The following is a 144179-nucleotide window of genomic DNA, read 5'->3' as shown; positions in this document are numbered from 1 at the left end:
TAAAACAGAAATACTTTTATTAGGCCCACGTGTAGCTAGAAGTATTCTTTCTGATCACATGGTTACTCTGGATGGTCTTTCTGTTTCATCATGTGCAGCAGTTAAAGACCGTGGAGTGATTATTGACTCCAGCCTATCATTTGATGCTCATGTAGATAATATTACTAGGATAGCCTTCTTTCATCTCAGAAATATTTCTAAAATAAGAAACATATTGTCACTACATGATGCGGAAATACTAGTTCATGCATTCGTCACCTCTAGATTAGATTACTGTAATGCCATACTGTCTGGATGTTCCAGTAGGAATATAAATAAGCTCCAATTAGTCCAGAATGCAGCTGCTAGAGTCCTAACTAGAACTAGAAGATACGACCATATCACACCGATATTATCAATACTGCATTGGCTCCCAGTAAAATCTCGCATTAATTATAAAATACTTTTATTAACCTATAAAGCACTAAATGGTCTCGCGCCACAATATCTAAGCGACCTTTTGGTTTTATATGATCCGCCACGCCTACTTAGATCAAAAGATACAGGCTATCTGACGTTACCTCGAATAGTGAAGGCTACAGCAGGGGGAAGAGCTTTCTCCTATAGAGCCTCACATTTATGGAACAGTCTTCCTATTAATGTTCGGGACTCAGACACAGTCTCAGTGTTTAAGTCTAAGCTTAAAACATATTTGTTTACTCAAGCCTACCCTGACTAGATTCTGTTCTACTACTTCGCAGTCATAATTATCTTTTTTCTCGCTCTCTCCTTTCGCCGAGCCCCACACGAATTTATGGAGATACTAGAGATCCAGATCCTTTCTGCCTCTGGATGGAGCTCAAATCTTCTTTAATTCCAGACTGCTGGGACTACGGCTGCTCTTAACGCCATACAGACTTCATATAAATCCATAATGAACTTTTTCACAATATCTGTTGTTACCCAGATGAGGATGGGTTCCCTTCTGAGTCGGGTTCCTCTCAAGGTTTCTTCCTCTTAAAACATCTTAGGGAGTTTTTCCTTGCCACCGTCGCCACTCAGTGGCTTGCTCAGTTGGGATAAATTCGCACCTTTAATATCTGTATACCATGTTGATATTTCTGTAAAGCTGCTTTGAGACAATGTCTATTGTAAAAAGCGCTATACAAATAAAATTGAATTGAATTGAATTGAATATAGTGATACATTCTTTATGTTTCTCATTTGGGGAGCAATTTATGGTATGTTATCTCCTCTAACATATAGGATATAAGCCATATGAATCCAAACTATTTAAGACTATTATGGGACAAATTTAATAGAGAAATTAATCTCTCTAGCTGGAACTTCACCTGCATTTTGTTGCACTGATCTATTTGATTTACCAGCTTAGCTTTGGTTCAAACATAATTTTTTAAAATCCTAAAAAAAATGTAGTTGAAAAAAATTAATGAATAGCTTGGCATCTATCTACATAAGAGCAAGAACAGAAGTTACATAAGTGTGCATAAATATTAATAGGAGTATACAATATTGATTAGCAATAAAAGACCTGTCTGACTGCAAGTTTAATTAAATGCCATCATGCTTTATAAGCACGGTTGCATTTTTTAGGAACCTATGTTACTACATTTACAACCACCCAATAAAGGCTCATAAATCCAGCAATAAACAAATCACTACATGTCTCATTAGATGCCATTAATATAATGTTTGGCCTTAAAGGCTTTTGCTTAGAGGTGGTAAATTTGAGACAGACCACTGCAGCTGACACATGGGTTAATTGTTTTTCTATTTTTCTATTAGCCTCATGAAACTGAGCTGGGGAAATGGGATATATGTGCAATACTATTCACACTACATTCATGTATATATTGAATATTAATATATATTTAATAAAGTATGCGATACTAGGAAATTTGGGTGGATAGGGCTGTACATAGTATTACTGTCTTAACTGTGGTAACAACTTACCAAACTAGCATTTAGTAAAACAAAGTATCTGGAAATTATGTCACTCTCCCAAGAATTGAGAGAAGAATTTTTGTTTTTGTTTTTAACGGGAGTTTTCACAGCTGCCCAGTGCCTGAGGAGGCTGTTCAATTCAGAATTAAATAGCTAGATTGAGCTCAGCTGCTTTTGTCCAGAAGTTGATCAAACCAATTCACAAATAGTCCCCTTGTTGACATAGGATTTTATTGACAAACAAAGAGCGATTAGATGTAACTATATATATTAGCTTGGGTGCATATTTATCAAGATCTGTATATTATACTCTCTAGACTAGTTATTTCCTTAATGTATTATGACAGAGTGAGAAAATGTAACATGACAAGACTTAGACAAGGGTTATACACTAGTGTAGCAGTTTAATTACAAGTGACAGGATATGTATAATAGAATGAGAACAATTAATAGAGAACTCAAGTGCAAACACACGAAGGTTCAGAGACAGCCCTGAATGTAAACCACTACATAATGACCACCATATTGACAAATGACTGGAAGAGAGCCAGGGCATTGGCAAAGCCATAGGGGATCATTTGATACTCATAGTGACACATGGCCATGGAAAAGGCAGTCTTCTGTTTGTTCCACTTCTCGTCTGTAGTAAGCTCCAGCAAGATGTAGATTGGGGATAAATAGACCAGCATGGGAGTTTAGTTACAAGTGACAATATTTGAATATATAACTGAACAGTTTGATCCAAACTCAAATCCAAAACAATCAAGAAATTAGTGATATCAAATTGAAGTAACATTTTACCAAATTTTATGGATTGAGAAATTCAGATTAAAAACAACCCTAGAAAATATTGTGTTTTTTTTTTATGGCTGGAATAATGCTGTCTTTAAGATCAACGCACATTCTGAAAAAGGTTGCAGTCAGCATGACTCTTAACCTCTTATATAATACATCGATTTATATTCGCATTTTTATATTTAGATTTTTTTTGGTAGATGTAGTACTAAATATATACTGTACACTGCCATTAGTTTGTGTACACCTACCTGATCACAGCCATCTACACTTTATCAGATACAGGCATCAATGAAAATGGACCACAGCTGGCCACATAGTAGTTGGGTGGTGGATAATTTTCAGCATAGCAGTGACACTGGCATAGTAGTGTGTGGTGCTGGTATAAATGCATCTTGCACAGAAAAAGAATGAAACAAAACGTGGGAAACAGACCTTTGCACCACATAATAAATGAGCAGGTCAGTAAAAATATACAGTAAGTAAAATAAAATTCCAAAAATGTACATAGTAATTTATTTTTTAAAAACATAAGGGAAGTCAGTTTGTTATGGCTATCCATAATCCTCTTCCAGTAGGTAGCTGTCAGATTGTGAAATGTTTTGGCCAAGTGTGCCCCAAAGGAATTTTGTGATTCCTCTGAGGGGACACTTGGCTGCATCAGGACTGGTTGTCACAGGGATTGGTTGTAACAGAGGCTTGTTGTCACACAGTCACTTTCTAAGTCCCCCACAGAGGCTAAATTACACCAATAGCCAACATGAACACAGCAACCAAACAAATAACATGTTATTTTAATAGCAAAAATGAAATCTAACAATAGGTTTGTGTTTCACAGGAAAATATGGATTTTTCGGTGATGCTTTTTAATGACATACAATTTCACTTTTCACTTACAGATTTCATATTGATTTTTAATGGTAGAAATAACAATGGTGGACAAAATATAGAGCAAATATATTTCTCTGCCAAATATTTAGTAGTAGTGTCAAAGTGGACAATTGCATAGAATAAAAAACAACACCAGCAATTTGCACACACTCCTGGCTACATATGTAGGCTACTGGTAAGTCTAAATCAGGCATTTCTATTACTCAAGTGAGGACTGAGAAATACAACATTGAAATATGTTTATCAATAAACAAGGATTTAACACCTTAAAATGCTGCCTGTACTCATAATACTTATACCCATCATTAAGCAATGGCATAGTTATACTGCTGGCTTCTTAAACAGGTGTTGCATAGCAGTGTTCACATTCCAGGAATCATGACTTTGCTGTACATTAGACAGGCTTTCATCTTAAAGGCACTGAACGATTCTCGTGGCCATAATTATTCACAATCATTGTTTAAGACCACCATTTTAGCTCACAACCAATATATTGAACATTCTTTTCTCTTTTTTGTACCTACAACACCATTATCCTGGCTAAATTGGATAAATATAAATAAATAGGATATTCTAATAGGCTTAATAAATGTGGTGCTTTAGAAAAACAGCCTTGGCTGGAATAAAGGACAGTAACAATAATTAGTTTATTAGCCTACTGACAAGAGACATAAACATCTAGTCTGGGAAGCACTGACACTGTCACTGTCAATGACATAATTTTCCTGAATTAAGGCTCCAATGTCTCCTCTTGCCATAGCCTACAGCTGACAGCCTACAGTTGAAGGATGGACTGCTATTTCTGTGCCACCTAGAGGACAGTGTAAGAATTTTAACAGGGCTTCAGTAATTTCCTGATTTGCGGAATGTGCTAGATGGCATACATAAAAGGGCTGGAAACATTTCTGTGGCCACATTTGTACCACTGTATTTATTATTTAAAGCAATAGAAAATTTGGCATTACCACAGTGTAGTACCATCCAATGATATACACACACAAATAAAAGAAGAAGAATCTGGTGCTCAGATTATAAACTAGAATAAAGCATTTTGGTATTAAGCATTTTTGGTAACACAGCAATGGAAATGGAAATGCAGCTTTGTTGGAAACCATTCACAGCACTGTCTTTAGTCATTCTGGGAATCATATCACTACTCAGTCAGGATACAATATACCAACCTCAGTTCTTAAATCCTATCTGCTATCTGTTATGGACCACTAAAATGTTCAGTGCAAAACACAAAATAGCAAATTGAGAGGAAGCACTAATTTACAAAATAGCAAGAGTGAGCAATGTTATGAACTTCAGAGTTAAACAAAATGTAAATGAAGCTTTAGAAACACAGTTCTGCTCTACTGGCACACGGTAAGTAGTCAGTGGGACAACCCACTGAAACACCAGAACTAAAAAATAATATATGGAGATATAGAACTGGCCATAGCCATAATGCATATTTCAAATGAAATCTTAAAAACTGGCACAAACTGCAATTAGATTTTTACTTTATTCAGCATTTCTTTATATGCTATGATTCACATAAACTGCATTTCATCAATAATAGCAGCAGTGAATCGTGAAAGAGTGAAGATCCTTTTATGTGAACAACAGGGCTCATAAAAGTGGGCCTTGTGTCTCTTTTCACTGTGCCTCTCAAGGATTTTACTTTAATAGAAAGGATTAGAAAAGCTCCACCTTCTATAATTCCACTCTATCTGTACACACACAAGGAAGGTCAGAATGTCTGTTGGACCTATGCGCAGTTAACATAAAAAAATTATTAAGAGTACAAAATGGTTCCTGGAGCCGGCTTACTACCATGCAAAAAAAAAGCTAAATGCTGAGGGGCATCATGGATGTGCGCTACCGTTTAATAGATTATTCTGAATAGAAGCAGGAGAAGGGTCATATTTAAATTATGTTGATCTCTTTTGAAATTATGGAAATATTTCCGTGACAATAATGCTTATTGTCAGCTGTCAATCACAGCAGGATGAATGAATTAGCATGCCAATTCCTGTGCTGTGTGGCAGAGAGTGACAGTGATACAGTAGCAGCATGGATGGTATAAATCTCATTTATTATTGAATTCCTGAGAAATATTTCAGCGATGTCTTTGGTTGAGGAAAATGAATTAGTAATGTGAAGTGAAAAAGTTTCAGTGGAGCAATAGTGTTAAATATGCATGCCAATCACAGGGCAAAAACTAGCCAAGTACTTTTTATCAAATTTAACATGAAAGTTTTAACAGTTGCTGTGACTTAATAGTAGTGGTAGTAGTAGAAAACTATAGTAGTGTATAAAATAGTAGTAATTTATAAATTATAAATATTAATGTTGAATTATAAAAAGGATTATGTTGTGTTTAGTTGCCTAGTATATATGAGTTATTGAGTGTCACTGAAGAATTTCATACTGCTAGATTAAAAAGAAACTGCAAAACCATTTTTGGCAAGGGGGAATTATAATTACTTAATAAAGTCAATAAATAAATAGTGTGGTGGAGAATGAATGAATGAAACCAATGATAATCTCCTGACAAGCAAAGTGGAACTTGAATAACATAAACAAGCAGGAGGAGAAACTGTCTATGCATTTACTACACATTAACATTCATTTACAATTTACTGTCTAAGCAGCAATGCAAGTCTCATAGGTGAGCTTTTAATTCGCCAGACTTCATCCATTTCAGTGCGGCCCTCTGGCTCTGAAGCAAACATAACACTACTCAAATATAATACAGATTTCAAAATGGTAGATTTATTTATCAAAATAATTCATTTTTAAACTGATCATTCTATCTGATTAGGTGAGATATGTTATATTAGTATGCACATACATTTATCAGTTGTTACGAAACAGACTTGATGCGGAAGCAATTAAAGATGAATGTCTTTATTTACAACCAGAACTTAACAGGGATTGCGGTCTAAACTGGAAAAGCTATAATCGAGGTACTAAACATGACACTAGGTTCAAAGCATGGAACAAACACATGACACGAAAATACGACCGCTAGCATCCAGGTAGCTCACATATACTTGGCATCTATACATTTATTTCTCAAACAAAGGACAAATACAAAACGAGGTCTAAACATTAAACTGGAATTGTGGCATGAAACGAGAACAGGACATGTAACCTTAACCATATCGATATCTAAACACTCCGTGACAGCTTTACTCATTAACACATTTGCCCATTTAATACTGCATGAAGTGTGCAGCAACATGAGGGGTTTAAAAAACAAATGTAATTTGCCTTGAACGCTGACAGCTGGTAAAAATTAATACACACCCTTGAAAAACAACCAATGACTAAACAAGGAGGAGACAGGACAGAAACAAATGCACGTGTCCATTGTAAACAAAGTCTCCATAGTTCATATGCAATCCATGCACGTGTGCTCGCGCTGGTTCATGCACGCGCGCGCCCTCCGACCCTTCGTCAGCGCCATCTGCAGACAAGATCGTGACAGAACTCCCCTCCAAAGGTGCTCCAGAACACTCCCCTCCAGTGGTGGTCCTGGTCCCCTAGGTAACCTGTCCTTCGCTGCACCAGGAAACTGAGCAGCCTCTGCCGAGCAGCAGACAGGCGGAGCACCACTCCCAGTGGGGCTGGGGCACGGGGCGATGTCCACCGCAGGGCTGGAGCTCGGGGTGACGCCCTCAGTGGGGCTGGAGCTCGGGGCGACATCCTCTGTTGGACAGAAATCAGGGCGACGTCCTCTTCGACCCGGAACCTGAGCATGACTTGGGAGGTCCTCTCGTTGACCTCGGGCTGGGGCCCTGAGGTCGCCACATTTACCTCGGGCTGGGGCTCCGGAGCTGAGACCTCCTGTGGGTCTCCAGCTGGAGCTCTGAGGTCACCATATTGAAGTTCACCTCCCACTGCTTCCTAAGCGATGCGTTGTACCCCTCCTGCTGCCTGCGTAATGCTGCTTGGTACTCCTCCTGCTGCTTGCATAGCGCAGTGTAGTCCTCCGGCAGCAGGAAGCCCCAGTAATTCATTTGGCTCTGCTGCCTGCGTAGCGCAGTGTAGTCCTCCGGCAGCGGGAAGCCCCAGAAATTCATGTGGCTCTGCTGCCTGCATAGCATAGTGTAGTCCTCCGGCAACGGGGGTGGGGGAAATTGCACTGGGGGTGACGTGGCGTGTGGCCTGGCTTGCGGCAACATGGCTTTGCTCCATTAATCGATCTGATCTAGGCGTTCGTTTATCGCTTTACTCTGTTCGTGGAAAGATCGACTCCATTCCGCATCGAGGCAGCCCTGGTGGTGTCCATGTTTATCCGCTGCTTCCGCATTGTTGGCGCATTATTCTGTTACGAAACAGACTCGATGTGGAAGCAATTGAAGATGAATGTCTATATTTACAACCAGAACTTAACAAACAAGGATCGCGGTCTAAACTGGAAAAGCTATAATTGAGGCACTAAACATTAAACTGGAATCATGGCATGAAATGAGAACAGGAAATGGAACTTTAACCGTACTGACATCTAAACACTCCATGACAGCTTTACTCATTAACACATTTACTCATTTAATACTGTGTGCAGTGCGCAGCAACACGAGGGGTTTAAATAACAAATTTAATTTACCTTGAACGCTGACAGCTGGTAACAATTAATACACACTCTCAAAAAACAACCAATGACTACACAAGGAGGAGACAAAGCAGAAACAAATGCACGTGTCCATTGTAAACAAAGTCTCCATAGTTCATACGCAGTCCACGAGCATGTGCTTGCTCTGGTTCGTGCACGTGTGTGCCCTCCGGCTCTCCGTACACGTTGCTGCCGCAGCGCCATCTGCAGGCGAGTTCGTGACATCAGTAATCATATTAGTCTATATTAGAGTTTATATTAAAGTTTCTTGATGTTTACACAATATATATTCACTTCCACAAACTTCATAGTTAGGACCACGTTGGATTTTTTATTTTACTGTCAAAAAGTGGTGTTTACAAAAAAAAGTGTGTAGCGTCTATACTTATATAGAAGATATAAAAGTCTATACTTTCATATCTTCTATATGAAATGTTCATTTCAGTCAGAATTGATAATCCACTTTGCATAGGTTTCACAATCATGCATTCAGATGTGCAATGCAAGCACTCTACAGCAGAAACATTTGCCATTGTACAATTCAGTATGATTTCCCCTCCTCTATACCTGTAGATGTAGATATTAAGGAACATTAAACATTTTTCTATCGTGGAATATGTTTTTTTTTTTGCTACATAAAAGTAAAAAATGCAAAAAGTAAGCAAAATTTCTAGATTTAATAGTTCAATTCAGTTCAACTCAATTTTATTTGTATAGCACTTTTAACAATGGATATGCTTGTCAATGTCTCAAAGCAGCTTTACAGAAACATATAAACACATGATACAGATTTTAAATGTGTGAATTTATCCCTAATGAGCAAGCTGGTGGTGACGGTGGAAGGGAAAAACTCCCTTAGATGATATGAAAAAGAAACCTTGAGAGGAACCAGACTCAGAAGGGAACCCATCCTCATCTGGGTAACAACAGATAGTAAATGGAAGTTCATTATGGTTTTTATATGAAGTCTGTTTTGTTGAACTAGTCAACTGTTCACTAAAGGAGACCTGAGTGCAAAACTGTATGTGGTAATTGAAGTCCTAAGGCCATAGCAGCAACCGTAGCCACAGCAACCACAGTGAGAATGTCCATGTGGAATTGAGGTTGAAAAACATTTCCATGGTACTTCAAGTGGCACCATCCTCAGCAATCTCCAGGCTGCACTGCTTGAGGTTATCCTCAGTGGCAGAATGTAGCCTTCAGTTGATGAGAGTTCACTGGCATCTCCATAAAATCATTCCATGTTCCATAATTGTGGGGCTTTGTAAGAGAAAGCTCTTCCCCCTGCTGTAGCCTTCACTATTCGAGGTACCAACAAATATCCTGCAGCCTTTGATCGAAGTCAGTCCTCTTTTGACTTTTGACTATAATATTATTATTGAAACTAACAGAACTTATCATTAGAAAATGGTTGTTAGTGTAAGTTACATAAGGAATAAAACATGACAGGGCATGCTGTCATATCAAAGTATAAACAGCTGTATGGTATGATGTGGCCTGGCATGACCAAAAAGTTGATTGTTTTCCAATAACAGCAGAATAACTAACAAGTTAGTTCCTGTTATCACTTATGTTCAGCGGTTCCCTCATCAGCCTATTTTTTTTTTTTTTTTATGTCTTTAGAAAGTAATAAAACAAAACAAAAATGTTTTAATATGTTTAAAAAAAAAAAAAAGTATAAAACACCTACCTAAATAAACATTTCCTCACAGAAAACTTCACCATATCAACAGTACACATGTTCTTTTAATTTGTTTATGTATAGTTTCTGTAATACAAGCCCCTGTGTATGAGCTGTTACTACAGACAGTATAACATTAGAGCAAACACATTCATGCAATGTAATGGAACTGCTGAGCCATACTGTTATTTATCAACACCTTCTCAGATTCATTTACATTTATTCATTTAGCAGACGCTTTTATCCAAATTGACTTACAAATGAGGAAATACAAGCAAAGATTCAATGCAACAACATTGCTGTGATATAAACTGGGTTACTGTTTCTTACTGTAATGAATTTCTAAACATGTCAAAGGATTATAGAAATGCGTTTGACAGATCACCCTGGCTGTCATTTGACCTGAGAAGCATGAGTGTGAAGTGACTGAAATTTATTTTAAAAGTATTTTAAAATCTTAGTCTAGTAAGTTTGGGATATCTATGATTAATGTCTGTAAAAAGTCTTTCTTTCTTCATGCTTCCATGCGTCCATTACTTTTGCTGCAAATTTCTAATGCAAATGTTTGAGCACTGCGATTGATTGGCACCCAGTCCAGAGTGTCCCCCGCCTTGTGCCCAGAGTCCCCTGGGAGAGGCTCCAGGCTCCTCATGACCCTGTGCAGAATAAGTGGTACAGAAAATGGATATATGGATGGATGAATGTTTGAGCCTGTCAGTCCTTCTTTTCTGGGTACCACTGCACCTGTAATATTGATAACAAAGTCACATATATGCTCCCAGAAATGTCACAAAATCCTAGCACAAGCAATGCAACAAACAATTTCTGGGATAATTTAATGTAGCCCTTCATATATATATATATATATATATATACACACATCATATATACTTCATATATATATATATATATATATATATATATATATATATATATATATATACTAAGCATGCTGCAGAGTTCATTTAAAATTTCAGGGGTCAAATCTGTATTATTCATGTGTATGTTATGAAATCATTTAAAATGGATTTCATCAAGACCCAGAAAGAACCTAGCCTTTGGCCTTAAGAGCTGTCTTAGGAATGTAGCCTTAGCAATGTAGTTTGCATTTGTACAGCACGTGTCTTTAAAATAAAAAAAGACAGATTATAGGAAAGATAATAAGTGACCACTAAAATTCATGCAACAACAGAAAGACACTTGCATTGCTTATGTTAAAGGGTATAAATGATAATGTCATAGGACATGCTGCTTAAGACTAAAGCTCTGTCCAAAACTGTGCCATGTAATTCACTATTTTTGGGTTCTGCCATTTTATTGCGCTGTCTGAAAGTGTAGTGGAGAGTATCCAGTATACTGCTTTAATCTCATCATCCACCACAATAGGTAGTATACAAATGATGTACCCTAATAGCCACCTAAAACCCAAAAAATATCCTCTATTTCTCTTCATTTGTTCTGAGAAATTGAGCTAGTTACTATGGCAACATCCCTTCATACTTCTCCCCTAACTTTTTACAAACGAAAGGAGCAGATTGTTTTGTCATTTTTATAGTGTGCAGTTTATAGTCGGCTTGGTTACTTTATAGACCTCACTTTTGATAATTATAGTGAATGGATAGCGAGTTATATAATGTGCCTTCTTATGAGATGGAAGAAGATTAATGTCACAGAGTGAATATCTTTGTAATGTAGTGTGGAAAAGATTCCAATTGTGTTCTTCGTAGTGCTCCCAATGTTCCACTGTAAGGAATAGGTTAGGTTACACTGATGTGCTTTAAGTCTACATTTTTTAAACAAAAATAAAAAAGAGCACACAATGAAAGTATATGTATAGGAGATAAATTGTATAAACACTGCCCTTTCATTATTCATCTTCCACAGGGGGCCCAGCTCAATCTCATAAGACATTATTTACTTTAGCAGACAGCTCTGCCCTGAGTTATGGCTCAGTCTTTTTTAATCATGTCTTTAATTAGAAGACCAACAGGACCTGAGAATAGGTTTAATAATACATGCTATATAAATTATTACCAAAATATACAGCAAAATATATCTGAATGAAAACCTATATAACAGCAAAGAATTTATTAATTTTATTCTTGTAGAAGACATACCAGCTCAGCAGACTAAGAGCACTTATAAGAAAGAAAGCATAACTAAGGAGTTTTAGAATCATGTGAATTTATTTTATTTTTTATTTCTTTTGCAAGTGCCCATTCTGGCAACAGAATAAACACTGGATTATTGTCCCATTTTATGTGAATCAGATATGCATGTGGTTAGATTAATTTGTAATTAAAATAAACTGCCATGTACAAACTAATTATTATAGACATTTTCAGAGACAAAACAATATCCATAATGAACAAAATTGTGGAAAATGCCATCAATGACAAATTTCCTATTGTAAACCAAAAAGCCCAGATTAAAATGATCAAACTTTTATGGCATTATCATTTATTTATAAGCAGTAGATTGTAGAAGGGATGCTACAAGAATACTTTTGAAACTTTATTTAATAGAGGAAATAAATCCCTATATTTTAGAGATGTGATATTGAAATTAAAACTGATAAAAGTTCGTAAACTTCTTGTATGTGTATTGCACAGTAAATTGCATTTTGTAAATTGTTCATTTTGCATTGATAGCTATTTTATCCAGTTTGTTCCTGAGCTCAGGTTACTGTCTGTGTGGAGTTTTTGTTATCCCCGTGTTTGTGTGGGTTTCTTCTCTCGTTTCTTTGCACATCTCAGAAGCCAGTAGGTGGCTTGGAGACTCTGCCTCTTGGTGTTAATGCATGTGAATGGTCCCCTATAATGCACTGGTGCCCCATCCAAGGTGTCCATGGTATTCATGCCTCATGGCCAGTGCTCCCAGGATAAGCTCCACATCCACTGTGGCCTGACCAGAATAAAAGTATATGAAGATGAAGAAATTAATGAATCAGTGATATCCTTACTTAGTTACTGAGTGTTGAGTTGGTGTTGATTATTTTCTGATGCCACAACAATGCTATTCTTACTCTTACAATAGACATTTAAGCCCCACTGAGTGCAATTTAACACGCCTATCCAATAAAAACAATACCACAAAATAAAGGAGACATTGGCAAGCATTTGGGAGATCTGTCAGACAAACCAGAGAAATTGGTTGGTCCTATTAACAGACTCTGGCGTGAGCATAACTTGGTTGGTCGTGACATCGGTTTCAGGTGTGAGCAGAACCTGGTTGGTCGTGACGTCGGTTTCAGGCTGGAATGTGGTGTATACAGAGTATTTAAAATCAAGAGGGTGGGTGTGGTCTTCTTCTTCTTCATCTAAAAACTTATGGAGTATATACCGCCACTTGCTGGATGGAGCATTTTAATTTCTTTGTTCTGATTGGTCAAGGAGTATCTTCTGTGTGTGTGTCATATTTTTTGGTGGATGTGTATGGAAATTCATTATTAATCATTTACTTATTATTTAATCAGCCTTATGTATGTGTGTGTGGGAATGTACCAGAACCTGATTTAAAGTTTACTGACAATAATCATTTAGCAGTGACCTAAATATTTATCAGATGTGTGGGAACATAACAGATTACAACAAACCTAACATTATCTATAACCTTCATCTGTGAAGATGGTTGATCTATGTGAAGGAACAAACCTAACATTATTTATCTATAACCTTCAAAGGTTGATTTGATTGATCTATGTGAAAGAACACGTAACATTATTTATCTATAACCGTCATCTGGCATAGCACAAAGATTGATCTATGTGAAAGAACATGTAACATTATTTACCTTTAACCTTCATCAGTCAAGATCAATGGTTGATTTGATTGATCTATGTGAAAGAACACATAACATTATTTATCTTTGACCTACACCTGTCAAGTTAAGGATGATTAGTGATGACCTTTTGACCTAGACATGTCAACATCATATTGATTTATGATAGAACTGTCATGATAAGGTTTAACAAAACATACAAAACATTTTTCTCTCTAGTGTGGCTGCAGGCTTTCATTTTAGCCAAATAGGAGACAAACTTCATAGTTGTTTGGAACCCAAGATGCACTGATTAAACAAGTGGATTGATAAGATTGAAGACCCCTGGTATACTGTATTGTTATGGCTGCTGTATATTGTAGCCACTGAGCTGAAGTCATACTTTCAGATAAACAGATAAAACCAAGTTTTTGTAATAATATAGAATTACAGTGAAGAGATTAATTGGTTCAGAGTGCACAGGGACTCAAGAAACCTTTCTATTGCAACCATACAGCTATGTATATGTTCACTGTTGAGATACAGTATTAGGTCACATTGTCCTTTGTGAATATTCCAACAGTAAATGAGTGAGACCAGTGAAATTGATCCTTCCCCGTGTATGACCGTGACACTCTCATGCACTCTCCACAACATTCATTCAACAGCATTCAACAATATAGAAAAATGGCATTGATACTATAGACAGGAAGGAAAAATTACACTCAGCACCTCAGTAATAATATTTCCAGCATTTGTGAAGATATTCCATTGTGAATAATATTTTAGGTGAGATGTTTACGTTACTGTAAATCTAACATCTAGACATGGACATACATTGCAGAAAAGAGACAAAGTCCCGGCTCTGTGAATAAACAGTCATGATCATGATAGGCATAATTTGAATCCTAAAGTCTAGCCAAGAATTGTGGACTGTCTATAAAAACAGCATTATCATAATGCCATAAGGGTCAAATAAATAACTGTCATACAAACAAAATGTTCTCTAGGGATTTGCTGCGCTCCTTTTCCCATATATTCATTTTACCCCAATGATTGGTTTTTAAATAATCACTGATTTATCATGACACTTGAAAATTTTTTAAATGTCATTCTGTAAGTGAAACACCAACTATTATGCAGGCTCATGGAAACATCTGTTGGAGTGGAGTGTGTCTTTCCTTGTATATGATAAGAACATTATGAATTCAAACTCTGAGGTCAGCCAGAGAAATCACTGATTGAGTCACTTAACCATCAACTGCTCAAGTGTATAAAAAAAAGTCTGCCAAATGAATATAAATGTAAACACATATAAAAATAGACAAATAGACAAGTCAAAACTCTTCACTGGAAAATTTATATCTGTATTCTTGTGCATTTAATTTTGTTTGATTGCTTAGGGACATTCTCAGAAAGCAGACTAAAACTTAAACTTTTCATGAATTCTAAAATAGCCAGCTCCAGCCACTAATTTAAGTTGAGGTCTCAAACATGTTAGAGGACGCTTACAATATTAAAGATAAATTCAATGCACATTTCCATCCAAAGGCATGAAATAAAAATTTAAACAAATTGTGAAGTAACCTTTTTACGTTGTTGGAATTGCAAAGTCCTAGAAGTTCAGATGTCAGATTATGTATGATATGATGTTTTTTTTTTTTAAGACAACTTAAAAGCACCAAGCCAGTAGAACATACAGCAAACTGTTAAGGAAAAGAGATCACATATCAGATTAGAGAAATTAGAAAAGTCAGAGCTCTTAGACATTGCCGTAATAGTAATCTTCCCATTGGCACTATGCAAATGCCAAAAGTGCACAATGCTGCAATGCAACAGGAACACTCTCTTCAACACGAGAAGATTAGCTGACATAAAACTACACAAAAGAAATGCACAGGGGTATACTGAACAAAGTTCTTGTGAGGTGTGGGCTAAAGAGGGGAAGGTTATGAGGAGAATAAAGCATACTACCTCAAGCATGAATAATTCCTGGTGCCCCACATCTCCTCACTCACTACAGGGAGACATTTAACCTAGCTAAGGCTTTGGCACAGTACTGATGAGCCAGCACACAGCATGAGAGAGCTTTCTATCTTCATACACTGTTTGGTGATATTGTCATACTGTCACTCTTAGTGAGCAAAGACAGCACAGGTATTATCATTGTGCCCCATTAGGGGCCACAGGCAATCATTGATGATGATGAGGATAATAATGGTGTCTGGGTTTGGTTTTAAAATCCCCAACTGTACAGTAAAAATTGCTGTAAATTTGACAGTAATTTACTGGCCTGAGTTCAAAACATTTGCAGCAAAGTACTATAATATAGTATAAGATAACACATAATCCAGTACATTTCCTCAATGCAGGATTCAACTGAGCTAAAGGGTCTTGCTCTAGGACCCAACCATGACTGTTTGGTTGCAATGGGATTTGACCACACAATCTTCTGATCTTAAACTCAAAGCCTTAACCACTGAGTCACCACAACCAGCTCTATTAATGCACATTGATTCAACCAATGTTGAATCTTTTTTTTTTTTTGTCTGTATTTTCTCATTTGTAAGTTGTTTGGATAAAAGCATCTGCTAAATGAATAAATGTAATATAAATGTAAATGTAACCATGTTTACTTCTGAATTAACTCTACTAAAAGATTGCATTGAACCAATGGTTGATAGTTGAGCTGGTTGTGGTGGCTCAGTAGTTAAGGCTTTGATTGTCAGTTCAGAAAGTTGTTCGTTCAAATCCCAGTATCACTCAGTTGTAACCTGCATCAGTCAAATGAGAAATTTACTGGATTATGTGTTATTTGAAACCATTTAAAATATTTCAGTACATTACTGTAAATTGGTTTTTACAGTTGCTCATTGTTACTTTTACAGTACCTGGGTTGCCAGTAAATTACTGAAAAATTGTCAGTATTTTTTTGTATTTTTATTTTTTATAGTGTGCCACTAGTGACAAGCACAATGTGTTTAGCCCTCATTTTGACTAGCGCGCCTGGCTGAGTAAAATTTATATAACATTTATATGGCAAATCCTTAGCATGTACCTACACAAATTATTTTTCAGTTTGTGTTTGTTACAAGATTATGGGTTAGGTTAAGGACAGGGCTCATGTCCATATGTTACCTTTATTAGTATGATGTCAAACAAAACAAACAAAAAATCAAACAACAACTAACTGATATGAACAAAAGAACACAGATTCACACACCCATTCACACCTACCACATGGGCAATTTAGTGTAGCCAAATCACCTACTGGCATGTTTTTGGGAGGTGGGAGGGAACTGGAAAACATGGATGAACCCCACACAGGGTTAACATGAAAAACTCTGCAGAAGGACAAATTCAAAGGAACTTTAATCTCTGTCTTTAGCTGATAATGAAAGTAAAGCATAGATTTTAGTATTTTAAACATTATTCATTTTCATTTATTCATTTAGCAGACACATTTATCCAAAGAGACTTAGAAATGAGGAAATACAAGCAAATTTGAAATCAATCAGTGATCAATCAGATCAAAGTGCTATTATTACAAAAGTAAAGTTAATATTGTCTTACAACTTACTTTAAATGAAGCTGGAGCACTCAGTGATATTTTAAGCATTTATAATGCTTTTAAAATCATTAATCATAGGGACCCATTCAATATAAAATGTTTTTCCCACAAATGTCAACTACATATATAATGTATGTATGCAACTTAATCTTGGAGAGAGGGAATCTAAGTGCTAAATTTTTGGGGTTTTTTTTGAAGCATGCTATGATGACATTTTAATGCAATGCAATGATGACTTGTTTTTAATAGTTGTTTATTAATATTACAGTTGATTTATAATTATTCACGTCATTATTTATGCTTAATGTTGTGCAGTATATCATGTGGCATTAATGAGTAGTGACTTATATTACAATATTATTATAAGTTATCAGTAAGTCACATAAAATGTGTGCTCCTAGGAGCTTGTGTTTTTATTGATCTCACCTGTTAGTTTTCATTTCACAGCACAGTGCTGAGGATGTGTTTCCGAACTACAGAGGTTAGTAATGATTCAGAAATGTATGAAGGATTATATAGCTTAGGGTTAGTTATAGTGCTATGGTTTCATGCTTTGCAATATGGTCATCATTTTTCCTGACAGAAAAATTACCTATCTGGATTATATTTTAAAATGAACAGTTAGAACAACTACATTTGTTGGAAATAATAGCATTTTATATATAAGTGCTGCTGAATTCTAGAATCTGAAGGTGTGGATTAATTTTCTGTTATAGCATGACTGACAATAGTTCCAGCTTTAACATAACCGATAGGTTTATATTAATAAGCTTGCTCAAATAAATTATAAATTATATAGGAACAGCTCATTCACAAGGACTTGTATGGTGCTCCACATCATTTAATCCAACTAATAAACAGATTAAAAAAAAAAAAAACAATATCACATTTCTGTTATTTACCAAAACATTTATGGAAGGAGTCTCTAGTGTCAGTGCTCTGTAATGGGCAGTAACTTTTTCTGACACTGGAAAGTGGTTTTTGCTTTCTTTGTAACAAGACGAGCATTTTTGTCTGTATTTAGCATTTATAATATAAGTAATAACAGGAACTAACTTGTGTCATGGATGTTATGTAACACTAATTGCAATGTAATATAAATGTAATTTGCTAATAAATTAACAATTGGCAAATTGTTGTTGTATATGTATAGAATAACGCAATTTGGGATGTGATATTATAGGAAAATAATCCACTTTGATGTGGATTTTTTTTCTGCTTCATTGAGGTTAGTTATAAGTCACACGTCCAGCAGTGTCTTATTCCTTACATAGTTTACCTTTAATTTATCATTAAATTGATCATAAAATGCTCGTGCAGTACACAAAAATCAACTCAGGGCTAGATTGAAAGCAGTGACAGCAAGAAAACTTTTCAGAGTATTTTTGGCACAAGTTAGTACACATGAAGCCTGATAGTTCAGTAAAGGTTAGATGCAGTGTATGCAGAAACTCTCAATGTAAGTTAGGCTTTTGGCACTGAGGCAGTAAGGGGGTCAAAGCTCTGAACATATTAACTGTGCTGTAAACAACTGCAGGGCACATTTCAAGGATTTGAAGAACAATAACTTCCCTGTGTCCCCAACAGTGTACTTCATGCTTTAATGTATTCCTGATCATTCAGCAGCAGCAATTTGTCACTACAAAGACTTCAAAGCACTAATAAAACATATGCTGGCTGCTGATATTCTTACAGGACAACAATACTAACTGATGTATTTCTCCCTTTTCAGCCGCATAGATTAAGTTCATTACAGGCCTTAAAGGGAGGGCAAAAAACACCATAATTGCCAATATAGTACACCCTTAGTACTTTAGCCTATGCATAAAGAAGATAAACACTGTCACCCGTGCAATGTTACACTGGGACAAAAAATACATTAAAATTTTTTTCAAAGAACCCAGATGAAAGAACTTTATACAGAATGCAGAATGATTTATATCTAGAAAGAACTGGTAGTTCAGACAGAAATTTAAATATTGACATACACAGGAACGGTCATATGTTCAAAAGCCATACGAATGTGATGCACATAAAAATTTATATCCAGAAAAATTTACAGCCAGAATTTATGGCGAGCTAATCAGAACAGACTGAACTTCATGCAGCGGCATAATATTCACTGCTATATTATAATGATTGTTTCTTCCTCATCATGCATGGGACGGATTATGCAATAAGCTATTTAGGAATTTGACTGTGTTGGAACAACTGAACCCATGTTGGGGGAAGGTGTAAGTCCCCATTGTGTGATAAGTGGTGAAATCTCCATTTTCTCAGAATGCAACATAAAAAGAGAAACACGTCTTTCCAATACTGGTCCGATACCTTCCCAAAACCTCATATTGGCTGTAAATGTGTTCCTTTCTGAGTCATTGGTTCTAACTGTACATCAGCTACAGACGTGATGCCAAACATGTTAAACTGTGAAATGAGCAGTTGTGGCTAAAACAATAAGAATAGTGTAAGCTCTGCAAGAAATGCTTTTAATAGATATTTCCAGGTGAAACAGTGATTGTGGAAGAGTGATTCTAATGGACACATTTGGCAGTGGGTTCCCATTTGTGTTTTCTTCAGCTACGTAACCTGACACGCAGCAACAATTCATCACACTGCAGCATAGACAATTACCTTCATTGATTTTAGATGTAGCATATTAGATTTGGCAAATTACTGTAATTAAGGTGGATGAGGCTTATTGATTCTATGGGAGGTGTTGCTGCACATCCAGTTACAGTATCTCACAAAAGTGAGTACACCCCTCACATTTTTGTAAATATTTGATTATATCTTGTCATGTGACAATACTGAAGAAATGACACTTTGCTACAATGTAAAATAGTGAGTGTACAGCTTGTATAACAGTGAAATTTGCTGTCCCCTCAAAATAACTCAACACACAGCCATTAATGTCTAAACTGCTGGCAACAAAAGTGAGTACACCACTAAGTTAAAATGTCCAAATTGGGCCCAATTAGCCATTTTCCCTCCCCAGTGTCATGTAACTTGTTAGTGTTACAAGGTCTCAGGTGTGAATGGGGAGCAGGTGTGTTAAATTTGGTGTGATCACTCTCACACTCCCACATACTGGTCACTGGAACTTCAACATGGCACCTCATTGCATAGAACTCTCTGAGGATCTGAAAAAAGAATTCTTGCTTTACATAAAGATGGCCTAGGCTATAAGAAGATTGCCAAGACCCTGACAGTGAGCTGCAGCACGGTGGCCAAGACCATACAGTGGTTTAACAGGACAGGTTCTACTCAGAACAGGCCTCGCCATGGTCGACCAAAGAACTTGAGCGCATGTGCTCAGCGTCATATCCAGAGGTTGTCTTTGGGGAATAGACTTATGAGTACTGCCAGCATTGCTGCAGAGGTTGAAGGGGTGGGGGGTCAACCTGTCAGTGCTCAGACCATTCGCCGCACACTACATCAAATTGGTCTGCATGGCTGTCATCCCAGAAGGAAGCCTCTTCTAAAGATGATGCACAAGAAAGCCCACAAACACTTTTCTGAAGACAAGCAGACTAAGGACATGGATTACTGGAACTATATCCTGTGGTCTGATGAGACCAAGATAAACTTATTTGGTTCAGATGGTGTCAGGCATGTGTGGCGGAAAGCAGATGAGGAGTACAAAGACAAGTGTGTCTTGCCTACAGTGAGGGAAAAAAGTATTTGATCCCCTGCCGATTTTGTACGTTTGCCCACTGACAAAGAAATTATCAGTCTATAATTTTAATGGTAGTTGTATTTGAACAGTGAGAGACAGAATAACAACAAAAAAATCCAGAAAAATGCATGTCAAAAATTTTATAAATTAATTTGCATTTTAATGAGGGAAATAAGTATTTGACCCCCTCTCAATCAGAAAGATTTCTGGCTCCCAGGTGTCTTTTATACAGGTAACGAGCTGAGATTAGGAGCACACTCTTAAAGGGAGTGCTCCTAATATCAGTTTGTTACCTGTATAAAAGACACCTGTCCACAGAAGCAATCAATCAATCAGACTCCAAACTCTCCACCATGGCCAAGAACAAAGAGCTCTCCAAGGATGTCAGGGACAAGACTGTAGACCTACATAAGTCTGGAATGGGCAACAAGACCATTGCCAAGCAGCTTGGTGAGAAGGGGACAACAGTTGGTGCGATTATTCGCAAATGGAAGAAGCACAAAAGAACTGTCAATCTCCCTCGGCCTGGGGCTCCATGCAAGATCTCACCTCGTGGAGTTGCATTGATCATGAGAACAGTGAGGAATCAGCCCAGAACTACACGGGAGGATCTTGTCAATGATCTCAAGGCAGCTGGGACCATAGTCACCAAGAAAACAATTGGTAACACACTACGCCGTGAAGGACTGAAATCCTGCAGCGCGCACAAGGTCCGCTGCTCAAGAAAGCACATATACATGCCCGTCTGAAGTTTGCCAATGAACATCTGAATGATTCAGAGGACAACTGGGTGAAAGTGTTGTGGTCAGATGAGACCAAAATGGAGCTCTTTGGCATCAACTCAACTCGCCGTGTTTGGAGGAGGAGGAATGCTGCCTATGACCCCTGGAACACCATCCTCACCGTCAAACATGGAGGTCGAAACATTATGCTTTGGGGGTGTTTCTCTGCTAAGGGGACAGGACAACTTCACCGCATCAAAGGGACGATGGACGGGGCCATGTACCATCAAATCTTGGGTGAAAACCTCCTTCCCTCAGACAGGGCATTGAAAATGGGTCGTGGATGGATATTCCAGCATGACAATGACCCAAAACACACGGCCAAGGCAACAAAGGAGTGGCTCAAGAAGAAACACATTAAGGTCCTGGAGTGGCCTAGCCAGTCTCCAGACCTTAATCCCATAGAAAATCTGTGGAGGGAGCTGAAGGTTCGAGTTGCCAAACGTCAGCCTCGAAACCTTAATGATTTGGAGAAGATCTGCAAAGAGGAGTGGGACAAAATCCCTCCTGAGATGTGTGCAAACCTGGTGGCCAACTACAAGAAACGTCTGACCTCTGTGATTGCCAACAAGGGTTTTTAAACCAAGTACTAAGTCATGTTTTGCAGAGGGGTCAAATACTTATTTCCCTCATTAAAGTGCAAATCAATTTATAACATTTTTGACATGCGTTTTTCTGGATTTTTTTGTTGTTATTCTGTCTCTCACTGTTCAAATAAATCTACCATTAAAGTTATAGACGGATCATTTCTTTGTCAGTGGGCAAACGTACAAAATCAGCAGGGGATCAAATACTTTTTTCCCTCACTGTACAGTCAAGCATGGTGGTGGGAGTGTCATAGTCTGGGGCTGCATGAGTGCTGCCGACATTGGGGAGCTACAGTTCATTGAGGAAACCATGAATGCCAACATGTACTGTGACATACTGAAGCAGAGCATGATCCCCTCCCTTCGGAGACTGGGACACAGGGCAGTATTCCAGCATGATAACGACCCCAAACACACCTCCAAGCCGACCACTGCCTTGCTAAAGAAGCTTAGGGTGAAGGTGATGGATTAAACCCTATTGAGCATCTGTGGGGTATCCTCAAATGGAAGGTGGAGGAGCACTAGGTCTCTAACATCCACCAGCTCCGTGATGTCATCATGGAGGAGTAGAAGAGGACTCCAGTGGCAACCTGTGAAGCTCTGGTGAACTTCATTCCCAAGAGGGTTAAGGCAGTGCTGGAAAATAATGGTGGCCACACAATATATTGACACTTTGGGCCCAATTTGGTCATTTTCACTTAGGGGTGTACTCACTTTTGTTGCCAGCGGTTTAGACATTAATGGCTGTGTGTTGAGTTATTTTGAGGGCAAATTTACACTGTTACACAAGCTGTACACTCACTACTTTACATTGTAGCAAGGTGTCATTTCTTCAGTGTTGTCACATGAAAAGATATAATCAAATATTTACAAAAATGTGAGGGGTGTACTCACTTTTGTGAGATACTGTATACATGGCAAACACTATAGTGAGTACTTACAGTGAGATATGAAACAAAGTTAACATAAAGTGGGTTCAGTTGTTCCAACACAGTCAAATGCACACATCGAAGAGCAGATGAAAAAAAATTATTTAACAAGGTGTTCTTTGTTTTATTTTTGCAGTATTCTGGTATCATGGTATCTGGTTTCACTGCATAGAACTGGATGAAGTATGAAAATGCCACACAGCAGTGATTTCTTCTTCTTATGAAGACTTTATCCTGTGTTTAAGAGATGTTCTACGTGTTATGGAAACAGCTTAAATTTCTACAAATTACATCTTTCTGTTTTGCTTTTCTTTAAATACACTTTTTACTGAAAAAAAAAACATAGTACAACCCTATCCTAAAGTAACATAATTATCTCTTTATTTTGGTTTAATCAAAGCTACTACAGAAGTTCATGGGCGCAGTCGATGTTAAATCACTGAAGAGCACCACCATCTGAGATGGTTCTTTAAGTTGCTGCAAATCTCAAACAATAGTGAGTAAATCTGGACCACACAGCAAGAGCACTTTGATGGAATATAATACATTCCAGAGGCCTTCAATAGTGTATAGGTTTCATCTTAATTTAATCAGTCTATGATGCAAAATGTGCTGACATGGGCACAGTACACACAGAAAAGACAAAAGAACTGCTTCGTGAACATAATTGATGCTGAATGTGCGGTTTCAATCTTTGTTTAGTTTTTTTTGTTTTTTTTTGGGGGGGGGGGGGGGGGGCTTTTTTTGGGGTTTTTTGTTTTGTTAAAATATGCACTGCTTTGCATTCTGTTATAAACAGCATGGCTTTAGGTTAGGTCTTACCAGAAGTGTTTGCATAACTCTAACTAAAAATTTTATGTGGCCGGGTAAGTGATTTAACTATCCTATTGGCTCTGCTCGGGGTATGGCTTCGGCAGACCAATAAGGTGGGAGCTACCTGATTATTTAAGGACCCTTATTTTGGTAGGCGCATATGTGTCTTGGTGATTCTTGGTTCCTCGCTCCCTGGTATTTCCGGTTCCCATTTCCGTTCAGATACGTTGAAGCTTTGCTCATGGTGTAATGAGGTGAACATCTCAAGGCTAATTTGTTTATTTATGGCCTTAGAGCAGCGCTGGTGGCACGTGCGTTGTGGTGAGTTGGCGGCGGTGATCGCGCCGGAGATCGCGTTCAGTGATCGCAACATTTAGCCGGTGGCTTAATGATATGTATATGTATATTGAGCCGTGGTACCTGTGAGTAATCATACAACTTCTCATCTAGTGTGGGGAGTGGGGAGTGGCATCTAAATCTTGCCTAAGGCAAATCCCTAGCAGAAGACATTACATGTGACGTCGCTGCTGTTTTGCTTGATCGGTTTCTTGTTTTGTTTTAGGTACTGTTTTGTTTCACCTTATTGTTTTGCTTCACCTGATTTGTTTTGCTTTGCGGTCATTTTCTTGATCTGTTTTGCTTCAACGTTAATTTCTTGATTTGTTTTGGTTTACCGTTATTCTCTTTTCTTTTTTTTCTTTTTTTTTTGCGATGGGTCAGAGTCAGTCAGTTCCAATGGCTTATGGCATCCAGTATGGTGTGCAAGGGCATTGTCAGTCGGAGTTAAGGGAGCTGCGGGAGATGTTAAATCACAGCAGCAACAGCTAAATCAACTCACTCAAAGTGTTGCATGTATGCAGTTTCCTCGGCTTGTTCGTCAGTCATCCCGTACTGAGGTATTACTCTGTCATCATTGTCAAAACCTGGTCATTGAATGTGTTGAGCCAGTGCTATCAGGGGCTATTTGGGCGGCACGGTCCCACCCTCTTTGACGTACCGTCAGTGTTGGCGGGCCTCTAAGTCAGTGTTGCAAGCATTACAACACTGTCACCAGGTGAGTGCTGTTCCCCATGCTAGTCATTTAGGCAGGGTTTGATTGTGGGGTCATAAAGCATGTCATATTCCAGGCGGCACAATGAAGGTTTAGCTGCAACTTGCTCGGGGCACTTTGCTTGAGAAACTGTGATCATTGAACCCTCAGAGGTTAGGTTGCCTGCGGGTGTTTTGGCATCGTCTGCACTAGTAAGAGTGACTCAAGGTACAGTTTATGTACCAGTCGTTAATGTAGGTCAAGTAGATGCAATGCTTTTTTGGAACTCTGTTTTGGGCAGGCTGCACAGTGTATTTATTGTGAGTTTGCCCTTTGGCATCATGAAAGTTAAATCTGTTTTCGCATCTGTGAACTCTCAGATTCCTACTGCTCTTCCTTCAGTTCAGGAACAAATCAAGGATCTGGATTTGTCTGTTTTGACAGTGGCTGAATGTGAACAGGTGAGGTCTCTATTGTTAAAGTTTCATACAATCTTTTCTGCACATGAGGGTGATTTGGGATGTACCAGACTCATTTCTCATGACATACCTTTGATTGACTCTGTCCACATTCGACAAAGGTACCAACAGATACCTCAGTCTGAGTACAATGTGGTATAAACATTGCGCATATGTGTAGACTATCACCAGATGAATGCAAAGACTCAGAAAGACGCTTTTCCTCTGCCGCATATAGAGGAAACACTGGACTCGCTGTCTGGGGCCCGTTGGTTTTCCACCATGGACCTTACAAGTGGGTGCAATCAGGTTCCTGTCACAGAGGGGGATAAGCCCAAGACTGCTTTTTACACACCATTCGGGCTTTTTGAATGGAATCGCATGCCGTTTGGGCTCTGCAATGCCCCAAGCACCTTCCAGTGGTTGATGGAGAGGTTGTTTGGGGATCAGTAATGTCAGTCCTTGCTTTTGTACCTGGACGACATAGTAGTGTTCTCCTCTTCTATGACCCAACATCTGGAGTGGTTAGAGGTGGTTTTGTGTCGGCTGGAGCGAGAGTGGTTGAAGGCTGAACTAGCTAAATGTATGTTTTTCCAGCAGGAGGTAAGCTATCTGGGGCATGTAATTTCTGCTGCTGGGGTGTCTAAAGATCCAAGCAAGATAGAGGCAGTGACGCGATGGCTGTGCCCTATGGGGGTGGCAGAACTTGGCTCGTTTCTGGGGTTTGCCAGTTACTATCGATCGTTTGTAGAGGGTTTTGCTAAGTTGGTGGCCCCTCTGCACCGGTTGGTGGCAGAGTTTGCTGGTTGTAAGCCTAGGGTTTGAGCAGAGTGAAGTTTTGGTGCAGCATGGATGGAGCAGTGTCAGGCGTGTTTTGACGGGTTGGAGTATGCTCACCTCTGCCCCTGTATTGGCTTATGCTGACTTCTCCCTTCCCTTTATCTTGGAGGTAGATGTTAGCCATGGTGGGTTGGGAGCAGTTCTGTCTCAGGAGCAGGGGTGGAAGGTGCAGCCTATAGCCTATGCTAGCCGCAGTCTTCGGACCACTGAGTGTAATATGTCAAACTACAGCTCTATGAAGTTGGAATTCTTGGTGCTCAAGTGGACCATGACTGAGAAGTTTAGGGAATACCTGCTAGGGCAGAGGTGTGTTGTCTTCACTGATAACAACCCCCTCAGCCACCTGACTACCTGTTGTAAATTTGTTACACCAATGGGGCCGTTTGTGTGAGCAGGACTGAGTATTACATCGCCAGGTGTTTTGCTCTAATGGGGGTGAAGAAGGACTTCAGTTGGTGCTGCCATCGCTATTGCAGATTGAAGTTTTAATGCAGTTACACCATGAGCATGGGCACCAAGGAGTTGAGCGCACCAGTGAGTTGGTGTGGCCAATAGATGGCCCATGAAGCTACTAGGATAAGGCTGAGGGTCCTTGGCTGCCTGAAACTGGTCACACTCTCAACACCATTGTGCCAGATCGGATGTCAGGCCCGACCAAGGACACCCAGCCTTTTCCTAGTAGATTCATGGGCCATCTATTGGCCTCTCGGACAAACGAAATATTGGCACTAGACTTCATGGTGTTGGAGCCAACTCGTTCAGGGTTGGAGAATGTGCTGCTTATGACAGACGTTTTCACCAAGTACACTTTGTCGGTGCCTACATGGGGCAGAATTGCTGGATGGAAACAGTGGCCCAAGTTTTGGTGGTGGAATGCTTTTATAAGTTTGGTGTTCCTGGTTGTATCCATTCTGACCAGGACTGTTACTTTGAGTCCTCCCTGGTACGGCAGCTTTGTGCTCTGTACAATGTTGAAAAGTCTCACAAAACCCCTTACCATCCAGCGGGTAATGGTGAGTGTGAGCATTTTAATAGGACTCTGCATAACCACCTACGTGCCCTACCTGTGTCCTGGTGTTACTCCACGGCGAATGAGCGCCTGCAGTTCTCAGCATACAGTGCCACCCACAAACATGGCAGATGAGGACTACACTTCTCAGCCATGCCTATGCTCGAGTTCGCCGGAGTATTGAGTATGCACACCTGTGCTGCACCAAAAGTTATAAAAGGCCTCGTTAACTTCAGCATCTCCAAAGTAAACGCTCAGCAGCCTCATCTCTGTCGTATACCAAGCCGTAGTTTTGTACCCACTAACCTGGTTTAGATATTAGCATTGTTTGTTGACTACGATTCTGCCTAATCCCAGTATTACCTGTTTGCCCGATCATCTGACCTTGATTTCCTGCCATACTCCATCTTTTGTCTGCTCCACGCACTCTGGATTGTTTGTCTGCACTTGTCTCCGCCAAGGAATTGTAACACCCGGAAGGCTGATTGGGCCTTATGTCTGACACAGGTGCTGTTTTGCTACAATACCACCCCTCATCAGGTGACTGGTGAATCTCCATATTTTCTAATGTTCGGGCAGTAGCCACGACTTCTGGTGGACTTCTTTTTGGGTTGAGTCCAGGAGGTAGGGGCTGGTAGTGTGCACGAGTGGATGAGGGAACATCAGGCTACAGGAAGCATTTGATGGGGCACGAAAATGACTGGAAGCTGCTTCTGGTCGCCGGAAGGCACAACATGACAGCCGGGTCTGTGATGCACCAGTGGAGGAGGGCCAGTTAGTTTATTTATGTGAGTATGGCGCTAGAGGACATCATAAAATTCAAGACCTGTGGAGCCCAATGATGTATCAGGTTGTGAAGGCACCCAAGATGGGTGGTGTAGTATACACCATTGCACCAGTGGATGACATGGGCAAGATTAGGTGCGTTCATCGCTCTGCCTTGAAGACCCGGATCTGGAAGGATAGTCCAGTTCCCACCTCGATACATCCCCCTGTTTTTGGGGAAGAGGGGCCATCAGTAGAAGTATCAGAGGATGTTGATCTGCTGATGTTGGTACCAGAGACCTCTCCGGTAAGTCAGGGGCCAGCTCCTAATGTTCCGGGTTCTCAGGGCCCTGTTCTGTCATATGCAGAACACGGGGTTCTGTGCCTTATACCAAAGGATACCATATGATTAAAGTAACCTGTAACCTGAACTATTCACAAGTTGTACCAATATATCATCCTAAATGATCTGTTGGATTATTTGGATACCCAACAAGGCATAGGAGAAGGATATCAGACTATAACAAGAAAAAATGAGGTGGGCTGCGTGTAATCTTGGGGGAAAAAAAGGTTTTCATATAATTTTTTTTTTTTTTAGATGGGGGGCATGAGACATAATTTAACATGAGCAACAAAGTTCCAAAGAGGAGGATCACATAAGCCTCTTTTATTTTTTACTTTCTGGTTTTCTTTAATTTTGCTCCAGCTTGTCCTGACCACACTCCTTGGTCACTGTACAATCAATCATATTCTGCAGATTCACTCCAAGTCCTAGTCTCCTTACTTCCCTGTCTTCTAATTTTCCTGATCCTATTCCATATTTTTGACTTTTGCTTTGCTTTTTTCACATTAACCACTGGCAATGTTAAATCTAGCTTCTTGTAATTGAACCTCTACTGTGGCCATGACCTTTCAATTAAATTAATAAGACATTGCAACTACATTCACCCTTTTTTCTCTCTCCATTTTTTTCTCCCGTGAGAATAAGCGGTTAATCTTGAGAATCCCTGGCAACCGGGGTTATGAAGAGAGGGATAATGTGAAGGTAAGCAAAGTGCCTCTGTGATCAGAAAAATGGAGCAAGAAGGAGAAAGATTATTGAGGAGGCCAGGGGAGATTGTGAAGTTGTGATATGCTGCCATAATTGCATGTTGGTGAACAGATAAGATGCTGAGGTCTAGAAAATCTGATGGTCATAGAGTCTGTGTGGAGGAAACTGCAGTAGCCAGATGCCTGGAAAAGCATGTATATGAGATTCAGCAGCCAGAAAAGGGGAATGTGTAGTAATGTTCAATCATTTTTTATTTATTTATTTTTTATTTTTTATTTACTTGATATTTAAGTAAAGTGGTTGAGTCCTGAAATTTAAAGTTCTGTCCAGAGGAGCAAATACATAACTACTTTTAGTATGAAGTGTTATGGGTCCAGTTTTATTCAGCTTTGATTCCGAGAAGCTTGGTTCTGTCCTCAAAAGAAAGTCATTCACAATCCAGGTCTTGATTTTATAATATGAAGACTTCATAATGAGTCAGTAGTAGATTTTGGATTCATTATATTCTGCAGCAGATCTGGGTGAATTTAAGCTTTTCACTGAATTTGAGCAGTTAAATCTAAAATATATAATACACTAGAGGGGGCATGTAGATAATGAAGAGCAGCCTGCCTTGAGGGAGCCCTTGTATGACTGCTGAAGTGTGGCCTGCAAGGGTAATTAAGTTTTTTTTTTATCTCTTAAGAGGTGAGCCAGTACAGTTTGTTCCCAAAGCCATTAGGAAGAGAACAGTGATGCAACAAAAGCTATTCTAAGATCTGACAGTATGAGAATGAGAGTCATCAGATGCAAGTGTTCATTTCTAAGAAAGGCAGTTTCTGTACTGTGGAGGGGTCTGAGGAGGATCAAATTACTTACTATATTAAGATACATGATGGATTGGCAAGAACATGCTGCAAGGATTTATAAGGAAGCTGGGGATGCACTTTCTTTGGTTCAGACCAGTTTATTTAAGATTTACAGGTGCCATTTTGTAGGAAGAGGGAATGTGATCATGGGAGAAAAGACTGGTAAAACAGAAAAGTAGTAGGGCCTAAAAGCACGATGATATACAATTACTGGGTAGGGAATCTTGGTGGTGGTGTTGATGCTTATGATATGGAAAAAGTCAACAGGAATTAATGTAGAACATACATTTAAGAGTAGTGTGGAGATAAGTGATGGGGAGTATCTCCAACTGGCAACCAGTTTCATAATGCAGATTTGCGTCATGTATGGTATGAATATGGGAATGAATATGGATTTTGTGGTTTAGAAAGTCATCAGTCTGCTGGTAGGTTTTTTTTAAGATGAACATGAATCTAGAATGTAAAATGTAGAAAGCCTGGCTGCATTAGAAACCATCCTTGAGAGTTTTCTATTTAATTAACAAAGTTCAATGGCAGTTTGTAACTGAAGGAAACATGGATGCTGGAGGTTGCCCAAGGGAAATATAGGTCTTGAGGCTAGTGGTGAGAAGTAGCTGCAAAGACTTACAGCAGAGAAAAAAAGTAAAGGTCTAATTTACTGACCTTGTAGATCATGATAAAGCTTCACTAGAGATCAGAGGATAACCAGTGAGGCACAAATCAGTGTATTGAGTGAGCAGGGTCACAGTGGGAAGGTGAAGGCAAAAATACAGTGAGTTAGACCAGCAATAAATCAAATGACAGAGAATGCAAACAGAAACATATCAGTAGTTAAGGAATTTTTGACAGGTGAACAGGATGATTCACACTGAGTGGTCAGAAACCTTTCTGGCAGGGTTTGTATGTCAAACAAGCTGGGGAAAGCACACACTGGAAGGAAAAAGTGTGATGGATGGCAAAAATATAACAGGATTCAGTACAAAAAGAAAATTAATAGCGTGAAAATAGTAATGAAAAAATTGAGTGAAAATAGAAAATTGAATGGTGAATAAATTAAATGTAAAAAAAAATGAGGCAAAATCAGATGTGATCTAAATAATTACCTTGGAAGCACAGTTTACATAGTTTAGATGTACAATATTATTGTAGTCATTTACGTAAATATAGTAACTGGTCATTAATTCAACTAAATACAGAAACCATAATAGGATTTCATCCAGTCTTACTTATTTGTCACTGAAACAATTTTGTAATCTTTCCCTCTCTCAGTTTTCAGTTTTCATGTGCTTTATTGGCATGACAAACAATTGTACATTTGTGTTGCCAAAGCAAGTACAAGGGAAGGGTAGTGTAAACATGAGAAATAAAATAAAATACAAAATAAAATAAAACTCAATAAAATACTAATAGATTAAGTAAAAAAAAAAAAAAAAAAAAAAAATCAATGAAATAAATAATATTGCAAACAATGTACATAAATCTACAAATTATGGACAAAATAAATGTAAAATATACAGAATATTGAAAAAAAGAAGGATAAAATGTATAAAATTTCAGGACAAAAGTGAATTAACTAATAAAGATAAGAAAAAATATAGAATAACAATAATAAGGAAGAACACTCACAACAATTACAGGAAACACAAGGGTGAGGCAGATCACTCACTGTCCTTAATATTCTGGCAGGCTGAGACATATTGTGCTGCTATTATATAGCAGTCTCTTCAAATATTTGGTGTGTGTGTTTCATTTTGGGGAAGAATTTTTCTCGGATGTGTGTATTTTGTGCATTCTGTTAGGAAGTGCAGCTCAGTGTCTCAACTGTGTTTTGGTTGCAATGTAGGCACAACCTTTCTTTCTGTGGGAGCCATGTTTTTCTGTGTCTGCCTGTTTATATTGCTAGGGTGTGTCCACTGAGTCGGTACCTTGTCAAAGTGCTTCTCAGTTTTTTTTATCTGTCACTGTGTACAGATAGTGTGCCATGGAATACTGTCTTTTCATGGTCAAATAGGGAACTCTATGTTGCGTAGGCTGAACGCTGTGGGAAGCGCTCTCGTACGTTACCTGTATCTTGATGCTTGTGTAACATCATGCCTATTTATAGGCCTGTCATGATCAGGTGATGTGTCAATTAAGCGCTTTGCGTGATATATAAATGACACCTGTGAACCGCACCGTCAGCCTTATTATCATCAGTGAGATTGGATGTCAGTCGTTTGTGTAATACTCGCAAAAAGACTCTTCATTTCCTCTCTATCTTTTAAAAATTATAAAAATAAAAATTTCTTTTCTCTTCCTTTAAAAAAAAAAGAAATGAGTGAGAGAATTCAGACACTTTCTGTGTGAAGTGTCTAGGCTGGAGCATGCCAGGGCAACCCTCAAGAGGTCTGACTGTGCACATTGTGAATGCCTTACAATTAGGCAGCTCCGCTCATGACTCGTGGGTTTCAGAGCCTCAGGTCCTGGGGATCTTGTATGGATCTAAAGAGGACCCGGAGACTAACGCTGCTCTATCTCTTGCTCTGTCTTCTGGGTCCGGCTCTCTGCTGGATTTTGGAGCTCGCATCATGACTCCTCCTTCCGCTATGGAAAGGCAAAAAAAAACAAAAACAAATACACACACGCACGCACACAAAAAGATCCTCTCTGACTCCAAGGAGCCAGAAGGGTGTGCTTAAAAACTGAGAGCAGCATATAAAGGGCTGATGGAAGTGATTACTAAGTCTGGATGAGCTTTTTTCTCCCCAGGGAAAATAAATCCCTCACACTGCAGAAAACTCCCCTTTTTTCCAGAAGGGCATGACAAAATATCACACTTCTGGGGGAAAACCATGCATAAGTTGTATTTATAACCCCACGATGTCTGATTATTCGGCCATCATAGGGAATGAATGGCATGGTTATTTAGCTATGCTGAAGGTGGAGGAGGCGCTTACAATCTACCTCTCTCCATCGACGGCAGGTAATTTAGGGGGCCCGGCTTTGACATCCAAGCCATGTAAGGCCACTGTGGCGTTGGTGGGCAAGGCCTATGCAGTAGTAGGTCTTGCTTGTGGGTCACTGCAGACAATGGCAGTGTTGCAGGCCTACCAAGCAGACCTGCTGAGTGAGCTCGACATACAGCGGCATTCAGTCAGTTCCTTCCCTGTTGTGTTGAGTTCACCCGGGCAGCCACAAGTGGAGCCTGCGCCAGCACAAGTATGAGGGAGGCACAGAAGGTGAAGACGGCAGCCCGCCTCCACCCCGCAGATAGCCAGGGGAACCAGGCAGCCACAGTCACGGCCTGCTACTAGATCTGAGAATGGTCATAAAGGCCAAGGAGACAAAGGAGGAGCGGCCCTGAGTGGCTGTATCAGGGGACATGAGGTTGTTAGAGCAGTTAGCCCCCAGTACTACTGTAGGGCCTTCCCTAGCCAAGGTTTTCCCAAGTTTTCAGTGTTCTCCGTTATTTCCGTTATTTCCTGGTCCGCAAAAAAGAGGGGAGTATCTGGCCAATTTTAGATCTGCTTCATCTGAGCTGTACTCTTCAGACATACAGGTTCAAACTTATCTTTCTACAGATTCAGTTTGAGGACTGGTTTGTGACGATAGATCTAAAAGGTGCATATTTCTACACAGAAATATTGCCCAGTCACAGGAAGTTCCTGAGGTTTGCATTTGGAGGCAACACATATCAGTATCGGGTTCTTCACTTCGGGCTAGCTTTATGTCCTCGCACCTTCACAAAATGCATGGATGTCATTCTGGCTCCATTGTGTCTCCAGAGCATCCGTGTACTAAACTACCTGGATGACTGGTTAATTCTAGCACGATCCAGGGAACTGGTGGGTCAACATTGAGACGTTGTCCTCACCCACATGAAGAGCTTGGGGCTCAGGTTGAACCTCAGAAAAGTATGCTTTCTCCAGTGTAGTGAACAACTTTTCTAGGGGTTATAAGGATTCTACTACGATGAGGGCGTTTCTATATCCCAACATGCGTAGGGTCAATCCTATCAACATTGAGCAAGATAAAGTTGGTATCTTGGTATCCACTCCAGTCTCTATGGTAGACTATTGGAGCTTATGGGCAGCCAACATCATACCATTGGGACTATTGCACAGGAGACCATTCAGTGGTGGCTGAGAAGTTGTGGGTTTTGTCCAAGGATGAAACCTCTGAGAGTAATCAGTGTCACGCGACGACGCCTACGTGCTCTGAACTTGAGTGTCCCTGGTTTCTAGCCTTGGGTCACACTCTAGGGGTGTCTCCTTAGCGCAAGATGGTAATGACAGACACCTCCATCACGGACTGGAGCGCAGTCTTAGACAGCTGTCCAGCTCACAGTCTCTGGAGCGGCCCTCATCTGGAGCAGCATATAAATTGCCTAGAAATGTGTGCCATATTTCTAGCACTCAAATTCCTTCTTCCTCAATTGAGACGTCACCATACAACACAACGGTGGTCTCATATATTGACCACCAGTGTCACAATGCGCAGTAGGATATGGATGCAAGTGCGGATCCTTAAACATTTAATGACAAACAAACAAAGTGCAAAAGACAAAATGACATGAGGCAAAACACTGTGGCAAGGATTAAACATAAACAAAGGCACAAAAACACAGCTACAGAGACAAGGCATATAAAGACTAACGTAAGACAAGAAAGCATTGCAAACAGTGACTATATACAGGTGTGCTTGTTAACAGAAGCATGATACAGGTTCAGGTGGTCATGTGACATTGATGTAGTATGGTGTAGTGGCTGCTGGGAAATGAAGTCCAGAGTTTCTTCCTTGATACATGACAACCAGGGAGGATTATGTCCGTGACCCCTGTTCAGGCAGGGGTAAGTAATTCTTCTCTGGGCAGAGGGAAAGTTTTTTCAGTGAGTGCAATGTACATTCTGGGCAACTGGAATATGGGGGCAGACATCCTGTTGAGGCAGGGACTAAGGCCCAGGGATTGGTGGCTCCATCCACAAGTGGTGGAGTCCATATGATGGAAGTTTGGCCAAGCAGGACTGCATGTGTTTGCCTCTGAGGAGAAAACACATGACCCGCTGTGGTTCACTCCTCCCACACAATTAGGGCTAGACGCCATGGTGGACATGTGGCCAAGGTCACATCTGTACGCTTTTCCCCCGATCGCTCTGCTCCCACAAGTTCTAGCAAGAGTTTGCCAAGACAGTCTATGTCTGCTGCTAGTAGCACCTTATTGGCCAGCTTGAATATGGTTCTCAGAGATAATATCCCTGCTAAAAGGCACTCCTTGCAAGATTCCCATCCACAGGGATCCACTGTAGACGTTTACAAGAACGTTTCGCAGCGGGGTGGGCTCCTTTTACAATCAGGGTTACGTGGCCACCATTTCGGCCAGCCATGCCCCTGTAGATGGAGCCTCTGTGGGGCAACATCTTCTAACTTCAAGGTTTATGCATGCTGTCAGGCGGCTGAGGCCCATCTGCAGGCCGGGCATACCTTCCTGGGACCTTTCTGTGGTCCTGGAAGGTCTGTCTGGTGCCCCATTTGAACCCTTCGAGTGGATCTACTGTCTAAAGCCGGAGGGCTGATTTATCACCCTCGGCCAGAACTATGGAAACTTTGGGTCTGGCCCCTGAGGGGCACCAGCTCATAGATTCTGGTCTCACAACTGAGGCTGTCAAGACCATGTTGAACCCTAGAGCACCATCCACGAGGAAATTGTATGCACTCAAGTGGCGGCTTTTTGTCTTGTGGTGTGAGGAACGTGAGCTAGACCCAGTGAACTGCACAATAGCTACAGTCCTGGAATTCTTACAAGGAAGTTTCTCAGCAGGGTTGGCTCCTTCTACAATCAGGGCTTACGTGGCTGCCATTTCAGCCAGCCACGCCCCTGTTGATGGAGTCTCTGTGGGGCAACATCCTCTAACTTCAAGGTTTATACGTGGTGTCAGGCAGCTGGGGCCCACCTGCAGGCCGCACATACTTTCCTGGGACCTTCTGTGGTCCTTTAAGGTCTATCAGGTACCTCATTTGAGCCCTTAGAGTCAGAAGAGTGAGAAGCTTCTGGTACTAAAGGTAGCTCTTCTGTGGGCCCTGACATCTCTCAAGCGAGTAAAAGCTCTCTCAGTTGCCCCTTCCTGCCTTGCCTTTACCCCTGGATTAGCCAAGGCCTTCCTGTATCCTAGACCGGAATATATTCCTAAGGTGTCTACATTTGCTCCCCAGCCTGTGGTATTGCAGGCTTTCTGCCCTCCTCTGTTCCTCACACCAGAACAAGAGAGAATGCACCTGCTGTTTCCAGTAAGGGCTCTCTGTACATACGTCCACCGCTCCGGCCAGTGGCATAAGTCGGAGCAGCTGCTGGTCTGCTTGGCGGTGACAGTAGAGGTGATGCTGTGTCAAAGCAACGTATCTCTAATTGGATAGTGGAAGCAATCTCTATCGCTTATGAGGAGCACGGTCTTGCTACGCCTCTGGGCATAAGGGCTCATTCCACTAGGGGGGTCACCTCCTCAAAGGCTTTGTCCAATGGGGTATCCTTACAGGATGTGTGCTGCTGCAGCCTGGATATTCATTCCACCCCGGACTAAAGTGTCTTGCAGTGACCCTCTGGCTTGGATCTTTTTGAACAGGTCATACCCTCTGCATGATGGAGTGGGTATTCTTGTTCCATTAGTGTTATACTACACAATGTCAAAGTTCCCTTTGAAAGGGAATGTCTGGATTACTCATGTAACCCTGTTCCTTGAGAAGGGGAACATGACGTTGCGTAGCTTTGTCATACTGGGGTGGGCCTGTAAATTGCGTCTTCACTTCAGATAATAGAGGCTGACGGCGCGGTTCACAGGTGCCATATATATATATATATATATATATATATATATATATATAATGTGATGCGTTTAATTGCCATGCCACCTGATCATGGCAGGCCTATACATAGGCATGATTTTACACAAGCTATAGATGCCGGTTGCGTGCAAGGGGCGCTCCCGTAGTGTTATGCTAAATGCAATGTCTCATTCCCTTCTCAGGGAACAGGGTTACATGTATAACCCAGACGTTTCCCACAGCAACCAAAAGTTGTCCATAATGTGAAAACAACTCAGAGAGGAGTGAAAAAAGGAGAGCGAAAAAGATGCCGCTGTCATAGGTGATACAGCTCACCCAATTGTCTAGAATTTGACATAGTCCCCTGCTTCCTCCACTGAAACGAAATCTTTCTGAACACCGTTATACAGTGCATCCGGAAAGTATTCACAGTGCTTCACTTTTTCCACATTTTGTTATGTTACAGCCTTATTCCAAAATGGATTCAATTTATTATTTTCCTCAAAATTCTACAAACAATACCCCTTAATGACAATGTGAAAGAAGTTTGTTTGAAATCTTTGCAAATAAATTAAAAATAAAAAACAAAAAAAGCACATGCACAAAAGTAATCACAGCCTTTGCTCGATACTTTGTTAAAGCACCTTTGGCACCAATTACAGCCTCAAGTCTTTTTCAGTATAATGCTACAAGCTTGGCACACCTATTTTTGGGCAGTTTCAACCATTCTTCTTTGCAGGACCTCTCATGCTCCATCAGGTTGGATGGGGAGCGTTGGTGCACAACCATTTTCAGATCTCTCCAGAGATGTTCAGTCGGGTTCAAATCTGGGCTCGGCTGGTCCACTCAAGGACATTCACAGAGTTGTCCTGTAGCCACTCCTTTGTTATCTTGGCTGTGTGCTTAGGGTCGTTGTCCTGTTGGAAGATGAACCTTTGCCCCAATCTGAGGTCCAGAGCGCTCTGGTGCAGGTTTTCATCAAGGATGTCTCTGTACATTGCTGCATTCATCTTTCCATCGATCCTGACTAGTCTCCCAGTTCCTGCTGCTGAAAAACATCCCCACAGCATGATGCTGCCACCATCATGCCTTTTGGCAAACTACAGGTGGGCTGTCATGTGCCTTTTACTGAGCAGTGGCTTCCTTCTGGCCACTCTACCACACAGGCCTGATTGATGGAGTACTGCAGAGATGGTTGTTCTTCTGGAAGGTTCTCTTCTCTTCACAGAGACACGCTGGAGCTCTGGCAGAGTGACCATCGGGTTTTTGGTCACGTCCCTGACTAAGGCCTTTCTCCCCCAATAGCTCAGTTTAGCCGGGTGGCCAGCTGGTTCCTGCTGGTTCCAAACTTAATCCATTTACAGATGATGGAGGCCACTGTGATCATTGTGACCTTCAATGCTGCAGAAATGTTTCTGTACCCTTACCCAGATCTGTGCCTCGATACAATCCTGGCTCTGAGGTCTACAGACAATTCCTTGGACTTCATGGCTTGGTTTGTGCTCTGACATACATTGTTAACTGTGGGACCTTATATAGACAGGTGTGTGCCTTTCCAAATCATGTCGAATCAACTGAATTCACCACAGGTGGACTCCAATCAAGTTGTAGAAACATCTCAAGGATGATCAGTGGAAACAGGATGCACCTGAGCTCAATTTTGAGTGTCATGGAAAAGGCTGTGAATACTTATGTACATGTGCTTTTTTTTGTTTTTTATTTTTAATAAATTTGCAAAGATTTCAAACAAACTTCTTTCACGTTGTCATTATGGGTTATTGTTTGTACAATTTTGAGGAAAATAATGACTTTAATCCATTTTGGAATAAGCTTGTAACATAATAAAATATGAAGCACTGTGAACGGTCTGCACTTATATAGCACTTTTATCCAAAGCACTTTACACTGTGTCTCATTCATCCGTTCACACACACACACCAAGTGTAACAGAGCTGCCATACAAGGCGCTAACTTGCCATCAAGAACAACTTGGGTTTCAGTGTCTTGCCCAAGGACACTTCGGCATGTGGAGTCATGCGGGCCAAGAATCGAACCGCCAACCCTACAATTAGTGTACAACCCACTCTACCAACTGAGCCACAGCCGACCCCGGATACTTTCTGGATGCACTGTATATAATGCGAAGCCGTGCCAGGTGAAGTATTCCATAGTGAGCACCCTCAGTGCCATGAAGTTGACACCTAACCTAACCTCGTTGAATGCGGCCCGAGCCTGGTCCATCTTGGCAGTGTGGTCCGGGAAAACCGAAATAGTAAAATTCCTCACTTTATTCCGTTGCATCTCTTTCGCGGGGTGTAAAATGTCAACACAGTCACTGTGATAATGAAATCTGCACACAATAGCTTGTGGTTGTTCACCAGGCTTGGGCTTATTATGGGGAGATTGGTCCAAAACCGACTCCTTCTTTAGATCAAACGCTTCCTTCAGCAAGGTGGCTACAGCAACAGTTGTACAAATGTCAGGTCCCTCTGGAACTCCCACTACCCTAATGATGTTGTGCCGTGACCTAGACCTCACATTTATCCTCCAACTTGGCTACAGTAGCAGTGAGAGACTCGATAGTAGTCTTCATCTGAGCTATGTCATTGGTACAACCAGAGAGGGGGAAAACTGGTTGATGTTAGCTAGTTAGCCATGTTATATGCCTTGGTAGCAAGCCAATCATATTTATTTTACCAGTGCTAAACACGTTAAGTCTCTTAGCTTGTTGAAAATGTTCATTTCAAGATAGTGTTACCTTGAATTTATCAAAGAGTGATGGGTGTTGCTACAGTAGATGTATCATATTTGACGTATTGCCTCCTCTAGCAGCCATTCTTCTAAAACATGTCTTACAAGTTGGATGTCTTTCCTCTTCCAAGCCATGGCCGTCTGAATGTTTTTGGTACTTGAAAAATTCCCATATGGCAGACTTAATCTTTTTCAATGGTGGCAGGGGGGGGTGTTGGTCTGGACCAAAACCAAGTCGATATTGAATAATTTGGATGGCTGCACTCATAACAAAAACACAATGTCCTCTGGGAGCTTGGAGAAGCATTTTTTTTTTTCCTGTGGCACTACAATTCTTTATCTCTTCTGTAATTGTTTTAACAGATGGACATAATTATTTCCCCTGTGATGTTGGCACTCCTAAGATGTAACATCCAAGCAGTAGCATGACTGACTGCATTTCATTCACATATGCAGAAATGGAAAAAAGTGACTGAAGCTTAATATGAGTCAGGCTTTTGGTTAGAGATTAGACAAGGTGAGATCTAGATAAGATTCTGAAAAGATAGCAGCACACAGATAAAAATAACATATTCTGAGACCACTGATTTATAGGAATGCAACATGATGCAACAAAGCAGAAAAACAATAATTCAGTAAACAAGTAAAACAAACCAAAGCAATAAAAATGCCAGTTACACAAGTAATGTAGTTTTATTTGTAATGAAAATGCTGGTACATAAAAAAATATTTTTGTTGTAGTAGTTCAAGTGCATTTGAAACACTTATTACTACATGTGTAAAGAATATATGTTTCAAAATGAATGTAAGTTATTAGATGTCCACAAATGTGCTTGGTATTAGCAAACTGTCTTTTGAGTTATTTTTGTGCTAAAGAAATGAAGATAGAACTAGTGTTAGTTCTATCTTCAAGTGTTAGAACTCAACTGATCTGAAAAATATTTGATTGAAATAAAAGCCATCTCTCTCCAACAGCAACCTCCATGTTCTATTTCAGAGTCCTTTTTATTCACTAGGTCCTTTCATGTGTACAGCATCTTCCTTCATACATTAGTCATTGCTCATCATAGCATGTAATGGATTTCATATGCAAAATGATGGGTAACACATGGAAGAACAGAAGCCATGTATATGTTTGATAGAAATCATAAATTGTGAATGTACATAGAAAATATAGCTTAGTTTAAAAGTGTGACGTAAATCTTTTCTGGATGATCAAAATGGTTCAGCTTCACCAGAAGTAAGATGCTTGAATAATCAGTAGACCAAGAGCCAGGGTATAGTCAAAGAGATAGTTTATTATGCACATAAAGACAGCCTGGGCAATACAGCGTTTCTTAGTCTTAGTGTTAGTCAAAACATAAGTTGGATACAGTTTGCTTTTATACTCATGTGCAGGGGCATCAAATTTAGTAGGGACGCTAGGGACATGCCCCTACCAATATCCAGTGACTACTGAATTGTCCCTAGCAATAATGATGATCAAACTATTAAAATACGTTTACACATAAAATGTTGTCTGTCTGTGTCTTGTGTTTTTTATTTATTTATTTTAACCTTTATTTAACCAGAAAAAGTCTAAATGAGATTAAAAATCTTTTTTCACAAGACTGTCCTGGCCACGACAGGCAGCAGCACAATTTGTAGTACACAAACAGTTAACAGATCTCATTCTCTGTGTGATGTAAAATTAATCTCCAGAAGAGAATCACTGAAAGTGGCAGATTTGAATTGATATAATAGAAAAATTCAAAGAAAGAATGATGCAAATCTGCAACAGCCAAATTATGCAAAATCTCTGACTGTAACAGCATTAGCCATGGGGGAGCTAAGGCTAAGGGGAGCTGAGGATTCATGAATCCTTAATCACTGTGTCTAGTTGTAATTCATTAGCTTTGGCATTTCTATGACAGTTTCCCCAAGCACATTTTGTTTCATCATCTGACAGAGATTATTCTGTCACTCACTCACTCACTGACTCACTCACCTTCAGTAGCTGCTTAATTTTTGTCAGGGTTACGGGGGATCTCGGGAACCCTGGGTGGCAGACAGTACTAAGCAATGAGGCGACAACACCACCTGCTGTATCACAACACCATGCAGAGAACATTCTGTAAACTTTTGAACAGGATGATTGGGTGCAATTTGTTATTATTTTGTTTAAAGTTATTTATTTTTCATTTAGTACTGGCCTTTGGAAGCCACATGTTTCCCAGGAGACAAAATAATAACAATTTGCACCAATCATCCTATTCAAAAGTTTACATCCCCCTGGCTCTTAATGTATCGTGCTGCTTTCCTGAGAACCTTGAGGATTTTTCTGAGGAATAGTGAACAATTTAACTGCTCAGGACAAACAAGGGACTCATAAACAACTGCCACATAGCATAAAAACAGTCATTGATCATCCAGGCAACAACACACAGTATTAAGAACCAAAGGTATGCAAACTTGTGAACAAGTTCATTTGTGTAAATTCAGTTATCATTGTGCTTTTTGAGCTCTGATGTGAAATAGCTTATTCAGGGCAGTACTAAATAAAAACAAAATGCAATTTTAATTATCCCTCTTATTTAATTTTTTATTATTAATATTTTGCAGATTCTGCAAGGGGTATGTACATTTATGAGCACAACTGTAATTAGTTGGCTTTTGCAAAACAGAATGGCGGAAGGACTATGGTATGCACGTCCACACTCAAACACTCCTTTTCACTTCATTTGCCCACCGGCAGATACTTTGAACAATAAAAGACATACCATAAGTCTGTGTAGTGCAATGCAAATGGGAAAATGTGAACATAGTGTTGATTCACCTTTAACACACACACACACACACACACACACACACACACACACACACACACACACACACACACACACACACACACACTACCATCTCTGTAATTGTAGCTGAAAAGTTTACATTTTAGTACACATGCATTGAACAAGTCTTTACAGATTGTTATGTTCAGTCTTCCCCTTTGTTGTTTAGAGGCTGTGTGAAAATCTTGTTAGTGGTAATGTGGCGACGAATGCTTCTTCTTCTTCCAAAGATAAGATGGAATCACACTCACCAAACTACATGACTGAGCACTGCACTCTAGTGGACAGTTTTACAGCAGAAATTTTTGAAGTGCATAGTGTGTGATATCATCACATTTGAACAGCTGTGGTGTCCTGCAATGAATCCCATCCAGGGTGTGTATTCCTGCCTCGCACCCAGTGTTCCTGGGACAGGCCCTGAATCCAGTGTTCTGACTCTGACAAGGACAAAATAACATTAATGATGACTAAATGAATGAAAGATTTGCTCCTGTGAATAAATCATGTAATATTTGATTGCAGACTTACTATAATTGTATAGGTGTAGACAAAAATAAATAAATACATACAATTCCTGTGCACTGCATGTGAGAGAAAATTGCATAGAAAAATCACAAGAAAGAAAATAATTTGAAATTTTAATAGATCAATGTGTATCAGACAACTGTAATGTTCAGGTATACGGTTAATTGTGATGATATTACATTCATATTACATAGATAGAGTTCTATTCAAATATCCAATGCAGTGCTTGTCAACATGAAAAATGAGGCAATTACAGCCCAGTTATGGCCCACAGCTTAAAACACAACATGAGACCATTTTTTAAACTAAAATTAAACTGTTAGGTTTAGAAAGTAATATAGGTGCATGATGGTCAAATAAAAAAAAATTGAATATCATGGAAATGTTAATAATTTTTTCCGTAATTTAATTCAAAAAGTGGAATTTTCATATATTCTAGATTCATTACACAGAAAGTGAAATATTTCAAGCCTTTTTTTTTTTGTTTTAATTTTGATGATTACAGCTTACAGCTCATGGAAATAAAAAATCCAGTATCTCAAAATATTAGAATAAAGAATTGATAAATTATTTATAGTAAATGATAATTAATGAATCTGTCTAGCAGCAGAAACAGTACACATTATTAGTTGAGTTACAACAATTATCTGCACGATATTAAAATTTATCATAGACGTTTTAGTGGTTATATTACATTTAGATTATTTACCCGACACCTTTATCCTGAGCAACTGTGAAGTAGATTTACACTCATTTTTTTGCTTTGTAATTTAGTAGAAGTTGTCAGATCCCATGCTGGGATTCACAACCTGACAACCAAGACATGAATACAACAAAAACTGTTGAGACATCTGCAATCAACATACACACATTTGTCAATCAATGTAATGTGGCTATAATAATAGCTCCACTATTACAGACATCTTCAAGTGAGAGCAGAATGTCTGCTTCCTTGTTAAAAGAGGCACATCAGAGTATTATCTCAATGTATCTCAGCCAATACTGGTTCCATTACAGTATCATTCCCTTTGTCTTCTCCTAATTCCCTAATTCAGACAAATCACTGCAATGATTGGCCATGCTGAGAAAATTAGTGATGCCATCAATGAACCGTTTGCTGCCAAAGCAAGAACACTTCTGAAAGGACCCTGGGAACCACCTGCCTCATTTTACCCTTATCCTAGTACTCTAACCCTATCCCAGGGAGCATCGGGCACAAGGCGGGGTACACCCTGGACAGGGTGCCAGTCCATCACAGGGCACAATCACATACACACACCCATTCATACACTATGGACACTTTAGACACGCCAATCAACCTACCATGCATGTCTTTGGATCTGGGAGAGGAATCCGGAGTACCCGGAGGAAACCCCCACAGCACGGGGAGAACATGCAAACTCCACACACACGGCCCCGGCAGGACTCGAACCCCGGACCCTGGAGGTGTGAGGTGAACATGCTACCCACTAAGCCACCGTGCGCCCCAAACGTACACATAAACATTCACTAAATGTTGCTGTGTCTTGAAATAGTATGCCTTTTCAATTTGCCTTCTTACAGGAAGTTAGCAATAAGAAAGTCACTCCAGACATCCGGCTCTGGGTTTTATTTGAACTTTTTTTTGTATTAGGTAAATGTACTTATACTCTTACCATGAAGTGACTTGGGTATACAAAAAAAAAGTGGGGTCTTTTAAAAAAATAAACATTGTTGTTTATTTATTGTCCCAAGGAAATAAAAAATTCAAAGAAAACAATTTCCATAGTTTTTTTTTTCTTATTGAGGATGTTAAAGGGATACCTGTCTCATTATCACCTCATTCTCCTCTGCAAAATCTTCATTTTTTTAATGAAACTGAATTTGAATATATGAGTAGGTGTTAATGCAACGGCTGTCACTCTATTAGTAACTGTGATTCATATGTATTTATAACGTACATGTCCTTATTTGGGTTTATTGATCTAAGGCATCACAATCTAAAGAAAATACAATGCTGCAATTCTGCTTAATGTTAGTATGAACCTGTGGCTGGTTCATGGTCATGTATTAATTTGTTGACTTTTTATGTGAATCAGGTGATTTAATTCAAAAGATTTTTTTAAAATCTGTGCACTAAAAACATCCATCTTTATGACTGATGATGATGCTGATACAACTACAATATTGATACTCACCATACCAAAAGCGATTACATCGCCACATTTCTGCTTAAAGGGCCCTTATCATGGGATGTTTCTTGTCCTTGTTTTATTTGATAAGGCTTTGAAGAATTTGATGTGCTGTGTAAAGTTTATACAGCTGTGCTTATTTTGAATTCCTCTTGGCTCTGATTTCACTACCATAAACAAATATGCTCATACGACCCAAAGCAGCAGCAGAAGTGAGAAAAAGTGCTGTTTCTGTCAGGAGCCAAGTATTTCTGCATTTCCCAAAGTACCGAGTAATCAGAATGAAGTGGCTAAATTTCGTTCTTTGAGGATTTTGCTCCAAACTTAACAGTTTGTTCAGCATATTTCAGCCTGGAAAGGTTATTGAACAAGACACAATACAGTGCCAACTATGTCAAAAATTTACTGCTGAAGGACAAATCAATTTCAGTTATACTGGTCTCAACAGGAGATCCACAATCCATGACATAAACACTTAAATTTATTTTCATTTATAACTCTTAAGGATAAATATTATTTACAAGAAAGCTTTATGTGGGCTATGGATGCTTGTAATGTGCTAATTCCCATTTTGCTAAAATATTATGAAAGATTTCATGAGAAATTCATATAAAAGTGACTAAATAAAGCTGTATGTATATATATAAAGTAACAATGCAAATACTTTTGCCAAAAGGCTTACTGTTTTACACTCAGCAGCTGATGTGCTGCTGTAGATGATATGCACAAGCTTGGTAAGAATGTTCAGAAGTTCAGAATGTGACATTAGATAGCAATACATGTAAGATTGCAATAATTGTTAAAAATTTTTTTAAAGAACATTAAGACATATAATGTCTGACATTCTATGTAATTTCATGATGTTAGCAGTCACATTAACATTAACTACAGCAGTAAAGCAGGCAGCATGGTGGTGCAGCAGGTAGTGTTGTTGCGTGGGAATCCAGAACCTCTCCCTGAAACACTGTCCATTTTGTGAGAATACACCCTGGATGCGATATAAGTCCATCACAGGGCTCTATGCACACACGCATTTACACACTTATTCATGCCTAGGAGCAATTTAACATAGCCAATCCCCCTAACAACATGTTTTAGGAGGTGCTTTTAACTGTGAAGAAGATATTTGGTCCAGACTTGACCCAAATTCATACCATGTTAACAAGTACCTTTCTTTCAGATTGTATTAAGTTTTTGGTGACTCAACCTCCTAAACCACAGATTCACAACCCTGATCCAGGAGCACGCCCTTGTTCTGTACATTTTAATGTTGAAATGTTAATTAGCAGATTAGTGGATGTGGGTGTGTTATATCTTGAAAAACACTAAAATGTGCAGGACATGGGGCTCTCTAGTACCAGGGTTGGAAACTTGTGACATAAAAAGTGATATTAACATTATTGGTTCTTATAAGGACATAGGCATTTTATACAACATAGTATGACCACAGAAACAAAAGCACATAAAGCACATTTATAATTGTATTAACGGTTGCATTAATGAAGTTTTACACTCCATGTGGATTTTTTTAAAGGAAAGAAAGGAAAGAAAAGAAAAGAAAGAATGGCCTCTAGAGGCTAAATATTTTATCTGCAATCACCCTCCTTGTGCCTTTGAAATCCAACTACTGAATATTTAAGTCCATTAAAATATAATCTAATATCTAAAAGAAACACCACACACTGTTCCTAAACAGTTCTTTCATTAAAAACACTGAAAGGTTTTTTTTTTTTGTTTTTTTTTTTACACATATAGTCAGAAATAAAGAATAGTTAGAACCTGAACATCACACCCATATGTGTTATTTCCCCAAACTGTTGTCACAAGGTTGGAAGCACAGAATTGTCTAAAATGTCTTTTTAAGCTGTAGCATTACAATTTAACTTCACTGGAAGTAAGTGGCCCGGACATGTTCCAGCATGACAGTGCCCATGTGCACAAAGAGAGTTCCATGAAGACATGGTTTGCAAAATTTTGAGTGGAAGAACTCAAGTGTCCTGCAGAGAGCCTTGACATCAACCCCACTGAACACCTTTGGGATGAACTGGAAGACTGACATCAGTTTCTGACCTCATTAATGCTCTTGTGGCTGAATGGACAAATGCCCCAAATCACACTCCAAAAAAGTAAGCCTTCCCAGAAGGAGTGTAGACTATTATAACAGTAAAGAGGGACTAAATCTGGAATGGGATGCTCAAAAAGCACATATGGGTGTGATGGTCACGTTTGGTCAACATTAAATATTCTATATAGTTCATTATAGAAAGTTATTTTTAGCCAATCATGAATTAACCAATATAAAATAGTGTATGCTTATGTTCTTTTTGGTATATATAACGTTATCATTCACCCAACCATCTCGGGATAAAAAAGGTTCCTGAGCGGTTCAAATTGTTAAAATAATAATACAACCCCAATTCAAAAAAGTTGGGGCGCTGTGTAAAATGTAAATAAAAACAGAATGCAGTGATTTGCAAATCTCAGAAACCCATATTTTATTCACAATAGAACATAGAAAACATAACAGATGATTAAACTGAGGAATTTTTCCATTTTAAGGAAAAAAATAAAGTAATTTTGAATTTGATGGCAGCAACACATCTCAAAAAAGTTGCATTCTGTTTTTATTCACATTTTACACAGCGTCCCAACTTTTTTTTTTGGAATTTTGGTTGTATATAATGTAAACCGGGAAAAAAGAAAGAGATAGATAGATAGATAGATAGATAGATAGATAGATAGATAGAAAGAATAACATATAATTTTGGATATAGAGTGAGTAGTGCCTTATACACAGTCTTCTGAGTAAATGTGAACAGTATCCTGCAAAAACACTATATAGAACGTTACTACAGCCTCCTACTGAGTATGCAGAGATTTTTGCTTAGTGCATTATTATTATTTTTTAAAAATCATACTCAATCTTTTCTACAATTCAGTGTGAACAGATTAAGTAAAAATTACCACTAAAAGGTAATTAACATGTTATCATTTATTTCATGCCATACCAGCATAACACATAAATTATGATGATGATGACAAGAATAATAATAATAATTATTATTATTATTATCCATTATATACCTTCACTTTGCATCTCTCCACTTATTGTATTTTAAGACTTCCCCAATGTACCGGAACCTGTCTAGAATTATTGAGCCATGATTAGGAATTTGGGACTGCTTGAAAATGATTAGATTAGAAACATCTGTACATGATTTGAACTAACTTTATGTTTCTTTTGTTACAGTAGTACATCTTATACATACAGTATATACATTTGTCATGACAAATTTACACTGATCAGCCATAACATTAAAACCACTGTCAGGTGAGGTGAATGACATTGATTATCTCATTACAATGGCACCTGTCAAGGGGTGGGATACACATTATTAGGCAGCAAGTGAACAGTCAGCTCTTGAACTTGATGTATTGGAAGCAGGAAAAATGGGTAAGGATCTGAGCAGCTTTGATAAGGGCCAAATTGTGATGGCTAGATGACTGGGTCAGCGATTCTCCAAAACAGCAGGTCTTGTGGGGTGTTCCCAGTATGCAGTGGTTAGTACCTACCAAAAGAGTTCAAGGTGTTGACTTGATCTCCAAATTCCCCAGATCTCAATCTAATCGAGCATCTATGGAATGTGCTGAACCAAAAGTCCGCTCCATGGAGGCCCAATCTCGCAACTTATAGGACTTAAAGGATCTGCTCCTAACGTCTTAGTGCCAGATACCACAGCACACCTTCAAAGGTCTTGTGGAGTTCATGCCTCGACAGGTTAGAGCTGTTTTGGGGGACCTACACAATATTAGACAGGTGGTTTTAATGTTGTGGCTGATCAGTGTACATCACTTTTCTGCTTTCAGCTTGTAGTGTATTTTAAGACTTTCCCAATGTACCTGAACCATGCTATCTAGAATTATCTAACTATATTTGGGAATTTTGGACAGCTTGAAAATGATTAAATTATAAACATCTGTATATGATTTTAACTAACTTTATAGATGTACATCTGATACATATAATGCATGATACATATGTGGTATATATTTGACTTGACAAATATATACAAATTGTCATGACCTCATGAAAAAAATAGTCAAATTTAATTGTGTAAAAATGTAATTTTTCCTAGCTTAATATTTTTGGGATCAACTTCCTGTTTGTTTTTGACTACACTGACATAAAGTGACTTCAATTCCTGTTTAAAATATCATAATTATGAGGTGAATGCAAAAGAAAGTATAACTTGAACTCATATTTTACTATGAGCCCTGACTTTATAAGCTGAGAGCATGTTAAAAATAAATAAATAAATAAATAATGTCTTGGCAGCCCCCAGTATGAATGTGGTGCCTACAGCAGACAGTAAGATTTAAGTGGTAATTTTGCTTGTTAACTAAGAACTAAAGCTCTTTATTTTCTTTCAGTAAGTCAAAAATTAACTTCTTGTTGATGAAATTGCAACAAAATAAACAAATAAAATAAAATTTCTCACGCTGTCAATTTTGTCCTACCAAAACCAGTTGAACAGACACCACATCATAATTACCATCTCCGATTTTGTACGCACAAACTTCTGAGGAGGACTTGAAGGGAATGATATATGACGTCACATGAATTAAGTCATGTTATTTCTATCTAGCAGATCTACTTCAAGGGCTTCGTGGACTTGTTGGTCAACCCACTTGCATTAAAGGTATCATAATTTTAGTATTAAGAAATAGTTGTTTTTTCATTCACATATCAAGGCCTTGGAATTAAATGAATTAGACAGTTCTGTGAGTGTAGGATTTTGAGCTATAGTGTATTATAGAAGTAGAAAGCAGATACAATATTTCAAATTTATTCATTCGATCATTTACCCTCAGTAACCAAAATCTTGATAGTCAAGTTTCCTCAAGACCGTGGATGTCGGAATGAGGACCAGCTTCATTCTTCAGAGCTCTACACGGCCAAAGGTTATCTTGGGTCTCAATAATGGAGCTGAACAGTTTATGCCTAGGCAGGATACCATGATAGCTAGATCCAGAACTGCGTGAAAACAGACACCGTGGCAACTTGCTACTGAAGTTCAAATTAAGCTCAGGTCTTCTTCCTTTAAATCAGAAAACCTTCATGAAATTCCACTGATTTCTATAGACTATTTGATATTTAAGTTTAAATTTAATTAAATATTTATAGTTATAATACATGTAGTTTTAATACACAAATCCATTTTTGCAGTACAAACAGACAGAGGAATTTTAAGTAAGGTGACCTCTCAATAATTTTTTTCTAAAGTCATATTGCAAATCCTCTATAATTTGAGAGACTCTGCATAAGATGTAGTATTAAATATTAACAAATTAATCTATAATTAAGACCATTTTATATTAAAAACAAACATACAAAAAAAAACAACAACAACAATAAAGTATCCATGTTCTCCTGGACTGTTGAATAAGGTGGCCTTTTACCTGCATAATGATTGGTCTGTAATTTAAGAGACTTACTGTATACTTATAATGCAATGTACACATCATATACATGATAAATTCATTTGGAGAAGGGTCTAAAAATAATGATTCTAAAATAATTACTTTTCTTATTTCAACGAAGCCCAAATTAAAACTCATTAGATTCAAGCAAGAATAGGTTTCATTAAGTGTTTTTGCTTTCTTGAAGAAGTTTTTTGTTTTGGTTAATGGTGATGGACAATGTGCACTGACTTGGTTTCTATTTTATAGTCACTATAGTGTTATTACTACGTTATTAGCATTTTGTCATGTTATTATTGTGTTATTAGCATCTTGTGTTATTGCTGCATTGTTAGCATGTTTTCATGTTATTACTGTGTTGTTAGCATGTTGTCGCGTTATCGCTGTGTTGTAAGCATGTGTTATTACTGCATTATTAGCATCTTGTTTTTTTCCACATTATTAGCATCTTGCGTTATTACAGGAATTACCGCATTATAAACATGTTGAAGTGTTACGACAGCGATGGTAGCATGTTGTCGTGTTATTACTGTGTTAGCATGTTGTGTTATTACCGCGTTAACATGTTTTATCACTGCATTGTTAGCAACTTGTGTTATTGCCACGTTATTAGCATCAATATTGTTATTGCAGTGTTGTTAGCCTCTAGTGTTATTGCTGCGTCGATAGCATGTTTCGGTGTTATTGCCGCGTCGTTAGCATGCATCGCCACGTCGTTAGCATGCATCGCAGCGTCGTTAGCATCTTGTGTTATTGTCGCGTCGTTAGCATGCATCGCCGCATCATTAGCATCTTGTGTTATCGCCGCGATGTCAGCATGTTGCCGTGTTATCGCCGCGTTGTTAGCATGTATCACTGCATTGTTACCATGTTGTATCACCGCGTCGTTAGCATGCATCGCCGCGTCGTTAGCATCTTGTGTTATCGTTGCATCGTTAGCATGTTGCCGTGGTATCGCCACATCATTAGCATCTTGTGTTATTGCCGCGATGTTAGCATGTTGTCGTGTTATCGACGCGTTGTTACCATGTTGTATCACCGTATTGTTAGCATCTTGTGTTATCGCCGCGATGTTAGCATGTTATCACTGTGTTGTTAGCATGTTGTCGTGTCACTGACAACTGTCAGAGTTAAACTATTATAGCCCCTCAGACGCAGTTCCGCACTAAGGCCTACAATACATACATAACAGCGCTAAACAATTATAGGCCCTCGGACACAGCTCCTCACTGCCGTCCACTGACACACCAGTCAGTTAAACTATTATAGGCCCTCTGACGAAGCTCCGCACTAAGGCCTACAATACACACATAACAGCGCTAAACAATTATAGGCCCTCGGACGCAACCCCGCACTGAGACCTACAGACACAACTGGCAGAGTTAAACTATATAGACCCTTTGACGCAGATCCATACTGAGGCCTACACACACAGCAGTGCGTATATAACAGAGATAAACTATCATACGGCCACTGACACAGCTAAGCACTGAGGTCTATAAAACATACATAACAAATGTAAACTTTTATAGGCCCTCTGATGCAGCTCTGCACTGAGGCCTACAGACACACCTGCCAGATTTAAACTATATAGGCCCTCAGGCTCAGCTCCGCACTGAGGCCTACAGACACACCAGTCAGAAATAAACTACTATAGGCCCTCTGACGCACCTTCGCCCTACAGACGCACCAGTGCATATATCAAGGGTGATCTGATTCAGCTCTGCACTGAAGCCTACAGACACATTAGTCAGAGTTAAACTATTATAGGCACTCTGACGCAGCTCAGCACTGAGGCCTACAGACACAAAATTGCATAAATAACAGAGTTCAACTATAGTGGGCCCAGGAACGCATCATAGCACAGAGGCCTACAGACATACCAGTCAGAGTTAAACTATAAAGGCCCTCTGACGCAGCTCCCCACTGAGGCCTACAGACACACCAGAGCATATATAACAGAGCTAAACTATTATAGGCCTTCTGTTGCAGCTCCACACTGAGGCCTACAGACACTACGGTCAGAGTTAAACTATTGTAGACCCTCTGATTCGGCTCTGCCCTGAGGCCTAAAATACCCTTGATAATGACCTTTGGCCTAGACATGTCAAGATAAGGTTTAATGAAAGATATCTCTCTGATAATGACAGATATTACTGCAAAGTGCACCCTGCATGAAGACAAGCTCTTTTAAATGTGACGTTACCATTGACATCCACGAGGAGCAATCTTCATGACGACAAGCACTCTAAACCAGTGGACACCAACCCTCTTCCTTGAAATCTACCTTCCAGCAGGTTTAATCTCTAACCAAAATCTAACATGCCTGTTTTAGTTGATCAAGAACTTCTTAAGGCAAATGATCAGGTGGGCACGATTATGGTTGGAGCTAAAGTATTCAGGAAGGCAGATCTCCAAGAACAGGGTTGGTGACCACTGCGCTAAATGCTGCATCTCCATTCATTCACAGAAGAACAAAAACAATATTGAAAGTCTCCAGGTGCATGCCTTTCATACTCAGGAGTATCTCAATTAAGATGGATGCCTCACCTGGAATTTTTTCAACTGTTACATTTTAGTGTACCGAGTAATGTAAGCTGCAAACAGCTTTGGGGCAGCTTTGCAAACAGTTTTGTTATAATCAGCATTCTGTTAAACAGGGATTTCCCACACATGACCATGAAACTCCCTTCTCTCTTTGATCTCTCGCTCTTATGTGTATGCAATCTCACCTTGATTACAAACATGGTAACACATCAGTGAGACAAAATAAGCTCCAAACCCTGTAATGTTATTCCCAATTGCATTTTAGAACTTATTTTGTTATAACTATTCATATAGATTCTATTGTGTGCCGTGTTTGAAAGCTTGCTGCTTTAATTTCTAATTAAAATTCTGAAATAAAAAGGGAGACCCTATGAAATCAGTTATAACAAAAAACAGCTTGGACAGCATATCTAATACACTGAGGGTCCAGTTTTATTAATTAGCAAGGATGAAAGTTTTAATGAGACCAATTAGTTTATTATTCTAATTATTACATTGTCAGAGATTGCTGGTATGTACCTTGCATTTCTAGTGCATCTGTACAACCATTTCCCCCACAGAAGATATAGAAGATGAGGAAATGTTTACCGGGACACGTCAAGTATACATTACTTTCAGAACTTCTATAATGGAGCTGCCTTCTTATTGCAAACTAAATACGAGCTTGGTCAGTGCATCCAATAAATTGTGGGTGCTGTGGGAGCCCAATTTTATTCATTAGCAAGGACAAAAACAAAACAGTGGCCCCTGTACGGACCTTAAAGTCATATTTTTTGACATGACATTTATTTTAGTCTTGCTTGCTGCTTACATTGTTCTTGTATGTTAATGGTCTGATGTATTGCAATTTGTCTGTATGCTTGTTACAGAACAAGTAACTTCCTGATGTTAAATTTTCAGTTGATTGAGTATTATAACAATATTTATTTTACAAAAATGTACACTACAAATAAATTAACTGCTATTAATTTATCACACAATCTAACACACACAAAATTCTTGTTTTTCCTTTCCTGCAAACCAAACTTCAGTGTTTCAGCATTTAAGTAAAAACGTTTGAGTTCTCTTAGGTTTTGGAGTCCATGATGACACGTCCTTCTTGATTTTTGAGCCTGACGCGGCCAGTGGGGTAGCGGGTCTCCTGTCTTCCATCAGAATAAACGGTTTTGACGGTGCCATCAGGGTATTCTCGTCTCTTGAATTCTGCTGTATGGAGCTCTTGCTGACCCGTGTTGAACTGGATCTGCTTAGTGCCATCCCTATGAAATGACCATGAACAAACATTATTTCAAAATTTTGGTTATAGTGGCAGACCCTGTAAATGAGGGAGGCTCCTTTTACTGATGGGTAAGGTATAGATCTGCTCAATTAACACTGCACCTTTTTAAGGTTATTTAAAGGAACACAGATGTGCTTACGGGTTTTGCTGTATTATTGTACCATCTACGAGCACGCTCTCCTCTCGCCCATCAGGATAGAGATTCTTAACTGTCTGATCAGGAAATATGATCTCCTTATGACCATCTATAAAATGTTTTTCTGAAAGAGAGAACCAGCAGGACTTAAGCTTCTAGAAATGCAACTTTACCATCCTATTAATTCATCAGTTTTTAAAGAAATTAAGATTTACCTATCTGGTTGTTTGGGAACTGGAGCACTTCCATACCATCAGGGTAGGTGGTGTGTGTGGTTTGAGCTTCTGCATAATAATAAATCTGCAATTCATTAGGAAATGGTTAGACTTCCAGGTAATACAGAGGAAGCCCTGGAGTAAACATCCATGAGAATAATAAAACAAAGTGCTACTAAACCACCAAATTGATTGTTCAATCCTACAATATAAAATCGCTAAACTCTATAATGCTATAATAATCCTATAACACATACTCCCTTGCTACGTTGTTCAGACTCAAAGAGCCCATTAAAGTGGTGCTATTCACTCTATTTAAGTGCACTTTAATTTTTAAAGCCAATAACAACTAAAGGAGCGCTTACTTTATTAAGAATTGTTGAAATGACTGTGCCTCACCACTCTATGATCTGGCATTATCTGCTTGATGTCCCCATTGAAAAAAGTGACTCTGACTGACAGTCCATCAGCAGACACTTCTTTCCTTGTGCCGTTGGGGAAGACTGTGAGTCGTCCTCCATCAGGAAACATCCTTTCAATCTGATACAGGCACACACAAAAAAAACCTAGCATAATCTGCAAGTTGTTTTAAGGACTACATTTTGAATGTTAAATTGTTTGGCATGGCAGTTGCACAAAATGCTCAAACAACAACAAAATCAAACAACAACAAAAAAAGAAATATAGAAGCACACACTTCAAGGAAGCTGATTAGAAGCACTTCATATACTGTACACCACACCCCCCTCCTTTGGTTAATGTGCTATTTGCATGCTGGAGCATGACTGGCTTTTATGACATACCACCACAATGGAACAGCTCTTAATTTCTTTGAAAATATTTTGCCGCAGAATAACTGCACTAATAAGTTTGTACGATTTGTGCAAATCGGCTCACTCAAATAAATTTATCTCAATTCATTTTACCTTGCCATCCATGTGTGTGATCTCTTCCTGTTCAAGTTCAGATTTTCCTGGGATGTTCCTGGGACTGTCCACTTCCTGAGAAAAACAGCACATGGAAAATAAATATGAATAATTCTGAGATGGAATATTAAACATTACAAACCATGGTGTAAAATCCTTCCGTGGTAAGAAAAATGCTTGTACTCACTAAGACTGAGTCGGTGGAGTTTTTGATTAGTTGAGGATCATGGCTCTTTACCTCAGATACAATTAAATGATCGGAGATGTGGTGTGCACCAGCCACTGGGCAAGGCTGGGCCTTTTGCCAGTCTAAAATAAAAATCAGGTAGGCACATTTATATCAGAGGCATTAAATGAAACATTATTACAATACATCAAATGTTTCCTTTTCCTCAAGAAAAAACATTAATTGCAATGCATAAAAAACACAATATAACCAAAATGGTTACATCAAACAAATGTGTGCATTGGAAGGGTAGAAGAAACTACTGAAGATAGTGGGATGAACAGATACAAACCCTCTAAGGCATAGTTCAGAAAAAAAGAAAGAGAAGTACCCAAGATTTCTCTTTGCATCATCAGCATTTATAATTATTTTATGTAATTTTTGAATTTTGAAGTGCAGTTTAAGTTAGCAAACTTGGTACTGCAAGCTAAGTTAAACATATTTTGAAGTGCAATTAGGCTCTCTAGCTAGCATCTGTTAGCTGTGCACTGTTGTTTGACTTCACACTGAAATGCAGATAGCTAGTTGGCTAGATGCTGTTGATCTGTCTATGCCCATTTTTTTGATATATGTACAGACTGTTCTGAATATCATAGTCTAATGTTTGTTCTCATGGATATTTCCCCATAATTCATACATGCAGGTGGTCCAGTTACTGATGTCATGACAAAAGCCACATGCTGCGTTGTTTATCTTGACGAGAACCCAAAAGTGTGAAAAGGGCTCTTTGCCTTAGCAAAGCTGTCTGCCACATAACAGTAAACAGTTAATAGTACATTTTAAACTCCATGCAAGTTTTACAAAATTTCTACTAATTATTTAAGCTGTTCACGTTCATGTTTAATAAGTCTAGTACTAGGGCTGTTTCTGATTAACTGTTTTTGGGCTTATCACCAATAACCATGGTATGATGAAATCTAGACTGTGGCAGTGCATCATATCGTTATTTACTTTAATGGCACATCCTCCTCCTTAAAGCATGGGGAAAAAAAGAAAAATCACTTCAAACCTGTGGAGCATGTGGTACTTGAGGTCTTGGCTGGAATTTTGGGAGGATTCTGAACCTCTGGGCTTTCCATCTTCTTGCTGTTCTCAAGTGGGCTGCTTTTAATACTGGAGGAGGGGCTCTAGGAATACAGGGAAATCTAAATGAACAGCTGTCTTTTCTCTAACAGACAATTTCAGATGATGGACTTTCTTTCTGCACCTTGGATTTTGCTGTCCTTGTGCTATTGCTGGATGCACTGGATCTCTCTCTCACTTTCTCACGTTCAGACTCAGCATTTTTCCAGGTACTGAGGCGAAGTTTTTCCAGCGTGCGGACCTGGTCTCGTAGAGTAGCATTCTCTGCACTGAGGGTGTCTATCTGCTGCCTGAGCCGGCTGTGCGTGCTGGTCCAGCGAGCCTCTCGTTTTCTTAAATCCTCCTGCAGAGTGTTTAGCTGCTGTTTTAAAGACTGACACACACACACACACACACACACACACACAGTTAAAACTCATGAGTACACTGTCTTGTGCTGTGCATAAGCACATTAAAAACAGATAAAGAATTAAATAGATGGTGGAGATGAATACCTGTATCTCATCTCGTTCCTGTTTGTCAGGTCTTGCTCTTGCAGCTGCTGCATATTTCTCAAACAGCTTCTTCTCACGTTGGAGCTTCCGGCCTTCCTCAAACTTAAACTCCTCCCATTTGACAAGTTCATCTGCCATGTTCTGCTTAAACTCTGCTCTCTCCATCCTGTATTAAAACAATGTCACCAAATAACAGCAAACTAAATGGATCACTCCTCAAATCAAATCTAAATTTTAATACAAGTTTCACTGATACATATGCATGTGGCTATACTCTACACAATAATTACCATTGAAACCATGGTTTGTACTCAATTCCAGTCCTGGAAGGCCAGAGTCCAGCACAATGTTGTATTTTCCATGCCTGGTATGTTCATACCCACTTTGCAAGGTAATTAAGTGGTGAACTGTAATTAAACAGTGAAATACACGCACTAAGTACTTTATTAGGAACCCCTCTACACTGATTCATTCCTGCAATTACAGTTGTGCCCAAAAGTTTGCATACCCCTTGCAAAATCTGCTAAATCTTAACTGTTAACAAAATAAGAGGGATCATAAAAATCCCATGTTTTTTATTTAAGTACTGTCCTGAATAAGCTATTTCACATAACAGATATTTACATATAGTCCATAAGACAAGATAATATCTGAATTTATAAAAATTAACCCATTCAAAAGTTTATATACCCTTGATTCTTAAGACTGCGTTTCGTTACCTGGATGATCCACGACTGATTAAGAGCCAAGGGGATGTAAACTTTTGAACAGGATGATCAGCGTAAATTGTAATTTTGTTTAAAGATCTTTTTTTTCCCCATTTAGTACAGCCCTTTATACTCTAAATAAGATATTTAGAGAAAAAAATGCTAACAATTTACACAGATCATCCTCTTTAAAGGTTTACATCCTCCTGGCTCTTAATGTATCGTGTTGCCTTCTTGAGCATCAGTGAATGTTTGCGCCTTTTGTAATAGTTATGTACGAATCCCTCAGTTTGAAAAGATGGATCTCAACATCATACAGCCGCTGTTGGAAAGGGGTCAAAAATGCAGAAGATGCTGGAAAAGCAAAGAATGTGGAGGACCTGGAGGATTTTTCTGAAGAACAGTGGGCAGTTTAACTGCTCAGGACAGACAAGGGACTCATGAACAACTATCACAAAACAAAAACACAGTCATGGATCACCCAGGTAACGACACACAGTATTAAGAATCAAAGGTGTGTCGGGGTATTTTTTTTTTAAATACGGCTAACGATTTTTTTAGGAGGATTTGTGCTGCTACTTACAAAAATTTAGGAGTACAGTCAAAACTTTACGAGCACAGTTGAAGTTTAGCTTTATTTAAAGAGATGGTAATGTTACTGTGCCACAATATAACAAGTTGGCATGAGAAAACTTTAGCTTCTCAATTATGACAGAATCTAGGAACACAGTTTGAGCCATTATAAATTAATTTACCTTCTGATAAACTAAATTTAATATTTTCAGGTAATTTTACAGACTGTATGCAAAAAAACAACCATTAACTTGTTCCACCTTATTAAAAAAAAAACAAAAAAAAAAAAACAATAAACCTCAATGTTCAGTCTTTGAAGTCTGCTCCACTTAAATATATTTAAAGCTACACTATCAGACATCTTCCCCAAATTCTCCAAAGCCAGTTCTCAAACCACTCAGCGGATATTGTGTATATGTCTGAATAATTTCAAATAGGATGTGATTGGGTGAGTTTATTTATCCGCCAGATGCAAAGCACTTGGTTAAATGATAAACAAGCAGAAAATGTTTATTTTTAGACTAATATAAAAATGATCCATATTAGGAAAAAGAAGGCTAATAGCCTTCTAAGGAAATAGCCTACTAAGATATTCAAATTAATATTAAATGCAACCCATAGTAATTAAACATTATTTCATTTCTCATTTTATTTATATTTTATTAAATTTATTATAATGTCTATTTTTAAATTAAATAATTTATTTATAACTAAGCACATTTTCTGTCTTTACATTTAATAGGTTTTTGTTTATTGTTAGTTTATCAGTTGTTCCTTTTAGATTGGTTCCCCCAGTACAGTGTTGCCATGTCTGCTGATAATATTGTGTTTTTTGGGGGGATTAAATCAAAAGATGAAAACTGGATTGACTTTTCTAGTGATATCTGGCAACCGTGAGCTTAAATGAAGTGAATGCACTATCTATTAGAGTTGGTGAAGGGAGAACTGCAGCATACTGTATGTTTACAGTCTGAACAGTTGCTACTAGGGATGCACCAAAATGAAAATTCTTGGCCGAAGCCAAATATAATGAAAAACTTGGCTGAAGACTGAACACGTTTTTCGCATTTTTTTCCATTTATTTTGCAATTTTTTTCACCACTGCATAAATTAAATAGTCAAAATGTGCTTTTTACTATTTTGTCTTGCTTTTCAAAGAAAAAAAAAAATCAACTACAAAAACTACAATTTCAAAATATTTATTTAACACTGAACTTTTTTTTTCATTCCAGCAGGCATAGGCTACCAACAAGGCACAATATAACTTTAAATAAATAAATTAGTAAAATAAAAATATTTTTATGTGGTCATCTTTGAGCCCCCCTTGAATAGCCTATGTTGGGCCTATAACTGACTGCTGAAAGAACGTAACAATCTGTAGCCTAGAACAACATTAAAAAGTGCATTGACAAGAGTGCAAAAAATGGTTTTATATACGGCTGATTATATTGGGGATATATACCGCTCGCGTCCCTGTACACCTTGCGGAGTATTATAGTAGATATAGTATAGTTAGATACGTTGTTTATGTTTAGATGTTTATGTTTGTTTTTATATACGTTTGTCCTGCTTTGCCCAGTTTATGCCTGTTTGCCGATCGCCCGACCCTTTGCCTGTCTTGACTACGTTTTTTGGATTACGATTTGGATTTGTCTGCCTGCCCTTAAATAAATACGTCTTTACCTGCTTCCGTACTCTACTCCCTTACGTCTCGCAACATGACAATACTCCAGAACAGAAACAAAACAAACGCACCACAGTAAACAATGTCGCGGTTGTCAACATCCGAAGAGCATGCGCACGCTGACCACTCGTGCACGTAGCTTGTGCATGCGCGCTCCCCCTCATCTCTCCGAGCGCACTGCCGGAAGTGGAGGTCATAACATTCGCGCATCTCACTCTGGTTACTAGGCTATTTGGTCACGTCATTGTTTGGTCAAATTTATTCGGCCTTTTTCACTTATTCGGCCGAACACCAAAAATGGTTTTGGTTTTTTATGGCATTTTCGGCCAAATAATTTCGGTTGCCAAACATTCGGTGCATCCCTAGTTGCTATTCTTGATTATAATTGGCGAGGAATTATTTAATGTACAGTGTTACTCTTGTTATCATAATGAGTTCTTTGCAGTATTTACACACTTAGGTTTGACTGAGATGATGAAAAGCAGTACAAAAGTAATTGTTGAGCATTTTGGACTTCCTGTAGTTTTTCAGATTTTATTATACAACTCCGAACAGGTCACTCGCACTGGTGCGACTAAATATTTTTTCACAGTCGCAAAGTACTTTTCAGTCGCAAATGCGAGTGAAATGGTCGCACTGTAGTGCCTGGTTAACAACATTAAGATTTAGCAGATTCTGCAAGGGGTATGCAAACTTTGGGCACAACTATATCTAATCGGCCAATCGTGCGGCAGCAGTGCAGTGCATAAAATCATGCAGATACGAGCCAGCAGATTCAGGTAATGTTCACATCAACCACCAAAATGGGGAATAATGGGGAATGTGATCTCAGTGATTTTGACCGTGACATGATTGTTGATGGCAGACGGGCTGTTTTGAGTATTTCCATAACTGTTGACCCTCCAGGGATTTTCACACACAACAGTCTCTAGAGTTTACTCAGATTGGTGCAATAAAGAAAAAAAACATCCAGTAAGTGGCAGTTCTGCTGACAGAAATGGCTTGTTGATCAGAGAGGTCAGTCGAGAACGGCCAGACTGATCTGAACCGACAGAAAGGCTACAGTAACTCAGATAGCCATTCTCTGTACAATTGTGGTGATCAGAAAAGCATCTTAGAATGCGCACGTCAAACCTTGAGGCAGACGTTCTACAACAGCAAAATACCATGTTGGCTTCCAGCTCTGTCAGCCAAGAACAGAAATTTGAGGCTGCAGTGGGCACAGGCTCACCAAAACTCACAGGTGAAGATTGGAAAAAAAACATAACCTGCTCTGATAAATCTTGATTACTGCTGACACACACAGATGGTAGGGTCAGAATTTGGCACCAACAGCATGAATCCATGGACCCAGCCTACCTTGTGTCAATAGTCCAGGCTGGAGGATGTGGTGTAATGGTGTGGGGAATATTTTTTTGGCACACTTTTGGTCTGTTAATAAGAATCAATTACCGCTTGAATGCCACAGCCTATTTGAGTATTGTTGCTGACCATGTACAGTTGAGGTCAGAAGCTTACATACACTCAACATACACATGAATGTCATGGCAATATTGGGCTTTCAGTAATTTCTCTGAACTGTTCTTTTTCTGGGTGATAAGTTTACTGTGAACACCCCCCTCTTTTTCCTGGTTCTTGTGTTGGCACCTTTTTCTCTTTGTTTCTTGGTCGACTCAGATCGAAGGGTCAGATGAAGCCCCTCACCATTCACGCATTTACATACCATCCTGTTTCATGCAAATATGCCAATCAATAGTTAACCCATTGTCTCTGTTGTGTGTCAAGCATGATGTATACTGTGCCTTTCTTGGAATAAATTAGAGATTTTACCATTTGAACTTTGTGTGTTTGTGTGTCATTTGGCAGGCTCTCCCAAGGCCTTGGTGTGGGAAGTGTGTAGCGAGGCAAGGGTGCCGTCTTTCTTGTGTATTTTCACTTTCTCCCTTCTTACTAATCATAACCCGGAGATTCTCTAGTTTCAAATCCTAACATTGGGGCAGAATGATTATACAACATACATCTTTAACCAAAAAATAATAATAAAATAAATAAATAAAAAATTTGGTTTTAATTTATTTGGTGTGTTCTGTAATCAACACAAGGTCAAAATTATACATGCAGGGTCAAAAATATACAAAGAGCACACCTAATATTTAGTCCCTAAGCAAGTTTCAACTTGAGCAGACACTTTTGGTAGCCATCAACCAGCTTCTGGCAGAACCGTGTTAAGATATTTGACCACTCTTCTTGGCACAAATTTTCGATAGGGTTGAGATCAGGACGCCTCACACTTACTCCTCCAAACATACCTCTGGTTATTGTGGCCAAACAACTCAATCTTTGTCTCATCTGACCATAAAACTTTCCTCCAGAAGGCTTTTTCTTTGTTCATATGGTCAGCCGCAAACTTTAGACGGGCTTGAATGTGTCGATTTTGGAGCAGGGGCGACTTTCTTGGACGGCAGCCTTTTAGTCCACGGTAATGTAAAATTCGCTTGACTGTGGACAGTGACATTCCAGCAGCTTCCAGCTCATGGCAGGCCTGTGCCTTGGCGGTTCCTGAGGTTTTCCCGACCATCTGAACCAATTCCCTCTCAGCTGAGGGTGACAGTTTGGGTCTTCTTCCAGACCCAAACTGGAAGAAGTGGCAAAGTGGTTACACTTCCCAATAACTTGTACACAAGTATAAGTGTTTGAACTGATGATCTTGGAATCTGCAATTGTTTAGAAATAGCTCCAAGAGACATTCACGACTTGTGTAAATCCACCATCCTCTTTTTCAGATCTGCTTGGACTTTCCCATAGTACCATGTGTTGGTCAATCCAATGAGTGCTGTCACACAAACACTTTTTATTTTGGCACAGAGAAGCTGTCAGCTGTAGTTAAACATGATCACTAACAGGAAATTAAGAGGCCTTGGTCTTGGCAAATTAAAGGACATTTTGGAACTTTTGGCACCACTGAATTAATAATCTAAGTGTATGTATATTTTTGACCCTTGGTCCTGTGTTGATTACAGAAAACCATAAATGAATTAAAACTTGTGAACCAAATTATTCTGTATTAAAGATGTGTTGTACAATCATTCTACCCCAGAAAAAGAAAAGTTCAAAGAAATTATTGAAAGCCCAATATTGCCATGACATTCATGTCCATGATGACTGTATGTAAACTTCTGACCGTGACTGTACATACACACATATAAATATACACACACATATATATACACATACATATCTACACACACACAGATACATTTTATATATATATATATATATATATATATATATATATATATATATATATATATATATATATATATATAATAATATAATAATAACAGTGTCTGTGGCCTCGAATGAGGAGTATGAGAGGGTACAAGCTCCATTAATAAATGATGCATACTTGTATTGAAACACACACCAAGCCTGTTTCATATATGCTCAAAGACTTGAGACCAGCACAAATGAAGTGCTAGGGTGTTTTCACATATGCAGCGTATACCCTGTTCAGTGTGGTTTGTTTAGGCAGGGGCTAACACAGTGAGCCTCATTTATCAATCTGAAAATGAATGGATTTATTAGGAAATCGTTCATAGATGCATTTACTCAAGAAATGCGGTATTCATGAATGTGGTAAATTTGGAAAAACTAGTTATTTATAATAAGTGATTATTTCTACTTTTTTTTTGTGCCAACCTCTGTGTCTTCCATACTCAGGTTTTCTTACCTTTACCTGTCGCCTTATTTCTGACCAATTTACACATGCGTTTACATGCCTACATACCCCTCTACCAGCTTTTTTTTGGTTTGTTAATTATGTTTAGTGGGAAACCAAACTAAACTTAAAGTAGAAATTTAGCTTCAGACTGAGCAAACAGAGTGATAAGTGTGAAATGTATGTATTCAGGTTGTTCCATACCGCAGGTTCTCTTGAAACGCCTCGTTTTCCTGCCTGAGTCGGCTCAATGCTGCATTTTCTTTCCTGAAGCGCTCAATCTCGGTCTCTAGTTCCACCAAGCGCTCACGGAGTAATGTTGATCTGGCTGGATTAATAAAATTGCTGATTTTAGTGTGAACCACAGCATGCTGTTATAACTTACCTGAGTCAAGCATGTCACTGTTCACCTCTGACAATAATGATAAAGATAAATGACCACGAATATCAGAACAACAGTCTATAAATACTAAAAGACTGTTCTCACCTGCTCCTTGTTCACTGTGCCCATCTGAATCTGGTAGTTCTGGTGGAGGAGGACACGGTTTCAGGTTCAGAGATGGAAACAACTTCGCTACCAACTGACACGTCCGTGGTGGCTCTGGCTCACGGTCTAATGGGCTGTTAGAGCAACAATCAAGCTCTGCTCCCTTTGAGATTGCAATCTTCCTCTTCAGTACCCTGTCTGGCAGATCATCCATCTTTGCAGGACTGCAATTTGAAGACTCTGGCTCATTCCATGTATCATCGTCATCAAACTCAACCTGACCTCTGACATCCACCAAAGTTGAGTCTCTGTGGCTCTCCTCATCTCCTTCTGGACTTCCGGCTCCGTCTCTGTCTTGATAAGATCGCTGATCGTAGGGCGGTGCTGAAACTTGGAAGTTGAAAGGTTCTTGCAGGTTTGGCACTGTAGCAGGCTGCTGAAAAACCGTGTTGCTACATAGTGAGGAATCAGACTCTTCCACTTCTTCATCTCCAGAACACTTGGTCATCACTTCATCTGTTTGTGTGTTTGCCCCTTCTAACACTTCCACACTGCCTACGGGTGGTACTGGTGGACTGTAAGCCTTGCTGAGGCCAGTACCGTCATCGAGACGATGGTCAGGAAATGAGCATTTTGGTGGTGGTTTGACAGGAGTAGAGGAAAGGCGTCTGCCATCCCTCCGCAAAAGAGTGTTGATGAAAGAAGAGTTACTGGAAAAAGATAACTCATCTGCTGCTCTCTCTAGCAGCTCAAACTCACCAAGCTCCACATACTCAAGGTACTGATCTCTTTCCCAGTGTTCACCACGTTCTTTGAGCCACACCTCAAATGAATTCTCTGCCATTCGAGCAGTTTGCTCATCCATACTGTGAAACTGTCTTGATGTCCCCTTACTGATATCAACCATGATATCTGAGAAGACCTTCTGACCTTCAGGCTTATTATTACTCTTACTCTGGTGTTGGAGAGGTCCAGAGCTGCCATTCTGCCCTTCTACCCTGACATTCTGGTGGCCTCCATGAACTTGAGCTTTTGCAAGAGCCTTGGTTACTGGTGCTGAAATCATCTGAGGAAAGTTAGTTTTGTTCAGTACAGCAGTCTTGCGCTGTGTCACACAGTTTGTTGTACTTATAGAGTTTTGAGAAGTTCGTTTTGACTCAGAGGTCTGGTGGGATCTGATGGTCGGGCCCTGAAAGGCTGAAGGATTGAGTCCTGGTGTGGGTTTGGTGTCTGAACTTGTTGCCCTGTCTCGGAATGGTCCAGTGGTTTTGCCTCTAGTGAATCTAGACAAGCCTTCCCCTCGCCTCAGAAATGGCCTCTTCACCTTTGCTGCATCGGCAGGAGCACCCTACAAAGCAAAATGTAAAGACAATTTTTACAGACTTAATGTATTGAACTGCAGTGGTGCTTGAAAGATTGCGTCTCTGTATAAATATGATCTAAATCATCATCAGCTTTTCCAAAACGTAGACAAAGAGAACCCCATTAAAAAAATGAGATATAAATCTTATACTTGGTCATTTATTTATTGAGGAAAACGACCCAATATTACATATTTGTGAGTGGCAAAAGTATGTGAACCTTTGAGTATCTGGTGTGACCCGCTTGTGCAGCAATGACTACAAATAAACGTTTTCGATAACTGGTGATCCATCCTGCACGTCGGCTTGGAGGAATTTCAGCCCATTCCTCAGTACAGAACAGCTTTGACTCTGGGATGTTGCTGATGGGTTTCCTCACATGAACTTCTTGTATCAAACTTTCCTTCCACAACATTTCTTTTGCATTAAAGTCAGGACTTTGACTTGGCCATTCTAAAACATATTTTTTCTAAAATAATCTGATGTTTTAGGTCATTTATATGCAGATACATAGAAAATTCAAAAGGGCTCACAAACTTTCAAGCACTACTGTAAATGCACTACATCTTCCCAAAGACAAACAATTTTTTTTTCTCCAATATTAATTCAGCTTTTGTTTGATAAGACAAAAAAAATAATCTAGCCATGGCTTTAAGGCATACTCCAGCATTTTAACCTAATCTCTATCTACTGCATCAATGGAAAAGGTGCAAGAATAGACCCATTTGCCTGTACTAAAAAAAGAACAGATAATGGAAGCGTAAAGGCTGTTGTTGGGGCCAGTTGAACACTTGTGCAAAACATATTTGAAATTCATCTTCAGTCACCACATAAAACTGTAACACTGGATGCAAGGTGGGAGCATTCACTACGGAAGGGATGGGGACCATGTTACTCAGAGGCTTACTCAGAGGAGGTAAGGGAGCAAGAATGGCGCAGAAGAGGCAACGAGAGCACAGAAATGTTCAGAATTTCTCAACTTTATTCAAATAAGTGACAAATACCATCAGCAGAATTTTTGTAGATCTCTCTGCCTATCTCTCTCACACACAGACACACAATCATACTGTCTCCTCTTCTTGTTGAATGTGCTATTCTTGGTACATGCCATGCCTATAGTTAGTGGTTAGTCTAACCACATCACACTGTATAATCCCCACTCTTAACTGCACCACGCACATGCATCATGTTGTGAAGGAGAAACTGAAAGAAATTCTTGCTGTATTAGGTAGGAAAAAACACTTGAGTATTCTTTTAACATATGATAAACTAGACTAGAAGTGTAAATTATGTCTTACCGATATCTTGCTTATCTTCTCATTCTCCAGCTTGAGCTGCTCTTCCAGCATCTCCTCAAAAGTCTTCCCTGATCTGATCGGCCTGGAGACACGACATGACATCAAAATCACACTATTATACTGCGATTTTCATACTTGGTCCACTCTGATGATACCTACCGGTCATGTGCCTCTGTTTCATTGTCTTTTCGCCACATGCGTTTGTCCTCAGAATGCAGAGACTCTCCTTCGTGATCATAATCTTCATCAGTGTGATGTCCAGAACGTGCCTGGTCCACTTTTGGCTCTTGTTTCCACACGCCTGGCACTGTTGGAGTAATAAATTGACAGCTCTGTGCATCTCAGAGATATTTTCCCTTTCGCCCAACTTTTCAGCTAATTAACAAGCCTGACTGGGGTTGAACTAGGTTTCAACAGGAGGGAAAGCACTAAAATGCGCAGGTTGGTGGTACTTCACTGGACTGAGAAATACTCAGGTATGTTATCTTAATTACACAGCAAATAGACTTGGAAAGTAAACAATACTTTACCAAGTGTCCTTTCCACTTCTTTGGTTTGCTGGTGTTCATGCGGAACTGGTGAAACTCTGGGTCTTGTTTGTGAGGACTTTGATCCAGACTGCTCAGCAGTTTTGAGGCATGGCTGTTTTATATTGTCATACTCTGTTAAAATGCAAAAATGGACTCAGTGAGGTATACATAAAATACAAGAACCGAATTGTTATTAAATTGTACACTGAAATATAGCAGTGCATTATACCTGTGGCAGCCTGAACCATTCCCAAAATCCTTGATTGTTCATTCTGCAGTTTTTTCAGCTGCTCCTGTTGGTGGACTTTTAGTTGCTCTTGCATGCACTGCTGCAGCTGCTTCAGCTAAAGAAACATGTAACCCACATTTCACTCTTACAATGTATGTGTTATTTGCAAATCCCCCCTATTTTGTAAGAAAACATTAAAAGTACTAGTGAGAAACAAATAGAACTTGACAAAAGCACTAACACGGATGCCTTCACCACCACCAAGTGTAGGCCTCCCTTTTTTTAAATACTTATTTGTATGTCTCAAATACCTTTAAAATGTACTTAAAACAGGAAGGAAGATATTTAAATAAATATTTCAGACATTTGAGCTTGCTGTAACATTGACCCTGTTTGGATTCATTCCAAAATCTGTTCAGTTCATCTGAAGGATACAATGATAATTTCACAGAAATCATACAAACATTCAAACACTTGTTCCTGATATCACACTAATGATAATCTTGGATGATGAGCAAGACAGCTTGAAAACATGCCTCCACCTCCCAATGCAGGTTAAAATCCATCCATCCATCTTCTATACCACTTATCCTTTTCAGGGTCATGGGGAACCTGGAGCCTATCCCAGGGGGCATCGTGCACAAGGAGGGGTACATCCTGGACAGGGTGCCAATCCATCGCAGGGCACAATCACATACACATACACATTCAAGCACCCATTCATACACTACAGACACTTTTAGACATGCCAATCAGCCTACCATGCATGTCTTTACACTGGGGGAGGAAACCGGAGTACCCGGAGGAAACCCCCGCAGGGCGGGGAGAACACGTAAACGCCGCACACACAGGGCCACAGTGGGAATCGAACCCCTGACCCTGGAAGTGTGAGGCGAACATGCTGCAGGTTAAAATATTAATAGCAACTCAAATCAAAACTGTACATCAGAATGTGACAAATACGGATTTGAACTCGCAACCTTCTGATCAGTAGACCAGAGTCGCCATTTTTTTCCTTTTCATTCAGCCTTTTTCTGTCCACTTTTTGTGGCTTTATGTCTATTTACTGACAATTGCATAAATGATTATAAAAAACATTAAATTCAATTTGCATAACACTTTTAATGATAGATATTTTCACAAAGCAACTTTACAAAAATACAGATGTAGTTTTATATTTACATCCAGAATGAGAAAGTCAGCGCTATATTGGCATAGGAAAGCTTTTTGCAGCAAAGCATTTTTTGTCCTGCTTCTCATTCATTTTCTACAGAGACATGCATAAATCCCACACAGAGACTTATGGGAGCAAGAGCTGCACAGAAGAAGCAACAAGAGTACAGAAATGTTGAGAATATCTTAACTTTATTCAAATAAGAGAGAAATTTCACTGGCGTGGGCCAATCATCAATCACACAGACAATGAGAAGAATCAGACTCAAAACGGAACACCACCAGATAGTGTGATTATATGACGGTGAGTCAAATGAAACCTTTAAGTCCATACAGGATTTCGCTGAGTTTTTTGGTGATTGTTGTGGCCAAAAATGCTCAATTTTTCTTTGCCGTTTTTCAAAATTTGCAATGCAAATTTTTTTTTGCAGAAAACTACTTGAATTGACAAAATTGCAATCGCAAGAAATTGTTTTACACGGTCATTCACAGTGATGTTTGTTAGTAAATGAGACCTTTTAGCTGTACTCATGTTCGACACACATGAATCGCCTTGGGTCGAATGAGTGTTGCTATGATGTCACATGGTGCACTGTGATGATATCACATGATGCTTATAGGAGCAAATCTGTGGACAATCTGCAATTTTGAGAAAAAAAAAATTGCAAGCTCCTCCGAATATTGCGAAGCATGCTTGATTTTGCATTAATTTCAGTAATCGTAAAATTGCACAGTCCTTGAGGGACAGATTTTGTTGGTAAGATTTAAAAATAACAGTACATGAATGATCATGCACTAATATCTGAATTAATACTTACTTAAATATGAAATAACTGTTAAGGCATGTACTAATCGCAAACTAATGAAGAGCTAACTATAACTATGATGTGAGTCTTATGAATTCATGCCTGAATAAAGACTACCTTAAATACGTTAGTACATGTTTGTGGTTAATGTATTAACACGTAGGGGTAAACTAAATCAAACATGCTCTATGAGAAACAATATGAATTAAACGTGCATGATTTCAAATTGTTTATATAATTTGCCGTTTGCAACTGCATACACAAACATCATTGGATGGCACTGGATTACTTTCATAATTTACATTGATCCTCTTTATCGAACGTAGAAAGACGCACTAACGCATAAACACCAATCATTTCATCTCAACGCCATCCAATGATGTTTGTGTATGCAGCTGCATACGGCAAATTATAAAACAATTTGAAGTTATGCACGTTTAATTCATATTCGTTCTTATAGAGCATGTTTGATTTAGTTTACCCCTACATGTTAATTATTACATTAACTAACAAACATCTACTACCATGTACTTTAAGGAGGTCGTTATTCACACATGTACTCATAAGACTAACGTCGCAGCTCTTCATTAGTGTGCGATTAGTACACACCTTAACTCATCATTAGCTCATATTTAAGTAAGTATTAACTCAGGTTTTAGTGCATGATTATTCATGAACTGTTATTGTAAGGTGTTTTTTTTTTTTTTTTTTTTTACATTTTGTTATTTTGCATCATTGACTGCAGAGGGGTGACAAAAGTGTATCATTTCACTACACACTCCTTTTTGTTGCTCAGGTTCCTCTAGAACAGGGGTTGGGAACCTATGGCTCGCGAGCCAGATGTGGCTCTTTTAATGGCTGCATCTGGCTCGCAGCCAAATCTTTAATAAAAAAAAGTAACGTTAAAAATATAAAACATTCTCATGTATTTCGATCCATTCATTTCCTACCGCTCATGTTCATGGCTGCGGGTGGCTAGGGCCAATCATAGCTGTCCTCCAGGACAACACCAAATTTTTATTGGATAATGCGTAACGTACACGGGTCGTTGTGAGGTCAGGAAGTAAACTTCCCTCCTTTTAATCAAGTAGTCAGCTAGCTAATTGCGGAAACCCTTTTATCGAAGAAGATGGCTAAAAGAAAAAAAGATGAGTATCGTACTTTTCAGCAGGAATGGACAGAGAAATTCGCTTTTGTGGAGAGAGCAGGTTCTGCAGTGTGTCTAATATGCAATGATAAAATTGCATCAATGAAACGGTCAAATATAAAGCGGCACTTCAACACACGCCATACTACATAGCGGGCTTCACATCTAATCTCCTGCAGTCATTCAAAGCGTGCTTTGGAGAATTTCGTGAGCGCACTCGTCTTTTTAAGTTCATCACTCATCCACACGAGTGTGCAGTGGACAGCGCCGACCTGAGTTACATCCCCAGTGTCTCCATCAGAGATTTTGAGCTACAAGCTGCTGACCTGAAGGCCTCAGACATGTGGGTGAATAAGTTCAAGTCACTGAATGAAGATTTGGAAAGACTTGCACGACAGCAAGCAGAGTTGGCAAGCAAACACATGTGGGGAGAAATGAAAAAACTTCAACCCGCGGACCAGCTGATTGTCAAAACTTGGAACGCGCTTCCCGTGACATACCACACACTGCAGCGTGTGAGTATTGCTGTACTGACAATGTTTGGCTCTACGTATGTATGTGAGCAGTCTTTCTCACATCTAAAGAACATTAAGACCAACCTACAATCACGTTTAACGGATGGAAGTCTCAACGCCTGCATGAAGCTTAACCTCACCACGTATCAACCAGACTACAAAGCCATCAGCAAAACCATGCAGCACCAGAAGTCGCATTAATGGTAAGAAGTACTTTATTCATCATTGGTTAGCAACAGCATAACAACGTTATTAAAAAGAATTCAGAGACTTATTGTACTTTAAAAGTGTTGGTCTTACATAAAATGCACACATTTACTTGTATTTAGTTTTAAACATATTGTATGGCTCTCACGGAATTACATTTTAAAATATGTGGCGTTCATGGCTCTCTCAGCCAAAAAGGTTCCCGACCCCTGCTCTAGAATAAGAAAGAACATCTTTAGGTGCTACTTCATGTTGCACTTTGAAGATTTTAATTGGACATAAATCGTTACTCTTCTACAACATATAAGGTAAAACCGTACAAAATGTGTTGTAAGGATGTTTAATATGAGCTTTTATGATTAATTATAGGAGCTGGTCGATGAGCGTTTGGGGGTTTTCTTTATTCCAATATCTCTTGACTGTTTACAGAAAACTGCTTGAGAGTTTAAGCCTGTTTGTACACTTGCATGTACTCATGCAAGTACAAATAAACCTACGTTGACTGTTCCAGGGTGTGAGACTACTATACCGATGTCTGTAACATTATGGGACAGGTACAAAAAGCTCTGAAACACTAATGTTGATTTCAGGGACTCTTTAAGAAGCAATGCTACCTTGACTTACTTCTTGGAGCCGGTGGATGAGCGCTTGGGGGTTTCTTGCAGCAGGGCGACCCATGTCCACTTCAGAGACCGGGGCCCTGATGGACTGTGAAGGACAGATGGAGTCCACACTCTGGCAGCTACTGCTGCGGGACATAGGTAAGGGGGCGAATTGGGTGCTGAAGGAGTCCTCTAAGGACACGTCCATACCCGGAGAGCTACAGCTGCTCCTGACAGTGCCAAGTTCTCCAGGAGAGCCGTTCAGAAACACCCCGGCCCGAGAGCTGCTCGCCATCCAGCGCCACAGGAACTGAGACTGCGGTCCAGCTGGAGATGTCATGCTCCTGAAACAGTACAATTCGTACAGTCATAAAAACGGACTTCCTATCTGGTTACCTATGCTATCTTTGTTAGCTTAAGTTTGTAGTGTAAAGGATAACACTACAATGCGTAGCTGAATAACAAATGGATATTTAGCGTACATGTTAGCGACCTAACTTTACGGTAACTAGTTGGCTAACAAACCGTTGGCTGGTTAAACACAAACCAAACAAAACTTCTCACTGATTAGCGCACTTACAACCGCCCGAAACTTTTTTCTTACACAACAACTCTTCAGTTAACGAGCCGGGTTGGCGGCTCTCGGATATTTAAAGTGCTCAGAAGCTGACGGGTAAACTCGCGTCCCGGTTTCGAAACGAACCGCCATAACAAAACAAAGCCCGCGAGACGGGAAACACAATAAAAGCCTGCGATGCATTCTGGGACATGTAGTTAAACCTCATCTCAATACTCGCGTGACGTCCCTTCAGAACAAATATTTGGCTCATTATTCAAATGTGTACTATAATGTTTGGGTTTTTTAAACATTTTAGAAAATTTTTATTCCTGAACCGAATAAATTTGCCCGAACAATGACGTGTTTGATGACGCGACCAAATAGCCTAGTAACCAGAGTGAGACGCGCAACTGTCACGACCCCCACTTCCGGCAGCGCGCTCCCGGATAGATGAGGGGGCGTGAGCATGCACAAGCTACGTGCACGAGTGGTCAGCGTGCTCATACTCCTCGGATGTTGACAACCGTGACATTATTTACTGTGGACACATGCGTTTGTTTTGTTTCTGTTCCGGAGTATTCTGTCACGTCGCGAGACGTAAGGGAGTAGAGTACGGAAGCAGGTAAAGACGTATTTATTTAAGGGCAGGCAGACAAATCCAAATCGTAATCCAAAAAACGTAGTCAAGACAGGCAAAGGGTCGGGCGATCGGCAAACAGGCATAAACGGGGCAAAGCAGGAATCGAAGTCGCGGTCACAGAAAACAGGGTCAGAACACAAAACAAGAAACATGAACTAGTATTATGGACTGGGAGCTGAAAAACCAGCGAGGACTAAATGAACTAATCTATAGTTTAAAGTAACTAAATCTAAACAAATATAAACATAAACAACATATCTAACTATACTATATCTACTATAATACTCCGCGAGGTGTACAGGGACGCGAGCGGTATATAGCCCCAATATAATCAGCCGTATATAACCAAATATAACCATTTTCTGCACTCCTGCACTTTCTACACTTTTTAATGCACTTTTTACTTGTAGGCTGTGTTACATTCTTTCAGCAGTCAGTTATAGGCCTAACATAAGCTATTCAAGGGGGGCTCAAAGATAACCACATAAAAATATTTTTATTTTACTAATTTATTTATTTAAAGTTATATTGTGCCTTGTTGGTAGCCTATGCCTGCTGGAATGAAAAAAAAATGTTCAGTGTTAAATACATATTTTGAAATTGTAGTTTTTGTAATTAATTTTTTTCTTTGAAAAGCAAGACAAAATAGTAAAAAGCACATTTTGACTATTTAATTTATGCAATGGTGAAAAAAAGGCAAAATAAATGGAAAAAACGCAAAAAAAAAAAAAAAAAACCTATTCGGTATTCGGCCAAGGTTTTCATTATATTTGGCTTCGGCCAAGAATTTTCATTTTGGTGCATCCCTAATTAAGTCCAACTCGAAATTAGGTTACATTGTTAGACCTTCTTGTTTTTGAGTGACTGATGTTTGAATTAAACCCATTCAAGTGACCTGTTAAACAGGCTGTAAGAACTCTATAATAAATATAATAACTTTTGATAAACTTGAGCTGTCATTTCCCCCAGTTATGATTCACAGGCCCCACAAAAATACGTTCCATCACATTGTGCCACAAACAGACACTTTATGAGCTGCCACTAGCATCCTTATCCATCCATCCAATTTCTGTATCGCTTATCCTACACAGGGTTGCAGGGAGCCTGGAGCCTGTCCCAAGGCCTATCCCGTGGTGCCAACCCATCGTAGGGCACAATCACCCACACATTCACACATCCATGATTTGTTGTTAAGACTATTAAAAGCTTAAATTATATATATATATATATATATATATATATATATATATATATATATATATATATATATTTTTTTTTTTTTGCCCAGGAGTGTACTATTTTCCTTGCCAATGTTATTATTATATTTTTGCCCAGGAGTGTACTATTTTCCTTGCCATTCTATTTATCTGCTTATTTATCTGCTTATGCTGCACTTCTACTCTTTTACTGTGTGCAATGACAACAAAATTGAATATAATATACTCTAATCTACTTATGCTTGATTGTAAAAACATGACTTGTTATGTCAAGTCCAACTTGATTACATTTTGGACCTGAACATTTTAGAACTAATTTTTCCATTTATTTATTTATTTATTTATTTATTAATTATTATTATTATTATTATTATTATTATTATTATTTGTCTTTTGTTTTTCAGGAACAGGGTGTAGGGGCAGCTATGGTACTGAAGGTGGCACCATATCACAGGTTGAGCTCTTCAGGTTTTATGCACATGCGTGTCTGTTCCTATGGACTCTGTGTGTGTAGATCACCTATCTCTCTCATACACAGACACACAATCACACTGTCTCCTCTCTTCCTTGCACTCTTGTTTGATTTTTCTATGCATAGCTTATGCAAGACTGCATTGCCAGCAATTAAGGTACAACAGGCTGTATTTTGCTCTGCTTTCCTCTTCCCTCTGCATCCCACCCTCCTCTCTCATCTCTTTCTGCCGCTCACGGCTGGAGGATGGCGATGGTCTGGGTGAACACTAAGAAGGGGGTTGTGCAAGAGCTACTGCGTAGACTGAGCTATATCAGTCATAACATTGGTAAGGAGTCTGTGTATATGTGGGAGTAAACATCATATTTTCTTGTGTTTTCTTGCCATTTTTGTGATGTACATCTGTCTCCTTTAGGTATTCATCAAGCGCTCTGTTCATGAATTCAAGGGCTAAGATAATGTTTAAAAATTTGACAGAGAAACATATATGTATACCGCATTTGTTATACCATGACATACGGTATTTAAATATTTTTTAAATAAATAAAATTTTAAAATAAAACATTCCTGGAAAAAAGGACAAACCCTTGAATTTATTCCATTTCCCCAGTGTTGTGTGTTTTGTGGCCAGAGACAATTGATGTTCAGTGACTATAAGTGGGTTTCTTTTATATTCTGTTTATGTGTAAGTGTCTGCCAGTGAGAGAGCAGGCAATCAAGCTCACTGTGAGATTCACACAATTAGATTTTTACCTTAGATCAGCACAAATTATAATTAGATAATGGTCATTAGGGACAGTTTGTCCATTTGTCCAGTTTACATTTAACTGTTACCTGTACAGTATATTGAAATACAGAATAGTTTTTGTAGGATTTGTAAAGTATTTCTAGAGCTATAATAATCTTTTAATAATGTCCTAAATACAAATTCAGATGGGAAGATATTTTAGGTCATGCAGTAACTGAAGGATGTCTAGTGACAGACTGGTACAGATTTAGAGGTGGGTGTCTCTAAATGAAGTGTGCAGCATCATGTGGCCTCCAAATTTGCAAGTCGTATTTACATAATCTACATAACCACATTTCATATTTTCAATGTAAACTTATTGCTTTGATATTTACTATAATATATACTATAACAATAGTCTGGGTGAGCACTGTTACACTGGACTTGATCATTAATATGTACACTGGGGACCTAAAGTCTGAGACCACATTGAAAATCTGGGATTAATTTTTAATTTATTTATTTTTTTAAATAAGAAGTAAACATAAGGTTTTAAAATGCTGAAATATTTAAAACAAAGAAAGTAAATGTTCAAGGTCATGAATATTTATTATTCAAGATTCTGCACTATTTCTAGGTCGCTATTTAAATGTAAGTAAATGTGTGTTATTGAACATGTTAACTGCTTTGTACAAAAGGTCAGATTTTCCTCATGCCTAATCTCTTCTAGTGCAGTATGTGTTCAGACGAAACTCAGACAATGGTTCTAAAATGGATCAGAGGTTTTTGAAAAAATGTGTGGAGTCCATGCCAGCTTGAGTGCACACCGTCATTAAAGCAAGAAAGGAGACATACCAAATACTAAGAAACGCTGAAATTCATCTAAATAAGATTCAACTTTTCAATCAAGTTGTTGTCAATAATAAAATTTGCAAATAGAAGCATTTTCACTAGTGCTCTCATACTTTTGGACCCCACTGTGTGTAGGCTATAAATGTGTGTATGTATATAGTGGCTAGAAAAAGTATGTGAACCTTTTGGAATTTCATGGTTTTCTGAATAAATTTATCATACAATGTGATCTGAGCTTCATCTAAGTCAAGGGTATTGACAAATATAATGTGCCTAAAATAATAACACAAAAAAAAAATTCTGATCCCTCATGTCTTTATTGAACACACTCATTCAACATTCAAAATGGCAGTGGAAAAAGTAAGTGAACCCTTAGAATTAATAACTGTTTGACCCCCCCTTGGCAGCAATTACCTCAACCAGTGCTTCCTGTAGCTGTGGATCAGACCTGCACATAGTTCAGGAGGAATTTTAGCCCATTCTTCCTAGCAGAACTGCTTTAGCTCGGTCATATTCTTTGGACGTCTCATGTGTATGGCTCTCTTCAAGTCATTCCATAGCATCTCTATTGGGTTGAGCTCTGGGCTCTTACTTGGCCACTCCAAAAGGTGGATTTTGTTTTTTTGAAGCCATTCTGTTGTGGACTTGCTCTGGTGTTTTGGGTCATTGTCCTGTCACATCATCCAACTTCTACATTGTCTGATATACTTGGGAATTCATCTTCCATTCAATGATTGCAAGCTGGCCAGGCCCCGATGCGGCAAAGCAGGCCCAAATCATGATGTTTCCTCCACCATACTTTATGGTTGGGATGATGTTTTCATGATGATATGCTGTGCCCTTTCTACGCCAGATGTAGCGCCGTGTGCTTTTTCCAAATAGTTCAATCTTAGTTTCATCAGTCCACAAAACATTTTGCCAATACCGCTGTGGAGTGTCAATGTGCTCTTTTGCAAACTTCAGGCGTGCAGCAATGTTCTTTTTAGTAAGCAGTGGCTTCCTTTGTGGTGTCCTGCCATTGATACCCTGCTTGTTCAATGTTTTACATATTGTAGACTCATGAACAGAAACGTTATCCAGTTCCAATGATGCCTTCAAATCTTTGGCTGTCATTCGGGGTTGTTTCTTTACCTCATCGATGAGTCTTCATTGTGCTCTTGGTGTCATTTTGACTGGGCGCCCAGTTCTTGGTAGAATAGCAACAGTCCCAAAGTGTCTCCATTTGTAGAATATTTGCCTAACTGTAAACTGGTGAATTTCTAAAGTCTTTGAAATCACTTTGTAACCCTTGCCAGCTTTATATAAATCAACAATTCTTGATCATAGATCCTCTGAAAGCTCTTTTTGGTGAGGCATGGCTCACATAAGCATGTGGTTCTTTTGCAGAGCAAACTCCAAAAGTTTGAGGGTTTTTTTTCAGTCAAAGTAGCTGTAGTCCACACCTCCAAACTAATTTTCTTAACGAGACTCCAGGTGTGCTAAAACCTGACTCCAATTAGCTTTTTTGAGGTCATTAACTCAAGGGTTCACATACTTTTTCCACAAGTACTATGAGTTTTTTGGTTGTTCTCCATAAAGACATGAAAGATCAGAATTTATTTTGTGTTATTATTTTAGTCACATTATATTTGTCAATACCCTTGAGTTAGATGAAGATCAGATCACATTTTATGACAAATTTATTCAGAAAACCATGAAATTCCAAAAAGTTGACATACTTTTTCTTGCCACTGTATATGTAGTGCTAAAAACACATTAGTTTAGTAAACTTCCAGGAGTGCAAAATGCATTAACTACCAAAAAACACAACATCAAATCAGAAAATACAACAATAAAACAAAAACAAAAAAACAAGCAACATTAACTCAAAATTGAAAGTGAAGGTCCTTACTGAACAGCACATGCTTGTTCCTGATTGTACATAGTATATGACTGTCACAAGGAAGTTATTTATTATAGTGAGAAATAATAATTTCCTCTGAATATCCCAGCTTCCTTTAGGAATTTGTATATTCATATTAATAACATTCAAAGTTAACAAAAGTAGCGAAGGCTGCGGAAACAGATACAAGAAAAAATGTCCAGCTAATTTTCTTATAAATCTGCATGACTATAAAGGGGCCTGAGGCAAAGGGTGGTCATGTCAAAAATTTTTATTACTGTGTCATTTCATTAAAAAAAAAAAAAAAATTATCTGTCATTTAATTATTCTAAATGACTGTATTACTTTATTTACTTCATTTTATGGCATCTTTGACATAAAATTTTAAACTTTACAGAATTTAGTGACATATTGCTTAGACTTCGGGACATTGATCCCTTTATTTCTATTGGGTAATATACAGGACTATACAGTGCCCTCCACTAATATTGGCACCCTTGGTAAATATTAGCAAAAAAGACTGTGAAATTGTCTTTACTGTTTAACCTTTTGATCGTTTGTTAAAAATATTCACAAAAATGCTCTCGTGGATATCAAGCAATTGCAAACACAGCATAAGTTTATCAAAAAAACAACAACAATATATTTGTTAAATATAGGTGTGCAACAATTATTGCCACCTTTTTAGTTAATACTTTGTGCTACCTCCCTTTACCAAGATAACAGCTCTGAGTCTTCTCCTATAATGCCTGATGAGGTTGGAGAATACATGGCAAGGGGTCTGAGACCATTCCTCCATATAGGAGGCCCAAGGCACAAGAAACTGCAGGATTTTAGCAGCAGAAGTGATGAAAATCTCCTATATCTTCATCCAGATACTGTAAAGCTGCTGAGTGAAAAGGGCTAATGTTAATAGTGCCGATGAAATGGAAGTGAATATAAATAATGCCTGTCTGCAGGAATTTATGAAACGGGCAGTGGTCATTACTTGGTGACTTTCAGAAAGGCCACACAGAAAAGCCAACAGTGATCATAAAATAAAATGAGGAGGTCTACTAAAAGTGTTAAAACTTTGGAAAGTGCCAAATAATTGCATGTTGATTATTTATTACTATTGATCCCTTGTCTGAGGCATAAAAGGGAAAGTACTATGTATGTTATATAGCTTCCTGTGGGATCCCTGCTGTGTGTGTGTGTGTGTGTGTGTGTGTGTGTGTGTGTGTGTGTGTGTGTGTGTGTGTAGCCAGACTTGAGTACAAAACCAGACATCACAAGCAATGCAAACAAAGCTGAGGTTTTCCACAGTAATAGTTCAGTAAGTTCAGTTGTGGAGATAGTGGGCCTGTAGACACACAGCTACTAGCTTAATAGATCATTATTATAGGAGTATAGCTGCATTTTTACAGTGTCTACCAGTTGTACTATTAGCAATGGAGTCTAGGCAGAAGAGCTGAGCAACAACATGTTAAGGAAGCCCAGGAAGCCGTGCGTCAAATGGGGGAGCGAAGCAGGACAGTTCCCCCTTATGACACTGGCACTGGGTCTGGGTGAGTGTGATTAAAATGTATTTTTTACCTATTTACTACCTTCAACTAAAATTCAGACTACTTTCAAATGTACTACTGGTGCATGGTTAATGTATAAAAACAGGTCTACCAAGAGTGAAGATGGTCACTATATCAGTGATTATTGATGTATCCATTTGAATATTTCTTAAAATTATTATTATTATTATTATTATTTTTAACTTATTGTTTTAAAAATTATTGGTATAATTTCTATATTCAAGTAATTTAGCACAGCATTAGCTTTTACTCTACAACAGTTGGACAAATGTTATTTTTCTGTTAGTTTTCTCTCTCTTTCGTTCTTCCTCTTGTCTTCCTCTGTTTGTCCTCTGTTTTTATCATTATCAAGTCCTAAAGGATGAGTTTGACCAAAAATAAATTTGACATGATTTTCCCTTACACCAAATGTAGTCAATCAAACAGGAATCTTTGATGTCTGAGGGTTCCTTCCTTAGTTTTGCACTGGTGCTACACAGCTAATAATAATGGGAAGTTTATAGTTATAGTTATACATTTAAAATCATCACCTCAAGCCATGTTGAGATGAAAATTGTCTATGACTAGTGCATGGGATATTTTTTTTTCTCATTATGTAATGAAATAATAAATGGTGTATTCTTTAAAATCTATACATAAGTCAGTCAGAGGGAAGTTATAGAAGTCAAGTGGTCACATGACTTGGTGACAATAAATTGAAAGTCACAAAACGAGAAGCTCTACTAAAAGTGTTAAATGTTAGGAAAGTGATCTCTTATACTGTCAGAGGAAGAGAGGGGAAATCATCACATATTCAAACCATAATAGGATCTTTAGCATGTTATATTTTTAGATTTGCAGCATATAACAGAAATCACCTCACACATACAGTACAGTACTTGTGTCACTTGGTTCGAGCATCAACTAAGGTAATAGGTGTTTGGTCCAAAGTTTGGTGGTCGAATTGAAGAGTAGAAGTGATTTCTACGTATCAAATAACTTCTGAAAAAAGTAACATCACTGACTTATTAGCCACCTTAGCCTCATGGGTCTAGTGCAAACCTGAACATGGTTGATTGACTAAATTTGTGGTAAGAGGGAAGCTGCAAACATTTATAACTTTAACATTACGATGCTTTATCTCTGTACAAATAAATAGAAATGTAGCTACATGAATGAGTGTTTAAGAGTCTACAGTCTGTAACTTTCATCATGGCGGACACAGATAGCACACAACATCATTTGAATGGCCTGAATCCAGCCTTTGTTATACCACTTGGCCTGATAAGATCAAACTCACACACACACACACATACACGCACACACACACACACACACACACACACACACACAGACATCCATTCATTAATGACTGTCAGGAGTAAGAGAAAGGGTTTCTTATGATAGGGGGTGTAGGATTTACTGAAATTGTGTTAGAAAGAGAAACAGAGAGAGAGAGAGAGAGAGAGAGAGATGTTAATTGATTCAAGCACATGTCTCAGGTAGCGAGTTCCCACACAAGCTGGATGTGGCTAAGAGCCGTCTCATATTAGACCATGAGAGAGTAGCTTTGAGGTGGCGGACAGTCAGAAGAGATGGATGTACAAAACAGACAACGATGCATACGCATTCCACTGAAAGAGGCAGAAAAATATCACCGGTTGACCCTCTGCTGTCGTCATCTCTACAGTAAGTTATAGAAGGAAAAATAAACAATTTTGTCTCATTTGCAAAGAAGCTTCTGATCACATGACCTTATAATAAAGCAAAGTGTGTGAGTGTGTGATGGAAGAGAACAAACATTCTATGAGCAAGTTTTACAAGCTTGCACACATATAAAAAGCTTTGTGTAGACACAATGCTGCATGCAATGATGCCTTTAAATGTAAATTTTTTAATGTTTAATTGTATTTACTTTGTTTGTATAGACTTTCTGTCTATTGCGAGTGGGCCTGAAATTTTATTTGACCATATTTTCACATTGTTTTTGTTATTATTTTGTTACATGAATGTCGTCCAAATTTGTTCATGCTATTTTGATCTTTATACTATTAAGGTGTAGTTAGTATTACAGAGGGAAAAAAAAAGATTAACTTGACACAAAACTCTCAAGACTATGTCCACAAGTCCATTTACAGTTTTTAACTCTGGTGTAATGAAAATTGTGTGTGTGTGTGTGTGTGTGTGTGTGTGTGTGTGTGTGTGTGTGTGAAAGGGAAAAGGGATATGCCTGTGAGACTCACTTACTCATGGCAGTTAACTGGCTCTAATGTCCACTGTAACAGAAGCTGAATGAAAATTCTGAGCCCCTCTGAGTGCATGTGTGTGTGTGTGTGTGAGACTGTGTAAATTTCCCAAGGGCATGAACCTGACTCTGAAATCCTACCACCGTTCTCTTGTTTCTTAATGACACCTTTGTAGTAAATATTCAGAAATCATTGTGGTGTGTATAAGTCATACCGCATCTCTATCAGTGCATGTGTGTTACTGTCCTCAGGGTGGTGTTCTTCAGGTGTACTCTGTCCCACCTTTGCCTGTTGTCTGAGACTGTGCGTGGGAGCCCCTCTGGGCAAAATACGCTCTTTTATTCATTACTATACCCTTAAATTCTACCTAAAAAAAAATAAAAAACATAAGAAAGCGTACTTTCCCACATACATTTGAAGTTTTCTGAAGTCTAGTTTATCAAACATGAATATATTAGTCATGCAAAGCTCTGTAAAAGGAAGTAACCTTTAATTTTATATGGTCATCTACGTATCTACTGCTGTGTGTGTCTATTCACTGAAACATAACTGTCTGTGTCTTTACAGATGAGATTATGCAAAAGGAGACAAGTCCAATCTGTGCTGCTGACATTATCACTGAACTGAAGAAGAAGTTTGCCTTCCTGTCGGGTAAAATTAATTTTATTCATTAATTATTTGGCACTTTTATTTTATCTTATAGCATCCTTTGCTTAGAATCTATTGTTTTCATTAATGTTCTTTATTATTATCCTTCCACTTCTTCTTCTGCTTCCGCTCATGAGTCTATGGCAGTCCATAGAACCACTTGTGAGAAAGTTATGAAATTTGGCACACAGATAGAGGACAGTCCCAAAATTAGTCAGAGCAATTTTGGAATCTCTATCTCTAACCTTCTAGCTCCACCAACAGCTCAAAGTTGCACTCACGTTTATGCTAATAACTTTTGAACCGTATGTGCTAGAAACAAATTCTTTCTTCACCCTGATTCCTTGGCTCGTGCTGAGATGAATGGATTTTATGCCTGGTTTTATGCCTGACTAGATTTTTCGCCATTTTGAATTTTCCAAAAAAACTACTTTTTGGAACTCCTCTTAAACTGTTCATCCGATTTTCACAAAATTTGAAAACGAGATCATCTTCAGACTATGCTGGCAAAAAATTATCAAAAGCTTTTTGATAAACCAAACATAAATTTTTTGATTGGTTCTTTTTGAGAACCAAACCGTTCTCGAACAACGTGCAAACAAATCCAAAGGTAAGCATGCCAAAATGGACATGAGGCTATATCTTCAAAACGCTTTAGTGTGTTTATACCAAACTTGGTATATGTCATAGCCATCATGACTTGACGGTACCTGTACAGTTTCAGAACAAAAAAGCACATTTTTGCTTATAACTTATGAATGGTTGGTCCCAAATTCATGAAACTGGTCTCCTCAGATTTAGTGGGGCATAACAAATTGTTTGATATTACACATCAATCCTTGAGGTGGATGGGCTACAACAGCAGAAGACCACGTCGGGTTTCACTTCTGTCAGCCAAGAACAGAAAGCTGAGGCTGCAGTGGGTACAGGCTCATCAAAACTAGATAATTGAAGGCTGGAAAAACACAGCCTGGTCTGATGAATGAATGTGATACACAGGGTCAGAATTTGGTACCAACAGCAGGTTGGTATACCAAACTTATATACCAACAGTCCAGGGATGCGTTTCCCAAAAACATTGTTAGCCAACTATGATCGCAAATTCTGCCATTATGAACATAGTTCAACGATTTGGTGTTTTCTGAAACCATAGTTTTAATGAATATTTTCCAACTGCATTGCAAACTTGTGTGGTTGGAATTACAGCTCTCCACCTCAGGCTAGTGGAGGTAGTGTAATGCAGGAATTGCATGATGCAATCATGTCAACATGGACAAGAATCTCAAAGGAATGTTTCCAACATCTTGTGGAATCCATTCCATGAAGAATTGAGGCTGTTTTGAGAGCAAAGGGAGGCCCTACCCAGTGTTAGTATAGTGTTCCCAAAGTGTTCAGTGATCCGTTGTGCACATACTGTATGGAGAAACACACACAAAACAATCACTCATTTACATATGTACTATAATTGATTGAGGATGCAGAGCTCATAAAGATGGCATTCTTTTAAAAAAAATAGTTTGTTTTAATTTTTATTCCATTTTTTTTATATCATAGTAACTATGATTACTATATATGGATTTTGTGGTTTAACTATAATTCTATTATTCTATTAAAAAGGATATGCACTCTGCATCCATAAGAAATGAATTCTTAAGTGCACAAATATTAGTGAGCATGTTTTCTGTCTTAGTGTTGCCACCTTTTGCTGTTCTTAATAGCCTGAGAGGACCTGATGCTAGATGACGTACAAATGTAACAGGTGTTACAACTAACACTGCATGTTGCACCCATGATTTCTCACAATCTTGCAAACAGAAGGAGCATGTACAGTATGAACTCTGAAAACAGTTGGTGTAGAGATAATTGTACACAAGATTTCAGGTTTTGAACACATAAGGAAAAAATAATATTAGAAAAACACATTCTTCTTTTAACCTCTGCTGCCTGTGTGGTGAATTGCAATTACAATATAAACACCTTATCCACTCTGTGCAAAAATACATATTCCTTGTGCATTGCCTTTTGGAGGATAATTGCAGAGCTGAGCAGCCTTGTTCAAGATGGAGTTCATTTCTGGCCTGAAAAATGTAAACAAAAGCTTGATATGCAGAAACTAGCCAGATTCACTGCAAGTCAATATTTTACATGACGGTTTTTCTGAAGTATTGTTAAAATTAAATACCGACGCACAGCAGAGGGTCACCTGAGTGCATGTGCAGGAGATTGAGAGAAATAGTAGCTGCTGACCGATTTGTTTCCTTTTAAATGAAGCACACTGAGCTAAACGATGACTGTGTATGCACTACCCTGTTGTCACGGAGACAGGAAGAATAGGCATGACTAGCCAGATTAATATTTTGATCACGTGGCAGACTTGGGGACTTTTGCCCTGCTGCTTTCTCACTCTCTGTCTCTCTGTCTCTCTCTGTCACCATGCCTACTCGCACTTCTTTTCCCTAGACAGCCAAAAACCTGAGAAAATAGTTTTCATGAAACACAGCACACACGATTGAGTCATTATACAGACCAGTGATCTATTTTTAACCTGGGAGGGTTGGTGACATCACATTTTAGTGTGTCTCTGTCTCATATCCACATTGATTGTCTGGAATGTTTTTATTCCGACATACAAGCAGATACATACAGTATCAGAAATATATCAGTTTGTCAGCTGACGGATCCAAGTATATCACAGCATTTCAGTCATGTGCATGTGTGTAAAAGAGTCAGTGCCATCACTATAGAAGCTCAAAATGCAACCCCAATTCTGAAAAAGTTGGGACAGTATGGAAAATGCAAAAACAAACAAACAAAAAGAGTCATTTGAAAAGTCAGTTCACCCTGTACTATATGGAAAACATTATTAACACATTATTTGATGTTTTACTTTGTGAATTTATTTTTGAAAATATACACTCATTTAAAATCTGATGACTGCAACACACTCCAAAAAAGTTGGGACAATTGACTGTTTACCACCGTGTAACATCACCAAGTGTTTGAGCACTGAAGACACCAGTCGGTTAAGTTTGGCAAGCAGAATTATCCCCCATTCATCCATTATGCATTTCTTCAGCTGCTCAACTGTACGGGGCCTTCTTTGCCTTATTTTGCACTTCATAATGTGCCACACATTCTCAATTGGAGACAGGTCAGGACTGCAGGCAGGCCATGCTAGCATCCGCACTATCTGCTTACGCAGCCATGGGCTTGTAATCCGGGCAGAATGTGGTTTGGTGTTGTCCTGCTCTGGATGCAGCATATATGTTTCTCCAAAATGTATACATATCTTTCTGCAATAATGGTGCCCTCACAGATGTGCAAGTTGCCCATGCCATGGGCACCTCCATACCATGACAGATGCTGGCTTCTGGACCTGATGCTGATAACAGCTTGGATGGTCCTTTTCCACTTTGGCCTGGAGAACACGACGGCTGTTTTTCAAAAACTATTGGAAATGGTGACTCGTCGGACCACAAAAACGATTCCACTGTGCTACTATCCATCTCAGATGAGACCGAGCCCAGAGAAGTGGGTGGCGCTTCTGTACAGTGTTGATGTATGGGTTCTGCTTTGCATATTAAAGCCTTAACTTGCATCTGTGGATGCAGCAGTGAATGGTGTTGACTGACAAAGGTTAACCAAAGTACTCTCGAACCCATGTCAGGATGTCCATTATACACTCAGGACGGTTTTTAAGACATCTGAGGTATCGGAGATCACGCGGATTCAGAAGTGGTTTTCGGCCTTGCCCTTTACGCACTGAGATTTGACCGGATTATTTGAATCTTTTAATTATATTGTGCACTGTAGAAGGTGAAATGCATGAAATCCTACCAATTTGTCTTTGGGGAATGTTGTCCTCAAAGTGTTGGGTTATTCATTGACACATCTGTTGGCAGATTGGCGAACCTCGACCCATCCTTGCTGTTTAAGGACTAGGCCTTTTTTGGAGGCTCCTTATGTACTATAATTAGATGATTGCCTCACCTGTTTCACATCACCTTCTTATTTCAACTTGTCACATTGCTATTAGTCCTAAATGGCCCCTTTCCCAAATTTTTGGGGAACGTGTTGCATGCATCAATTTAAAAATAAAAGTTTATAAATCTTCAAAAAACTATGCAGTTGATTAGGTAAAACATCAAATACCTTTTGGTTAAATACAAGTCAAAGTACATTTAATATTTTAGCATTTTAACATTTTCGGAATTGGGGTAGTAAATTTGTCCCTGATTGCCCCCTGCTGGTTGAGATCTTTTCTTCAATAGTGTCTGTTTTGACTTTACTTTAGGTGGCAGAGGGCAGGATGGCAGTCCTATCATTATCTTCCCAGAATTCACATCATTTGGTGAGATCAGTGATCAAGAGTTTCACAATGTTCTCACCTATCTGACAAGTGTTCCCAGGTAAAGACAGCTTTAAATAGAATTTATTAAAATGATTCTGTTCATCCCTGATTTCTACAAGTCTGTTGTATTATTAATTTTTCTCTCCTCCTCATTTTTTCCTTACGCTTTTTGGCACCCCACACAGTTAATATTTGTCTCCCTTGGAGGGGAAAAACCTGACCATCTCCCATTCACCCTTCCTTCTTGCAGAACCTTTAAAGCACCCTTATATTCTTAGGTTGGGCTTCTGTGTTAGACCATAACTTCAAATCCAGAGACTGAAATGGCCATTGCAAAATACAGATTTTGCATTCCTTCAACCATATCTGTGTTGATTTTGATTATCTTCTTGAATGAGCCTTCTAAGGCCAATTCTTAAAATGGCATCCAGATTTGGGCTAAAATATCATGTTGCTATCAATCTTCATGAGAGCCCCTGGACCATCAGCTGAAAAACAGAACCAGAGCAGATCCATTTATATCTATTACCTGATTTGTAATGGATATAACCATCTGCCTCTTTGGTATTGAAAGGTATTTAGCTTTTCCCAAGTGATGGATAACAAAATTTTATATTAGGTCAACGACAATAGAGTTGTGGAACAGAGTAAATAATATATTCTTTAGGAGTGTCAACAATTTTACCATGTAAGTTTTGAGAGAAAATGCTATTATGAAAATGATTTAAGTTACAGTAGAGATAAGTAATTTCCACAATTTGTGTATAAGACCATAATGCCTATTTAATATCATATTTTTTGCCTGTTCTCCTGAATGGTACTAATAATTCTGGAGGTGACAATAATGTGTGTTTCAGTTTGAGTGCAGCAGGGGTGGGCTTCATCTTAGTGATTGACAGGCGCCAGGATCGCTGGACATGTGTGAAAGGGACATTACTCCGTATCTCGGTAAGTGAGGGCACGTTAATTATAAGACATTACACTAAAAAGACATAATCAGTCATAGGAGGACCAGTATATTTATTGTATTAGGATATTTCTCCATCAACAAGTTTAAAAATGGGAAAGTTGGTGTTGATCATGTGATTGCAAAAATAGGATAGGATTATGAGAGTGCTATTTTGTTATATATTTCCAGAGTGGCTTCCCAGGAAACCTACGGCTGGTCCTGGTGCTGCGGCCCCACACACTCCTCCAGCGCACTCTTTCAGACATTTTCTTCAAATTCCATGGAGACGATTTCAAGATGAAAGTGCCGGTAAGTGAGCAACTTTTTATCTGTTGGTGTTTCTATATACATTACGCATACGATGTGTAAAGAATATGTTGAAAATGTTGTGTGTATTTGTGTGAGTAGGTTATCATGCTGAGCTCAGTGGCTGAGTTACATTCGTATATAGAGCGAAGTCAGCTGACCCAAGAACTAGGTGGCACTCAGCAATATTGCCATAACACCTGGATCTCCCACCGCACAGTAAGAAACTCCACCCATAATAAATATGTTTAAATATATACAAATATAGTTTCCATACTACAGTAGAACAATGCAGCCAAAACACAACTGGATCACAGTAACAACAAAGCTATATCATGGCTGTATCACAGTCATAATACAGCCATAATATGACTGTATATCAATTAAAATACAGTAGCACAACATAACCATAACACAACTGGATTTTAGCTATAACTGTATCACAGCCATAACACAACCACAACACAACCGTATATCAGTCTTAGAAAAATTATATTACAGTCATAACACAGTAACACAACTCAGCCATAACAAACTGTACCAAAGCCAAAACACAACTGTATCAAAACTCAGTAACATAATGGACCCAGAACAGAAATACTATACATCATAGTCATAATCAGAGCTGTTTATTTTTTCAATACAGATACCAATCTGTGAAAAACTGTGACAAACAAAACACCCACTTTTGTTACCACTGCAGATCATACTATATAACCTATACTATATATATATATATATATATATATATATATATATATATATATATATATATATATATACGACAGGTTTGTAGACATCTGACCATCACACCCATATGTGGGTCTTCCCCAATCTTTTGCCACAAAGTTGGAAGCACACAATTGTATAGGATGTCTTTGTATGCTGTAGCATTACAGTTTCTTCATAACTGTGTGTGTATATGTATATATCATGTGGCAGTAGCACAATGCATAACAGATACAAGTCAAGAGTTTCAATTAATGTTCACATCGAACATCAGAATAAGTAAAATATGTTATCTTATCGACTTTAACCATGGCCCTATTGAGAACAGAAAAGCATCTGAGGATGCACAAGACATTGAATTTTGAGGTGGATGGGATACAACATCAGATGATCACATCGGGCTTTACTTCTGTCTTCCCAGAATAGCATATGAGAGTATGAATCTGAGGCTACAGTGGACACAGTTTCACCCAAACTGGGCAATTAAATATTGGAACAAGCAAAGCTTTCCCAATCTTCAGCTGTCCAGTTACCCACCACATCATCGTATTCCTGTTTTTAACTGACAGGAGTGGATTCCAATGTGGTCTTCTTCTGTATTGAAAATGTGATACTCAATAGTAACGAAATGTTGTAGTTGGTGCCTTTTGGGTACAGACTTTTGGTACCCAGCCCTAATCATAACACAACTGTATCACAGCAGTAACATAGAGAAACCATGCAAACAAAACAATATCAAAGAAATAATATGAAAATCATTCCTACAGTACTGCTTCAGAAGGTACATCCAAGTTTAATGTACACACAATCTAAGTAATTCCACACAGCACCAAAAGATGCCATTGTGACTTGAGGTTTTATCCTCATGTAACTTCAACCCATGCTCTGTTTCCATGTGTGTATAGGACATAGAAGGCTTTGCTGTCTTAGTAAAGAGGATGACACAAAGACTGCAGGTGTTTGGTAGGGAGCTGGCAGAGACTGAGCTACCAGACACTACTCTAGCAACCAGCAATCTGCTGAAAACACACAGCAGCAAGAAAGATAGCATGAAGGTACAATCAGCTAAAATGTATATTCAGGTTTGCCTATTCTGCCGAAGGGGTAGTGAGACCTGAATTTAATTGAATTGCTTGCTAAAGGAGGAGCTGGCGGGAGCTCTGGGACAAGGGCGTAAGATCTTGGGGAACATCCGTGAACCAGTGCGCAGGGACCCAGACGGCAGTCTGAACCCAGACCAGCTGGAGAACTTGGCCACTGTGCATAGGTGAATCTAGAGCCCAGAACCTGAAACTACATCAGTTGTATGGATAACAATTTCATTTACAATTTCATAATTCATAATTCATAACCCTTTCTTCCCGTTGTTTTCTCAGGCTATTGTCTCAGTTAAATGAGTGTTCGACAGCATTTGATGATTTCTGGCTACAGCATCAGAATAAGATGGAACAGTGCTTGCAACTCTGTCAATTTGAGCACAACTTTCAGGAGGTCACATACTTTAACATTAAGTTAAAAAATCAAGCATCATCACTACCCATGTAATAATTGGAGCTGGTTGGCTGTGTCAAAATAATCTTGTTATGATCTTCATTTTATAGGTGACAGCAGAGCTGAAGCTAGTGACTGATAGACTGGCTGCTTTCTCACATGTAGGAATAAGCCAAACCTACACAGAACATCTCCTCATAGAACTGACTGACCAGGAAGACAAATCCTTTGTAAGTCTTTTCACCCCATATCCATGCAGTTATAACACACACCTGTTCTACATCAAATGATTACACATCTATAGCCTGTGATATTATATTGATGATATGATTATATTATAGAGTCTTGGTTCTCATCATTCTTTTTTTTTTTTTTAAATCTCTGTCATTTACCTCCCTCCTTCTTCCCTACAGGAACTTCTGGACAGGATGGAAGCACTGATTATTGAAGGCCAACATTTCACTGACAGCTGTGAAAATAGTAATGATAATGTCAAGATGAAGTGTGCTGACCTGCAAAATGCCAAAGAGAATCTCTTACAGAAGTTCAAAACCAAGAGATGTCTGCTGCTACAGGCCATCGAGCTCCATCAGAAATTGCAGAGTGTGAGAACACACACAAACACCACACACAAATATAGACCTACCATCTACCTTAATATCTTTATACATATATACAGTACTCATTGACAGGCAGATATATACAGTACATGGATCATGAATTTTTGGTGTCTGATGACTTTTTTATTGTTAATATGCATGAATTTTTTATATACATACATATTACATTGTTCCCCGACTACTGCACATTAACATCTGTTGATACGGTGATGTTTTATAGGACAAATTCCATAATAAGGAGTGAATGAAGTTCATGAAAGTGCAAAGCTGTCTTTTAGAATATGCTATAAAATCAATCTCAAAGATACACATTTTTAAAAATATTTTTTTTCCCTGGATATTCTTATACATTTGTCTGTGTCACTGTTTAACTCTCTCTCTCTCTCTCTCTCTCTCTCTCTCTCTCTCTCTCTCTCTCTTAGTTATGTAAATGGTCTGATGATGGTATTTATATACTGGCATCTCAGCAGCTTGACAAGTGTCAGTCACAGGAGGGGGCGGAGTCTGCACTGCAGGAGCTGGAGGGCTACATGGAGACAGGCAATGAGCTACAGCAGTGGGATGTATGTGTGTTCTGCAGAGAGTATGAAAGTGTGTTAAGCAAAGAGCTGAAGGTGAGGAGCACTCACAACATTGTTTACTCATAACATATGTTTGATTAAAATCTTTTGAAGGAATTATTTTGAGTGAGAAGATCATAAAAGTGTCCATACTGTGGTTTGCAATTTTTTTTTTTTTTTTTTTTAAATAAAGTAACAGTGTGAACTGAAGCCACCATTGGTAAATTTGAGCAAAACTGAATATATTATGATGACACATTATGTATATTTCAGTATTCAAATGTCTCCTGCTATTACACTGGTTTAAAGGGTTGAAGACATGTTTTTATAGAATCTAGCAAATTTTGATTCAGGTAAAAGGACATTGTTCATTATCACATATACATGTGCACAGCAAAATTGTTTTCTTCACCCAGCATGTTAGGAAGCTGGGGTCAGAGTGCAGGGTCAGCCATGATACAGCACTCCTGGAGCAGAGTGGGTTAAGGGCCTTGCTCAAGGGCCCAAAAGTGGCAGCTTGGCAATGCTGGGGCTTGAGCCCCCAACCTTCCGATCAGTAACCCAGAGCGTTAACCGTCAAGCCACCACTGCCCCACCACTTATGGCTGATATACTTTTCAAAAGTGTGTCAGAAATGTGTCTTCTCATATTTGTATGTGTGTGTGTTACAGGAACAAGTAGAGCGAGTGTTTGAAAAGAGGGTTTTGCTACAGGAGATGTTTCAGAAACGGAGGGTCAGTCTCAAGAAGCTAGCAGCCAAACAGACACGCCCAGTCCAGCCTGTAGCCCCTACGCCTGAAGCCATTAAATCACCTCCTTCCTCACCAGGTCATTGTCTGGTATCTTCTCTTTAATTTGTGTTCTTTCATTCAAGTGAAGTGACCTATTTCTCTCTCTGTCTCTCTCTCTCTCTCTCTCTCTCTCTCTCTCGGTCTCTCTCTTGGTCGCTCTCTGTCTGTCTCTGTCAGTGTCTTTATTTGAAATGTCTGAAATGTCTATCAGACTTTTCAATCATCCAGGCTATGCTGAATGTCTAATGTCCTATCTCCTTCACTTATTTCTGCTACTAGACCACTGCTGAAATGCACAAACTAAAAGGTCTGTATTCTCTTTCAGATCTTAGAGACTGTGGGAAGAGCCATGCTAGTATAGACCCCCAGAGTGACTTTAATGAAGTAAGATATTTTTATGATCCCATTTCATTGTTCAGCCATACAAGTATCTTGCATTTCTTTCTGACCAAATAGTGGACACTTAGCTTTTAATCAGCTCCTATGCTTGAAATGTATATTTCTTCACTTCATCATTTTTGCATGAAAAATACAGTATGTGGCAAAACAAAATATAGTATATCTATAAACTACATAAACCTAAAATAAATCATTCACTTTCTATGGTTGGAAGAAGTATTTTAAAAAGACCTTCAGACCTGCAAAACTGTTATCTGTCCACTGCATGGAACACTTAACTAATTGTGAGCTTCTTTGAGAAATAATGCACCTCTGTGTGTAGGTATCTTCTGAGCAAAATACTGGAGGCAGCCGTACTGTCTCAGTGTCGGACGAGGAGGAAAACCTGGCTGTACTCCGCAGGTCTGTCAGGGATTAAAAAGAAGGGAGAGTTCTCCATATTTTACAAAGATTTGATATTTTCCAAGATGGTTTGCAGTTTAGTATGAATTTGCTTATGGTTGCAGGCATGTAATGAATGAGCTGCTGGAAACAGAAAGAGCATATGTAGAAGAACTTCTGTGTGTTCTACAGGTAATTCATCTTACCAGCAATTCATAAACAACAAATGAATGAATGAATGAATTGAGGGAGAGAGGGAGGGAGGGATGGATGAATGTATTCATCCAAGAGGGAAATTCACATATTACAGCAGCACAGAGAGTTAGAAAGTATGCTAAGAGTAATTTTACATTATAAATATATATATTAAAAATGCATAATGTTTCACAGACAAATAATTTATTATGTACAAGAAACAAAGAAGTAGTGGCTTATTCTGGGGGGAAGGGATTATGAGTGGCAGATCCATGCTAATTGCAGCTCTGCCTTCAGATCACATCTCTGAGTCTCTGTGGGTTTTTTCTTTTCTTTTCTTTCTTTTCAGATATTCTGTAAATGTATCTACAGACAATTACTTCGTCTTACCCCTTTAGTGTGTTCCTGCTTTCCCAGTTCAACTCACATGGAGGACATGGTAAATGTGTGCTGTTTCGTACCATACAGGGCTATGCTGCTGAGATGGACAACCCTGCCATGGCATCCATCATTCCTGCTGCCCTGCAGAACAAAAAGAATGTGCTGTTCGGTAACATGCAGGAGATCTACTTCTTCCACAAAACGTGAGCACCACCTAATGGAGCAGAGGTTTCATTTAGTTTATAACTATATGAGGTTTGTTTGAGAGTGTGGCAACATTTTAAAACACCACCATGGTTCTGTCTCTCAGGATATTTCTGAGAGAGTTGGAAACTTACACAGATCACCCTGAACTTGTGGGCCGCTGTTTTCTTGAGAGGGTGAGTTTGTCCTGAAAAGTAACAAGCACAAATAAAATTTAAATCAAGACATGAAGGCAGTCAGTGGTTTAGTAACTTAATAACGTGGGCCTGCTATTTTTTTTTAGATGGGAGACCTGCAGATTTATGAGAAATACTGCCATAATAAACCTCGATCTGAGAGCCTGTGGAGACAGTGCTCAGATTGTGCATTCTTTCAGGTAAATATGCAGAAATGCCCACATGAGCACAGAAGGATGTACTGTAGACACACAAATACTGCATGCATAACCAAATCTGATATGTGCAACAGGAATGTCAGAAGAAACTGGAACACAAACTAGGGTTGGACTCTTACCTACTGAAGCCTGTTCAGAGAATTACTAAATACCAACTCCTACTGAAGGTATGTTAGTGTGGATTTGTTTCTTTAAGTGTGTGTTTGTGTGTATACAAGTGCACAAGGAGAAGAGAGCAACAGCCATGTGCATTAATCAAAAAACCTTTCAAGTATAAAAGATGTGAAATCCCAAATTGTTTCAGGTTTATCTGTGTTTAGCCAGGTGAAAAATAAAGAAAGTCTAGAAACACAGGGAACTTGTGAGGAATATGTATTTGCAATTTAATATTTAATTTAACTACAATGAGATTTAAATGTAATTTAATAACCAGCCTTATTACACTCTAGCTTTAGCATAATTATTAACTCCTCTCAAAATTATGCAATTTTCTTTTGTTGTTTCAATATTGAAATTAAATTGATTGCATTTTCTTTTGGGCTGCTCCTGAAGTGTCATGTTGACTCAATTCTTTGCTTCATCTAAAACTTTTGGTGCAGCCTTTAAAACAGAGATGAAGGTTTCCTACAAGTTTGCAAACGGAAAATTAGTATTTGAGCAGGTTAAAAAACAAAAGAAGTATTTGGACGCAGTGGAAACATTTCTTCATTTCTTCACTTATACTCAAAAGCCAAATTGAAAATATTTGAAAATAACAGTGTAGGCTGCATTTATATTTTGGCTCCATCTACTGGATTTGAACGATAATGTATACTGTGGATAATGAGTTGGGAATGTGCAATGTCACAAACACCCCTCTTAGTGTGTTTTTGTGTTTGTTCACAGGAGCTGATTAAGTACAGTAAAGGCTGTGAGGGTGTTGTGGAGCTACAGGCAGCTCTCTCATCTTTACTGGGGATCCTGAAGGCAGTCAATGATTCAATGCACCTTATTGCAATCAACGGATATGAAGTGAGACATGGGACAAAGATTCACAAGCACTCAGACTCACACATTTGGCATAACTCCACTCCATCCAATCCTCTTCTCAGTCAATTTCAAAACTGGTTCAGGTTCAGACTGATATTGCCATTTATCTTTGACACTTGGCAGGGTAACCTTGGTGACCTGGGCCGGCTGCTGATGCAGGGTTCATTCAGTGTGTGGGCAGAACATAAGCGTGGCCATGTGAAGATGATGGAGCTGGCACGTTTCAAACCCATGCAGAGACATCTGTTCTTACATGAGAAAGCTCTGCTCTTCTGTAAGAAACGTGAAGAAAATGGCGAAGGATATGAAAAAGCACCATCCTACAGCTTCAAACAAGAGCTGAGTGTAAGTTTGTGTCTATGGCTTGTACCTATCTGTGATAGGAAGGAAGTCTGTAAAACTTTGTCCTGTGGTTATTTGTGGTTTTATCTCTAACACATGAAGTCAGTCTGTAAAGCACTATTTCTCTCAAGCTTGATACTACAGTCTTTGATAATAGTGAGTGGCTTGATCATTCACTATTCTTGTGTACAGAAATTATATTTTGTTTTAAACTATTTAAAAATATCTCTGATATTCAAATAATTAATCAGTGAGTGGACTTGGGAACTGTGGCACCTTATGAATTATACATTTTTTTGTTTTTTTAGATGAGTGCCATTGGAATCACTGAACATGCCAAAGGAGACAATAAAAAGTTTGAGATCTGGTTGAACTCCAGAGATGAAGTATACACGGTGCAGGTGTGTTTGTGTTTATATTGTACATTTTATTCACTCTGCTTTTTTGCATGTGATCATATTAAGAACAGACTATATTTTTCCCATTTGTTATATAGGCGGCATCGGAAGAGATTAAGACTATCTGGGTGAGAGAAATCCGGAAACTTCTAACAGGACAGCTGGAGGCCTGCAGGGGTATTAAAATTATTAGGACTATGATCTCATATGGCTTGTGTGGAAGCTTTATTGTCAGAGAGGGCTGCACTCTTTAATACCTGTCTAATTGAAATTGTGTGCTATCAGTGCACCGAGTCAGTATATGAACACTTAAAAGTGAAAAGAGTTAATTTATTTGTCTTACAGAAGCTAGCCAGCAGAAGACTACTGCTCAATTAAATGCAGAGGACAATTCACTTGAAAGGTGAATACACACACAGATTACACAACTATTTACACACATTTACACATTTCATATGTCATTGCAAGTTAAATATTTTTGAACACCCCTGCATTACAATTTCTTCATTAAAAAAGTCTCACTTTAAATATTTACATATTAGAAAGTCTAATAAAGAAAGAGCCTTAAGTAAACTAACAAATGGTTCGACTTTATTTTATTATCTACCTTAATTTTAAAAAAAGCTGCCAGTCTGCCAAAAGATGTATAAATCATACTAGCTTAGTTTTTGTTTTGTTCACAATGTAATGTCACAATTTTTGGCTGGTTACAAGCCATTGTGAAACAGACATAAGCCTAATTAATTCAGTTAATTGTTTCACTCTTCTCTGCTTTGATGAGCTGATGGCACAAGAACATTGTGGACACTTTAACAGCTGGGATCTGATTATAAAGTTAACTTTCTTGTTTCTCTGTTAAAAAAAAAAAACAAGTGTGCAATTTCCCCTCTTGTCTTTGACCCTACGATTTCTTATATAATGAGTCTTTATTGGTCACATATACATATGTACAGTGAAATTAATTTCTTCACATACCCCAGCATGTTAGGAAGCTGTGGTCAGAGCGCTGGGTCAGCACCCCCTGGAGCAGGGAGGGTTAAGGGCCTTGCTCAAAGGCCCAACAGTGGTAGCTTGGCAGCGCTGGGGCTTGAACCCCCGACCTTCCAATCAGTAACCCAGAGCGTTAACGGCCAAGCCACCGCTGGCACACATGTTTTGTATATGTACAAAAAATATGAAAACTCAATTGATACTGTTCTCTGTCTGGCTGTGCAATATTGGTTATTTCATACTCTAAAGAAAGTAATATTAATTTTGTTCTGCTCTCCATTCATTCTGCAGTGAAACGCAAGACTTTTATTAAGGTTTTGATTTTTACCCCTAGTGGACATGTTCACATTACACACTAGTGTGAATGCACCTATGTCCAGTTGTTAAAAAAATATTAATTTGGCACTGCAAGCATAATTGATCTTATAATGCTGTGTTAATCATTAATATGTAGACCAATGAGAGATGGACTGAGTAATATTAACGGAGGAGTTGAGAAACGGAGGACAGAAGAGGAAGGAGGCAATGAACCTAGCAGTCCAGGTCACAAGAAACCAGAGAGAGCAATGAGTGAGTACAAAGATAATGAAAGAACAAGTGAGTGTTTGATCCATATCCTTCCTTCATTTGTTATCTGTTTTTTTTTCTTCTGTGGACTGCAGGTTCATTCTCTGGCTCCGACACCAAACCCAAGCGACAGGATGTCAAAAGTGACCCAACACCCTTAGGTGCCATATCCAAACAAGCACACACTTGGTTCTTTTTTATCTTAGCAAACTAAATAGGTAGAACTAATATATGTGGTTTTGTCATCAGTGCCCTGTTCTTCATCATGAACCGTACTGATGTATATTATGTTTTTGAAATCGGATCCTGAAAGGTGACAAGTACCATAATTATTGAAGAGGGAATAAACAACAGCATGTGTGCTATGCCAAGCTATGATGCAATTCTGATTGGGTATTCTCCTCTCAGAAACAGGGTCACACCCCCATTTAAGTGGAGTCAAGTGGTTAAGTACATCGAGCCTGTTTCAGAATCGTAGGAAAGGTACTTGTATACATTCACAAGCTCTTAGGGCTGGTATTGGGAAAGCATGGGGTTTTAGGTTTGTATATAGTGTGTGCCACTCAGAGCTTTTCTCCACGTTGATATTGTCACTGACTCAGCACTTTTGCATGCTCTGTCTGCTACATGGGCTATTTGACACATGATCTCATCTCTGACTGCTACAGTGATGGTTTGGTAGTGATTGCTTTTCTTTTTTTCACCTACCATCATGGTCTACAATGTGTCCTCCTTTTTCACTTCAGTTTCCTCACCTTCTTTTCTTTCTAAGCACTCTCTTTATATTTCTTTCTCAGGATGGATTAAAGGCTCTGTTTCATTGGATCCCTCTGAAGAACATGTTGGGTATTTCATCCATGAAGATCAGGTGACCTCTGAGCCAGAAGAGGAACAAGAAAATAAACTTGTACGTGCATGTCAATTTTTTTCCTGCGTTTTTGAGTTTCCATAATTGAAGTTTGTTGTAACTCTTGTATTTAGGACTGTGAGTGCGTGAGTGCTACAGGTGAGGAACCCAAAGCAACAGAATCATAGGATGGACAACCATAAAAAGGCGATAGTAAGTGAAATACGATCTTTAAAACCTGTTGTTGGATTTACTCATATGGTTTATGGTTTACATCCAATTCCAAAACCATGGGCATTAATATGGAGCTGGTCCCCCTTTGCTGCTATAACAGCCTCCACTCTTTGGGGAAGGCTGTGGGGATGGCAAACCACGTCCAAAAGGGTATCCTGCATCAATACAACAACTGATATCAAAACAATACTTTGAAAAGTATCAGATGAAAAAAAAAAATCAATTACCCATCTCAGTCTCCAGTCTTGATTCAAAGAAGGCAATGACAAAATAAAATGATTAAAAAAAAAAAAGCATGATGATACTCTCTGTACTAAGGTACTAAATACCTTTTTCAGGAGACTGTATTTTAAAGATAATTTTGTAAAATCCAAATAAGCTTTACAGATCTTGTTTTTCATGCTTTTCATGCTAGAGAGAGTTTGTATATATTGTAACCGTAGTTTTGACAGGTATAGGTCAAAGGTCAAAAAGATACACATTCTAACTCTCTATATCTAGATCAAAGGTCATGATCATAAAAATATGAATAGTTATGTTAAATCTGGATCACATCCATTCGTTACCATACATGGTGCGGCCATGTGTTTTTCCGCCCCACACACGTTGCACACATGGTACATCTAACACTCTGTGGTAGGTCATAATAATATATATAGTTATGTTAAATCTGGTTCACATCCAAATCGTGACCATACATGGTACGGCCATATGTTTTCCCACCCCACACAAGTTGCACACTCATGTTTTTTCTTTTCACATAGAATATGAAACTCTCTGTGGTAGGTCATAAAAATATGTACAGTCATGTTAAATCGGGTTCCCATGCATTCCAGACACATATGTTCTCATAACTGGTACGGCCATGTGTTTTTCCGCCCCACACACGTTGCACACATGGTACTTCTTTTCACATAGAATATGAAACTCTCTGTGGTAGGTCATAATAATATATATAGTTATGTTAAATCTGGTTCACATCCATTCGTTACCATACATGGTACGGCCATGTGTTTTTCCGCCCCACACACGTTGCACACATGGTACATCTAACACTCTGTGGTAGGTCATAATAATACATATAGTTATGTTAAATCTGGTTCACATCCATTCGTGACAGAAACGTTACCATACCTGGTACGGCCATGTGTATCCCACATCCAAACAAAAATATCACACACACACACACCCACCCCCGCACACCCACACACACACACACACACACACACACACACAAACACACACGTGCACGTACAGACAAACGCATGCATACGAACCTGCTTATAAAAGTCGAGCATCCCTCTAGGTTTTATAATACTCTGTACTTAGAACAACGTGTGCGATCTTACAACATGGCTGATGTTTGTCCTAACGCGCCGAAAAAAGCTCACCCTTTTTTGGGAAGAATAGAAAAAATGTTAGAACATGAAAAGATTCAATATTGGGTAATGTCAAACGGATGTACAGCCGGGTTTTTTTTCGATGCAGAAAAAGGAACCGTTTTGCTTTTCAAGTTCTCGGTCCCGGGACACACAATCTTTTCCTTTCACGTAGAATATGAAGCACTCCGAGTCAGGCCTAGGTCAAAAGGTCAACAACGTAAAACCCCCGTTCTGATGCATTCCCGAGCACAAACACACCCCACACACACACACTCGAATGCATACGAACCTGTTTATAAAGTCGAGCACTTCGAAAGTTTTAACATCGGAAAAGGTTCGACCGAATTTCCAGAGTCAGTTCTTCACTACTTCGAAAGTTTGAACATCGGCAAAGTTCAACAGAATTTCCAGAGTCTATCCTTCACTACTTCCAGACACCATGGATTTCTCGGCAGGTAAAAAATTGTATTTTAATCAATTAATAGTTAAATATAAATTGAAATACAATGTTTATGTAATTATCCAGTAGGCAATGATATTGATATAAACTTAGAACTAATCATTCTGAGTACAAAAATCATCATCCTTATCTGGTCATTATGTAATCTGGTACGATACTTTATCTAAATTGTAAATATTCATTACATTTATATTACAGTGCAAGACCGAGTTAAGCGCATCTGATTCTAGTGTATAGGTAATTAAAATTTGTCTCTTAGATCTATGTAGTGATCTAAAATGAGAATGTTAAGTTATTAAAAGTATGTTTTACTGTTTTATAGACAGCTTGGTGATTATTTCTGATGATGAGATTCCCGAAACAACCACTCATGACCTTTTGAATCTGAGTTCCACACGTAAGTCATAACATAAAATTATGAATGTTTTATGCTGTAAAAGTCTTTCATACGTGAATATAACATTGTTTGTATCATATTCAGAATTTGAGGGAAACGTGACTAACAGTGATTATGACGGAGATATTTCAGGTGAGTTGTAGTATATTTACCTTCTATTTACACAGCACAAAAAAATAAATAAATAAAAGCTCTTTCACATGTTCTGTGACTTATAGATACGAGTGATGCAATAGAAGACCAAGAGGAAATTATCTCGGAAACCGACATTCAACAAGACATCGAACTACAACAGATTTGCGCAATGTGGCGTGAATTCTTCGAAGCAAAGACTGATTTATTGGAAAACTTTGGACAGATTGATTATACACTTGATTCTGGTCGAGGTACAGATTTTATCCCTTTACTGTACAGCACGCTTGAAAATGTGAATAGATGTCTCACAGTGAGCATAAAGTTGATTAGAAAATTGTATGATAGATATGGCGCAGAAGCGACTGAAATGCAGTTCGGATATGGAGACTAAAAAAAAGAGAACCGAAAATTCTCCATTATCACATGATTTCTTTTATGACGGAAACCAGAGTTTTTCAAATGATTCGCACACACCCCTGAACCCATGTTTAACTGAAGCGATCAACCGGCTGAACGAAAGTTTAATTCCGTCACACCAAGTCGTTAGTGAGAGACCTAATCATAGTCCAAATCACGTCGTATCAAACACAACGGTGACGCCGAATGATATATTTTCTGAATTAAATCAATGTCTGTTAGAGTTACATAATAACCTAAATGAACACGGTCATTCAGTACAAATAAACCCTGATCTAATCGATGCAGTCAATCAGTTGAATGAAAATTTAAGATCGTCAGAACAGAGCAATACTCAAAATGAAAACCCCAGTCGAAATTCCATTCAAACTGTATCAAGTACGCCGGTGACATATTTTTCGAATTAAATCAATGTCTGTTAGAGCTACAAAATAACCTAATTGAACAAAGAGAATCTATGCAGATAAATCCATGTTTAATAGACGTGGTGAATCAAATCAATGAAAATATGTCATTATCTCCCGTTCAGAATATCGTCTCGACTCCAGAAAACGCTCAGGAACCTAGACCGTTATGTTCTCATGATATGATACATGAACTTAATCAAAGTCTTATGAGGATAAATGACGGTCTTGTTAACTTAATCGAAAACCCTGACAATATTGCACAAAATTCGGAAAACGATAATGAACGCAACCGCCCAATGGAAAACATACACTCACCTAATACCCAAGATTCTCAAATGGAAAACATACATTCGCCCGATACCCAAGATTCTCAAATGGAAAACTCGCCCGATATCCAAGTAGAGCAAGAGGGTGATGGATTAGATCCTAATATTAGAATAATTAATCCGGAAAGATTCAACAACACTGAGATTAGGAGAAGAGTGAATTTTTCTTCTATCGCGAACGTTGACAGCTTTGCAGATTTTTATAATTATGTTTTAGAGATTTTAAACAGCGCGATTGAAATCGCTAACAATTTAATTTCTGCCAAGGATGTAGTCACCGTTGAAATTAGAGGTGATACGATCAATGTTTCATCACGCGTTCAATTAGACAATGGTGTCATCGATTTAGGTTCTTTTCTGACCATGCTCGAAAATGCAATTCAGAGTAAACGTGAAATTTTTACCGATAATACCCTTGAACTAGTTGTCCAAATCGTTCGACCACCTCGGGGTGGTGGAATTAGAAGGAAAATAGACCATATATTCAAAACAGAAACCCTGCAGAAGAAAATGCAGCATCTATACATTTTTCACAACAGAGACAACATGTGCTTCGCCTTGTGTGTTAGCCAACTATTGAATCGTGAAAAAAATGATTTTGAAACCGAACAAATCGCTAGAAAATTACAACACGATGTGGGATTATCGGTAAACACCGCTGTCAGCTTCGCTGACGTACCGAGATTTGAGAGACATTTGAATTGCAAAATCGTAATCGTACACTGTTCTGCTAGCAAAGCCGGATACTCTTTCTTTCAAACTAGCAAGACTCCCCACGAAAAAACCATTTACTTGTTTTTACATGACAACCACTATTACGGGGTTAAAAGTATCACCGGACTTTTAGGAACGAGTCATGTTTGTCATTTCTGCCATTCGGGGTTTGACGTTTTATGGAAGCATAAATGCGCTTATAGCTGCAACGTTTGTCACTACCCCGATTGTTACAAACACCCTAAGAATGTTACTAAATGTCCAGAGTGTCAGAGACTGTGTAGCTCCCAATACTGTTTCGAGATGCATAAAGCAAAGATTCAATCGCACAAAGGCAAATATTCTATGTGTGAAACGGGATTCTACTGCGGTAAATGTAAACGTGTGATAAGGGATAAACCTTCTAATCGTGAGAATCACGTATGTGCCCATTTGAAATGCATATTCTGTGGCCAAAAACTCGATGAGGATATCGAGCATAGATGTTTTATACAGAGGGCCAGGAAAGAAAGCGAAAATACGGATTATGTGTTTTACGATTTCGAGACTAGGCAGGAAACAGGAACACATGTAGCTAATTTCATATGCTGTATTGATTTTAAGGGAGAGGAGTGGGTGGCTGAAGGGGATGATTGCGTCAGTGCCTTCTTTAAAAAGTTTCGGTGTAATGCATACCACGGATACAAGTTTATAGCCCATAACGCTAGAGGGTTCGATTCATACCTTTTGTTAAACCATTTAGTGAAAGAAGGAATCACACCCGAAATCATAGCACAAGGCGGTAAAATTTTGTGTTTCATCGATACCGCGTTTCGTCAGTCCTACATTGATAGTCTATCGTTCTTACCCATGAAATTGAGTAGCATCCCAAAAGCCATGGGTTTTTCGGAAAGCAAGAAAGGCTATTTTCCCCATTTCTGGAACACCGTAGAACATCAGGATTACGTAGGGCCGTATCCTGACCCTAAGTTTTACGGTGTAGATGGCATGATGCCTAAGGATAGAGAAGAATTCTTTAAGTGGTACAGAACGGTTTCTGACAAAGTCTTTGATTTCAAGAAAGAGATGGCGGAATACTGCGTGAACGATGTAGAAATTTTGAGAAAGGGTTGTATAGCTTTCAGACAAGAAATTCTGGATAGTACAAAGGTCGATCCTTTTAAATGCATAACGATCGCATCTGTGTGCATGAAAATCTTTAGAACCAACTTCCTGCGTAAAGACACTTTAGCTATTCCGCCTCTTGATAATTACATCGCCACTCAGAAATCTTTCTCAACACCTTCCATACAATGGCTCGAATATGTTTCAAAAACGCAAAACCTACCCATTCGCCACGCGTTGAACGAAGGTGAAGTCAGGTTCGGTACCTATTACGTAGATGGTTACTGTGAGGAAGGGGAAAACCGTAAGGTTTTTGAGTTTCTTGGGTGTTTTTATCACGGCTGTGAAAAGTGTTTTCCCTCAATGACCCCGCATCCTCTTACCAAATCAAACGCAACCTTCGGAGATATCCGTCAAAAATCGATGGAGAGAATTAAGAATTTGCAAGACACTCTCAATTTGCAAGTCACTCTGATGTGGGAACACGAGTGGAATGAAATGAAGAAAAACGACAATCTCGTGCAAAATTTTCTAAAAGACTTTGACTTTCCTGAGCGTTTAAACCCTCGAGATGCTCTTTACGGCGGTCGAACAAACGCGTTAAACTTGCATTATGTAGCTCAACCCGGTGAGAGAATCGATTATTTCGACTTTACCTCGCTTTACCCATTCGTAAATAAGACAAAGACATACCCGATCGATCACCCTATCATCATTTATCGTGACTTTCAACCTCTGAAATATTACTTTGGTATCATTAGAGCAAAGGTATTACCACCTAGGGGTCTGTGGGCACCTGTTCTACCATTTCGTGTAAAAAGCAAACTCCTCTTTCCTCTATGTAGAACGTGTGCTGAACATCAGTTAAAACATTGCGATCATACGGCTCAGGAGAGAGCTCTTACCGGAACATGGGCATCTATCGAAATTGAGAAAGCCGTCGAAAAAGGTTACAAAATTCTAAAAGTGTTTGAAGTGTGGCACTTTCCTAAAAGGTCTGATAAGCTTTTTACGAGATATATTAAAATGTTCCTCAAGACCAAACAGGAAAGTTCAGGTTATCCGGCCTGGGTCGTTGATGAATCATCTAAACGTGAGTACATTCGCAAATATAAGGAGAACGAAGGGATTACGTTGGATCCGAAATTTATCACTGTTAATCCTGCCAAAAGATCCGTGGCTAAACTTGCACTAAATTCGTTGTGGGGTAAGATGTGTCAAAGACCAGACAGATCAAACACGACCTTAATTCGTGATCCTGCCAAGTTTTTACAGTTCATGTTCTCCGATATTTATAATGTGAGTCAGTTCTCTTTTTTGAATGAGGAGGTGGTGATGGTACAGTGGCGTTACGCAGACGAGAGATTGATTAAACCGCTAAACGCTAATGTATTCATCGGCATTTTCACTACAGCGTACGCTAGGCTTGAGCTGTACAATTTGATGGATCGATTGGATCAGCGTTGTTTGTACACAGACACAGATAGCGTCATTTTTAAAAGTAAGGAAGGTGACTGGATGCCACCCTTAAGCGATTACTTGGGTGGTCTTACCAGCGAACTAGATGATGGCGATCAAATCGTGGAATTTGTAAGCGCAGGTCCTAAAACCTACGGTTACAAAACCATGAAAGGAAAAACAACCATGAAAGCTAAAGGCATTACTTTAAATTGTATCAATTCTGAAATTGTCAATTTGAAATCACTAACAGAACTGGTGGACGAGCGAGTGAAAAATCCGGATCATACAGGTCATCTCGTAACCACGCATAACCAAATCGTGAGAGATAAAAAGGGGTTTCATTTGAGAAACAAATCACAGTTGAAAAGGTTCAGGGTTGTGTACGATAAGCGTGTTTTATTATCTGATTTTACAACTCTCCCTTACGGCTATTAAGACTATTCTTGTATATATGTGTATATAGTTTCTGTTGATGTGTTTTGTAAAGGAAAATATGAACGTGACTGCTTTTGACGCTAGGATGCAACTTCCCTTTTCATGTATCGTATGTGGACCGAGTAATAGTGGAAAATCTTTTTTTATCAAAATGTTGTTGGAAAACTGTAAAGAGGCAATGTCGGTTGTTCCGGAAAACATTGTCTGGTGTTATACGTGTTGGCAGCCTCTGTACGATGAATTATTGACCAGAATAAAAATAAATTTTCTTCAAGGAATCCCTGATTCTTTGTGTGATGACGAACTATTTCCTCCAAATAAAAAAAACTTGTTGGTAATCGATGACTTGATGGAATCCGCCAGTAAAAATGGCGAAGTAGAAAAGGCTTTTACAAAATACACACACCACAGAAATCTGAGCGTCATCTACCTCGTTCAAAACTTGTTTTTTCAAGGAAAGACCAGTAGAACAATCAACTTGAACACCAACTACATGGTTCTTTTTAAAAACCCTAGAGATAAATTACAGATCAGCATACTGGCTCGTCAAATGTATCCGGGTAACAGCAAGTATTTTTTAGAATACTTTCTCGATGCCGTCTCTAGACCTTACGGGTATTTATTTGTTGACCTGAAAGCACAAACGCCAGAAGAACTTCGTCTCCGTTCATGGTTGTTTCCGAGGGAGAAACCGGTTGTGTATGTTCCGAAGAAGAAGAAAAAACTTTAAAGTATCGACACCAAATGTCTTTTGAAAAAAGACATTTTGACATTGAAAAAAACCCTCCCGTTGCTGAATTCATTACACAGGTCTCCATACCGAAGGAGAAAGGATATATTACGCGATGCGCCCACAGATCTCATCCTGAGCATATGTGAACTAGCTTTAAACGTGCTCAGGGGAAACATACCACTGACGACAAAACAGTACAGGGTTTTAAAAAAACAAAAAAAATGGATCAAACTATTTGCTGATAAAAGAGCATCCGTTGAAAGAAAAAGGAAAGTTATTAATCAATCCGAAGGATTTCTTCTGCCTTTGCTCAGTGTAGCCATTCCTTTTATAAGCAGCTTAATCGCGTCCCGCAACAATTAACATGGAGACTGCTGAGAAAATGTATTTAGTCCCTCAACATCAGATCGATAAACTTAGAAACATCGCCGCGGAGAAGGAAACCATAAGAAAGACTGTTGAAAACAACTTGGACGATGCAATACGTGGTATTTTATCAAGGACTGATCTGAACGAATACGATAAGGCGAAACTCTACGCGTCTGTGCTGCAAAATTTTTTAAACTTGATTAAAGTAGGAGAGCAGGAAACCGCCCAATTGACCCTGTCTCTACCTAAAATATGGGAAAGCAAAACGGAAGCAGCTGTGACCGAACCCCCCAAAGACGAGATCGTGCAAGAGGTCCTCGCTAACATTTCTGCTAGAAACAAAAGAAACGCTTCGTACGTTATGGAAAAACTTTTAAAAGGCGGGGCTGCGTGGAACGATAGCGGTGAATTTATTTTTAAAGGAAACACTATCAAAGGATCTCACATGGTGGATTTGCTAAAAAATCTCACGGCCCATCATCGAGTATCCGACGAACGGAGGCCTTTAGGTTGGAAAGAGTTCTTACAGACAGTAGCCAACCTAAATATACCCTTTTCAGCAATACCTAATGGCGGTGTTCGACGCAAAATATCTGACATAAAAAGATCTAAAGATATCTCTCATCTTGTTTCCCCACCTAAAAGCAAAGACTACGATTCTGAGCCAGTTTTCAAATCCCCCGTTTTTAACCGTACTGACTGGTTTGGTTTTTGAAAATGACGAGGGACAAAGAATGTTATGTTATGTTACCCTTTATTTCAATAAAATAACTTTTGTTTAACATTTTTTCTTGTGAAGCATCGTCATTTAACATTCCACTACATATGTAAATGAAACATATCTAGAGAGTTAACACATTGTACACATGTAATTGAATGCTTTTTATTTACTCTAGGGTACATTTTTTTAACGAATGACACAACAGTGTTATCATTTCTAATTAAATCTTTGCTATACATAGACATAATACGGTTAAATGAATAACCTTTAGCTTTGTGACACAGAAAAAACACACAGTGTTGCCCGCAACAAACCGACGTAAAGTTTTGAACTTGTACAGGGTTATATTTTATTTTGCAACAGTTCTTTGTCAAAAAATAATGAATCGATCGAGGAAAGAGTTCGTAGTCTGGAGGGTTTCCGTACGAGTCAAAAAATTCTCCTGTGTTTTCGTCATTAAGGCATAATGCTAGCCAGTGCTCACCCGGCATGTGTCTCGGATGTGTGTTTACGATGAATAAAGCTGGAAACTTTCTCAGAGTACTTGTAGGTAGCTCGTCACAGGCCATCATGCCATGAAATCCATCACTTTGCAGGATATTGCGTACCATCTACGTACAGCGCGATAAACTCTGCATCGTAATGTTTAAAATTAAAAGGGTTTTTATTGTACGACCCGCTGAATGCATCGTTGTCTACCATCCCAAAGATAATGGTTTTAGGTAAGGGACCGAGGAAAAGGTTCTCTTGTGAACAAATGCGGCTCCCTGCAGCTAGACTGAAGGTCTTCAAACAGACTCTTTCGATCGGATACTTGGCTGTGGCGGTGAGAAGTGCTTGTCCGTGACCGATTTTTACAGACGGTGAGACGGTTACTTTCTTCACAAAAAGAGAAGCATTGAGTATTTTCAGATTGAAATTTGCATTTCCTTCCTTCATCAAACAGAATTCAGCTTTGCTGCGAACCATTTTAATCCTCAAATCGATCCCGTTCAGTAAAAGTTTATCCTGAAAAAATATATCCGAGTGAATGTGTCCAATCAGGTCGAAGGTGTTGCTTTCAGCACTGAAACTGGCCCTTTTTTTGAGGCCTTCGTTTCGTCCGTCCGGGTCTGTGGCGTCCATATGCCCCGCTGTGTCTTTGTAGAATAGCCCGGTGCAAAATTGTGTTTCCAGTGTATCTTTTCCATAGTTGATAAGACTTTCAAAGGTAGCACGGTATGGGTATGTACTGCTAGATTGAGAAATAAGACGATCCCCGAGCATGACATCCACTTGTGAAAAAAGTGAGGCTACGGGGTAGTTAACGACCCCAACCTTTGCATCGTTAGCTATATTGGAACCGTCGGGGTTCACGATTTTACAGGTCAGATGTAAAAAAGTGTTGTTCAAATCGAGGTAATCCTCCCCGTTTCCAGCCACGTAGAACTCCAGGGGCCCGTTGTCCGTAAGAGCGGAAAGTGGTGGTATTTCGACATAAGTGTACTTTTCGATACTCGTTTGGGTAAAAGGTAATGTGAAAATATCCAATTCTGTCTTGGTACACTCTGAGGATAGACTGTGTAAGAACGCCATGATGTTAGAAAATGTTCAGCCGATTTCTCTTGTGAGAGATGTAAGGGTGCCTGTTGCCTCTCTGCTCGGTCTTTTTCACACTGTTCTTGATTTTAGTAACCTTACGTCTTTTATTAGGAACCACATGTCGACGCCCTGGGAGCCTTTTAGATTTTTTACACGCAATCAACGCAAGCCCCGATCCGTCTTGATTCTGAGCTTGTTTCTTGCTCATAATGTTGTTGAATACGTCACTTACGAACCCTTTAGCAGCTGTTTTTAAATGAGGCTTTGCAATAGCAAAACCCCTTTTGAGGAACGGAACCGCCATTCTAAAAAGACCCTTGAACAGTCCTCCTAGCCCCGACCCATACATGGTGGGGGCGCCTTGAAACCCAGGAAGACCATTTCCAGCCTGGTGAACATAATAATCCACGTAGGTCTGCGGATGAACGTAGCCCCTATCCATCATTTTACATACGGAACGAATGTTTAGCGGGTCTAAAGTGTAGTTTAGCAATAAATTTCCCGTAACTAAAAGGTATAGGCTTGTTCTGATCCGTTTTGACTTCGATTACTATATCGGTAATGTGGTTCTTGGTGAGAGGTACGTAATGCAACTTATCATAAGTAATTGTGACGACTTTGTTGTTTTCACCCGTTATATGTACGCATCTCAGTAACGGAGCAAAACTGTCACCAACTCGTTGATACTCGATAACATCTGTATATACATACATCGTATAAAAGCCTGCGTGAATATCAGAGGGGTTAGGCGCTTCTGGTTCTCGGGCCGTTATCAGAACACCGGGGTTCATACCGAGCATATATGCTAATTTTCCATTAGCTTTGAACGCAAAATGTTTTTGGGATACGATGCGTATTTTATTTTTCATTGGGTTATAGAATAGCTCTATTCCGAGCTCCATTTTCTTTATGTTGTTGTTGATTTCACTAACCACTTCATCAATATTTTTATAATATCCTGGAGTGATATTAAAGTTACTGTTTTGTGTTCTCTTTCCATCCCTCTGAATAATATGACACATACTGTCTTCCTCCATTAATGAGTACCAACTCTGGATATATTGAACGTCTGCGAGCGATACTTCCCATATTCCGTTCAAATCGATTGGTTTGGCGAATTTAGTAGTGTAATGCGCGATCTTATTATTAGGGTAAATATCCAAAGACGCGTTGCTTGGAAGGGTCACAAAGAATCCACACTCTTCCATGGTTTAATGAGTATAGTTTTCAGTTTTGTTCACGGCGATCCTTTTGTTATGTTAACTACGTCTTCGACCGGAACCCACGAATTAAATTTATCGGGCCAACCCACCCATTTCACCAGGCAGATTTTTTTCTGGTTTCGGGTCTTTTCAGACAAGATTTTCTCAGTTTTAAACGTCTTGTCCTTACCGATAATGATCTTTTGTAGCTCGGGTTCATAAAATGTTCCCTCAATTTTTTCACCATCATAGTCTTGTAATTTATACACTGGGGGATCTCTCGATATCTGTTCGGAGATTGTAAAATATTCATCCGTAAAGTTTTGCTCGTATCCTTTCTCAAACTGTCTTTTTAAACGAGAAATTCTAACGATATCACCAACTTTAAACTTGAAATTTAGTTTCTTTAATTTAGGTGTGAACAGCCCGTAGAGGGTTTTAAATACTCTGAAGGAATTGGATTCGTTGACCTCGGCAGGTTTCATTTTGATGCTGGAATGGTAATTGTGATTGTACGCTTGAATCAAATCCTGAACTATGTCGATGTATTTTCTCGTGTTAAAAGCGGTAAAATATCTCCACATCCTGGTCTTTAGCGTTCTGTTGAACCTTTCACACACCGATGCTTTTTGCCCCGTACCCGTAGCAAAGTGAATAATGTCATGTTTTTTCATTAATGTTTGAAAATTTTTGTTAAAAAACTCCTTCCCTTGATCAGTTTGTAGTTTTCTGGGGACCCTACCTTCATTTAGAATGGAATCAAAAGCTTTAGTTACTTCGATTCTGGTCTTGTTTCATAACACACGTACCCAGGCATATTTGGATAAAATATCTATACACGTGATCATAAATTTCGCATTGTCGTTACTCTCTGACAAGTTGCTCATATCGACTAAATCAGCTTGCCATTGTTCATCGATGTTCTTCACAAAAACCTTGTTTCTTTTAAACTTTGTAGATACTGGTTTATGTAGACTGTATGCATCCTGCTCTGCTAACCAGTTTTTTATTTCAGTATCATTAGCTCTTTTACCTATTTTCTCAACAATAGCTCTTTGCAAACGCTCAACACCACCGTACGAACCAGGTTCTGACGGTGTATAATATATATTCTTCATCAATCGTTCAGTCATTTCGAGTGTCAAGGCAAGAATGATCAAACACCAGTGTAGATTAAGCATTTATCTCAGAACACGTGAGTAAGGTATTACATATTCAATCAAAGTAACATTTTCCATTCTAAACACACGCAGGTTTAGATACATGTTTAGTTTACATTCAATTGATTCAGCAATACATATAAAACTTGTTACACACCAATGTGTTAAGGACACACGCTATTTACGAATGTCTTCAGCATTTTTGTTTTAATCGGCTTCAGCCTTTTCTCGCAGTCAGAATAGACGTGGCTTGTTTTGAGGTTTCCCATGTATGCGATGGTTCAGCAGGTTCCAGAGATGAGTGAAAGTTCCAGTAATCTACGACGTCTTCGCACACTTGCTCGTTGAAAACGTCTTTGGTTTTCTCCTTGACCTCGTTCAGCACGGTTTTGATGTGAGGCTTGTCTCGCCATTCACACACGGTGGCTTCAGCGATGCCTTAAATTTTTTCCAGGGAAGGAGTGTGTTTGATTCCACACAGTTTCAGACCTCTTGCCAATGTGTATTTGAACCATGGTTTAAACAGTTTTTTCAGCAATCGGTAGGTGTTTAGGTGTAGATAGTACTCTTCAGGATCGAACAAACACGCGTGTTGGAGTTGACTCGGGTGATCGATCGCGCAGCCGTGACAGTTGTCCTTCAGATCTTGTTGGATAACTCTGTCCAGCAGTTCCCCCGTAACAGCACGTATGATGGTTAGCACAGTGTTGGTTATACACCCGTCGGCCTCATCGTTCGTTGTCAGATAGGTCAGATTTCTTTTTCCTAGGTTTTCACCGTCTTCAAAACCCGAACTGGTCACATCATCATCATCATCATCATCAGCAGCAGCAGCAGCAGCATACAGGGTTGCATCAGAGGTGTAGAAAACGGGGTTGATTTCACAAGACATATTGCTGGTTGACGTTCAGAATACTTTGACTCGATATGTAATCAGACTCATTTATATAGCGTGTGGGAGGAGTCTTGGGGGAGGTGGAGTTTCTGATCAAGAATAGTATATTGACGATCTCAGAATAAGACTTCTTCTAGCCTTATTTTTATTTGCATCATTTCTTTGTCTCTTCCTGTTTTTTGGAATAATTCATCGATTTGCCGGAAGTAGCGTTGCAGATCGTGCCAGCTGGTTCGGTCATACCTCACTTCACAATTCTCTTTGTTATCAGGGGCGTTGTCACCGGTTAATACAGCAGCACAGTGCAGTGAAACTTGGTTCTTGGAGAAATTTGTTGCTCTGATACAGTATTTGCATTGAAGAGACGTACTGTTCCATTTACGTCTGTACGCATCCGGGGAAAAGAAATCCATTCTAACAATGTAGTCAAAATCCTTGCACCATTTTCTGAACTTTTTCCAGTCACCTTTGTTAAAAGTTACGTTCTCTGTAGCACGGCTCCAGTGGATGTGTCCCGGGACCGAGAACTTGAAAAGCAAAACGGTTCCTTTTTCTGCATCGAAAAAAAACCCGGCTGTACATCCGTTTGACATTACCCAATATTGAATCTTTTCATGTTCTAACATTTTTTCTATTCTTCCCAAAAAAGGGTGAGCTTTTTTCGGCGCGTTAGGACAAACATCAGCCATGTTGTAAGATCGCACACGTTGTTCTAAGTACAGAGTATTATAAAACCTAGAGCGATGCTCGACTTTTATAAGCAGGTTCGTATGCATGCGTTTGTCTGTACGTGCACGTGTGTGTTTGTGTGTGTGTGTGTGTGTGTGTGTGGGGGGGGGGGTGTGTGTGTGTGTGGGTGTGCGGGGGTGGGTGTGTGTGTGTGTGATATTTTTGTTTGGATGTGGGATACACATGGCCGTACCAGGTATGGTAACGTTTCTGTCACGAATGGATGTGAACCAGATTTAACATAACTATATATATTATTATGACCTACCACAGAGTGTTAGATGTACCATGTGTGCAACGTGTGTGGGGCGGAAAAACACATGGCCGTACCATGTATGGTAACGAATGGATGTGAACCAGATTTGACATAACTATATATATTATTATGACCTACCACAGAGAGTTTCATATTCTATGTGAAAAGAAGTACCATGTGTGCAACGTGTGTGGGGCGGAAAAACACATGGCCGTACCAGTTATGAGAACATATGTGTCTGGAATGCATGGGAACCCGATTTAACATGACTATACATATTTTTATGACCTACCACAGAGAGTTTCATATTCTATGTGAAAAGAAAAAACATGAGTGTGCAACTTGTGTGGGGTGGGAAAACATATGGCCGTACCATGTATGGTCACGATTTGGATGTGAACCAGATTTAACATAACTATATATATTATTATGACCTACCACAGAGTGTTAGATGTACCATGTGTGCAACGTGTGTGGGGCGGAAAAACACATGGCCGCACCATGTATGGTAACGAATGGATGTGATCCAGATTTAACATAACTATTCATATTTTTATGATCATGACCTTTGATCTAGATATAGAGAGTTAGAATGTGTATCTTTTTGACCTTTGACCTATACCTGTCAAAACTACGGTTACAATATATACAAACTATCTCTCTCTCATGCTTCTTCAGTGAACAAAAATTGGGATTATTGGCACAAAGTTGTTATTGTCATAGAAGAAAACATGAAAATATATTGAGCTTGTGTTAATCACAGACCTAATTTCAGGATTTAATTAAAAAATACACTATTTATTGCACGCTATTGTGGTGTAATGTAATGCGTGTTGTAATGCTTCTCCTGGGAGGTTAGTGTAAATTGACCGATAGCGCGATCTGTTGGGTTGGAAGAGGAAGTTGCTTAGCTGCATTTGTGAGAAAATCTGCGCAGAGACATGCGGGAGAAAATTAAGCTGACACATCTGTGAGAAAATCACTTTGTTTGTTTGAAAGTCGAGGTTTCCTTTGCAAAGTAGATTGTGTTTGTTTGTGAAATGGTATATTTATTTGTGGCACAAATTTAACTCCATACAGATGTGGCCAGAGCAATAAACTGCAATGTCCCTAATGTAAGACGCATAAGACAGTGCTACATGGACACAGGAAGGACAGCTGATCGTCCTTGCAGTGGAAAATTACATGTAACCATGCCCCCCCCAGATTTAATCAAGAACTTGATCATGTCATGATCAACATAATCAAGAATCAAGAAATGCCTTAGTAGAAGAGTGGGGTAACATCTCACAGCAAGAACTGACAAATCTAGTGCAGTCCATGAGGATGAGATGCATTGTAGTACTAAAAGCAGCTGGTGGACACGTCACATACTGACTCTTACTTTTTTATATTGACCCCCGTTTTGTTCAGGGACTCATTATTCCATTTCTGTTCGTCAAATGTCTGTGAAACTTGTTCAGTTTATGTTTCAGTTATTTAATGTTTTTATGTTAATACAAATATTTACACGTTAAGAAATTTGCTGGAAATAAGCAGTTTTTGCTGAGTATATATCTGTAAAAATGCTCCCCTTTCTGTAGCTCGTCTCTGGTTCTAGGAGCTGCTAAATAATTAACATTAATACATGTGAATGGATAAGCAGCAACAGAGGATCTGCTACAGAAGTTGAATCAATTTATTTATGTTTAATTGCTCTGCTTCAGTATTTATTCAAGTACTCGGTCCACTGAAATGGTCTTCTGGGCTCATATCCAGACCTCTGTCCAGTTTACAACCTCTGTATTAGTCTTTTTCATTATTAAACTTACACAATCTGACCATTATTGGTACTTTTGCAATGGGCATTTTGACAGATACAATTTCTCCATCAACAATGTATTTGTTTTACATTAAAGTAATATAAACACAAACAAAAGTGTTGCCCAAAGGACCCAAATGATTCACATTTTTCCTCCCCGAGCTCCTATTACACATGTACCTTGTGTCCAGTGTTCATTATTACCTGGAGAGAGCAAAGACGTCGACATCCTGTGGGCACCTGAGATCATGGGAAACACAAATGTGTAGTATGGCACTATCATGAAGGTTTTTTTATTTTTCAGGAAAAAAAAAAAAAAAAGTTTATCTTGTGTTTTTACAGATTGAAATGGTTCCAAGAGCCTCTGTCCTGCAGAAAAATGGACCAGACTACTTCTGGAAAATCACCTGCTGTTCTTCAAGTTCTCCTCCTTCATACAAAATAGCACAAAATGTCAAACACTTCCATGTGTCACAATGTTCCTAGCCCTTTAAAGAAAGTGAACTTCCAGTGTGCAGGTGTTATGGTGGTTAAGTCTAACACTCCTTACATTAAGCAAATATCAACTTTGTTTTTACATGAGTACAGCCTTAACTTCCATGTATTATTAGCATATCATATATGCAAATATTATTTTATGGCTGTGCCTGTGCTTTCCCTTATGTAAAGTCTGTTTGTCTATCTACAGTAATAGAATTCCGTTCATGTATATGTACATATAAAATAAAACTGAATCTTCGACAGACTTTTTAGTACCCTGGAAAATTCATAGAGTGGTTTGTACTGTTACTCAGGGACGTTCCATAGTGCTTAACTCTAAATTACTCACTCCTTGCTAGTAGCATCTCCTCTGCTGAGTGATAATGGCGGTCAACAGATACAAGAAGCTATGGACAGACTAGTAATGAAGATAGCAGTAGTGACTACATTGGAAATAATTTTAATAAAAACAATTGCAAACTAACAGATTCCTCAACCTACCATTTGTTTATTTATGTCACTGGACATACTGACTAACCTAACTGGCTAGTTAAGGCTATAATATTTCAAAATGAATAAAAAAAATAAAAAATTAGAGTAAGAAGAGTCCATTCCCAGAGCTGTAATGTATATTTAAACATGTTGATCACATATACAGGAATATATGCAAAGTAGGGATTCAAGCTTGATATAAAACATATAAAAATATAAAACTACAATGAAGATAGAAATTAACCAATAAAGTGATGATAAAAATCATTATTATTTGACATCAGATAAGTTTATTCTCATCAAGCACTGCCTTGACGTCCCTTAATGCCTCCCTCTTTCTCTGCAGCTCTCTTTCTTGATTTTCCAAGTCTGGAAGAGAGATGATCTGCAGTAAATAATCTGCTTACAGTTAGACAATTATAAACAATATACATAATTAAAAGTGTGAACAGCAAACCTTGCTCCACTTGTCTGAATATCGCAGGAAGCTTCCCTGATGCCTCCAGTATCTTGAGAGACACCGCGTAGTCTGCAGAGTCAAAGTAACACTGGTCAATTCTCTGTTGCATTGACAGGAGTAGTATTGTGCATTATTAGATCGAACACAAGGGTGGAGCCAAGGGGTGGCCACTGCTACACTATTGTTGCTAATTTAAAAAAAAAAAAGAGAAGACCAAAGAGATAGGATCTGTTCACACCCTGTTGTGTGGCATGCCGATTCTGCACCCTCTCAGCCAAGCAGGTGAGCTGACGTGTGAGCTCTGTGAATATGTCCTCCGTGCAGCCCACCTCATTACATCTCCTCCAGAAGAGGGCAGCACCCGAGTCCGACACACCCACGTGGCCTACAGGTTCACAGAACTCAACATGTGCCATGCAGCACCCTCCTGGTGCTGTAAGGTCTAGTGGATGATCATGAGGGCACTTTACATGAGATCCTTTTAGCTCATTTGTCATTAAAGGTGGTATCTCCTGAGATTTACAACCCTTGACTTTGATAGGAAGGTCTCCACACAAAACTTCTTGGACACTGGAGGATTTATCAGTGGCGCCGCCGGATTGAGGGAAGTCGAAAGACAGGCGGGCACGCACAGGTGAGTTTTCTGGAATGGTGATGTTGGAGTGAAGGTCTGCTGTCTGCTCTTGGGCAGAGACAGACTGATCAAATTTAATCAAAGGAGTGTCTGCTGGGCTTGGTTCAGCAGGGGAACAGGGATCAGAGTTGTTGTCTGCAACTTAGAGCATTCATAATTTTAATCGCACTTGTTAAGAACCAATACAACCAAAAGCAGCATTATAAGCAGATTTGTGTAGCTGAGAGGTACCTGATTCAATGGAAGGTCCTGAATCCGCAATAACAGTGAATAGCACATTATCGTGGTGGTATTCTGTTTTTAACAGACTCTGGGACTCAAAATCCTGAGAGAGCGAGAAAGAGAGAGAGAGAGAGACAGAGAGAGAAGACCTATTAGAGGCAAAACACACAGAACACGGAGCATATGGAACATGTTACTAAAAGCTGCATGGGGATTGTTCTAGTCCGGTCTGGTGCACTCACCGAATCGTTACACACTTCATCATCACCACTAAGAGCATAATTAATTCCTGCACAAAAAAGGAATATATAGTATGCAAACTGTCTATGAATATGAGTAAAATTAGTATTTTTTTAAATACATGCAACAGGCTTCATTTATCAAGCTGGATAGGAGTACATTTATTTGTAAATCATTCATACATATGTTTATATAAGAAATTTGCTATTCATGAACATCATTCATTCAACATTCATCAATTAGAAAAAATGTTTGTATCCTACTCGTGCTCCTGATTGTGTGTAAATGAACACATAAGATGATTAAATAATGTAAACCTCGACCTGATCAACTTCAAATCATAATTTGTATGGATTACTACACTTTTATATAAAAGATTATATTGTGGAGTTTAAATTGCTTATTTTTTAAATTATATTTACAGCATTTAGCAGACACCCTTATTGAAAAAGCTTTGTAGTCTCGATCAAAAACAAATACTCATTCTAATTCTCAAGGTGAATGCTAGGGCAGGGACTAAGAATATCAGAGAACATTTAGTCAAAACCAGTAGTTTTATTTTATTGGCATTAATTAAAGAAAATGAAAAAAAGTGAACCAACACAAACCCATAAATAAAACTGATCATTTAAGTATGGCAAAATAAATTCTGCCCTACTATATAAACCGAGGACAGGCTGATCTGCTTGCACACAGCCGAAAGCCTTAAACAAATGCCTCAGATGAAGAAAGATTTAGTGCATGCTTATTATTGTTAATATTATAAATTATTCAATATTTTACTGGCACAGAAGTGAGACATTGCAAATGAGCTGTGTCAAAAATGCACTTTACAGGTCATCAACATGAAACACAATGAAAATCAGCATAACAATTTTAAGTTCAGTTTGGCTTATGCAAACATTTACACACAACTTTATTAAAGACAGATAAATGAGGCCCATTCATGAAAATTATCCAGCCCTACTTTTCTATTTCACACAAACACAAACTATAGTTACCTTTTCTAGGCTCCTTATTGTCCCTGCTGTGAGAGATACGATGTTCATTCTTCGATTAATGTATGAAAAAGAATTTTATCAGCAGAAAATACAAAACTATCAAATCCTATCTGGATTTGATCAAGTTATTTTTGAGTTATTTTAATTCCTACCTTCTATCTTCAGAGTCAAGTGGTGGCTGCTGAGAAGACAATAAACAGTTTCACGACTGTGATTCAACCGATATTTTATTCATAACAATATGTTCACATTGACAGATCAATCTGTTATCTACTACTGCAACTTTAAAGTCCTATTTAATAAACATAAATCTAATGAAAAGGCTGAGTATTGTCCACTTATAAAGCTTTCTTAAATGTTACATATATTCATATATAACCTTGGTGTAAATATTCTATGTGATTCTATGTGATGATTCCATGTGTGATGTGCCTCTGTAACCTCTTAGTACAATACTGCATACTCCAAACTCCAGCAAGTACATTGACCATAGACTGTTATCACACAGCAAGATAGTTTCTTGTATTGAGGCCAAATAGCTTTTCATAGCCAAAGACCTTGGACAACTAGTTATGCTCATACTGTTGTGGCTATTTTCTGCAACAAAACTATGACAATTTAATTGCAGGCTTGAGTGTAGCAGGAGTCTTACCGTATTCTGCACTGGAGGTATGCTATCCTCATGCTCTGATTCTACTGGTGCAAACATTGGATCAATGATGCTCTGAGTTTCATCTGATAGAAATAAAACAGTTGATTCGTTCAAACTTTTAAAAATGCTTCCGATGTATATTAATTGACCACTGACAGGTCAGTGAAAGATTCTGCGGTTATAATTAGCATAATCATCATCATACAATCAGTATTAGCAGGACATTCTGAATTTGCAAGCACTAAAAGACAAATTACCCGAGTCAAAAGATGCTTCCGGAAATTTCCTTTTCCTACTCTGGGACCTTAAAATGAGCAAATCAAATGAAGGATGATGTGATCAACATCTGAGACTGAAAAACAAAACCTTCAACACAAACAGAAATAGACTAAAACATTTACCGTCTCGGAGGTGTTTCCGAGTCACTCTGTAATCAGAAAGAGGTTACAGTAATAAAAATTTCAGTAATATATTGAACAATTTAGATAGAACATAATATATACAGTACATGGAACTTAAGAGATTTAGTTTGTTTAAACAAACAGCCTCATTCTAAACAGATTATGCAACAGATTCTGTATTTGTTTTGAAACTAATCCGCACCACACCCTGCCTATTGACCAGCGAAACCAGGTCAGCAAATCCAACAATTTCCTTTTTTTTTGTCACACATTAAAATGTTGCATGTGAAATACTTTCATTTTAATGTAGTATATCATGCCAGGTGAACATGCAAATTCACTCAGTAAACTAAAAGGAAGTAGGTTGTGGCCAGGCCTCTAACATGTTTGATTCGTCTATAACTGGTTCCAAAGTATGTTCTTATTAGCTTCATGATTTACTATAATAAGTTTACAAAAAAGGGTGCAAAAATTCAGAATGCCAACAATTACCATTGAAAACACACAAAAATATTAAATAAGTATCGGCAAAGTTTTTATGCAATCTCAAGCCAGGGATCAATGAACTTTAAAAACAAAACGGATAGCAAGATTTTGGCTGTAAGATAACAGATTTTCAGGAGTTAGCTGGCAGTAGAATATCTATGTTAACATATTGCATTTTATTTTGTTGTATTTTAAGCCGAAAGGTATGCAAGTGGGCAACCTTTCTAGATACCTTGCTAGCAAACAACAATGTACCAGTTAGGACAGTTATATACTAAACACATTTTCAATTACAAAAGTGAACACGATTAATATCATCATGCTTAATATTTCAGTTTTTCCTCGATTGCATAAACACTATAACCAGGCTTCTGAACTAAAATTTCAAAACTATAATGCCATTTATCAAAAAGCATACCCATTTCCCTAAACTATAAATACTATTCCAATGTTTTGACAGATGAGTCAGATTTGTTTAAACATCACTGTAAAACTCTACACACAAATCCCTTCATTTCTCATTGCCTACACCATGTGGTCATTTAGAAAGCACTAGCATTCAATATTGTTTGCTCAAGTCAGCACAGCTTTAGCTCAATTAGCACACAATTACCCAGAATCAAAACTGATCAGACACCAATCAGAACCTTCAATAGATAGATAAAAGAGCCTGAGAAAGTTCATTCAGTTTTGGAACAATGGATCCAGAGAGACGTGAAGGAAGAGATCGAGGTGGAAGAGGTGAAGGAAGAGGAAGAGTATGTGGAGGAGTAGGGAGAGGAAGAAGAGGAGGTGGAGGAGTAGGGAGAGGAGGAGAAGGACAACAACATCAAGGAAGAAGAAGGGGAAGGGCAAGGAAACAAGCAATCTCGGATGAAATTTGCCCCACTCCATGTCCTTGTCCATGGTATGACTATGAGGGAGGCCGGGCAACGAGTACAGCCAAACTTGAGTCGTTTCACCATCGCCTCGATCATAAAAATCTTCAGGGAGGAAAACAGGTAGGTTTACTTCAGACTACTCTATACTGTAACTTGAGTGCTGTACTCTGTGCTGTTACAACACATGCATGTACTGTAGCTGTTGCACTATACTACTGTAATAAAAAGAAATGCATTAAATTGCCTCAGATACAGATAGTTTCTGTATTTTTAACTTGACCAAAAGAAGGAGAAGGGGGAGGTATATAATTGGCCATCGGGCTATTGTGACTGTGATACCTGGCCAGCAATTCAGGAACATCACTATATGCACAGCCATCAGCCAATGAGGGGTATTTCACCACCATGCCATTCTTGGTCCCTAGAACACTATACTCCTCCTTGGTTTCCTTGATGGTCTAAGAGAGCGTGTGTTCCAGCTTGACCAGAGGGAGCCAGCAGAACCAGAGCGGCCTCACTACTGGCATAGAAGTGATATGTCAGTAATAAGTGATATGTCAGTAAGAAGTGATATGTCAAAATAATGTCAGTTTCCATCGTGCTGCTCTGGTTCGTGACTGGTTTACTAATAACCCGAGGTTTTCCAATATCTTTCTGCCTGCATACATCCCCTTTCTGAACTCGATAGAGGAATTTTTTGGGGGGCAAGGTGGTGGAAAGTATGACCGACAACCTCACATCCACGTTCACCTCCTCCAGGTCACGGAAAAAGCCAGCCTAGACATTTCAGTCGACACGTGCCGGGGTGGATCAGGCACGCACGATGATTTTACCCCCACTGCCTGACTAGGTCCAATATAGCCTGTGATGTTGAGATTCTCTGGTCTGTCCCAGATCAAAGACTAGATGCTGGGGCAGAATAATTTTGTTGTTGTTGTTTGTTGTTGTTTGGTGTACTGTACAGTACATTAAGCAATAATAAATGTGCAAATGTATACATTTGTTGCATCTTTTGTTGTTTTCATAATGTGAAAAGATTTTTGAGGGGGGAGAACCACAAGCAACATAACTTAACGGTTTTTGTAGTATTGTTTTGAATGTATTTATTTACTCACCAGTGTGTAAGCCTATATTGTAGTGTGAGTTTTTGAGCGCTTATGTGTCATGTCTGAGGGCAAAAAAAAAATCTTGCTTTTTCAGCAAGATTGAATGGTTTTGAGTGGAGAGCCTCATTTTGACCTGAAAATAGGAATTTTGGGGAATTGGGTGAGAAGTTATGGAATTGCTTTTAAGTTTCAAGAAAAGGAGGCATAATTTCAAGAAATGTGTTTAAGCAATTGAGAAAAATTGTAATATTAAATTTCAAACACTTAATAAGCCATTGTGGTTAGTTGTTTTTAAGAATGATCAAGACTATCAGTCCATGCAGGATTTTGCCAAGCTTTTTGTGATCGTTGCGGTCAAAAAATACTTCATTTTTGCTGTGGCTTTTTTCAAAATTTTGGACGCAACTTGCAAGCTACTTGAATTGGTGAAATTGCAGTTGCACAAAATTGTTTTGCCTGGTCTTCCACAGTGATGTTTGCTGGTAAATGAGAACTTTTGGCTGTACTCATGTTTGCCACACAGGAATCAAAAAGGGCTGTGGCTGAATGTGTGTTGTGATGTCACATGACATGTCTTGGCCCAAATCTGCAGAAAATCTGAGGTAATTTTGAAAAATTGCAAGCTCCTCCAAATATTGTGGTTTATTTGATTTTGCCTTAATTTCTGCAATCGCAAAATCCCGGAAGGACTGACTACTCAAATAATACTTGTTCGGAATAACCAATTAGTGTTAGTATCCTGTAAAAATGGTCAGATATTTGTGGCAGCACTAAATCATGTTGGGGAGCTGCTACTGGCCCATTACCAAACTGACTGAGCCGTGATCTAGAGAACTGTGACTGATATTGGAAATCACTTCTCTAGTACAGATCCATCAAAAACTCTCAACTATGCTTTATGAGTTTTTTCTGTTCTGGACTGGTGTTGATATGACATGCTCACCCAGGATGATGCAGAGCAAGAACATCATGTATAGTCTCAAATAGGGGGTTGGGGTAGGGTGCTGATGGTAATGGTGGTGTAAAACATCAATAGTTTTAGATATAGTCCTTTCCCAAATCATTTGCATTAGGTAGAACCTGGGGTGGATAAAGGGTATTTAGAGTATATGAGGTTCCATGCTGTTTGAAGGTGGCAGTGGATGGCTTCAGCGTTTCAACTAACTGCACATTGAATGAATCCTTATTCTATTAAAGGAAAAATCCACCCTGAATATGACTTGCATATTGATCTTTATAATTAACCTGATTTTCAGAGCAATGCAATATTTATTTTGTAAGGAAATTCTAAGTTGATTTATTTAGTTTAAACATTTGTTCATGTTGGTCTATTTCCAATTTGGTTAACAGTTTCCTACATTACCCACAATGCCATTTGAACTGACAGTGTCAGTGACTGACAGTGGTGGCTGCAAGATTTAGCCATTACTTCATTTTTTACCTAAAGTAAAGATGGACTTCTTACAGGTATAATGAGCATACAACCCCAACCATCAAATTAGAAACAAAAGAGCTAAGCACATTACAATTATGTCAATAAAATCATGTTTAACCCTCTTACCCCGTATGGCCGAAAAACCGGCTTGCCCATGTTTGATCTATTCCCGTAAGGACGATATACCGGCTTGGTCGTCTATGCCAAATCCCCGTAAGGCCAATATAGCGGCTTTACAGTGTAAACGTCATCCCCATAAGGCTGGTACACCGGCATTACTCTGCTATGATTCCTTACTTATTTAATTATTATTTTTTGACCCGGAAGGTTGATGATGTCATGACGTCACGATGTGATTACGTTATTATGCCGGCATTACGATGAAGCTGATCCAAGCGTGAATATTGGTGTAATAGTAGAAGTGAACTAAATGATGCCAAAGCGAAAAGCTAATCGTGTTCCAGCTAAAGTCACACCTACAGTGAACACAGGTACATCTAAAACAGTGGAAAAAAAAGAGAAAACATACACAGTTACACAGGCGAGAGCGAGGATTCTAGATAGTGACAGCAGTGAAAGTTCAGGCGATGTTGAAACCGAAACCGAAACTGAGAGACGCAAACTCTCCTGATTCAGACCCTGATCCGTCTTCATCCTCAGCATCAACCAGTGCGACTGACACTGCAGGGGTTTGGAGTCATAATGGGACCATTTCTGTGCATTCGTGAAAACACTACCTGCTGGTCTGATTATCACCAGAAACTCGACTTTTGGCGCTAAAATGCATTTATTTATTTATTTACTTGAATTTATTCAAAGGCACTGACCATGCTGATGCTTGTATGGTACTTCTAAAGGAGTATAAGGATTTTAGCAAGCATTTTTCGTCATTTCTCTAGTTAAGAATTGTGCTCTAAGTGGAGTAAAAACACTGAACTGCTTCATTTTCAAAGTAATATTACACAAATACATTATTATAAGTTGTTTCAAGGCCTAAACATGTTAAAATTAAAATGTTGATTTTGGGGCCAATTTTGGCCCAGGAACTCAGGGTTGGCGTGCTGTTTCTCTGGGGAATATAGGGTTGTGGTACATAATACTGTGGGAACTTAGGGGTAAGAGGGTTAATGTGTTCCAGGGAGTAGTTTCCCTTTAAGGCTGTTGGAATTGCTGTTTTTGGTATTGTATCCTGTTCAAAAGTTTACATCCCCTGGCTCTTAATGTATCGTGTTAACTTCTTGAGCATCAGTGTACGTTTGCACCTTATGTAATAGTTGTCTACGAGTCCCTCAGTTGTCCTCAGTATGAAAAGATGGGTCTGAACATCATATAGCCACTTTTTGAAATACATTAAGAGCCAGGGGGATGTAAACGTTTGAACATGATGATCAATATAAATTATTATTTTGTTTAAAGATCCCCCCCCCACCCCCGCCATTTAGTACTGCCATTCAGACGCTAAATAAGACAGTTACGTGTCTCCCAGAAGACAAAATACTAACAATTTACAAAGATCATGCTGTCCAAAAATTTACATCCTCCTGGCAGACTATACTGGAAAAACAAAGAATGTGCAGGACCTGGAGGATTTTTCTGAATAACAGTGGGCAGTTTAACTGCACAGGACAAACAAGGGACTCATGAACAACTATCACAAAACACAAAAAACAGTCATGGATTAACCAGGTAATTATTAATTATTAAACACAGTATTAAGAATCAAGGGTATGTAAACTTGAACAGGGTACTTTTTTTTTTTTTTATAAAATCAATTATTATCTTGTCTTGTGGACTATATGTAAACATCTGTTACGCGAAATAGCTTATTCAGGACAGTACCAAATAAAAACAACATGGGGATTTTCTGATCCCTCTTATTTTGTTAACAGTATTAAGATTTAACGGGTTCTGTACGGGGTATGCAAACTTATGGGTACAACTGTATATACCTACAAAGTGCACATATATGCTATGTGTACTGGATAAATGGGTCAATGAATGTAGGTTTCCCTGCCCAATAAACTGAATTAAAATGTACCATCACTTCTAACAACTTATTAACTAATAATAATAACTTTGAAAATTATTTGCAAGCCCTTCCAACCTACCAAAAAAAAAAAAAGAGTAACAACAACCAGAAAGAAACAAACCAGCGGGAAAAGCAGGACGAAGGAAGGGCTTTGCAGCTTGGCTGAGGAGGACACAATAGAGCAGCTGGGCTTGGGATGAGATGACAGGGGGGTACAGCTTTGCTGGGAAGGAGACGAAACCCTTAGTCTGTACCAGCGTAACTGGTCACCATTTGTCTATGCAACAGTTTCAAGTCTCTCCTAATATGTAAGAGAATCAATGGATTAAATCAATATGTCATTAAAATGAGGACAGTAACATTAATTGTGGTTGTCATGTTTACATTTCAAAAAATTATTTTTCTGGACATTCTTAACTGAGGAAACACATTTGACTATCACTCTCTCTTTATTAAAGTAATCTTAAAATAAGTATTATTAAGTCAAATGTTTTACACTAACAAGACTAATACTATAACGAAGATTTTATTCATGGACGGGACATGGAGGAGGCCAGGGCTGGAGTCACTGAGCGCAATTGAGGGTCATTTTAAATAAAAATTTGAGGATTTCTTTGTGACCTGCTGATATTTAGGTTTTGTTTGGATTTCACAATTGGCTGTACATGTGTCAAGATATCGCACAGGGATTCAAAGCAAATGCAGGTTTATTAAAATATTAAAGCAGACAGTCAGGAGAATGAAGCAAACTCAAAGTGAAAAGTAGGCTGGGTCAGAGTACTCTAGGCCAGTGTATATACATTGTCTCCAGATTAGATTTCTGCCCATTTTGTGACTCTCTACGACGATGAAATGCCAATATTAGTGAAGGACACTGTAGAATATTCTTAATGTTGACCCTATTTTCATTTTCTTTTTAAAGATGAATAAATCTATTTGTCTATAGATCTATAATCTTTTTTATATGAATAAATCTAAATTGTCTATTGGACAGCATCAATTAATTCATCTTCAGTAACTGCTTTATCATGGTTAGGGATGTGGTCAGGGCTTCTGGCTCCCTCAGAAACTTGGAGAGGGTAAAAATGCGAATATTTTGCTTCAACCTGTGGCAGGATGGACAACAGGAACCAAACTCGCAGTCTATGCATCAAAGAAACAATAAGATCCAATCATGTCACTGGTAATATCAGACACTGTGCCAACTTTACTGAGGTCACTTTGCATCCCGCATCCATCCCCCATCCAGCCTCACATTTATTTAAATAAATTCAAATTGTGAACTGTGCTTTCTTACTGGACTGCTTTAAAAGACCACACTGTAACCTAAACCAGCTGAAGTATCACTAAGTAGTATCAGGATACCACACAATACTGAGTTAATTCATAAATCAAATTAGGGCTGGGCAATAAAATGTTATCGATATTTATCAACAGTACACCTTTATTTATTAAGTTCAAGAGTTTCTTTAACACTTATTTACTCTTCATATAAGAAGAAAAGAGAAGATATTCATTTAAGTTGTATTTTGTTTTTGACTGTAAAAAAAAAAATTGTTGTTTGCCTTAAGAAAGTGAGTAAATTAAAAATACAGTGGTTAAATTCAAACCTTTTTTTCTACTGGTCTTTTGTTTAAAAAAATATTAAAATGTATCAATGATTATCGATACTGAATGATATAAAACATTATATCATGATAAATTTTTTTGCTGTACCACCCAGCCCTAAATTCATCCATCCATCCATCCATCTTCAACCGCTTACTCCTTTTCAGGGTCACGGGGAACCTGGAGTCTATCCCAGGAGGCATCAGGCACGAGGCAGGGTACACCCTGGACAGGGTGCCAGTCCATCGCAGGGCACAATCACATACACATTCACACACCCATTCATACACTACGGACACTTTAGAAACGCCAATCAGCCTACCATGCATGTCTTTGGGGGAGGAAACCGGAGCACCCAGAGGAAACCCCCGCAGCACGGGGAGAACATGCAAACTCTGCACACACATGGCCCCGGTGGGAATCGAACCCCGGACCCTGGAGGTGTGAGGCGAACGTGCTAACCACTAAGGTTACCGTGCTAGCCACCAATCAAATCAAATCTACAAAATGAACCTGGCTATTGGGAAAAACTCCGGAACAATCATACAACTGGCAAGCAACTAATTAAATGGGCCACATTTTTCATCTATTTGTTACCTAGAGCAACGAAATCAAGCAAATGGAAATTGTCCTCAGATTACTTAGAACAAAACATTAGGAACAAATATCTGAATTTGGAAATGAACTCACTCTCGATCAAACACGGCTTTTCAAGCACTATTTTTTGTATTTGTATTTTTTGTTTTTAAAGATTATACAAGAGATGTCATTCAAACAAACATTCTTCATTTTTTCTTTTTAAATTCCAAAAATAAATAAATAAATAAATTCTGGACTAAATTTCCCATTTCCCAGATATTGCTTCATCTTCACCACAACGTCAAGGTGAGTGACATTAGAACTGATGCCAAGAACTTCCAATGGAACATTGCTAAACGTCGCTAGATGATGTCATTTGCTAATCAGCAAATTCATTGCGTCATCATGTCGTATTGGTCTCTTGCATTCTGCCTAATGTCAACCCTTTACATCTGTTTGACAACGGCTGTGCTGTGATTTCAGCTATATATAAAATGATCACTCAGAGAGAAAGCTAGAAGCAAATGAATGTGCTGTGCTCTGCCCCTCACTGAACAGAATAGCCACAGAGAGAGGTACGTCTGCAGTGGGAAAGCAGGAGCTCATGCTCGCAGGGCAGTACTGCCGACACTCGTCAATGGAAAGTAGCTAGAGCCTAGTTCACGGTACACGATTTTAAGCCCGATTTGCAACTCACCAAGCTCGCCGACAAAAACTCTTTGACTGGAGGCAACTCGGCGAACAATCGGCGCTCGCAAATCAGCAGTCAATTGTCAACTACTCAATGATAGCACCGAGGCACTGGCGACGACACAGATATTTGGCATGCTAAATATCTGGAGCTGTCAAGCGACTCCACATCATGTGGTGTGAAAAGTGTCATCACTGGCAGTGATTGCAGAGGTGAGCCACAGCCAGTGAGAGAGCAAGGCATGGGTTGAGGTCACACTACATGACTTTCAGCAGATCGCTGTGCTGTTCACACTACATGACTTGGAGTCGTCAGCTCGTGTAGTGTATGACCCCCTGTCGCCAACCCGATCTGGTGTCCAAACTACGTTGTGTCACGAAAACATACGCGAGAAGTGACACGGATATATGACGCAAAGACCATGACCGAAATAGTTGTTGTTTATTTGAAGACAGACGTAGGACAGAAACAAGCAGTGCAAGCAGTTTGCACAATGATTTGTGCTGAAGAAACCCCTAAAAGGAAAAGACAAAGAAAGTGGGTGAAAGAATGGATTAGCACACATGGGCAGCAGGGATTGTGCGTGCTACAGAGAGAGTTGGGGGTGAGTAAAAAATGTTTTGTAATGACAAGCCTGTTTTGTGGGTTTCTCTTCCCCATGGTGACCTCACCCCATGTCTTGCTCTCTCATTAGCTGTTGCTTGTTGCCGCAATCACTGCCAGTGATGACACTTTTCACACCACAGGATGTGGAGTCGCCTGAGAGCTCCAGATATTTAGCAAGCCAAATACCTGTGTGGCCTCAACAATGCGTCGTTGAGTAGATCACAGATAACGATTGATTGCCGATTGATGAGCGCTGATTGCCCTCTATCAGTTTACTCTATTAGTATTGAGGTGTACAGTATACCTGACCATGCTTTACTCTGATTGAGCTAGCAGTCTGATTATTTAAAAATTATAAGGTGCATGTAAACATAGCTACTGAGAGGAGTGAATGCTGAAAATCACCTCTTGAGCACAAACATGTAATGATACCTGTTTACCCAAGGTGCTCATCGTGCTCAAATTTGTTGATCAGATTATGTGTAAATATTGCTAGCTTGTTCAGTTGATGATTTGGTTAACTAGACACTCCATAGTGTAATCTGACCTCATAGATTTGACGCCAGATGTGCTGTAACTGTTCTCCACAAATTGAATTAATCTAAATCCACAAAATAAACAAAAACTGCAATGTTTAATTTGCGCTCCATTTTCAGAAGTTCCCTCTGCTCCGCTACCCCGAGGCACAGACAATACGGCGTGCTGGCGTGAAATTTTTCATTTCATAGAAAAATATTACAGAATTATCGTGTCGGGTGAGATGTAATTGAAACTGAAAGGAGGAGAATCTTGATCACTTTCAGATTCCACTTTAATCGCTGGATGCAGTGGATTTGGCACCTAGGGGCAATTTAGAGCAGCCAATTCACTTCTGGCATGTAAGGAAACCAGGGAACCAGGAGGAGACCAACGTAGAACGAGCTCAGGATCAAATCTGTAACTCCAAATGTCACCCTTTTTGTCATTAGAAAAAAAATGGAATTTGATGGAAGCAAGCTGCAGGAAGAAATAATCGCAAATATTTTTTAATGCATATCCGTTTTACTGCTTGTAATAATAAACTCAGCTAGTTTTGTCAAAAAACAAAAGAACTGAACAACTGTCTGAACACAAACTTTAACACTAAAATACAAATAGTGGAGAGATTTCTATCTATTCAATTCAAGCAGAAATAACACCTCATGTTAAAACAATTTAAATATTACTGTTGTTGAAGCTGTAAAGCAGGCAAAGTCCTATTTGGTAAAAGTTTCCTATTTGAAAATGAAGAAAAGATGTTAATTCAGGAAATATTAAGTGAAAGATCATTTGAAAGATCAAGTGAAAGACCTATGTCCATGATTTGCAGAGGAGTACACTAAGGCTCATGTATATTTTGTGGCTCATGGCCACAAAAAATATACTGTATATAGTTACAACTTAGGCTACAGTAATGTTTACAAAGGATTTGACATTTTTACGTGTTACATGTATTTAATCGACGTTTGTCCTCTGAATAAATGCACTACCTTTATTATATACTTAACTATTCTTAACTAATGAATATGTAAAAAAATAAAAAGATTTTATTGACTTTTATGGGTATTATTATTATTATTATTATTATTATTATTATTTATTTGTAAGATTTAACACTCAGTTTTGTGTCCCTCACTGGTAATGAAAATGGCAGTATTAATGCTTTTCAAAGGATTGTGAATTTAGAAATGTCAGTTATTGTGAACACTGTAACTCAACATATAATGTTTCAAAGTACGAACTGTGTGCAAAGCTTTAATTTCTATCTAAAGGGTGACAGATCTGTAATACAGGGTAAAAAAAAGCATGTGAAAGCATGTGTGTATTATCTACCTCAGATCCCCCACGACTGCTGTCCTGTTCACCTGTCTCTAAGCTTTTACGGCCAGAACTAGAAGGACATACTTTAGCACTTCCTTTTTCTGAATCTAAAAAGGAAAAAAAAAAAAAAAAAAAGACAGCAAATCATGTCAGGCCTGCATTTACGTAATGTAGAAATCAGTGGCATCATAATTCATTAATCCAATTCATTACTCCTTCGTAAAAAAAAAAAATATATAGACAAAACACATTTTATTTCAAGTCCCTTCACGTTTGCACAAGCAATCGTAAAACACACAAAGATCAGGTATGAAGGGGGAGGGAAAATAAATAAATAAAAACACATTAGAAGGGTTTTGAGGCATTGCCCACATGTACACTGACGCTATATGAGCAAACCAACAACAGCCTGGTCTGCTTTCTTTGAGTAGAATGTGTGATGTAGACAGCAATGCATCCTGATGATTTACGTCACATTATTTCCAAGTGATAATCAGATTCAGCTCAAGTTCCCTCCACACAACTTTCCCCCCGTGATAAATCAAAATACACTGTACACACTTTTGGGCATTGTTCCGTCGAGAATACATCGCATCAACTGAATGAATATTTGACTAAAGCTTTAAAAAGGAGAATATTAAAAACATGCTTTAACAGTGATCATGTTATATGCACAGAAGAGAATCCCCATTTTCTTTAAAAACAAAAGTCACTTACCACCACTGCTGGCATGTGGATTATGCTTTTCACAATATAACCTAAAGGAAATAAATGAGTTCTCTCTAAATTACAGTTGACTACATCATTTTCAGTAAAACAAGATTTTATTTCAGTGAGCCAACAAGCATGTCCATTATGAGATTGCTGGTTTCTTACGTGAAGGTGCCGTTGCTTTGGTCCTCCTCGGGTAATGCACGAGCTTTCTGGGCACACGGGTAATGGTAGGAGCGCTTACAGGATTTAACCTCACAACCAGCTGTAGCTCCTTTGCGTTTACAGTAGGCACATGTCTGGGTAAGTAATAAAAACATTATATATTAGGAATGCAATGACAATGTATACATTATAATAGATATAAATATATAATCTGTCTGTACTCAGGGGCCACTTTTTCAGGTACACCTATTGTATACTGTAGGTCACATATAGGTGGGCAACACTGCTGGGGTTGTTAAAAATATGAGGGGAACTAAAAGATACAATTTCAGCACTTTCCTCAATAAATACTCTGATACCAGTTTCTAAACTGATAAGCAATTATATCTTTGGTGTGTGTGTGTTGGGAGTGAGATATTATATATATATATATATATATATATATATATATATATATATATATATATATATATATATATATATATATAAATAATATAATGTAATATAATATAATATTATATATATATATATATATATATATATATATATATATAGAGAGAGAGAGAGAGAGAGAGACATACTAGTTTTCTTCCTCGTTTGTACTCATCTTTCACATCATCCACATCAAAGCCAAACAGGTCATCAAAGGTGGGAGAGTTTTTACAGTAGATTCCAGATGCATATAGCTGAGAGACACAGACACACAGAAACAAAAACGCATAATCGATAACAGATGTGTTTGTACAGATACAAATACAAACAGGAGACTATCTGTCAGATATGAATCTTGTGGGACAAAGAAAGACAACATTCATCAACATGAACACACGCCATTGTGGAATGCATTTACAGTGTTCATTGATCGCTATCTTCATCTTCCTCCTGCGCATTAAAACCACTAAAGTCGTCTTCTTCAGTGTCGGATTTGAACAGGCTCAGAATTACCGGTACTTTGTCACACACTTCCTCAGTCTCTCTTTCGCTGTCACTCTCAATGTCACTTACGTCTCGAGGCAAATTCGCCCTTGACCTTGTGCTGTCCTCTTCATCACGCATCAGTCCAGCCTTTCGAAACCCATTGATGATAGTAGATTTTTTGACACTGCTCCACGCTGTTAGGATCCACTGGCAGACTTGAGCAAAAGTTGCTCTTCGCATGCGGCCAGTTTTGGTAAATGATTTCTCGCCTCTCGTCATCCAAGTCTCCCACTCAACTTGGAGTGCCACTTTAAATGCACGATTCACACTGATGTTGAGTGGCTGCAAATACTTCGTTGTGCCCCCAGGAATCACAGCTGGAATTGAGTTTGTCCTCCTGATGGCTGCTTTCACGGAATCTGTTATATGGGCCCTCATGCTGTCCAAAACGAGCAATGCTTTTTTTCTGTGAAAAAATCCCCCCAGTCGCTTGCCGTAGCACTCTGTCAGCCATTCCTTCATTAGGCTTTCTATCATCCACCCTTTCTTGTTGACTTTCACGACGATTTCTTTCGGGAGTTTTTCTTTTGGCATCGTCATCCGCTTAAAAATCACCATTGGTGGAAGCTTTTGTCCAGATGCTGTGCAGCTCAGAACACAAGTGAAATGCATTCTCTCATGGCCAGTTGTTTTCAGCTTGACGGACGAGTCATCTATTTTGTTAACAGTCCTAGTAAGAGGCAGGTCAAACGTCAAGGGTACTTCATCCATATTTATGATGTCATCTGGTCCGATGGAATTCTCAGATATCCTTGTTTGAGTGAATTTGCGGAAGTTTGTAACTTTTTCCTCGTAGTAGGGAGGAAGTTGCAGACACAGAGTCGTCCGTGCCCTGATGGACAGGCCTTTTCGTCTCATAAATCTGAGACACCACGATGGTCCACCTCTAAAATCTTCAATCTTCTTTTCATTGGCGATTGTTTTGGCTTTCAGTCGGATCTGCACAGTGGAAACACCTCGGCCGTCTGCTCTCTGTGTGTTCACCCAGTCTTCAAGAACGTTTTCAAGTTCGGGCCATTTGCTTTTCTTACCTCTGAAAGCTTCTGTTGTCTTTTTGCATCGAGTCAGTTCTTCACGCTGCCGTCTCCAACGTCTCACCATCGATTCATTGATGCCAAGTTTACGTGCAGCAGCTCTGTTTCCGTCTTCGACAGCCAGATCGATCGCCTTTAACTTGAAAGCTGCATCATACGCATTTCTTCGTGTATTTTCCATGAAGAGGGTGTGTGCGTGAAGCCCATATGACTGATCTGAAGAATTTAGGGTGAGTGCGTTTGATGTAATTCGAACAGTTTCATTGGTCCACTGTGACCTGGTTATTTCATTGGTCCGATGTGACGAGGCTAAATGTTTTGGCGGCATGAAGCTCGTTAGCCCGTAAAAATCCATAAATTAGCCGCATCATTGTTTAAGCCGCAGTGTTCAAAGCGTGTGAAAAAAAAAGTAGCGCTTATAGTCCGGAAATTACGGTAGATACAAATAACAGCATTGCGTTACACCTTTAATAACAGTTTAACTAACTTGGATCTAAATGATTTATTTAGTCGTTTAATTATCACGAATAAACGTAATCAGGTTTGATGTAAAAACAAAAAAAATGTAATGATGTAAAAACACTTGCATTCATACTAAACATGCAAACGGAGTGAACTTACCAAACAGTTCTGGTGGGCAGCAATGCCCTCTTTACATGACAGGGGACCTGTGATTTCCGTCTCATCTGTGATTTCACACAGAACACACTGCAGATCTGAGGACCGAGATTCTGGTCGCATTGCAATAACACACTAAACACCTTTTAAAATCTCATACTCGGGACCACTGAGCACGTACACAGACTTCCGCTGATCCTCTGTGATGCAAGTTAGGTATCGTTTCCTCGAGCACAGTACGCGCATGCGCACACCGATTTCACAACACCAGCTTTAAATCGCAACAGTCCGTGTTTTTAAAATAGTTTTTTTTTTTTTTTTAAAAAGCGTATTGATAATGATGGAACGTTATATTTGTTTATTTGTTTGTTTGTTTGTTTGTTTGTTTTTGCGAAAATGATGAGCACTAAGCGAGCATGGTCAAATGAAAGATGAGGTTGCCAAATCTGCGTAGCAAATCCCAACGGCCAATCACAAACCAAAATTCAAAATACGTCCCTCCCACTGCTTATAAAATCCAATAACATTCACAAACATGTTCACACACATACAGTATGCGCATACCTCGGCTGTTGAAAAGGATACTTGATGTATTAGATGTATGATTGATTTTTTTTTTTTTATGAGATGCAGAATTTTGATTTTACTGTTTTGTAGATTCAAGTGATTTTGTATGACTTTGTATTCCCCTTACTATTATTTCATAAAAAGTATGCACTTACATGTATTAGTTTTATTTTAAAATCAGTATTATTTATTAAAATGTTTTCATTCAGCATTCATTCGTGTTCAGTAAGTGGTTATTTTTGTCAGGGCTAGGGCAGTGGCCAGGCTACCAGGCCATGAAAGTGTTTTCATGTTATTAATTAATTAATTAATGTATTTTATTTTATTTTATTTGTTGCATTATTGACATTATTTATTGGTGGTTTTATTATATATGTTTGTTCCACTTGATGTTTGATATTTCATGATACGCATTACAATGTGATTGCATTTGATTTTCAGAATATTTGAAACATCATTTTAATGAAAAAATTATGACTGAAAAGACTCCATCCATTTTCTATACTTATCTTACTGGGTCACGGGGAACCCAGGGAGCATCATGCACAAGGACACACTGGACATGGAGCCAATCCATTGCAGGGCACAATCACATACTCATTCACACACCCATTCACACACTATGGACACTTTGGATATGCCAATCAGCCTACTATGCATGTCTTATACTGGGGGAGGAAACCGGAGTACCCGGAGGAAACCCCCCATTTATCAGAAATCACTGAAAACGGCCCTTCTACTGGGGATCACCTCAGCAGGAAAGATGATGGAATTGTGATAAGCTCACCCTGCATTCATTGGTGGTCAGATGCTTCCAGAGTCACCTTGTGGTTAAAATGGCATGTTTTTATGTTTTTAAGTTAAAAAATGAAACCAAGATAAATAATGTTAGAACTTTTTCCACCTCTAATGTTAAAATCAATCAAAAACATTTTAGGGAAAAAAAAAAAAGAATTCTGCAGCTATTTTAATGTTGGCAGCATCCTTGATACGCATTTGTCTTGTCCTTTCATCAGTTTTGGAGGTACTTCCTCTTCTTGGTAATGTCACTGTGGTGACCCAGTTTCTCCACATGTTGATGATGCCTTCACAGTGTTTCATGATACATCTAATGATTTGGAAATTCTTTTGTAGTGCTTTGTAAACTCTTCACGGACCATGACCAGCAGCTGAACGAAACCAGGAAAATCCTACAGAAGTAACTGATCTTTATTTGAGGTTTCGTTCACATCACTGATGACACTTGTATGATAATTACTTTCAAACATGAGTTTGAATGTGAGTGGTGAGTGGGCACATACCCCATTATAAAAGGGTGTGCAGCAAGGTTATTGCAAGTTTATCCCCCCCCCCCCCCCCCCCCCCCAAAAAAAAAAAAAAAAAAAAAAATGTTTCTATTTGTTTTTTACTTGAATTTTGTTTGTTGCTAGATCACACTAAAGGTGGAAACAGATCTACAAATTTCAACAGTGGTGTGTAGACTTTTTAATATTCACTGTAGTCATCTGTCATGGTGTGTAATGACATGGAATGCTTCCAAGTCTAAGCAAAGATTGGCCTACTAAGTGACAGATGTTATCATGGCCTGAACATCCAGCTCCTATTTTAGGATTGGGCAATATGACAATTTTAGATAATTTATGATTCAAATGTCTATCATTCATAGGAGCATTTACACAATAATGAAAATAGTAATAATTAAAATCTCAAAATAGGAAAAGCAGTCATATCACTGTTCGGGGAAGGCTTTCCACTTGATATTGGAGTTCAGCCATAAGAGCATTAGTGAGGTCATGCACTGATGACAGGTGAGAAGGCATGGCATAGAGTCATTATTTCAATTAATCCCAAAGGTGTTTTGTGGGGTTTAAGTCTGTGTAGGCCACTACAAGGAAAAAGGAAAGTGAAAGTAAATATTAAAGTTACAGCATACAAATACATTCAAGACGATTCTGTGCGTCATACTTTGTGGCAACAGTTTGGGGAAACCTCTGAGCAAGTCTATTTTTCATTTTTGCTTATTCCAGCTGTGTGACCTTTGCCTTTTATGGAGTTGTGTGGGTGTCATCAAATGCAAGTCACTGTGCCATGCATGTGCCTGGTGATTGGCATTCACCAACATACGCAAGCAAGTATGAAGAAACTCAGTGTTTGTGAAACTTTTGTAAATCCTGCAGAAATTTTTTTATTCAATTCAGCTTACTCAAACATTTACACACAAATGTATTAAAATATTGATAAATGAGGCCCATTGTAAGTATATCATGTTACTAAACTATGTTACTTTTTTTTTTTTATAAACCAGAGTTTACTCTATCCACTAGTCCAGCTCACCCTTTCTGACAGACACAAGAACGAACCAATAATAACCAAGACTAGGCAGCTCCCTAGCTTATGTTTCCTACGTGTTTTGTTTGGCAACATGATAGCATGGCTGAGTTGGTGCCTAAAAATTCTAAATCAGTTATATTGAACTGGTTTGGATTTTACACAATGGACATAGTGCAAACAGTGGCAGTTTGCTAAATATGCAAAGGAAGAACTGCACATCTGCAGTCTGTTTGACAGCGAAATTGTTTATCCACCTCAAAAGAAAGCACTTTAAAGAATGTGCCAAAATCCAGATAAAATGGGGCATACATGTAAATGTAACAGCACCACAGCTCTGAAGAAAACAATGTAATATGCATTTGGAAAAAAGGCACACCATGTGACAAAACAGGTAAGCACTAGAAAGGCATTACTGATGCTATGACATTTTACCTAGCCAAAGATACTATACAATCAAAATGGTTGAAAATGAGGGTTTCACGTAACCTCTAAAAATAGCTGAGCCTCAGTACAACTGATTGTGTGCATTTTATTCTAAGACTGCAATTCCTCAGCTGTACACAGAATGCCGAAAGCAGTGTAATTAATACCAAAACATCCATCCATCCATCCATCTTCTACCACTTACTCCTTCTTCAGGGTCGTGGGGGAACCTGGAGCCAGTCCCAGGGAGCATCGGGCACAAGACGGGGTACACCCTGGACAGGGTGCCAGTCCATCGCAGGGCACAAAACCAAAACATGAATAGCATAAAAAAAATTTTTTTCAACAATTCATTGCAGGAGAGGAATATCTGAATGATTATGATATAGATTATGTAGAAATAAACTGAATAGATGAATGAATCAATTAATGGATAAATAGAGATCGGATACACTCAATAAAGTGGTAACAAAAAATAAAAACACTTTATAGTTTTATTTAACCATGTTCTCTGAAATGTATTGGCAGCGACAGGATAAAATGTCAGACTGATCCATTGTTATAAAGAAAGCAAATGTGGCAGACAGTTGTGACATTTAACCTTCTAGGCCAGGTATCAATACAATAAAAGTGTATCATTAATCAAGACACACAGACTGCCATGACAGGTGAATTCTCTGATGTTCCCTCCTTTTGCCTTTAAAAATAAAGATAAGTTAAAGGGGAAAAAACACGTTCTGGCATGTGGGCTACATCTCGGATTAATGAGACTTGAAGAGATGTTTGATGTGGCCTGAAAGTTTGTATTGACAATGAAAAGAAAAATAAATAAATAAATAAATAAATAATAAAAATCATGTGCACACGTTTTGCTTGGGGCCCCCCACCAGGAGGTTAATATGACATTGAGCTATTGACATTTTGACCTCTCTTTTTCAGACTAATAACCATCATGAGGCCTCATTTGCATGTTAACCATCACGCCTTTCTTCAGTCGACCTCCTCTGTTACTACAGCTTTGTTGCACACACGCAATGCTATCCTGAAAGACTTAGCCATAACTGCCCTACACTTTCTATGTGTATAATACTGAGAATAAATATGTCCTCGCTGATGCTGGCACAAATCAAAAGCTCAATTGTTCAAATGGCTTAACACATGCTAAAAGTGCACGAACAGAAACATTCACAAGTCATTGTGCATTGACACCAAGACAAAGAACATGGGAAGAAGTGGTCTGACCTTGAGAACATCTGCTGTTCCAAATGCCTCTCTTTCTGTGTTTTTATGTATCTCTCAAGCATACACAAGCATGCTGTTTGGTCATAAACCTTCTGCTCTTCCTGGCAAAGCCAGATGTGGTTTCTCATAACCTGCATGATCTGAGTAGTAAAAGCTTTAACCCTTGTGCATCCTTATGGACATTTTTGTCTTTTGAATTTTTTTTAATCATTTGGTAAAAAAAAAAAAAAAAAATTGATGTCATTGAAAGTGGAAAAAAATATTAATATATAACATTTCTATGACCATTTTTAACATGGTAATTTTTGTCCTTTATGGACCTGAGTGGTAGGGTTTTTTTGTTTGTTTTTTTTTTTTTTTACATCTGACACTGCATGAAAAATATGAATGCATCAAAATGAATGTTGTTCGCAATTATTGACATATCAAAGACTTTAATAATCAATGAAAAAAAATCATTTAGTATATTGAAAATAATTACTATTTTTCATTTTTTCCATAAAAAACATCTGTGGTATTATGTAAACAAACCAGCATTTAAAGGGTTACAATTTTGAAAATTAATGAATGTTTGGCAATTATGATTAGAACTGATGTTAGTAAAAAAATTTATGTCAGTGAAAGTGGAAAAAAATACTAATATATAATATTTTTATGACAGTATTTAGATATGGACATTTTTTGTTCTTTGTGGACTTATGTGTAACTTATTTTAATTGACGCACAAGGGTTAAAGACAAAGTATTAAATGCTTATATAATTATATTGTGATAATGTCCACTGAATGGAATCATAAACTAATGAAATATAGCTTCTCCATCTGTAATTCAACAGGGGTTATTAACTGACAGACCACTGTCCAGATGGCAACCCAACAAAGTGTTGCAATGGATTGAACAGAGATCATTCAAAAACAACAACAAAAACAACAGCAACACCACCCCCGTAGTTTAGCAACAGTATGCATTTGGTGGGTTGTGGCCAATGGACATGCTTTTATGTAAATTAGTTACCTTAAGGTAGTTCATTCAGAAAGAAGATTTGATTTATCTGTTCTTTTCTGATTAGTGATGTGATGACATCGCTTGTGAAAAAAAGTTGATGACAAAAACAGAATGTTTAAAGACAACTGGACAGAGAAGTATGCATTTTATATTTTCCACTTCAAATACAAAACGTATGTGTCTTATTTGTTTGTACTGGTACTAGTTAAATGCAGTGATGTGCCATTATAGCCATTAGCCACAAAATAATCATTAATAGTTAAACATTAAAAAAAAAAAAAAACTGTTGTCACCATTCAGTCATGTTACTTGTAAGCCAGGAATATTATGCAACTGGAGGTTCACAAACTTTAGCTTCACACCCCTGATCTAAAGAGTATTACTATACACTGGACAGCAGGAGGAGCCAGAGACTCACCTATTTGCTCACCAGTTTTATGTTGTGGACTCTGCTCATTAAACATATCTGGAAATCCTCTACTTCCCCACTGCTTGGACTTATTTGGGCTCACCTGTGGAATGACTTCCATGCAATGCTCTTGAGAATTGCCTGCTGATTGCACTTAAACTGTGAATATTTACCCATAGTCCCATGGAAACATGAGAATTCTGTATTAAAGGACTTTACAGTAAAGTACGGTAGCAATTCATCTTGCTAGATTTCTAATGCATTTATGTTACTCTCTTGAGACAAGTCTGCACGGAAATAGTTTAAAAAAATGTTTTTATCACTCTATATGGTGTTTTTTGTTTACTGCATTAAAGAAGATCCTCTTGGGTTAATCTGTAATCTGAACATGATTCACTGTTACATTTTGGACATAAATCTGAGTATCAGTCCAGAAGCTAGATAGAAAAGTAAAAATGAGAGACAGAGTGACCTTGAATCAAGTTGGGGGATTTGATAAATAGACATCAGGAAGGAAATATAAGAGGAAATAATATATTGGGGAAGGCACAGTTTGTTTTGTATTTTACCATCATAAGTCTATGGGCATTGTAGTGGCAAGGCTTTCACAATTCTGGTGTCAAAAGTCCTACATCAAAATATCATGCTCCATGACCATAGGATCTCAAATGACATTGAAACTTCAAGGTTTGGTTCCAAGTGACAACACAAATTGTTGGCAAATTATCTAAATAGTATGACAGGTATAGGAGAGAAATACACACTGTAGTGATTAAATCGATGGTGTGTTGAATGTGGTATCCTAGCAGTGACCTGGAAAAAATATTCCCATCCTGTATGTGTTCAGGTTCAGTAACCATATAGTGAGACATTCCAACACTGAGCTCTAGGGAATGAATCAGTGCAATTTTCTACTCCCTACTCTCTTTCTTTATGCCCCTTCTCATCCTTTGTGTTGCCCAAAGTCGGTCTTCAAAAACTATCTCTGTACAAAGCTATGATCCTCACATCAGAGGACATGAAGGCAATAATACATCACAAATAAAATCTCTGTATCACAAGAGTCTCAGAGAAAAAGTGAGGGATCAAAAACTGGAACTGCAGACAATCATGAACACAGTGACATACAGTACACTTTCCAGAGACAGTGGACAATTCACTGTCTTATTAGAAAGACAGGCATTGCATGTGTGTTTGAGAGTGAATGAGAGAAAGATAGATAATAACAATTATGATGAGACTAAGAAGGACTTGGCTTAGAGGCAGACCAAAACAAGGCTTAGAAAAGGAACTATAATTACTGCTGCCAAAGAATAGTCTAGCATCACAAATGACTGCTCATGCAAGCCACACACACACACACACACACACACACACACACACACACACACACACACACACACACACACACACACACACACACTTTTGCAATTATATCATTGTGAGGTAATTCCACTGACTTTGTGCTACTGCAGATACGCATTCACTGAGCACTTTATTAGGAACACTATACTAATATTGGTTAAGAATCCCTTTGCTCTCAAAACAGCCTCATTTCTCCATGGCATGGATTCCACAAAATATTGGAAACATTCCTTTGAGATTCTGATCCATGTTGACATGATTGCATCACACAATTCCTGCAGATTTTCCAGGTGCATTTTCATGCTGTGATTCTCCCGCTCTACCACATCCCAAAAGGTGTTCTATTGGATTCAGATCTGGTGACTGGGAAGGCCACTGAAGAACACTGAACTCATTATCAATAATTGCAGAAATTACAGTTCCTTTTCTAAGCTTTGTTTTGGTCTGCCTCTAAGCCAAATCCTTCTTTGCTTAGTCTCATCATTATTGTTATAGTTTTCTCTCTTTCTCTCATGTTCATGTTCACATGGTGCATTATCAGGCTGGATGTAGCCATTAGCAGATGGGTAAATTGTGGCCATTAAGGGATGCACAAGGTCAGCAAACAATACTCAAATAGGTCGTGGCATTCAAGTGATGATTGATTGGTATTACTGAAACAAAGTGTGTCATATAAACATTCCCCACACCATTATACCACCTCCGCCAGCCTGAACTGTTGACACAGGGTAGGTTGGGTCCAAGGATTCATGCTGTTGGTGCCAATTTCTGACCCTACCATCTGTGTGCCTCATAAGAAATCGTGATTCATCAAACCAGGCTATATTTTTGGACAGTCTTCAACTGTCCAGTTTTGGTGAACCTGTGCCCACTGCGGCCTCCGCTTTCTGATCTTGGCTGCCAGAAGTAGAACCCGACATGGTCTTCTGCTGTTGTAGCCCAGCCACCTTATGGTTTGATGTGTTGTGCACTCTGAGATGCTTTTCTGCTCAGCACAATTTTATAGAGTGGTTATCTGAGTTACTGCCTTTCTGTCAGCTCGAACCAGTCTGACCACTCTCCAGTGACCCCTCTCATCAACAAGGCATTTCTGTCCACAGAACTGCCACTCACTGGTTGTTTCTTCTTTATTGCACCATTCTGAGTAAACTCTAGAGACTGTTGTGCAAAAATCCCAGGAGATCAGCAGTTAAAGAAATACTCAAACCAGCCTGCCTGGCACCAACAATCATGCCACAGTCAAAATCACTGTGATCAAATTTTTCCCCATTCTGATGGTTGATGTGAACATTACCCAAAGTTGCTGGGACATATCTGCATGACTTTATGCCTTG

The 144179-nt window shown here is 38.7% G+C and overlaps 3 protein-coding genes across 14 annotated transcripts; 1 reads left to right on the top strand and 2 right to left on the bottom strand.

Moving 5' to 3' along the window:
• Positions 1 to 54018: 54018 nt before the first annotated feature.
• Positions 54019 to 73254, bottom strand: cenpj (centromere protein J). 5 transcript variants are annotated; one of them, XM_017469284.2, is made up of 17 exons: positions 73131 to 73254; positions 72549 to 72870; positions 68077 to 68191; positions 67848 to 67979; positions 67477 to 67624; positions 67318 to 67399; positions 64659 to 66006; positions 64376 to 64499; positions 57490 to 57655; positions 57120 to 57368; positions 56922 to 57039; positions 55874 to 55995; positions 55687 to 55761; positions 55160 to 55300; positions 54761 to 54845; positions 54549 to 54669; positions 54019 to 54389 (listed from the first exon to the last, which is right to left on the bottom strand). In XM_017469284.2, exons 2-17 carry the CDS (start codon positions 72864 to 72866, stop codon positions 54197 to 54199), a joined length of 3537 nt encoding a protein of 1178 aa, XP_017324773.1. In that variant the 5' UTR covers positions 72867 to 72870; positions 73131 to 73254; the 3' UTR covers positions 54019 to 54196. The 5 variants fall into 5 exon arrangements, with proteins under 5 accessions (XP_017324773.1, XP_017324772.1, XP_017324774.1 ...); XM_017469283.2 differs by having other exon boundaries at positions 73107 to 73249; XM_017469285.3 differs by having other exon boundaries at positions 55925 to 55995; positions 72549 to 73239.
• Positions 73255 to 73481: 227 nt separating this feature from the next.
• Positions 73482 to 117118, top strand: mcf2lb (mcf.2 cell line derived transforming sequence-like b). 6 transcript variants are annotated; one of them, XM_053680890.1, is made up of 35 exons: positions 73482 to 73707; positions 74817 to 74871; positions 75347 to 75742; positions 83233 to 83316; positions 87608 to 87722; positions 88522 to 88612; positions 88803 to 88922; positions 89022 to 89138; positions 90554 to 90703; positions 90791 to 90915; positions 91025 to 91139; positions 91250 to 91369; positions 91553 to 91744; positions 92182 to 92373; positions 92991 to 93147; positions 93436 to 93494; positions 93832 to 93911; positions 94016 to 94082; positions 94554 to 94669; positions 94777 to 94846; positions 94954 to 95046; positions 95139 to 95231; positions 95950 to 96075; positions 96217 to 96438; positions 96744 to 96836; positions 96932 to 97010; positions 97179 to 97236; positions 98278 to 98393; positions 98486 to 98551; positions 98799 to 98873; positions 99188 to 99297; positions 99372 to 101550; positions 101636 to 101710; positions 101795 to 101842; positions 101929 to 107209. In XM_053680890.1, the coding sequence occupies exons 3-32, from the start codon at positions 75661 to 75663 to the stop codon at positions 99423 to 99425; spliced, it is 3237 nt and encodes a 1078-aa protein (XP_053536865.1). In that variant the 5' UTR covers positions 73482 to 73707; positions 74817 to 74871; positions 75347 to 75660; the 3' UTR covers positions 99426 to 101550; positions 101636 to 101710; positions 101795 to 101842; positions 101929 to 107209. The 6 variants fall into 6 exon arrangements, with proteins under 6 accessions (XP_053536865.1, XP_053536864.1, XP_053536863.1 ...); XM_053680889.1 differs by lacking the exons at positions 73482 to 73707; positions 74817 to 74871; positions 75347 to 75742 and adding an exon at positions 80204 to 80422; XM_053680888.1 differs by lacking the exons at positions 73482 to 73707; positions 74817 to 74871; positions 75347 to 75742 and adding an exon at positions 81773 to 82108.
• A 129-nt stretch (positions 117119 to 117247) lies between these two features.
• Positions 117248 to 135755, bottom strand: phf11 (PHD finger protein 11). 3 transcript variants are annotated; one of them, XM_017469303.3, is made up of 16 exons: positions 135508 to 135755; positions 133456 to 133560; positions 132875 to 133008; positions 132716 to 132756; positions 132011 to 132105; positions 126797 to 126898; positions 120739 to 120764; positions 120595 to 120641; positions 120338 to 120420; positions 119838 to 119866; positions 119686 to 119711; positions 118687 to 118733; positions 118454 to 118547; positions 117827 to 118363; positions 117586 to 117657; positions 117248 to 117497 (listed from the first exon to the last, which is right to left on the bottom strand). In XM_017469303.3, exons 1-16 carry the CDS (start codon positions 135625 to 135627, stop codon positions 117409 to 117411), a joined length of 1647 nt encoding a protein of 548 aa, XP_017324792.1. In that variant the 5' UTR covers positions 135628 to 135755; the 3' UTR covers positions 117248 to 117408. The 3 variants fall into 3 exon arrangements, with proteins under 3 accessions (XP_017324792.1, XP_017324793.1, XP_017324794.1); XM_017469304.3 differs by having other exon boundaries at positions 119838 to 119863; XM_017469305.3 differs by lacking the exon at positions 126797 to 126898.
• Between the last annotated feature and the right edge of the window lie 8424 nt (positions 135756 to 144179).

The sequence above is a fragment of the Ictalurus punctatus genome, chromosome 6 (assembly GCF_001660625.3).
Source record: "Ictalurus punctatus breed USDA103 chromosome 6, Coco_2.0, whole genome shotgun sequence".
Lineage (NCBI taxonomy): Eukaryota > Metazoa > Chordata > Actinopteri > Siluriformes > Ictaluridae > Ictalurus > Ictalurus punctatus.
This window is presented reverse-complemented; position numbering and strand designations above follow the sequence as displayed.

What these genes read in the sequence shown, in the direction of transcription:
- cenpj (XM_017469284.2), bottom strand. Translation starts at nt 72,866, where the DNA reads ATGACATCTCCAGCTGGACCGCAGTCTCAGTTCCTGTGGCGCTGGATG. An exon ending in TCATCCACCGGCTCCAAGAA is followed by an intron (nt 68,192 to 72,548) that starts GTAAGTCAAGGT and finishes ATGTTTCTTTAG; the next exon opens with CTGAAGCAGCTGCAGCAGTG. An exon ending in ACAATAATACAGCAAAACCC is followed by an intron (nt 54,390 to 54,548) that starts GTAAGCACATCT and finishes GTCATTTCATAG; the next exon opens with GGATGGCACTAAGCAGATCC.
- mcf2lb (XM_053680887.1), top strand. Translation starts at nt 102,720, where the DNA reads ATGCAGATAAATCCATGTTTAATAGACGTGGTGAATCAAATCAATGAA.
- phf11 (XM_017469303.3), bottom strand. Translation starts at nt 135,627, where the DNA reads ATGCGACCAGAATCTCGGTCCTCAGATCTGCAGTGTGTTCTGTGTGAA. An exon ending in CAAAGCAACGGCACCTTCAC is followed by an intron (nt 132,757 to 132,874) that starts GTAAGAAACCAG and finishes TATTTCCTTTAG; the next exon opens with GTTATATTGTGAAAAGCATA. An exon ending in CAATAAGGAGCCTAGAAAAG is followed by an intron (nt 118,734 to 119,685) that starts GTAACTATAGTT and finishes TTTTTTGTGCAG; the next exon opens with GAATTAATTATGCTCTTAGT.